Genomic DNA, 142,542 nt, shown 5'->3' with positions numbered 1-142,542 from the left:
CAGGAAAGAAGTCTGGCAGGGATGCATTCTGCCACTCCCTCAGGTGTGCTGACACTACAGCAAAATCCTGATGTACATTGATCTTGATCATCATATTATGGTGTATGGATCTGAGGAAACAACTGAGTGGTCTTGGCTACAGCATAATGATGATGATGATGGTAGTGATTGATTCTTACTTGGGGTCCTGGTCACAGAAATGTCTAAGTTGGTGTGGTTTCTGTTCTACATGTGTAATGTGACCATTTTTTGGTTTTCCTTCTTTGGAACTGCTAAGGTTCAACAGTGAACACTGCTAGTGAAGTGCCTGGGAAGGAATGTCAATAACTCCTTTTCCCAGCACATAAAGATAAGATACCTCTGAAAAATAATAATCTTGAAAACTAGGAGACTGCAAAAAGACAAGTGGGATAATGTCAGTGCTTGTTCCAGACCTTCTGGGGATTTCTTGACTCCCTAAAAAACAACAGGTACAGACAGGCAGAGGTGAATGGTATTAGTGAGGTGGTAGCACGAGGCCAGTGGTGATATACATGAAGAGTGCTCAGTGAAAAAGAATAATCAGTTAACCTTAGGTGAAAAGCAGAACAATGTATGTGTGGTCAGTTGAGGGCAGCTGGCCTGGCTCTGCCTCCTCCCAGCTTCTGTTGCATCCCCAGCACCTCACAGGTGAGGTGGGTGAGCAGCAGAAAAGGTCTCCATGCTGTGGCTCACATTCCTTCTGCAAACTGCACATTTGGGAAAGGCTTGACTTTGACCAAGTTAAATCAAGCTATGTTGAGCATGGGTATGAAGTTCACTTAAAAACCTTTTCAGGCTGGTAAATCTGTCTAGATATTATTCTTGGCTGATATGGGGACCTGCAGGGACAGTTCTGGAACATAAAGCCATATTAATTCTTTGAACATAATCAGTGTGGATTATGTACCTTTAAAGACTGAACAAAGTTCTTGCTTAACCAAGAAAAATGTTTTACTTATTCTTATGATCATTCAGATCATTATGGCCTTTCTGATCTCTAAGGACTATTTAGAGAATATATGGGGAAAAAAAAACCAAACCAAACCAAAACATTTGGATCTGGGTATTAATAACATAGAGCCAGATACAATAAAATATGCAGCATTACAGAAACATGGCTGTGATGACACTTGCTTCTCATTACATTTTTGAGAAATAAAATTTATTACTGCATCATTTCCAACTATAAAATAACAGTGTTCTTTTAGGATCCCGATCTAGCCAGACCATATTGCAAATATCATGAAAAAAAAGCTATGTTAGGATCAAAATTTTAACATCTATTACACTTGATATTTTGCATGCAGCGATGAAAAGTTTTGGTTCACATTTTTAAACAGAAATTCTCTTCTCCTCAAGTGATTTTTCTAACTCCTTTTGAAGGTCACACCAGCATGGAAGCAAGTTGGCCTGAGTCAGCACAGATAGTAGCTGTATCATTCTTCACACTTTAAAGTCTAACTCATGTATTTTTTCAATTACAGAAAAAGAGTTCACAAATGCTTTTTCAACATATTGCATTTCAGCTTTAAAAATAAGCCTTCAGATATATGCCCTTCTGAAAACACAAAAAGGAGATTTCTGTTCAAAATGAAAAACCCATCATTCCAGTTAATAAAAAACACTTGTTAAAGCAAAGATGAGCCTTGGTGGAAATGTAAGTTTAAAATTATTTGGACTAAATGCATGTGTAATAAAAAACCTCCCAACAGAGAGGATACGTTTTTACAACATATTCCTGTCATTTCTTGTTTTCTAGAGTACAGAAGCACTTGTACAACTTTACATAGAGCAAATCTCCTGGCAAACTACTATGTGCAATCATTCTGAAAGCTAATGGAGCAGCACAGCTCAGAGCTGAGAGAAAACACACTTCCAGCCACTAACCTAACACACAAACACTTTTCATTTTGTTGCCATTTTGCTAATTAGAAATATTTTGGTTTCTAAGATGATGAACGCAAATGTGGTTGTAAAAAGCCATAATTGCTATTAAGAATAACTGGGTTAATTTCTGAAGGGGATTTCTAACAACTTCAGTTCAGATGCAATGTTGTTGTAATAACACACAGTGATTTACTTAAATGTTTATGCTGGCATAAATATACCTGCTAATGTTTTTCCAGGATTTGACCCATGATAGTCACTAAAATTGTTTATTCAACTCACTCCATTTATTAGGATGCTTGAATTTCAGTGCTAGCTCTTCTTCTGTACCATCAGTGCTTATGCTCAATATTAACTCTTTTTCCCTTCTGTCTTTCTTTTCTTGTCCCCATTAAATCAAATTAAATCAGCACAATATAACAGAAAGTCACTGATGGTTCTACACCCAAAAGCAAGGCCCAGTCCCTTCTTTCAGAATTGGCAGTGAAGGATTCTTCCCAGATACAGGGAATGCTCTAGCAGGCTTCCATTCTTTCCATCCTAGAACTGGAAAAAAGGACCACGTGCCCCTGGAGCAGCAGGAAGCTCCTTCCCAGCTGCTCAGATGGACAGAGATCTCAGCAGGGAACCCCACTGGCTCCAGCAGCTGGGAAATATCCATTTGGGTGTGTGGGTTGGCCTTGTGTGACTATTTGTGGAATCTGTCTGTGTGCAGCTTATAAATTCTGCGCAGATATTTTGAAGCTGTTGCTGTAAAAATTCTTGAGAACTGGAACGCCAAAGGTGGCCAGAATCCAGAGCTTCAGTGGGCTGACTTGACCTCTGGAAGTGCCTGTGCATTATCCCTGTGGGCAGCCTCTGGGTGTGCTGCTGACCCAGCTCCTGCCTGTGACGTGGCTGCCTCAGGTTCAATGCTCTGTGTCTCTTCTGTTACCAAAAAAACAAAATTTTGTTTGTTCTACCAGGTGCTCTCAAGACCAGGGCCAAGGACTGTATGCTGATAAAACTGTGTATTAAGAAATTGAGGTATAAAATGCTGGTGTCCAGAGGAGATAGCTGAATACAGAATGTTTTTTTTACTAGAATCTTGGTATGGAGTTATCCCTTGGAAGGTGGGTACACACACACTAAGGTACATGCCTTGGGGAAGGGCTGAGGTAATGTATTTCTCTTTCCTGAAGGGATGATATTAAGCAGAGCTCTATTAGAATGGCTTTTCTGTGGGGTGAGTCTCCCCAAACACACATTTTGACCTTGAGTCTTTTGAAGGACCCTGTTTTTATCAAAATCTCTTTTATTTCCTCCAATCTCCTTATTAAGTCTCCCAGCTTTGTTAGGTTCAGCACTTTGCTGATAAGAGAATGACAAGCCATGTAATCCTACCTCTTCTCTGGTCACTCTACATTGTTGAAGACAGAACCTGTTGATTTATTCAAATCTACCTGGCAGTGTAGTTTTCTTTGTCTGGGTCTGTCTCTCTCCTGCCTTTCAAACCTCAGTTATCTATTTATCACTCTGTCTCAGGTCCCAGGCATTCAGTCTCTGTTGGGCAGAAACTATTTTTGACTCTAGAAAGTGCTGAATACTCTAAAGGCACTTAACAAAGTGAATCTTTGATCCTTTTGGGGATCACATTGTTATGAAAATATTATCATTTGTCGAAAGAGAAGATTGAAACTTTTATTTAATCAAAAAACCATCACATATGTCTGGGTATACAAAATCTCCCCAGCTACTTACAGATTACTTATGGGAATCTGTATTCACAAATCTGAGTAACATCATATTTAAGGTGATTAATATAGACATAGAAGAGAGATCTATCTGTGCCCATTTTGCTTTTTCACCTAAACAGCTGAACTTTTTATTGCCTCTTTACAACACACAGGTTATACAATTTTATCAGTGAACTATTTCTTATTGTAAGAACAGTTTTGGCTTCACTCCCATTGTGACAAACCACCAACAATACCTTTAATAAAATACTGTGGGGTTTTTTTCTCAGTGCCTCTTAATTTAAAGAGTACATTCAAGGAAAGATATTAGCCTCATCTTCGTTCAGCTCATCTTGAATAAAAATATAGTAAACAATCATTTTGTGAGTTTCAATCCACAGTTTTCAAAGAAAGGGACTGTTTTACATTTAAATATTTCAGATTTATAGACATACTGAAAACACATTGCAGAGATTTATTGCTGGTTTTTTTCTTGCTGCTCTTATAAAGATGGGTCTGTCTTGCCGACACCACAAAGATGTAAACACTCTGGATAAGAAATAAAGAGCAGCCCCCACCAAGAATGAGATCCAAGCCACAAGACCTATAAAATGGCTGTGGGTGTTGCAATGTTAAAAGCATTCTTGTTTGTAGACTGCTAAAATTATTTTAGCAAGGGCTTGAAATGGACTTCTAAAGGCTCCCTGTATGACGTGTGCAGTACACAGTGCTGTGCTCCTACTCCTTGGGAAGAATACTTAGCAGTTTCTTTCAAAAGGATGTGTACAAACAAATTCTACATGGCAGCTCGCTTTTTGCTTTTTCTGTTAACATTCTCTTCTCATTATTATTTTTTAATTTTTTTGTTTCATCTTTGCTTTTCCTGTCTTTGCCATCTTAAACAAATCTTAGAGACTTTCTCTGCTCATTCTCTCTTCAGTATCAGGCTTCAGTCTGTGTCTGGCAGAGTGACTGGGAGCACACTCTAACCCTGAGTACACCTGCATGTCCAGGCCATGTGTGACAGCCATTAGTCCAGGGCAAAGCTTCCTCTTCATTTCAGAAAATATCTCTACTTCACCTTGAAAAAATATATCAATGGGAATACATTTCCCCACAGGTTACATATTGCTTTTGCTTTATGAATATTGAAAAGATTAGCGAACATGCAAATGCTTGGGGCAATGTTTGTACAGATGAAAAGAGGCAGAGGAAGAAAGAAGAAAAAAGAGGGGACAGAAAGGGGAAGAAATAAGTCTTATTAATAAAAGTTGATTAATGAACAGACCTTTACTGTTTCAGGGATGACTCTCAGAGAAACAGTTCCAAAAAGCAGCAATGAATTTCTGTTCCAGTATCACTGCTACTACCCAGCTGCAACCAACAGAGTGGCCTCACAAGTTCGGCTTAAAAGAGCTTTGACCAATCTCTTCAGCCCCACAAACCCCAGCACTCATCTCCTTTGGCCACAGCTCTGCTTCACCTGTCCTCTCATCCAGCATTGTATGATACTGCTCACATCACCACTCAGTCACTTCCTGTTCTTCGACAGAAACATTTAATTCCCCTGCTAGAACACTGCTGTGCCTTGGCTTTGTTAGGAGCAGCTCTTGCCCAGAGTTTCAGCCCTCCCCTCAGCCCAGTGCAGCAGATCTCACACCCTGTACAGGGCTGAGGCTCTGCTCCATCCATGGCATGTGGCTCTGGTATGATCCTCTCAATCTCTCCTGAACTTAATCTTGAAGATTTGGATCCTGAATAAGAGCAACTGGAGTTTTCTTGAATGTGCCAGAAGAACAAAGCAGAAGGTTATGTCCAAAGGCTTTCTAAAGATCCAGCTGGTTGTGAGGGTGGAGAGAAAAGCCTTTATCTCTCCATTTTTATTTTGACCAGGGAGGTAAAGCAGCATTTCATGTAAACGCCATCACCTGCCTCAGTTTCCTTTAAAGACCAGGATGATATTTTGAGAGCACTGCTTGATGGAGTTGCCTAAAAGTGGCACTAGAATTGGTGCAGTTCAGGCTCTTTTTTTCCTGGGAGTGAACAGGTTTTCTTGCAGAGATCTCTAATGCTGTGTTCAGTACTGTGCCTATTCTTGTAACTTAACAAGCTCATCTGAAGATTTATGTAAGCAAATGGCATCTGCTACATGTCAAGCAAAAATATGGGCCAACCCTTTGATTTAAAGATGATGCCTTGTGCTGTGTAATGCTAAATAATGTCATGTGTCTGACATACCCATCAAAGCATGTGAGACACACCCTGTAACATGTTTTAAATTAATTTATCCTTATGGAAAAAAATTGCTTCCTTGCTCGTGAAGGTATTATTATTATTTTATTTTATTTTATTGTTATTTTTAATATGTTTCCAGGGCCAGCCTTTTCTTTAAATTAAGTGAATGTTCATTGTCCTGCTCTTGAAGAGAACGTACATCCAACTTCAGATTCTTCCTGCCTGGCAGAACCATGCCAAGGTCTCAAAAGTCAGGAAAAGGAAAAGAAAAGAACAGCTTCATGATTTACATTTAGATTGGTTTTCAGGGAGGGTGAAGGAGCACAAGGAAACCTTGGAGAAGATGGGTAGCAGTTGACTGCCAAATTCAGTCTGGTTTTGATGGCTCCTTAGAACCTCTCCACAGCTGTTTGCTTACCCCTTCAAAGTGCTGCTGTAATGCAGTGCAACACAGGTACCATTGTTCCTCTTATCTGTGGGATAAAACTGTTTGGAAACTTCAAAAAGAACACTGATTTAAAAAAGGAAAAACAAAGTTAAAGCTCTCAGTCCCAGTGCACTTTGGGCAAAGAGACACAGGCACTTCCTCTGCCTGGGTGTTACAATGCATGCTTGTGATATATTGAATTATTCATGTAATTAACTGCACTGTAGGCTACCACGGGGTTAAAAATTACCCTTTCACTTTGATCTTTACACATTACTCTTCGTAATCAGGAGTGCAAATGCACTTTCAGGAGCACAGAGGTGGTGAGATCCTCTGGAATACCCTGTGGCCCGTGCAGGTGACTGAGAACAGCCTGCTTAGCCAAGACTGGGTTCTGTGCATGGCTTGGAAATGAGCTGTTTGTGCAAGAGAAATCTCTAGTACTGTGGTGACATCCTTGTCCCTACTAGGGAAATAATTCAATTACATATTTCACTAATTACTTGAATTACAGTTATGGCTGAAGAAGGAACTGCAGGCCCAAGCAGAAAACTGAGGCTCCTATTCTGAAGCTTTGTTTTCAAATACTCTCCATACCCACAGGCTCTGGAAGTTCCTGACAGTCCTTAAGACCTAACTTTGCATGGAACTGAAGAACTCTGTTTATATCATGGAGTTTTATGATATTGGAAAATATTTTAAACACTTCTGTGTTTTGAACATTATGACACCACTATTTTAATTATATCATTACTGAATAATTGCAGATAACAAAGGAGCATTCAGTGGGCATTACAGAGTTTACAACACACACCAAGCAGTACAGAATACCTGTCCCATAATAATAGCATGAATAATGACATGCTTCTCAGCTATAATAAAATCAGTAATAATAGACCATGTGAAATGAGTGTCACTGATGAAGCAGAGAGAATTGCATTGAAAGTATGGTGTAAACAAAATGGGGCTGCACCTTGGTGTGACAGGACTTTGAATGTTAAGAGATGGCTGAGACTCAGATTCCTTCCCTAATTTTCCTCCTTTTGAGCTGTCTAAGGCCATAAAGAGCTCTTTAAGGGCCTGAGACCTGAAAGTTGAAGACTTCCTTAATGCAGACCCTATAACAACTAAGAATAAAACTATCAGATGTCTCCCTCCCAGAGGGAAAAAAGGTAGGAGTGATGATTTCAGAGCCTCAGCTGGAAGCACTGGCTGGATAGGCAGAGCAGCTCTTAAGGAAGGGGGTTGGTGTACACTGGAGAAGCTTTCTGCAGGCTGACTTTTTGGGAGTGACCATGGAGGGGAGATTTCAAGGATGGTTTAAAAGCACTGAAACATTTCACCAAGGAATGTGCAGTCTCTGCTTCACCTCTCAGACCAGTGGTCAGTTAGAATAATTTTCTTCAGTTCTCTGAGTAAAGAAGAAAAATAGTTTACACATGAATTTCCCCAATGAGTTGTTTTTATTTCTATGTAGTGTTATAAACAAACCATTTACTTCCTCAATAACTTTGAAAAAAGGAACCATGTTATTCATTATTATAATTTCTATGGTAGTGTCATGGCTTGGGACAGAGTATCTCAGTGGTTCCTTGGCACCCAAGGCACAGATGGATTTGTGTCATTCTGCAGTCTCTAATCACTGCTCCCATCTGATGGCTCTGACATTTTACAGCTGAGGTGGCAGCTTGACTGAAATAATTCAGTTTTATTCAGCAAGGACCAAAGACTTACAAATGTTCTCTTGCCTCTCAGTACCATAAATGAGCTAACTGTTATAACCAGACTTAGTGTTTCCCACTGACAAGCCTAATCCTTACACATGCACTTTAGCTTGCCCGTCAAGTCAATCCCCATGAAAACCCAAGTTATATTTTCCCATCAATATCAGTGACATGATCAAATCTTTTCTGGTACTTATCTTTGCAATCAGGTTGTCATTCCTGAAATATCTCTCATACTTTCCCACAACAAAGACAATCAACAAAGAAGCTGGAAAAAAAGTCACTATTTGATGAGTACAGATTTGCCTGTATCTTTTAAAGTTAGCTTATCCACTAAAGCTGTAATTAATTCTTATACATGATTATGTTTTTTCTTCTGATCCCAGCTTAAAGCCAAATCTGTGCAATAGGACCAGCCACATGAAAAATCCCTCAGCTATTCAACTAAAAACATACTAAATCCACATTTTAAAAGATGAAATTCAGAAACATGTAACAACTACTGCATGAACAACAGTCTAAGTACAGAAGTTCATTTCAACTCAAGCAGCTATAATTTACATGGCAAGTAACCTAATTACACTGTGCTTTTTAGTAATGTATTGTTCTATGACCTTTTTGGACTAGGAAACATTAGCAGTCAGAATGTTAAATGCTTAATCACACTGGTGAGTGATAAGTGAGTCATTCTCAAAGATCATTAGAAATATCAGTGGAAAAACAGTAAAAACTTGGACTCTGAAAACCTTTTGATTCACACAAAAAAACTGCACAGCAAAATAAATCAGCTGTGAATACCGTAATTTGCTGCAAAGATTTTTTGTAAAATTTCAATTAAGTAAACATCTTAGGATCTGGTGACTGAACTCTGGTGTCTTTTAATTAATTCCATGACTGACAAGAAAATTAAAATATAGCTTTTGTTTTATACTTGGTAATAGAAGGAATATAAAATATTTAAACTGACATACAATCATACCAGGACTCCAAAGTGTTTCTTAAACAGAATGTGTTTTTAGCAGGCACAGTGAAGAGATAAAATCACATAAATACAGAAACAGGCTGCAGTGATATGGCTGGGCTGAGGATTTTAAAGGAGCACCTTTACCACAGTTTTAGGACTGTTTAGGGATAACATGTCTCAGCTACTGTTTTCTCATGTTTTACATCTAAGTTTATATTTCGCAAAAGAAACACAAAATGTGAGTTTATCCTGTGAGGGGAATTATATGCAAGGAGCCTCACGGAGAGTGGTGAAATCAAACCTCATTAGTATTTCCTGTCTTTGAACATAACTAATGACAGGGTTTCAAAGACTGGCAGAGCCCTGAATGAACGGCAACAATGGCCATTGTCATCTCAGGATTGTGCAGGAGCCATTCTGAACACTGTCCAAAGAGCAGGGAAAGAGTTTATACTTTTGCAGAGTGGACATGAAGACTGAGAGAAGCCTGTGTTGAGCCCTTGTCTCCAATTTTCTGCCCTGATTAATTACAAAGACTGCTAATTGTGTATTGATGTTAGTTAAAACCATTTGGCATTTGGTATCTGTCTAGTCATGTCAAAATAAAAAAAAAAACTTTCTGTGTAAATGTTGGGTCAAAGAAAGTACCATAGTGTTTTTCTCTCGTTCACTTTTGTTTATAAATCCTTTAAACTACAAGTATTTGTATTTGTATCATATTGAGTTGACTGCAATGGGTTAAGAAAACACAAATTAGAAAAAAAAAAGGCAATTATAAAAATACAGAGTGGAAGTGGTGATTACTAAATGTCATTAATCTATGGTGATTCTGCCACAGTTTGTAAACAATGAAAGGATCTGATTTTCAGCAAGTTGGCTATTCATGTGGTGCAGATCTCATTTCTGTTTACTGTTGTTACACATCAGCACACAAGTGAGCAGCTGAATTTTGCCTTCCCCTCCCTGCCTGGCAGTACTGAGTTCCTTACCCAGATCTTCCCAGCATTGGCACAGCCAGTGTCCCCTCTCTGTGCCTTACAGCACTCTGAATTTCAATTTCCAATTCACATTTATATGTGCTTTGCCTTTTCACTCCTGTTGTTGCACACACTGATTGATTGGATGATTGCTCCACAATGACTTGCACATCTGGGAGTCCAACATCTGGATATGTTCCCATTTAGTGCATGGTCCCAAGACACATCTTACACTGTCAGTGGTGAACTGCATTTGCCTCCTTCTACCCTAGGTCTTGAAATAACCCAGAAACTGCTGAGTCCCAGGGGTGGTACCTCAAAACTGCTTTGCCTCCAAACTTAGGGTTTAATTTAGTGTTAGCTCCACGAGTCTGAGTCAGCTAAGAGAGCACTGAACTACTTTTACTGCAGACACAAGTTTCTTAATGATTAGATTCGAGGATCCACCAAAGAAAATTGTGGTGGCAAAGCAGCACATGGATTGGGCCCTCTCATCTTCAGAGCTGCTGCAAGCTACATGGGACCAGCATGTGTAAGAACTGATTTCTTTGCAGCTAAAGGTCTTACAGCCAGTGTTTGATAGCTATTTTCCAATGCAACAGCAAAGCATAGCCTAGAAATAAGTGCCTTGCAAAATTAGTGCACCTAATGCTGTAAGGGTGTTTGGTTTGTACAGGGCAGTCCAGATGTGTCACTCCAGGGGGAACATGTTCAGCTGCTGAGGGCTACAGGAAAAATTTGAAACAAAAGACTGCAGAAAAATAAAGTCTTGCTCTCAAATCACAACTACCTTCTGTAGTTCTCAGCATCCCTCAGACCATCATCCTACAATTTTCCTGCTTCCATAAAATACCTGACTTCTGAAAATGTGTTTTTTATTTTAATAAAAATGTTCATTTGAAACAGAAAATACTTCAGTACCCCCTGTGCCATATATATTTAACCTTTTTCAAGTGAGCTTGTTTTCTGACACTGCCCCAGGCCACTTGCACACATCCCTTCTGCTCCCCACGTTCTGCCAGGCAGAATTGATCCTGTCACCCTCCTGACACTGCTAAAGCCATTTCTGCCACCATTATAATTCCCTTTGGTGCCTTTGCCACTCCCCACACAAACAAATCTTGCTCTGAGAAGAACTGAGGTATCTTTTCAGGCTTCCAGCTGTGGGTAGTTCCAGAAAGGGAGATGTGGCATTGCTGCTTCCTGTGGAATGACAACATCTGGAAATTGAGATGCAAGGCAGGGTTGGCATTTACCACCTGCACTAACTGCCTCCTGTGTTAGGAGCTCTTGGATGGAATCTGAAAAAGATGATTGATGAAATAAAGACAGAGTCCAAACAGATCCAAACAGGGACATGAGAAGGGACAGAGACAGCACAGTGTCACCATTAACAGCAAGGAGAGAGATTTCAGTACAGCTGCAGAAAGGTATGAGCAGCTCATGTCAGCATCACAATACTCATTACCTGAGAGCAGATCATGAAAAGTGAGGCCCAAAATACTTGAATTTAGATAGCTGAGAGGACTCAGAAAAGGTGCTGAGCTATGTCTCAGATAAAACATAAGTACAAAACTGTAATAGAGCAAAGGAAGTATAAAGCAAACTCTGCTTAGATAATTATTTATTGATAATAACTGGCAAGGAGCCTGGGAGGGTTAAATATGTTGTCTCCCTAACACATTGCAAGTCATCTCAAGCAATCTGGAGGAGCTACATTTCTTAGTCCTTCAGGAGCATTGTGGAAGCATTTTCTATGAGATAGAAACTGCAGTGGACTGCTCAGCTGAAGCCCTTCATCTACAGTTTGTTGCCCTGAATGCCAGGATAATCACACAGCTTTCTGATAAATACCAACCTTACACCAAGTAAATATTTTGTCCACAGAAAAACTGACTGAAGGCAAAAAAAGATACTGTTTTAAAGTAAGCCAGGTAAATTGAATAAGAGGATTTGGATTATAGTTCATGTCTCAGCAAGCCACAGATATAGAAATTCTGTTCCTTCAGTTCCAAATATATGTCTCTCCAGATTAAGAGCAAGGATTTCCATTTACTACAGCTGACTGCATCATGCTAACAAGAGACACAAAAAATTTGGAGTTCATAAATTTCTAAAGTAAACTAAACAGAATATGTACACATTGACAAAAATTTTTAAAAACTATAACTTCTTGTGATGCCTTCTTCTGGCCATTTTCTCTGTGTGTGATTGTATAAACATGACAGCTCTGAAGGTTTATTGAATCATAAAGGGATCTGATTTTCAAATTATCTCTATTCATCAGTTTTTTTCTCCTAGATTCATCAAGGAACAAATTAGATCAGCAAATTCTCTACCTGGTTTCCTGCTGTTTTTTAAAAATTCCTCATGGAGATAAACAGCTCACTTGGATGTGTCCAAAATATGCCATGCCTCACAACCACCTGCAGACAGAACCACTCAGATACCCACCCTCCCTTTGGCACCCCCAGCATTAAAGAAAGGCCTGTGAGCCACCATTGTTCCCCCTTGGAGCAGGTGGGAGCCCCAGGGGGCTCCCAGGATTGTCCTGGCTGTGAGAGCTGTGCAGTGTGGCTGTTGGAGCCCAGGGCCACACCTGCCTTGGCAGCACAGCCCTTCCTTCCCTCCTCACCCATGGGATGGCAGCAGGAATGTGCTGGCAGGGAAGCAGGTTCCAGTGCTGCTGGGACAGCCTGGAGGGCAGCCAGCCCTTGGCCACCAGCCCCTGCAGCACACCTGGCCAGAGCTGCTGCAAGGAGCTGCTGCTGCTGGGGAACCTGCTGGGGACACAGGGGGAACTCTGTCTCTTTAACAAACACTGTGCTTTCCTCCTCCTGCTCTGCAGAATATCTGAAAACACTCCCAGTTAACTACAGCTTGTGTGTTCCTCTTAGTCATTAATGGAAAGTCGAAGAAAATTGGTTAAAACCAGAGTTCTGTGAAACTTTAAAACTACTTGAAATATGGATTTTTACCTTCTCCAATTGCACAAACTGACAATAATTAATGTGTATTTTGTCACAGATACTCAAAATCTACAGAAGCATGTTTTCTCCTTTCTTTTAATAAATACTACATTCATGATTAAATCAATATGCTTTGAATTCTGTGTAATTTTACTTTTTCTGTCATTTCCCATGTCATTTTCAGCAACTGTCTAAAGAGAGGTGCAGATGTGAAATACATAAATGTAGTATATAACCCTCTTTCCTAGAACCAGCCTCAATTTTTTTTTCTCATGTACAGAACACAATTCCATTTTTTAATATTTTTCAGATCAAAAGCAGCAAAACTTCTTCCTAAATAACACATTACCATCAGCATCCAAACACCACAAACAACAGCTGCAATAGTTGTGCTTTACAGATAATTGCTAAGTGGTTGTTTCCAACAGATTTTTTCCTTTCTGTTACTTTTACATGGATTTCCCAGGACACTCTCATACTTAATCAGAGATGACTTCTGGGGGGCACTAATATCTACAGATGTCACCAAGCCTGCCCAAGGGTACTGCAGCTTCACAAGGGCCTTCAGCATTCCTTCAACAGAAACTGAGCCAATTCCTGAGCTCAGCATTTGGGGTTTTGGTAGAAACAAAGAACTGGAGCAGACCTCCTACATCTTTGAGACAGCCCCTCTGCTATTGTAAGCAGCACATCCTACAGTTTTGGTGAGAAGCTCATCAGCTCATAGCAAGAACAAACAACTGGCCCTGGTTCTGGCTCAAAGGAAACTCCAGTCTTGCACCATGGAGCCACTGGAATGGATTGCTGTAATTGCTATTAAAGTGTTCAAGGAACAGCTGGAAATGGCACTCAGTGCTCTGTGCTGGGTTACAAGGTGAGGGTCAGGCATTGGTTAGACTTGATAACCCGAAATGATTCTGTGGTCTGTGATCTGCTTAAAAACCTCTCTCCCCAAACAACTGCAGCTGCCTTAGGACTCCAGCACTGGGGAGAATCTGCAGCTTGTTCTTCATTTAAACTCTCTAAACAATCCTCCCTTCTGGTTTTGTCTGAAAAGAACTGAACTGGGGCAGCATAGAGATGTGGGATTTGGAAGCACAGAACATGGTAAACCAGGAATATCCTGCAGCAGCTTTACTGACAACTCAGGGAATGAGAAGCAATCAGGAGCCTGGCTGTGCACATGGAATCGTTATGGCAACAAACTACCTTGGGATCATAGAAAATCTCCAGCAAAGGAATCAGCCTTCTGAACATCTTGAATTTGGAAATCTTTGGGAAAACCTGCTGAAAAAGCCAGCACTGCTGCCCATCTCGATGAGCTGTCACTGTACCTGCTCACTCACAGTGCAGGGAGCCAAGGAACTACCACTGCACTTTACAGCTTCTCTAGAGGCCAGGGAAGGTTGTGTGCACAAAGCTGTTCCCTCTTTCCCTAACACACAAAGGGTGTCTGCAATGGAGACCAACACTTGGCTTTTAACCTGGAGAGAGCAGGGAGGCAATCAAGAAGTGGGAGTCAGCATTATTCACTGCTCCAGCCAAGGGGGTTATAATCTTGCAAACTATTTCAGGATGATTGATAAAACACAATTGATCCAACTGAGTAGGATGGGGAAAAATGAACTAACATCAAACACATCAAAGACAGTGCATCAGCTATCCTCCCTGTGGCCACAGACCAGGAGATGGCCATGAGACCTCCTCTCTTTGCATCCTACACATGTGGAAACTCAGCCTAATGAAAAGAGAGGTCACATAGCCCTCTCCCACCTCCCACTTCCAGAAAAGGACAAGACATTTGCACATTTGTGGGATTAAATTAAAATAGTATGATAGTAAGAGTTGGTGATCATGTCAGGTACCACCTAAATTAAGAACATCATCTCATTTTTTTTCCTTATCTTCTCTCAAGGTTTAGTCTTTTCCACTGAAACATCTGGGGAGGCACTTTTTTCCCTGAATTCTACATAAATCTCATTACACATAAAGTGATATTAAAGACACACCAAAAAACCCAATTTCACATCAAAATATGAACATGGAAGTATTTCTAGTTGAAGAAGCAGAAGTCAATCCAAATAATTCTTGATGCAAAACTGAAGAGTGTTTAGTTACTTTTGAGACAAATGAAAACAGAAAACTATTTAGTAGTGTCAGTAGAATTTGTGCTTATTTTGGCATATTTTACCTTCTCAGTCAACCAAACAGAACCAACCCATTTTCAACAGCCATTGGCTTTTTATAATCTGTGCTGAGTCAGAGTTATTCAGAAGCTAAAACCAGCTTGTATAATACATGATATTTATTGATTTCTTCTGTCTGACAAGATCTATTAGAAATACCAAATAAGTGCACAAAAAAAATCTGTCTACATTAAAGGATTTTTTTTTTTAAAATGCTTAGTACAAATATTTTAATGAAACAAAGCACTTTTCTATACCCATGGGAATTTATGGTAGAAAAACACGTTTGATAGGATCTGATTCTTAAAAACACGATCAAGAATGTGGCTTTCTACATTTTTTAGATTTGCAAAATAAACCACACTTCAGGAAACCTCAATTAAAAAAAAAAAAAATAGAAATAGAAAATATACAGCATTCCAGTAAATGCCAAGATAAAATTGGCTTATGATAAAATATATTTTAAACCATATAATCCAAATTTGAAACATCATCAGGTTAAATGAAAGCTAACCTACATTTTAGGTGGAAAAGTACCTACTCACATTTGGTGATGTCTACAAATAATTTGTGACTCGTGAGAGCAGACACAGAATCTTGTGGAACTGTTTAGTGGACAGAGTCTGTTGGGTGGGTTCCTCCCTTGCTGAACTGCTATTCCCTGTTTTCCTGTGCTGTGTAAAACAGTGGAAGGACTGTGCCTTCTCTGTGTTTGGAACTTGCCACACTTTGCTGAGTACAGGAGGAGGCAAGAGAAGAGGTGGCACTGAGTTTGTAACTCACACACCTCCCTTCCCTGCAGCAAGAAAAGGGTTTTTCCCATTCCCAGCTACTCTTCACACAAAGCCTGCAGAGCAAGGTGGTGCTGCTTTCCTTCCTGCATTTACCAGGAGCTGCACAAAGCTCAGTGTTGTGATCCTGACTGGGAACTGATAGACAGCCAGTCTGTTTGCAAACCTGCATTAAACCATCTGCAAGGTTATTAAACATGGGATGGAGTTATTCAGCAACAAGACTGATGTTCTTACCATTACTTTCATTTAACCCATCATCCCTTGGCTCTTTTTATTGTGATAGAAATATTTAATCCCTTAAAAATTGCAGTGGATAATGTAAGATACACGTAGGAGTTCACCAAGGAGAAGCTTTTAAGGTTCATTCAATACTATTTCTTTCCCAAATCTACCTTCTCTGTCTTGTCTTCATTCTGTGCAATTTCTCAACGTTTTCCTTCTAATTAGCATTTAGGGACTTTGCAAGTGCTTTGGCCTCAGCAATCCAGAATATCTGGAATTTATTAGATTAGGGAATTCCACTGACTTTATTTGAGTTTTAATATAAGGCACTAATCTAGTACTGCATTATTCTTCCATGCAGTATGATTTTGTGCCATGTAAAATATATGCTCATTCTGGGGAAAAAGTCTTTCTTTTAAATTAATTCAGCCTTTTAAAATAACACTTTTTCGAAAGAATGTCTGCTTATGAGACACATTTGAAAGCAATCATAGGCTAAACCACAACAAAACCAGTAGTGGATGGAAGCAGAAACATATTTGAAGTGCTCCATGGCAATCAATGACTTAATAGGCTTTCACAATTGCAAGCCAAAATAAGTGCTTTGTGTTAATTCAGATAAAGGATAATCCAGAGAAAAAGAACAAGGATTATTGATTGCATTTTGGCTTTAAGATATCCACATCATGAGGAAGAAAAGTCTGTGTTGACTACAGCTCAGCACATTTCCTACCATCAAAAAGCAGCCTTATCTTCCTGATATGCACATCCTAGAGACACTCATCTTTCTTATTTTCCCCTACATAAGTCTGGCTTTCCTGTATTCAGATAAGTTAGCATGTCAAAAATATTACTTATTTAATTAGTTAGTAATGTTACATGTGCTCTTTATTGCAATACCACAGAGCTGGACTTGAAAACCTGATCTTTTTTGCAGCCAGTTGCTGACAACATGTTCCTGCATCTCCATGATGTTACTGACATCACTGCAGGAGAGGCTTAGACAAAGCAAGAGTCTGTGTGCTCAGTCATCAAAATGAAAGGCAAGCTTTTATTGGATGATTTTATTTTTGTCTTGCTTCTGGAAAGTTAGTAAAAGTGACTTTCAGCAGTCACTAGCAACTATTTTTAGAACTAGTAAGTTCTGTAACTTTGAACCCTTATGTGGTTGTGTAGAACATGCCAGTATTCAGGAAAATGAACCTGAAAATCCATTTAACCAAGATGTGGAGGAAAGAATTCACTGAGCTTGAATAATAAATACCAACCAGCATCTACAACATTCTAAAATGTGCTGTGAGCAATACTTCCTTTGCTTTCTGTGATTAGTGATAACGTTATCTTCCTGCATAGACCCACTCCATGACTGAGAAGCCTGGCAATCAGATACATCCAGCAGAGAGTCATGGCTTTAGAGGGGTTTCTCCTGAATGCAGGTGTTTCCTGAGGGTCTAAAAGCAAGCAAAGAACCCCCAGCTCTGCTTGCAGGATGTCCAACAAGACAAGCCATTTAAAGTAAAAGCTGTTTCTTTCCTCTGTTGCCTTCTTCTTCCTGATTTCAAAAGAAATACATCAGCCAGGAGAACAAAAAGTGTCAGAACAAAACCTGTTGCCAGAATATGTCAGTTTAGATCCCTCATCTGCCATTTATGTTTTTGTGTGAACTCCAGTTAATCAGCTTCTTGTGCTTGAGTTGCCTATAGGAATAACAGCATTACCCTGTCTCACAGGCCTATTTTTAAGAAAACAAACACCAAGAATATAACACTGACAGCTATTTGTGGTAATGGAAGCTAAATATACTTTAAAATAGATAACTTTGCTATGCCACATTTGGTTTATTCAGCCTGCATATCAATCAGGGCAAAGAGAAGGTCTTGTTCCTCTTGGTAAAGTGCAATGCAAACACAGTTGCTACATACATGTTGGCTATTAATAAGAGATACTCTTAGATTCAGGACTGAAATCTGATTTTCCTGGCAGAGAAGTGCAATTTCAAGGATATTGCATCCTTCTAGTGCATTTCCAGAGTTAGCACTCTAGGAAAGGAGATATGCCATTGGGGAGGGGCGAGTCACAAGGGCTTTGCTCCTCGGGCAGTTGGAAAGGCAGCGTTAGCAAAACGCTGCAGATAAATGAGCTTGCTAAAAGCAGGAGTGGCTTGGGCAGCCAGCTTTCTGCAAGGCCTAGGAAGGCAATCACACAGCCAGTCCCTTCTGCACTGGGGAATGGATAATGATACCTCCCAGCGGCCCCAGCTCCTGCGTTCAGCACTTTGGGGCATTCCTCATCCCCAAAATAGATCCTGCTGACCAGCCCTTGGCTGGAATAAAGCCAAAGTCACCCCACGGGTTCCAAAAGATTTCGTTCAGCTTTGGTAAACTGAATTTGGGTCTTACAATGCCTCAGGAACTTCACTGCACATTCAGTGGTCCCACTTTTTAGACAACACTGCTCATGCTTGCATTTTTATTCAGTATATTCGGGGATTTAGAGTTCTTTTTTCATATTGATTATGTTGCTTGTTTTAGATCAATACATTATTTTGCTTAAGGTCAATATAAGCTATTTAAGACTGTCTGACTCCAATAAACATCCCTCTTTTTGTTTTTCATGGTTTTTTTAAAGGTTCACTCTTCCTCAAAGGAAATATTGAAAAAAAATAAAGGCATATTTTAATTGAGATTAAATTGAATGAGATCTAACATTCCCCACAATACACAATCATGGTATTTGGAGATCTATAAAGACATCCTGGAAAATGCTGAATTCATAGTTGTTTGTAAGATAAAACTTGATGGTATAAACAAAAAAATACTCTGTATCACTTCCACACCTGGTCCTACATTCCTACTGAGGAGTACCTCAACAAATAAGATATCTAGAAATTTTCTTCCAAAGCCTGCTGACTGCATCAGAATTTAGGCACTTTCTGAGCTTTCTGTTTTAACATGCCTTGTACACATGTGAAAAATAACAGAATGAGACAAAATTAAAAACATAACCAAAGAAGCATCAAGTCATCTTTTGCTGCCACTATGTACAGTGGCAAAGCAAGAAAATTGTTTTTATGACTCTGCATCTTTTTATTAAAGAGAAAGTGCAGGTATGTTTAATTTCACCACCCTGTGAATCATGATTTCCTTTCCAGCAGCTTCAGACACGTCTTTCTGCAGTGCAATCTGGGGGAGACCAGACACTTCCATAATTTTTTACCAGCAGAAAGTTGACCTGATAATTAATTATGAAAAGTCTGAATTTAGTTAATCTTTCTTTCCTTTTTTCTCATACCTGCTTCCTACAAATCAAATATGTCAAGCCACAGTGGGAAGAACTTAAACTAAAATAACCTAATTCTGAATATTGAATATTGGTTCACAGTGGCAACTTGTTTCCAATGAATCCATTTAAATGAAAGAAGAATCTCACCAAGGTCTTGTTACAGAAAAATCAAGATGGCAAAGTGTTTGCAAAGAGACAGGCTTCATCTGGAATATTATCAACCAGAAAACACTTCTTCCAGTCTCATAACATTAATTTGGAGTTTTTTCTTCTCCTATAGGTGTTAGCTTATAAAATACAGCAGCACTGAAGCCAGATCACATAAAATACAATAACTGCTGATAACTTATGAGGAAGTGGAGAAGAGGAGCCTGGATGTGGGCACCAAACAGGATCCTGAAGAGGGTGTGCACTGAGCACAGCATCCTGTAATTGCACCTCCCAGCCCTAGCTTAAAAAGCATGGAGCATGCTGAAATCCACCTGCAGCCTGGTGACCTGGTGCACCAACACCCTTCAAAACTACCTTTCTTCATACACTCCTATCTGAAAAGAAAAAAAAAAGAAAAATGACACTGCAATAAGTAGGCAATATTAAAAAAAAAAAAAAAAAACAACAAAAAAAAAAAAACAAAAACAAAAAAAAAAACCCTCCTTTTTATTCTCCATTGCTAAAACAGGAAGAAGTTTCGGCACAGATTCTCCAACTCCCAGCCATGGAAGTCCACCAAATTGCATATCATTCCTAAGAGATATTAGTTTCTAAGGTGTACTGAGGGGATTAAGGCCTTTCACATTTCTTAATATTAGTGGGATTGTTCTTAATGACAATATTAAAATTGACAGCGATTCTCAGATTAGTAAAGATGACCGAAACCTGTATTTGACACCTTCATTCAAAATGTAAAAGTGCACAGGATACAAAATAACAGCATGGGACCCATCACTCAATTACAGGGCTCCCATTAATTCAGGCACATAATCGGAGATTTTCAGTTACTGTGGGAATTTGCAAAGTAATTAATGGGTTTTGGACAACATGACATCATTGCAATGACTGACATTTGGTTGAACTTAGCATGTCACTTAGCATTCAGTGCTAAGCAACCAGGCTCTCAGCACAGTGAATGTCTGAGACATGAGGTCAATGTCTAAAGTGTACATACAACACAACCAACTTCTGCTGACAGTACACTCACTTTAGTTATTATTTCAGTAATTCTCCTCTCTCACAAAACTTCAGCCTTTCAAATGGACGTTCACACTGGCAAGTGTGTCCTCCATAATTTATAGTTCTGAACTTGTTCTAAATGTAAGCATCTCCCATTTGTTATCTACAGGGGTGTTTGCTGCTTAAGTAGAGCAGTTTGGCCTGCAAACAATAAAGACAAAACAAGATAAATTGTTTTAACTGGTTTCCAGTTATTTCACATTTACTCTAACTAACCTTTGAGCTACTGATCAAGATGGATTTTCGGGAGCAAAAGGCAGATCCAGAGCTGAGCTGATGTCACAGCTCCACAATGAGGGACTGGGGACAGTGATTTAGCCTCATTTGGTGAAGAATAATTTAGAAGTCTCCATAGTGGATTCATAATTCTGATTACAACACCAGAAAATCGTAGCATTAAGAAGCAAGTCAGATGTACTTCAACTTCATATTCCAGATGAAGAGCTGACTTTGATGGATTCTCATTAAGACATTTGTTCACTTTCAGTCAGTCTGTTCTCAGGTTTTCCTATATAGTGCTGCCTTGTAAAAGATCCGTGAAATGTTACAGCTTTTCACCAAATAATTTTTTCCACTCACAGAATGTTGCTTCAGGAACTGGTCCCACCTTTTCCAGGAGTAATTTGGAAAGGGTCCCATCCTGACCAAATCTGACCTCTGACTCTGCTTCAAAACCTACACACCCTGAATGGGAATTACTGTCCAGGACATGTAATAATGATCTCACCTGACAGAAGGGGAATGATACAACTGAAGTAGCAGCCAGAGCAGTGGAAACCCAAAATGGATCACTTTCTTCCTTGCAGTGCTCCCTTTCTTTGCCAAATACACTCACACAGGAAGGATAATGTAACAGATGATGGCCTCAACTGCAGAAGTTACAGACCAAAGTATGTGATTCATATATACTGCAACTAGCTAAGGAGAGACATATTAAGTAATTCTGGAAGGAAAGCAGCACTTGTCAGTAGCATTTTAGTGTTGGTACAAGAAATCCATAGCTCTGCTTAAAACAACTGTACCATAATTTGTGTGATATACCTTTCAGGCAGTTAGATGCACTTTTTCAGCAACATGACCAGAAAATGGTAGATATTTTTAGCATTTGGTTATTATTAAATTATGCTCCAACTATCCCAACATATCAATAAATGTCAAGTCAAATCATATTTAACCAGCTGGCTTCACTGTAGCTAATATAAATACATTTATATTTTAATCTTGTCAATGAATGTTGAAGATCAAATATTATTGACCACTATTGGATCCCATTAACTCCAGTTTGATCACAGTGTTTTTACCTAAAACTGGGGTAAATGCTAACATTCTTACCCAGTTGCAACTATATGAACTTTGCACAAAAAATTTAAATATTAGTATCTGTGCATTCCTATGTTTTTTATCTTTACATGTGATCAAATCTGAGCTACAGCTGAACCACTTCAAGACATTAAAGAAACTTAAAATCATGTAAAGTAGTGTCATTTTAGAAGACAAATTTATGCTCCAGTGAGCCTTAAGAACTTCATTGAACCTTCAGGTTTTAGAGATCTTTCATCATAACAAATGTTTATGTTAAGTATGTTACCTACTCAGAGTATAATTTTTCATTTTGTCAAAAATTCTGCCCTTGACCTCTGAATTGCAGACAAAATTCTTAAGCTTAACATGGATCTTTAAACCAATTCTAGTGAAATTTATTTCCTTGACATCAGTTCAGCAAAAACCATGAATCTGCAAATCCACAGAAGAAATGCAAAGGGAAGAAACTCTCTTCAGAATCTGATATCAACATATCTAGATTCGATTTTAAAATGTATTTGAAGGAAATGTTAAAAAACCTCAAGATGGTATTTTCCATATTTCCAGTATATGAGAACTCAACATTGCACACACTCCACAGCTGCCATTTAGAGGAGGACTGATACTAATGAAAACAAGAGTTGGATGGGTCCAGAGGATCAACTTGAATAATATGATTGTACCTATTTCTCACTTATTTTCCACAGAGTAGATGTTTTTCACAGTTAAATGCTTGTTTCAAAACTATTTTAGGTAGTGTTATAGCCCAGATAAAACTTGGAATAGTTGTAAGACTTAGACAAAGCTAAAAGCAAGAGTACAGAAGAGAATTTGGCTCTTTGTTTCTTATTTACACACTTCTAACTTCAGGCCTTGTCATTGTAAAGATCTTCTGAAGCATCTTCTTAAACAGCTGGGATCTGAACAAAATTCTTGCACTAATATAAAACACTATATTAGCCACTTGGGACTTTTTCAAAAGAATTTTGTATCCTAAAGCAACAGAGATTCACATAAAGCAACTTTTTTCCTCTTCCTGCTTGTTGCACTTAGAATGCAGATACTGGGATGATGCATGGTGAGTAACTATGGATACACAAACAGAACCCACCAACATTTTGTGGATATTAAGTTTTCAATTTATCAACTTCACTTCAATCCAAATTTCAGGCTCTTCTCCTCCAGCCCCTCCTTGGGAGCTATTTTCACTGAGCTCAGTGGAATTCAAAGATAGGATATGACCCAACTGAGCATTCAGTTGTACTCCAAAAACTGGGTAAAAAGAAGCCAAAAGTTGTCATCCTCTTGCTGAGAACAGCTCAGCTCTTTGCTGAAAGAAAAGGAGTCACTTGGCTTCCAAAGCCGTGGAGCAAGGAGGTATTTGAGTCAAGAATGACTGCTTAGTCCTTGTGTGTGGTTTTTTTGTTTGTTTTGTTTTGTAACACTTCCACTTCTCAGCTTAAAACTGCTCTGTTAATGGATTAATAACTGCATTTAATCAGCCAGCCTGGGCTGGGCTGCAGTCACTGTGCACCTTGCATTTAAACGTGCCACTCTTAAGCTGCTTCCAAAACATGTTTGATGTGGCTGGACTCTGTGCATCAAACTGCACATGCCCTTGGGCATCCTGAGCAGAGCACAGCACCATTCCCGAATGGAAAAGGGACTGGTGGCTCACTCAGATCCAGGTTTGGGGTCAGGACTTTTAGGGAGTCCTTCAGGCTCACCCAGTAAGGGCCAAATGTTCCCACGACTTGTCCCACACAGCTCTGTGAACATCTTACTGCAATTACTGCAAGTGGTGTCTGGTACAAACTGCCACACATCTGACAAGTCTTCACTGAGTTAGCAGCTAGCAGGGACATCTCTGCTACTCTTTCAAACAGTGTCATATTGAGTTTGCTCTCTCTGCCTTCCACACACTGCAAAATTCTGATTGGTTGGTTGGGCTTTTTGTTTGTTTTACAGTCCAGTACTCTATGATTCACTCACATTTACCTGCCACAGTCTCAAATATGAGAATATTACATTTGTCAGGAATGCCAAAACCACAGGATCACAGAATATTCCAAGTTTGAAGTGACTCACAAGGATCATCAAGACCAGCTCTTGAGTGAGAGTGGCCCATGCAAGGACTGATTCCACAACCTTGGCATTTTTAGCATAAAATGTTGAAACTCACAAAAGTTCTGTAGTTTTAGGATTCATTTTAACAAACTCAAAATTACTAATACTATCTGCTCCATTTCTGGGGACTTTTCTCTTAAAACAGGTTTTCATTTTCGTAGCTCCTAAAACTTTTGTTAATTTTGTTGGTAAACTAACACCTCAGTTGGAAGCGTGCTCAGCACACACACTGAAAACTGAGGTTATAAACCTTTTAACCAGTTTATAAACCTTTATAAACCAGTTTCAATCAGCATGATATGAGCTACCTCCATCACTGCACCCTGTGATTAGGGGAGGTAATTAGTCTCTACACTGAGAGGTTGGTGTGAGCTTGGCTCTCCCTTTCTCCCTGATGATTGCAGGCTTAAAATCTTGGGCTACACAGTTTGCTTCTCTAAAAAAAATTCAAATCAGAAAACTGTTGTTAAATTTTACTTCTAAAGAAGATATCTGTCATGTCTTCAACAGTTTTGGGAATGTATTTTTTTTCCATTTCCACTCAGAAAATTCAAACGTGTGATTTCAAAGACCGGATAAACCCTGCGCCCTTTTCGGCTGAGAAATGAAAACTGAAAAGCTTGTCTTGCTTTGCTTGATTTTGTTATTTTCCCCTGCAGATTATACCTGGACCCCAAGGCTGTTTAACCCCCGGGACACGGCCGGACCCGCGCCCATCCCGCTCCTAGGCCTGGTTTAACTCCATGGACGCGGCCGGCCCCGCGCCCATCCCGCTCCTAGGCCGGGTTTAACTCCCGGGACACGGCCGGACCCGCGCCCATCCCGCTCCTAGGCCGGGTTTAACTCCCGGGACACGGCCGGACCCGCGCCCATCCCGCTCCTAGGCCGGGTTTAACTCCCGGGACACGGCCGGACCCGCGCCCATCCCGCTCCTAGGTCGGGTTTAACTCCATGGACGCTTTGGCTGGGCCAAGGGGGCCCCCTGGTGGCCACGGGGAGAACGGCCCAACGGCGGCTGGGAAAAGGAAAAGGAAAAGGAAAAGGAAAAGGAAAAGGAAAAGGAAAAGGAAAAGGAAAAGGAAAAGGAAAAGGAAAAGGAAAAGGAAAAGGAAAAGGAAAAGGAAAAGGAAAAGGAAAAGGAAAAGGAAAAGGAAAAGGAAAAGAAAGGAAAAGGGAGGAGGAGAGTAAAGGGGAAAGGGAGAAGGGAAGGAAAAGGGAGAAGGAAAAGCAGAAAGAAAAGAAAAAGGAAAGGGAAAAGGAAAGGGAGAAGGAAAGGGAGAAGGGAGAAGGAAAGGGAGAAGGAAAGGGAGAAGGAAAGGGAATAGGGAGAAGGGAGAAGGAAAGGGAGAAGGAAAGGGAAAGAAAAGGAAAGGAGAAGGGAAGGGAGAAGGGAAGGGAGAAGGGAAGGGAGAAGGGAAGGGAGAAGGGAAGGGAGAAGGCACACTCCGTGCACTCCCGGCAGGAAGGACGCCGTGTCCCTCCCAGGGCAGTGTGGGGACGCAGCCCCACGCCCGTCACCCCCTGCCCCGCACACGCGTGTCCAGCTCTGAGCCCCGAGCAGCCACGGACTGCACACCCACTCTGCGGCCCTGCTGGGATCATGGTACAATACAGGCTCCATTCTCACATCTTCCAATTGGTAATTCACTAGCAGAAGTGCAAGCAAAATAAATTCCTGTCGGCTCACTGTAATATAATTTGGGAACTTGAAGTATTCCCTCTCTGTCTGTCCTGGCTGGAGCTCGGGAGACTCCTAAAATTATGCTAACCAGAAAGTGAGCCACAGATTTAAAATACCACTTGTGAAAATATGTCTGGGTTTGGGATTACCATCCAGTAGCTATTGAGCATAGCTGTGGCTGTGGCTGTCTATGACAAGTAGAGTGAAAAGGAATAAGCACAAGAGGACTGAAAATGTGTTATTTTTGCTGCAATACCTTCCTGTTTGATGTAATGGCCATTTCAAGTGCTTAGAATTAAGACAACAGGAAAATTCAAAACTATCAAGGCCAAGCCTCAGAATGTCCAGATAAATTAAACTAGTTAGAAAGCAAAGCTTGAACAAAACTGTCCAGAACAGTAACAGCAACCAGAGATCCATCATAGGCTTGTAAAAGGTATAAAACACAAGGGTCAGAAGAAGCTCATTTACATGTTACACCCATTTTTGAGAAGCTCAATTCTCAAAGAGCAGCCATGAACACCCTTTGTCTTTTCAAGTGGTTCCACTACAGATTTTATTGTTGCCAGTAGCAAGAGCAGCCAAAAAAGAACCAGGGCAATATGTATACTTTGCCTTTTGGATTCGATGGCATGTAACATTTTTGACTTGCTGTATTATATCATAATTTTCCTCTTGACTTCAGCTGTCAGCATGTCATGTTCTGATCCCCTTTCAAGCTTTCACGACAAAAGCCCCCCAGAGATTAATTCTTTTCATTCATCGGGTTCTACTTTAAAGTCTTCCGTGCCTTGAGGGAAGGAGAGCAAACACTTGAGGGTCACTAGGGGGTTAAACATTCTTCAACCATATGAAACAAATGTGCAGGCCTACTGGTTGTCATAGGCTGGTAGTGGGGAAAATTGATTAGCAAATGAAAGAGACAAAATAGCTAACTAATTCTGCACATTTATCAGGGGAAGTTAACACTTGGAGCTACATGCTTTCTCATAAAACACTCTCACAAGCTTTTCTGGCTTTAACTGCTTTCATACGGTTTCCACCAGTGCTTTGATTTTCAGCTAAGTGATTTCCACTTAAGTGAAAAATCTATCCATATGTAGAAGCAGCAGGTGTTTGTTACTATTTTCCACGCCTTGACCTGCTGGATAGTTTTCTTTTGGCTTACCCAGTAGAAATGCCTTAGAAGTCTAATGCTCCCTGCAGTGATCAGTACATGGAAGTAAAAAAAGGAAGCAGGATCCAGGAGTTCTTACAGTTAAAATGATAAGTTTTATGAAACAGACAATATTCTAACAACCCAAGTCCTACCTTAAACTTCTTTGAAGGTTTGACTGAGTGTGTGAAAGATTTCACACAGATTCTTTGGGGAATGTAAACAAGCTATGGTAGCTTGGAGCAAGAAAACTCAAGGGAATATCCTTTACTGGCACTGCATTAAGAGCATTTTCCTTTCCAGATGACTGCAAATGATAACAGCTTGTATTTGGTTTGAACTCTTGTACCAACTGAAAAGGTTTTTTCAACTTAGCAGGATTTAATTCATCTCTAAGAACTGGTACCATTAGGGAGTTCAGCTTCTTGTTGGTTTCCTCTTGATTTGCACTGGACTCAGGTTTAGATAAGATTGTTGCTCTGATCTAAAGAATACTTGACTCTACAAACTGTCTTGAAACATATGATCTGAGAGATATGTTCAGTGCACGACAACTGAACACCCATTTCAAGATGAAATCTACTGCATGAATATTGCACATAAATTAATTTCAAAGTAAAACTAAAGAGTGAAGGTGAAAAACCAACCAAAAATAAAAAATAAAAAAAAAAAAAGCAAACCAAACCAAACCAAAAAACCACAAAAAAAAAGAAAAAACAACAAAAAAACCCCAAACAAACCTGCAAAAGACAGTGAACTGAAAATACAGATAATTCAAGTTGCATGCATCATCCAACTTTTTCCCCACAGTACCCACCCAAACAGTAACTCAGTATAAATACAGTTACATGCTTTTTTGACTTCTTAATATGTTCTGCTAAAAACATACAAAACTGGTTTTGACTCTTTTCACAGTCATCTAGAATTTTTAAAGTGGTCTTGGAGTGTAAACTCTTGGAAAAGCCAGTATCATTTTAGTTCCCAGTTCACCTGGATAATTGAGAAATAATAAGAGATAATTAAGGAATTTAAGTACCTAAAACTATAGTTATGTAGGCAGTAAGATTCTCAAAATTGCCAAGGTTCCTAATTTTCACTATAAATTTGGTATCTTAAGTGATTTTGAAAATCCTGTAAGCCTGTAACATCAATTTTGGGTGACTTTAAAAGATGGGCCTTCAAAACTGTGCTTACTGTCCCACAGATATAATCCATGGACTTCACTCCCATCAGGGCTGATTGCTCTGCTGTGAGCTGCTGGTGGCTGAATTAGTCCCCAGCTGCTTTTATGAAAGCATTCATCTGTTACCACCACTTTCCTTTTGATGTATATTTTAAGTGAGCCTTTTCTGGTGGTTTGTGCAAACTTGCAAAACAAGAAATTCTTGAAGTAAACTGTGTAAACATTTCATATGTACAAAACCAGAAAGGCAAATAGTTACCATAAATGTTATCCTAGCTATCTGTACGGAAATGTGGATTTTTAATTTTTTTTTTATAAAAAGAACTGGTGATAATGACAATCCATAGGTTTTAGTTTCCTAAGCACACAGCTAAGTTCAGAAATATTAGAATAAGAATACAAGCATGGATACAAGCATAACTTGGTAGGGTAGTAAATGAGATGGAACAGTTACAGGCTAAACTCTGTCTTCATGCCAGACCAGCCCCACAGACAATTTGTCTGACCTTAGGCATTTGTGCTGCTGCCTTTCCTGACAGCACATCAGACATAAGAAAGAAATGGTTTCCAGCCTTTTGACAGTGTCTCACAGCTCCTTCCCTGTTCTGCGACTCAGCTGCAAGCAGCCTGCTATACACTGAAACCAATTCAAGCCACAGGCACAGCTACAGGCTGAGATGAGACACAAGCAGGGGGCACCAGCATTATGGAACCTCTTTCTCACATGGGACATGCACATCCTGGATGATGGGTGCTGGGTCATTGCCCTGGGGTTTCTGTGTTGTCTCTGGTGACTGACATCAGTAAAATGTGTTTTGCTCCTGCAGGCTTCACCTGAGCACAGCACTGAAGTGCTCCTGACTTGCCTCATCTGAGTTTGCAGCATGAATACAGTCTATGATTCCATGAAAGCAAAGCACTTTATTCAACACATCCTCATCACTACTATATGTAACCTTGTTCTGCATTATACTCTGTTATCTTACCTTGCCCTTTCCCTGCTGGTTTGGTTATCAAAAACTACTACCACCCATGAAGATGGAAGTTTTACCTTGAGATGCTGCTGGAATTGCCTCACACTTCAAACTTAAGAAAATAAATACCTTTAACCTAACAGTGTATGTGACATTCCTTCTAATTATATGAAAATGCCACAAAATTTCTGTTTATTTGTTTCAAGAGTATTCCCATTGAAAACTTGTACTGCACCACCAAGCACAGGGAATTAGAGTTAACCAGGGCTATGCACAGCTCAGCCATTGTGTGAATTTGTATGTTCTGAAATCATTGCAAAGTCCTCATGTATTTGAATGCACTCAATTGCAAATAAATGGTTGGTTTCATGGATGTCAAAGCCTAAATGTGTGCTGCACTGAGGCTTCCTTTGTCAGGTGAATCCTGGTCTTACTGGCAGAGAAGGAGGTGAGTATATAACTACAATTACTTTGCACAACAGAAGAAGTAATCACAACATTTTAATGTGAGTGCACAACAGCAGCAGGCTGATTTTTTAATTACTACCTCATAGAAACTCATACACCACTAAGAGCTAAATATAAGAAAACAAAACAGTTTAGTTGTCACTACAGAACAGAGAGATGTGTGGAAAAGCAACAGGCACTCAAGTATGATGTTCTTCAATTAGAAGCTCACCAAAATGGTTCCAAGTTACTTTCTCTATCCTTAGAAAATCCTTAAAATTCCAAGAAACTTCAACTTGGCTAAATCTAATCCTTATCTGTGAGGAAGTCAGTTCTGCCCATGTATATCCTTGTAAGTCAGAACCTTCTGTGCTCTCATGCACTTCAAACCTTGGAGGCTGTCTGTCACTTAATTTTGTTATTTATAAGGATTCCTGGACAGGAAAAAAAGATGGGGGTTCATTCCTTGGTTTGGAATAAATGATGAGCTAACCATTGTAAAAACCCTCTTGGTTCCTTCTGGGCAGAAAGGTCTGCAAGTGGATGTTTTAGTGTATTTTTAGATTCTGCTTGAACAGCTGACAAAGACAAAATAATTGAGCACAGATGCAAAGTTAAAGAGAGGCAGAACTGAAGGAATCAGTGAGTGTCTGGAAAATGTCTAATGGGGATTGGAGGATGATGGGCAAAATAGACAGAGTTTGATTCCTGGGACTGAATTTCACATGTATTTGATTGCTACATGATTCAACTTCAGACTAGTTTTATTTCCACTTAACATCATGTGGAGTGCTGGAACTGTGATATTTGGTTCTGACTGAACAATCCTGAATGTTAAAAGGTTCAAATTCAAAGCCTCAAGTCAATGCTTTAAGAAAACCAGAGATTTTACATATGTGGACACAAGACATGTAAAGACATTTTTTTTAAATTTAAGAGCAAGTCAGGCCAAGTGACACAATATATATCAAGTGACCTCTCTTGTTGTGCAGTGCACATGCAGAAGACACATTCAAGACAGACGGACTTCATTTACAGGAGATGTTCAAATGGAATTACTGTGGTTACTTTTAGTCTTGGGAAATTCCTCTTCTGCTGTAAGCATTCATAGAGGAATATTCATAGAGTGATCTTCAGTTTTAATATACTTTCTGGCAGATCATAAATGAACTACATACTGCCTAAACATGTATAGGTTTCTAATAGCAAAGAGCCTATACAGATTGCCTACAGCTGTCCTAACCACATGAAACAATTGAGCAAGCTCCAGTACCCTTATTTTGCTGTAAATTCATTCATCAAATGTTAGATGTTAAGCCACAGATAAATAATGAACAGTTTGGCTGCGTAACATTGTCTGTTGGTACAAGTTTAACCCTCTACAGCAATAAATCCCTGCCCATAGGATGTATATAAGGAACTATCAGACTTGTTTTCTTGTGCTGCTATTGAATTTGACAAATGGAGATCATGTTAGGAAGAGATTGTTGAAGGAAATGCCTTTATGTGGATTGATTTTCCTGTCTTTGTTCAACAAAATGACAAGAGCCATCAATGCCCATTGGAGCAGACATTAGCAAGTATATTGTCTATGCATGGGAATTGACATTATCATAATTAGCTGGTAAGTTAACAGCTTGTTTTCTTTGGGACTGAATCTATGTAAATTTAATCTGTGCAAGAATTTCAACTGCCTTTTTATAGAACTCTCTCAATTGTGTCCATTAGAGAAACGATTACTTCGTCTGGGACTTGAAAACATTTCCAGCAATTCAACATTCTCAGAGTCTCCAGTCAAAACCAAGAACAAACTGAAAGCCAAATTTATTCTGATGTAATTCAAATGGAGGATAAATCTGGTCTCAAGATTCCAGTTCATGCTTTGTGCAAGTCTGGAAATGTCCCAAGTTCTTTTTTTCTTATATTTGCTTATGATGTGGAACAGGATAATGGGTGGCTGTGGCTGTCACCTCTTTCACAAAGTCTTGGGAGCCATTCTTAATATCTGCCAAACATGTCACAGTCTTTCAGTGAGAGGTGGAATGAAACTCCATATTATTCTTGATTACTTTTCATACCAACTTTCACACAGAATACATAAGGCACAGAATGCTGGTTTATACAGAGTCTGATTTACCATTTTTTCAGCAGATAAATTCTATGGTTGTCAAGTTTCACACTAATTTAACAGTCACACTAGTGAGAAATGGTTATAACAGAATGGGTTCCACCTGTATTAAATTGTTAAAATAGACTGGTGACATCACAGAAACATTGATATGCTAATTATGAACAGCTCATAACAGAACCTACCTGTGCAGACCTTTGTATTTTTATGGCTGTTTTACAAATCTTAATTTAAAACTCAAGGGGCAATCTTTCTTTATGTGATTTTGAGCCTGCTATTATGTGCATACCAATCTGCTGAATGGTTAAAAATACAAACATCTTTCTGCAAGGTGAATCAAACACCTTATAATAAAGGGATTGAAGGCCAGTTTCTTTTGCTGATTTCCAAAATTCATTTAAACATCACTTCACTTATGAATCTGAGTAATTCTGACTAAATTGCAGATAGACTTGAACTTTTTTGATTAGACAGATGCAAGTTCTGCTGTTATCAATATGATTTCTAGGATTTTTGATCAAACTGAGGTGGCAAAGAAAAAGGAAACTCCTCAGATATGGCACAATTAAAGATATAGCACACCAACTAAATATCCCTGTGTCTCTAACAGCAAGTCACCTCCACTGTGCACACCAACAGTGTGCTCAAGAGAACCACAGTGGTTGGGGCAGTACCAACCAAATACAGATTTTGAAAGTAAATTTAAAAATCTGACAAATGCTTTGAAGTATGGGAATTAAAAGCAGAGAAGGAAGGCAATTTATATGGGTTTTGTAATGCTTTGACCTTCAAAGACTCTGAAAATCTGGAATACATCTTAGCATCACATGTCTTATCTAGAAAAGGTGTAGGATAGTAGGATTTACATTTGCCTGAGGCAGGAAAATTACTGAAGTGATTATATTCCAAATATAAATGTAACAAGGTACCTGGAGATAAAAATACTTTGTCATTCAATCAATATTTACAAATGTGAAAACTGGGTAAGATCACATTCTCAATTTTCATACACAGCAAACTGAGAAAGGCAGTAATCCTGTGATAATGTCTTTTAACCACTAAAGCTCACAATCAGGGGTTTGGTCTATTTTTTTTTTTTCAACTTTGACTAGAAGTTGGAAGGGCTGGGTTGTTTATTGGTTTGTGTTTTTTTTGTTTGTTTTTTGTTTTTTTTCTATTTTATCATCATTTAGTTGCAATTACAGTGGTGAAAAAAATCTTGTGTTCTAGATGTAAGTCTGTTCCAGCATGTACATGACCTTGAAATACCACTGTTGTGTTTTGCACTGGTGATTGCAGGAGCTTGGGATATGCCTCTCATCATCAACTGAGTCTTCCAAACACATGATGTGTACACCTGCTCATCCCACTTGGCAGCTTAAATCACTCCAGCTTGCAGACTCATTAAATTTAGTAACTCAATTGATCCTCTCTCCTCTCCTCTCCTCTCCTCTCCTCTCCTCTCCTCTCCTCTCCTCTCCTCTCCTCTCCTCTCCTCTCCTCTCCTCTCCTCTCCTCTCCTCTCCTCTCCTCTCCTCTCCTCTCCTCTCCTCTCCTCTCCTCTCCTCTCCTCTCCTCTCCTCTCCTCTCCTCTCCTCTCCTCTCCTCTCCTCTCCTCTCCTCTCCTCTCCTCTCCCTAATACACTCTAAAAACAAGTCCCAACTGTCTGAACAGAATCCCAGAATGGAAGGGACCTCTGGGAATCATCTTGTTCTGTCACAGAACTGCTGCTCACTGTTCTTTCTCATCACATTACCCACAGCCAATGCACACCCACAATACAGCAATTTGTTTCAGTAGTTTGTGTCTTTTTCAAAGCCTGTGTAGTTTGATAAAGTAAGAAAGTAAATGAAAAATGCATGCTTTACTGTTGGGAGGATATTAAGGTGTGAGGAAAAATCTGCATAACTCACAAAATATCACTGATTTTAAGTTTGTTAATTAAAAAAAAATTCCCCCTTCAAAACTGTTTTGCAGTCAACTGTGGTGAACACAGAAATCAAAGTAGACAGGAAATTGTGAAGTCCTGACTAAATGCCCTTTGAGGGAAATGGGGACTAGGCCCCATAACACTAAGGAAACAAAGTCCAAAATGTGTATTCCTGAAATCCAGAAGATGCATTCCAGCAAGGAGAAGCTCCTAATTCCTAAAGCTCACTTTGCCTCTATATTGTTCTTCCTAAGGGCAAAGCAGGAAGTCCAGCCCATAACTCCATCCTGTGCCTCCGTCTCTCTCAGCTCTAGAGGCTCCCAGAGTATTCCACAGGGAGGGAAACCCAGAAGAGACAGAGCAACTGCAGAAGACAATGAAAGAAAACTAATGGAATTGAGCAGTAGATTATTGTTATTTTTTTTTAAGCCTTATTAAAAATATCCTATTAGTTCTGAACAAGGTCAAACCTGGTTTGGGATGGAATACATATGGCTGGCTTTCCTTTGTTTTCTGAGAGCAATAATTGTTAAAAGAGCTGAAATATTTTTTCATCAAATGATTATGAGTTTAAAGAGGTGGCATTTGAAGAAGGATATAAATTGTAGAGCAAACATCTAAACATTTTCATAATGTTGAAAGGGTTATTGTAAAAAATGTATTTGATATAATAAAAAGCATATGTTTCATTAGGCTGAATCCACATAAAATGTTCCCTACAGAACTGCATGATCTTTCACATTGAATGTACACTATTCACCTCTCAAAACATGTGCACTGTCGTCTCTTTCACACAACAAACACTTGTTGTTGTAAGGAAAAGGAACTTGAAGTCAGAATTTCTTAAAAGCTTTTGACTGAGAAAGGGAATATGCTGTCTGTAATTTGCAAAGACATGAAATGTGGTGAAATAAAACTGTAGGCAAATACAGGTTGCAACATTTTGCATACTAGAAGCTCACTTAAGCCACTGAATTCCTCTCCAGTGTTCAGAATCCAGAACTGCCCAGCAGCCCTAACTGGAAGCCTCATCATTAAATTCACTGGACTTTGTGTGAGCAGCAGCTCAAGTCAAGTAACACAGGCTTGAACTCACAGGGCAATAACATGGAAGAAGGTTTTTTCCACAGCTCTCACACCAATCTGTCCCATTAGTGGGGATGATTTAGAGCCAAGTGTTGCTTGCTCAGCCACGTAATGCTCTCCTTGACGTCACTGTATCAGATAACGGGGCCTGGCCTTTAAAGATGATTTAATGAGAACAATGATGAAAGAGGTTTTAATGACTTCATGGTATATACTCTTCAAGTTACAAACAAAGCATTTTAATAGCTTTTTGAAATATGCTGTCTCTAAAAATCATCATCCACAGAGACAGAATACACTGCAGCTATCATGGTTTGCTATGGTTTATTAGCATATAGATTGGATGTGTACCAAAACCTTCAAACAAAACCTATTAATCTTTATTTTTAAAGTGATACATCTCTGCAAACATGAACATTAATATAGGAAATGTCTTTTCCCCTTGTGCAAAGGGAAAATAAGCGTCTACTATGCCTAGTAAAACAAAATCCCAAAACCTACAGAATTACATACCCATTTGAACTGTCCTAATGATCAGTGCTAATGCAGCTATGGATGTAATCACTTGTATCACAAGTGATAAACTGACAGCAGGGACAGACAGTGTGGAACCTTTCAGGTTTTAGAAAATGAAGAGAAATCAGCACAGAAATGGCAAATGTGTCAGCTGATGAAGGCTAGTCACAGTTTGAATAAATTTAATTTCAGCATAGGTTCAAACAGTCATTCATGACAAAAACATACTGAGAAATGAAACCTTAAAAATCAGTACAGGACCATTTAGGGCCCCCACAAGGTGTCAAAAATATATCAAAATCATGCCCATTTATGTAAGCAGGGAGAAATGGGGCTGCTGGCAAGGGTGGAGACCAACAGTGCTCAGAACACAGGAAGAGACACACAGGCTAAAGGCTGGGATTGTCTCAACCTTTCTGTGCCTAAAAGTTAAATATTAAAGTGGGAACCTGCATCCTTTTAAAAACATGCAGTCCCTCCTGTTTCTTGCTGGTGCTTATTTTTAGAGTAACAGAAACATGGAGGTTGGAAAAGACCTCCAAGACCACAAACTTTTGACTCAATGCCCACTGAGTGCCACCTTGTCCACTAAACCATGTGAAGAAAAATAGTACAGAACTAAGTTTCTGTGTCTAGTTAAGACTGAGGTGATCATCTTTCAGAAGCTTACACAAAGGCATTTGAAATCAATTCTTCCCCAATGAACTTCTGGACATTTAAATCTGTTGAGACATATCCAGTCTGAGGTACTGCATTTCCAAAAACATCAATTTACCTTAAGATCACTAGGAAAAAGAAAGGAAGGTTGGTGCTTAACACAAGACAAAAGTTATGCTCTGGCCTTTTTCTACATCTTTAAGTGTTAAAGCACCATAAAAAAAACCAGAATAAAAAGTCCTGGCTAAAGTCATATTGACAGTTGGGGTTGAGCTGAAACAAGCACACAAACCTTGGTTTCCCAGCCCAGTGTTCCATCTATCTAACTGCATATCCTTGCCATCCATCCCTCAGAGCAAATGGAGACCTGAACTGAAGCAAGGATTACTAATTGTTGTGTCGTGTTCTATTTGTGCTGTCCTTTGTAACATGTATCCCCCTTCTACCTCAGGTTGTTCAGTATTCCATAGAAAAAGAAAAAAATTTAAAAAGTTCATTACTATGCATTTTTGTCCATTACTGAGAAAAACCAGCACTGGAGACATGCAGAAAGGTAAAACTGTGGCTCACCCTGACATTCACTGTCTTGTGCCTGGGAAGACATTTCTTATGAAATTTGGATCTTTGAATGTCCCAGTAAGAGTTTGTACTCAAACTTAATGTAGTAAGAAAAAGCTGATTGTCCAAACTGACAGCAGTGAACAATTGCTGCTCTTCTTTGATAGGAGTGAGCAGAATTACAAATCTCAGCATCAGTCTAGGAAGACTCTGATTCTGCTCCAGTTCTTTGGCATTGCTGAGCCAGTAAGAGCTGCACAAAATGACCAACTCAAGTCCCTACAGAGGCTGATACTGCCCACCAGAAGGGCTGGAGGTCTGCAGCACTGCTCTTCAGAACATCACACTAACTGTAAGTTTTATGAAGTGAGAGAATCACATCTATCATAAACTACTAAAAAATGAGCAGGTCTCAAACATAAAAATGCCATAAGGTGGAATGCAGAAGATAATGTCTTAAAAGAAAAATACTCTTATCCCACAATGAGACAGTTTCAATGAAACAGTCTGAAAAGCAGAAGAGTCAGTTAATCAACCAACCTGTGCACATACAATAACTCAGACTAGAATGAAATGGCTCAGTGCCAGTCAGCCTGGAAATAAAACTATTTCAATAACCACAGCTCTGCAGTGCTAGGGACTAAGTAGGCACATATAATTCTGCTTCCACTGAAGCCAAAGAAAAGACACACAAGATGGCATTTCACTGGGGTGTAATCTTACTGAACATCACAGGAAGGAGTAACAGTGCAGCTTGTGTGTCCACTGCTAGGGAGGGATAATACAAAATGCTCATGAACACCTGAGCCCATGTCCCATCTCCTTAGACAGCATGAGAAGCATTCTGCACATCACCAACTACCTGTATTTTAGCTCCTCTGCTACCATGCAGATACTTTCCTCCAACTATTTTGCTTTCTTTGCATCTGAATAATAAAATAATACTATTTTTTTCTTGCATTTACATAATTTAGGAATGTTCATAATATATTAGTCCCCATATGGACAACTTCACCCAATTTTTATCCATCCACCCCTTAATAAAACACATAAATCTGAAGAAGAATTTACAGTTCAAGAAAGCTTTCACAAGATGGTTCCTCTCAAGTTTTCCTGATTTTCAAAGCTCTTGTTATTGCATGATGAGTAAGAACTTCAGGATGCAACCATCATTAGAAATTCACCTTTATTAGTCACAATCCTTCAATACATCCAAGTAATTACTCTTGCAGGTCTGTGCCAATTGAATAATAGCTGATTTATTAGCTCATAATAAACAAAAATCTATTCTGCCAACAAAACGTGTGCTTCTCATTATCATCACAACTAATCTAGGCCAGGTCAGTGAAGTTAGAACAGGTAAAATTATTGTCAGTAACAGAAGATTCCCTGATAATGGATTTGTGAAGTGAGTCTCATCTTCTTGTTGCTCCAAAAAGGTGACACTTCAGTCAAGTGGGAAACAGAGGATTTATGAAGACCTTTACAAGTGCTGTCTCCCAAAGATGACACTCATCCTGAAGATGCTGCCAGCAGGTATTAATTGATGAGGGGAGGCTCCAATCTCAGACTAGTCCTGTATATTTCTGAGCAGTCTGAACTGCATGAGCATGCAGACAACTGAGGAGATCCTGAACACTAAGCACTTGGTGGCTTTCAGGTCTAACCCAGCCCTGTTTGAAGTAGAATACGTTTTTAAGACACACGGGAGAGTTGACCAGGGCATTTAAGGACGTTTTGGCAAGTTCTAGAAGAATATATTGTGATAGTTCAGCACAGATAACCTCCTTGAAACTCCTTTAGCTGACAGTCCTGTGCACAAGGACTGGCATTGCATCATGTACACGATGTCACCGAGCACTCTGTGAGGGAGGGCATCCAAAGCCTCCACCCTGTCTGCATCACCAAAGGTCTGGAGTTGAACCTATGACCTGTTTAACTAAAAGTACAAGTTATGATCACGAATGAGAGCCAAGTGATCACTTCATTCCTCCAAAAGTCAGCACACATAGAACCTGACATGGACATTTTCCAATGGGGTAAACGGCCCTGCTCTAAGTAAAAACAGAGCAACCCTTCAAGGGCAGGAATAAAATGTGACAGATTCCTAACAGGGTACACACTTTTCACTTGCAACTTGGAAATTATATGGTTTTTTTCAGCAAACATCACCAGGAACAGGCAATGAAAAACCAGATGCTACATGAAGATTGCTCCCACTAAACCCACAGCTTTGGAAAAAAGCAACCCTCAAAGAGACAAAACCACCACTGACACCAAACAGTCTAAAATACATTATCCTGAATCCTGAGGTTCCTTGGTAAAATCAGTTCTTAAAAGGCCTCAAAAAGTGCATGTCAGACCTTAAGATACAACAAATAATTAGTGTTGGGATAAACTTTAAAAGAACCACTGTATAATATAGATCAGTCAAAGCATGGAAAGTCTGTGGCCCTGGAGTAAAACCACAGTAGGATTCACTGAATTTGTTTCATCTTCCCAGATTTACTTCAGCTAAAGTCTAGCTCATTTGTTTATTCAGACATCTTGATGTTTTCCATGTCCCTCATCTCTTTCTCTCCCCTTTCATGCCAAACCAGGATGGTTTCTGCTCTCCTGACCCTGTCATTCCAGGCCTGTGACTCCCAACTGGTTCAGAGCAAAACCATTTCAGATTTCATCCAGCCAGCAGAATTCTTTTTCCCACCATCTCAGAAACTAAGGCAAGATGTGATTTTGCTGTAAAAATACAGAATGCTGTTGATAATTCAGCATGGAACACTGTTGATACTGCTTAAAGCACAAATGCCTGCTATTGTGATTTGACATTTAAACAGACTGACTAAGCCTTGATTCCACTGAAATCAAATAATATTGCCACTGATTTCAGCAGAACTAGACTTGCATGTATAAAAATGGTAGTTCTTATTATCCAAAACAGACACTTCATATGCTGTAGGAAATAAAACCATTTAGTTAAAATGCAGCTGAACATGTATTGCTGCACTGCAGATGAAAGACCCCTCCCTATAAAAATAGTGGGTTTTATCCCTGAGGCCAAAGTTGACATTAGAGATTCTCATCCCATTCTAGTGGCTTGGCTGCTCACCATCTGCTGTAGAATATGGTTAAGCACTCGAGCTCCTACACTCCTGGGAAGCAAACACTTCCAACAAAGACATTTTTATCCAGTTACTCTTCCTTCAAATATGACTCCAACATTTAACACAGACAATACACCGACCTTTGGGGCAGAGAGGACAGCATAAATGCTGCACTACAAATCCATTTTGTACCTAATTTTATTAGTAGAATGATAAAATTGTATTGTTTTACATGAATTATGGCAATGAGTTACTCAGTGGTGGAATCTACAGACTAGACATCTAGTACTGGGACTTGTCATACAGCCAGCAAAAGCATTATCATCCATTTAACCAGACTCCATTTCCAACATTATTTTTAGGATCATATTTCCCCTGTGATAATTAACAACATTCACAGTTATATCACTATAAAATATTGTATAATTTCTATTGCTTAAATTTCTACTTCTACATACACTGAAACAAAACAAGAAGTATATGCACAAAGTAGCTTCCATATTTTTTCCTGATACTTTGACAATTAGTTTCTTTCTTTGACTTGTACCCAATGCAGCACTTTAATCATCAGTTTTATCATTATGGCATAAGATCAATCACCCTACATTGGGATCATCTGCCCACTAGCCAAAGACAGTCCTCATCTTAAGAAGCTCACTATCATCTGAGAGGAGGAAAAAGGGGCTTCCTATTAAAAAATTAAGACAGAATAAACATCCAAAAATATTTGCTTTTCTTTGCTTTTGGAACAAGAGAGGAATTCAATCTGCCTTTGCCACAGTCATGTCTCTATTAATAGTCATAGACTGTTCCTCAGAGGGGATTTTCAGTCTGTCCTGTAAGCCCAGCACTCAGTCCATGCACACATATTGTTACAGGCAGAGGAACTCAGTAAATGAGACATGTTAATGGAATGTTGTGTCAGTTACAGCAAGGTATCACAACATGAACCAACATTATCCCTAGCCATGACTAAGAGGGATTAGGTCAATCCTTGTATCACAGTTCAGGTTTGTCAGACAGGTTTGTCCTCTCTTTGGATGGCAAGTAAGGAAGTTTATCCAGAGATGTTCAATAAAACATGCATATTATTATCTATGCAGCAAACCTGAGAATCAAATATATTATTCAAAAAGGAAAAAAACCCCACTTTTTATTACTTTCAAATAACACTGAAAAAAACTATAGAAAGGGAATAAAAAATCAATGTCATCCAATACATGACAATACATACAGTGTCATACAAGTTACATTTAGAACAGACAGAAAAATTGGTCACCATGTAAATTATTTGCTGGATATCAATTGTTACTCCTGTCTCTTAAATACTGGTTTTGAAATTCCCTTTTGCAGATATGATCTCCCATTTCTCAGGGAGGTGCTTGCATGAAGTTTCTCTTACAGGACTATTTCAGTTTTGAAGTTGTCACAGTAAGTCCTGGGAGCTATGGGAAACCTGCTCCTTCTCTTCTCAAAGGTTGTTGTACACAGGTGCAGGATGCAAAAGTATATATAAAAGTACATATAATCCAAGTTAGCAGGGAAAAACATAGACATGAAGGACTAAATTGATCTTTTAAATTTCTTTCTGAAAAAAAAGTCCACATAGAAATATAAATGACCTCTCTGACAATGTTTGGGAGGTATGTAGCTCCACATATTTGAGAGCTACATCTGCTTTCTGTTAACTTTATGATGATGGGCTGTCTGAATATGCCTACACAGGAATAATTGCCCCGGTGCTCTTCCAGCATATATGGGGACAAAGAGCCAAAGCAGCTGCCCTGTGCTGCATCATGGCATTCATCTTCTCACTTCCTCTGAAGATGCATAGCTGTGGAAGTATTTGGTGGAAACAAATTAGGATTGTTAATTACCTCACTGCCTCAGTGCTAAACCTGAATGGTTAATGTCAGATGTCATTTTTTGGGAATTACTATTTCCTCTATGGTTTGAACAGTGATCTTGTAACTCTCTTGGTAAATAAAACTATTTGCTACTTTTTTCAGTCTTTCAGACATGCACAAGTATTATGTTAAAAACTATCAAAGGTTTATTTATGATTTTCTCTTCTGATTGACTGTAAGTCAATCTTCAGGGCTTCTTTAAAGAGAAAACCTGCTGCAGTTGGGTCCCCTGTGTGCCCCACCAGCCTCACTGGCCAGGGCTGGTCTCACATGGGATGCAGTGGCTCCTTTCAAGCTCAGGACTGGGCTCCCATCCTTGTCAGAGCCTGTCCATGTGCACCTGTCCCAGCCTGCAGGAATCTGTCTTGTTGCTGTGGACTGGCCTGGTGAGTAGTAAACCTGATCTGTGCATTGACTTCCCAGCTTGAGCTTGGACCTGCAGCATCACCATGACCCTTCCAGGTGATCTGGACTCCTGGTTGATCCCAGTCCCCTCCCCAGATCTCTTCTGCTCAACTCAGCCTGTGTGTTATCCTGCTTGGCTCCTTTGGGCAGTAGCTGTCCCCTGCTGTTGCCTGGCAGCCTATTCCTCAACCTTTTCTAGCTTCCAGATTAAAAAAAAAAAAAAACAGCTTGAGATGATGTTTTTGGTTTTTTTCTTTTAATACACTTAAACCTAACAATATACTGTGTGTTTTAAGTCACAAAGCCTTTGCTTTGAGCCCATTGACACAGCTGCTACAGGACTATTATACCCCCCAGCTGTCCAAAACTTATTTTTCTTTTAAGAGTTTGTCTTGTTTTTCCTGAGCAGACTCATGGTATGCATCATATTATCCATACAAAAACTTTGCTGTTGCAGCCTTTTACTGACAGTATGTCTGGGGAATTTTTTGAGCTGGAAAAGGGAAGTTCTCAATGTCCCAGTTTCTGGCTATGACACCTGGACAGGTCTCCCTCATGCCACTCTCACATGCACCCCATTAGGAGATGAGAGGCAGCAAGGTTGCATATGAGGGGTTTTCAGTTCCAGATTACTCTGTGCTTCAATCATTCCAGCTTCTTTAGCACCAAGAGTGAAGCTGGACTGAAACCTTAGCACAGGCCTGAAGTTTCAGCTGCCTTCAAGAGGGATAGTGCCTAATGCAGAGTTCTGTGCTTTCCCAAATTGGACCCCTACTGATTAAAAGGCATTTTTGAAAAGCCAGTCATGGTGGATGATGTATTACAATGGAAGATGTTTAAAAAGATAATTAAAAGAATAACTGCTATAATGAAAATTTAGCATGTTTAAAAATGACCAAAATTATCACAGCTGTCTTCCACGACTTTAAGTTTCTTCTTTTCCTAAAAGCCAAGATATTAAAGGTTTTCCAGCTTTACCACACAGTGCTGCATTTTTAGGTTTGTGGACAAACTGAGTGATCTCCAGCCAGTATCTGAGCCCACCGCCTTCCATCCTGGTTTCTCCTCATTACTGCTCCATCACATCTTCTACAAAGTCAGATTTTTCCCGTCAGTGCTGCATGGCCCTTTGTGAAATGCACGTTTACAGCAGCAGCAATGCACAAAGACAAGTAAATTGCCATGTCACACGAGGGCACCGCACGGTGTTACATAAGGGGGCTCCCTCTGAGTTATTAGTTTTATGTCAGTTTTGGCATACACTCAAATGAAATGTGGAAAAGACTAGATAAGGGGTGAAGAATGAATTGCCTTCATTAATATTCAACCACGGTTTTTAGCTTCATTGTGACCTGCTCTTGAGAAGAGCTGAGCAGAGCGAAAGGCAGTCGCTGTGTCCACTGTGCCGTGACAACCTACGTGGCTCTGATTAACAGGCCTGGGAGACCCTTTTGGTGACATACAAGGTCTCTGCTCTGAGCCAAGGTGCCTCAAGGAGAGCTGGAAACAAGCCTAACTTGTTCTCATTGATTAACACACTCGCTGTCATCATGAGAGTGAATAGGGAATTAATTTTGCTAAGTTTGGGGCACATAAGAGCAGCACAAGTACGGCAGTATTTCAGACTGGAAAATGGGATAAACATTTTTAGATTAAACAAGACTGTTTATAAGTTTAAAATGTGGATTTTATAAATCTCTTTCAAGCAAAACAATTTGACATAAACAAGCACAAGCCTTAAGTATTAGATTTTAAATATTAGTACCATTTGAGGGTTAAAATTTAGATAACATTAATTTGACTCTTTAAACAGACTATTGCATAAGTTTAACTATCAGTGAATCCACAACTTAAAGTAGATGTAGATTAACTACAAGTAGAATTGCATTAATTTTCAACCATTCAGATTCAGGTTTTATTACTGTTCCCACAGATCAAGACCTTTATATGACATAAGGGAACCATGAAACAATGTGTTTCATTAAAAATCTTTTCTATAACCTACTCTCTCTGTGCAATCACAAAACTACATACTCATTTTCCAAACTGTGGTCAGAGTAAAGGTGATATACAAGTAATTCCAACACTTAGGCCTGAAAACCTGGGTCATACTGACTGGAGAATAGGAACTGGCTGTCAGTGGAAAGCTAATGAATTCAGAAATGCTGAGAGGTGTGCTCTAATTTGGTTAAATCCCTTTAAAAACCAACTGACATCAATGAGATGGCTTCTAGCAAATATTCCTATGCAATCCCATGTTAAATGTATGGTTCTGCATGGGATAAATCCATATTTCCCATATGACTGTGTGTGACAGGAAATTTAAATTGCATCCCTTTATGTATTTTACATAAAAAACACTTGCCCCTACACCAGATTAAAATGATTGCTTCAGAAGGAAGCTTCAGAGACAAAGACACTTGTTACAATGATGACTGGGGCTTGCATCTTTTCTAAACACTAGCAAAATATTTTTGAAAGGTAAAGTAAGTCAGTTTCAGAAATATCAGTGCTGAGAACTTATTCTTTTGCAGAATTACTGATTTTTAAAAAATTTGCTTAAGGAGATTTCATGAGAAACCTATATTATTTATTAACACAGAAGGATTTACCTGAGAGTAATCCAAAGACAAACATAAGAAGACTCCATAATCTTTCCTGCCCTGTTTCAGTGACAGCTGTCAACTGCCATGAAGCAGCCATGATTAGTTAGGAAATATATATATTAGGAAGATATAAAATCTGCCAGTCTCAGATATAGGTTGTGTAAGACTGAAGAAAAGCAATTACCTGAATTTGGGTATATATGCAGGATAAAAATGTGGTGAACTGCTCTGAATTTCTGGACATTTTGCTGCAGAGGACTCCAATAGTCTCCAATAGACTCCAATGCATTGAGGGCATAATCCCTTCATTTCAGTTAATGAAGGACTTTCTGTTATCTCTGATGGGGATAAAAGTGATCTATGTAGAAAGTAGATCTTTTGCATCTGACAAAGGAACTGAAAACTCAAGAATCAGTAACAGAAACTTTCTCTTTGTTGCCTCCTGTCTTAGGAAACTGTACTGAATTTGCTTTTCACATTGTGGGTAAGCCTGCACAGCCAATGGCACTGGAGGTGGGTGCCACAGCCAGATAAGTAGCAGCAGTAAAATCTTCCTAAGCCAATTCCTACAAAAGTGTCCTCTTCAATACTGAACATCTTGTAATAGATATTATGTGATGGACTGGCTCTTGCAATTAAGGGATGAAAATTGTGCATATGTTAAGAGAAGTACTATTGATGTATGGTTACGATATCGTGGCCCTGTTTAGACATCCTCTGTGCTCCCCACAGTCTCCTCCTCTCCTTGGTACTGCTGGCACCAGGCAGCCTTGGGTGTGACAGACGTGGAGGGAGGGTGTGCACGTGTGGCCCCTGCACGGGGCAGGGAATGGGGAAGGCTTGATGCTAAGGCACAGCACGGCAGCACCTCACCTCCCACCCAGGTGCAACAGGATCTCCATCAATGGACAGCGAGCAAGGGCTGCTTTGGGAGGAGGCAGGGCTGGCTGATGCATCCCCAGGGTGCAAAAGGTGGAACAGCCATTTTGTAGGAGCACGTGGCAGTTGAGTCCTGTGCTCCCAGTGCTGCTCTTTCTCCTTAGTCAGTTTTTTCTTATATATTTGTTAAGGTTTAATAAACCTTTGAAATTCTAAAAGCGAGTATTGTTTCTCACAATCTCAACAGAATGCATTGGCAACACTGAAATAGATGGGTTTATAAAACTGAGACTTAGAGATGAGCTATCTTCACTTGAATGCAGTAGTTGCAGAGTATTGTAAAAGGGATTTTTTTTTCTTTTATCTTACTGAAATAGTCCACATTTCTCTTACATGCTGTTTTGGGAAGATGGCACTTAGCTCTTCTAAGAGTCAAACATGGCTTTGCAGGATAGAACGATGTTAACAATTAAAATAGTGATTATGAAAAGGAGGTTTAGGATATTTCAAAACGTGGACCCTCTGTGGTATGTATTTTTATACTGGTTTAACATCTCAAGTAATAAAAGAATCATACTAAGGTAATACAAGCAATCTGAAATCCACTGCAAGCAGTTCTATTTTAACTCAGCAATTCACACCGCTCTGAGAATGAATTCAGGAAAATAAATATCCAAGGAGAAATATGGATTTAATTGTTATTGCTGTTTTTGCTAAAATAAAACAGCTGTGATCACACAGTCAGATAAAGCCATTGTTTAACAAATATTTTTATTAAACATCTCTGTAGAGGAGATGAGTCCAGCTCCCCAAGAGCAGAGCAGGCTGCTTCCCAGACCACCCATTGCTCCCGAGGTGAAACAACCCATCCAGCTGTTGGGGGATGGGGGAATGGGATCAGATACACTGCACAGCATGGCAGGCATGGAGCAACTCCTGTTTGCTCACAGACGCGTGAAACTGCAACAGATGGAGCTTCACATGCAAGGAAAAAGGTCACAGTCTTTTATCAAATCGTGCATCTGACCACCAGTGATGACATCAATGAGGCTTCTTGGAAGGCATGTCCCCAAAACTGAAAAGGACCCGTGCAGCCCAGGGCAGGGAAGGCTCAAACACTGAGATCAGCTGTTTACAAGGGGCAGAGGGGCAAAGCCAGCGCAGAGCGAGGTCAGAGGTACAACAGGAGCAGTCAGGAAAATAAACTGGCCACGGGCATACAGTAAATAAACTGTGTGTCTGAGCTGGGAATTAAATCCAGAAGTCCTGATTCCTTGTCTCTGCTCTGTTGCCCCAGTCCTAATCAGATCCTCCCTCAAAATGACTCTCTTAACATAGACAGTTCAGGAGACTGAAACATTTCTCCTGTCTACAAACCAAATGTAGCAAGAGATATATAAAGGTTTCCTTCAAACACTCATGTCACCATTTTTGTTAGGGCCTCAGAGGCTTTGTTAATAAATATTGCACTTTTCCTCCATGTTGGCTATCAGAACTTCTGAGCTTGTAGAATTTATCTTTCATTTACTCATGAATTGGTGTTGGGATATTTCAAAGAATTATTGGAATTTAAAACCTAGGTAATCTTCTACAGTTCTGACATCCAGCAATCTAGAGTTATTGATGGTTTGTTGGGGTTATCAGGTGAGTTGTAAAACCAAAATATTTTCATGCACAACGTTTATAAATATCCAATACTGAATGAGATTTATATCACTTTTCTATTTCAGTAAAATAATAGAATCTCAAGACAGACAGAAAATAGATTAGAAAAGTATGAAGGTTCATGTTAATTAAATTGTCTACATAAAAAAGCTACACAATCAAGGAGTACATAAGGAGACTGAAATTTGTGTAACTGCTTTTAGTCTTTAAATGTAAACAAGCACTGTTTACCATGGAATGTGCAATATGGTTTTTGCAAACAGATTTTTTGCAAACCAATTAAGCAGCTGGTCTTACCTAAGAATTCAAAGTGCCAAAAAAAGAGAAAAGCACATTTAGGGTGGGCATGGAATTACTTAGGTCAAGCCATTGTAAAATGTATTGATCAGTTTGCCTAATAACCTATCAGCCACTGAATACAAATGCTAAGTTTTAATTCAAGGTTTTAGCAGCCACTTGGAACTTGGAGTGGTGCAGATCAGAGCAGTTTTCCTGTAATCCACAATTACACATGTCTGGAACTGGTGTGAATATTTCACAGAACCACAGAATGTTCAGAGCTGGAAGGGACCCACAGGGACGACAGACTCACAGAATGGTTTAGGTTGGAAGGGGCCTTAAAGCCCATCCATGCCATGGCAGGGACCCCTCCCACTGTCCCAGCTGCTCCAGCCCCAGTGTCCAGCCTGGCCTTGGGCACTGCCAGGGATCCAGGGGCAGCCACAGCTGTATGGGCACCCTGTGTCAGGGTCCCATCAACCTTCGTTGTCAAGAATTTCTTCCCGATCTCTCATCTAAACCTACACTCCGTCAGTAGGAATCCATGTCACAGGATCACAGAATATTCTGAGTTAGAAGGGACCCAACAAGGATCAGCAAGTCCAGCTCTGAAGTGAACGGCCCATACAGGGTCCAAACTCACAACCCTGGCGTTATTAACACCATGCTCCAACTGAGCTAATGCCCTGTCACTACACGTCCTTCCTTGCCAACAGTCCCTCTCCATCCTTCTCTGTGTGATCATCGAGCCCCTGTCCCTGCAGACCCCCAGCAATCCCCCTGTGCATCCCCGGCAGCGCTTCCAAACGCTCCTGGAGCTCTGGCAGCTTCGGGGCCGGGACCATTCCCGGGGACCCCGGGCAGTGCCAGCACCTCTGGGAAGCAGAGCCTTTCCCATTTCCCAGGCTGATCCCAACGCTCCCCTTGGCCGGCGCTGCCCTCTCGTGGCGCAGCCCGAGCCGGCTCGGCAAAGGGAGCACATGCCTGCCTCCTGAGCCCAAAGAACTAACACGAAACGCCTCTCAGGACTTTACTAGAGTTTATACTATGGTTTTGGAGGACCTTTAAAATGATCGCAGCAGTCTAAAGCCGGTCACCCCAAACTTTAATAGAATGCAAACCTGTTTAACAAACTCAGGTATGAAAACAGCAAAATCATGTCCTGAGAAAAGTAGTTACTGATTCAATAGTTCTGGGAATAGATGCAAGGCCAAGAGCAGTGATGTTCTGTATTGACTGGCTGCTGTTTACCAAGCTATCAGTGCTGATCTAATTAATTTCCAGTCTGCTTGTGTGGGCTACACTTATTGGCTCTTTCAGCATCCTATTATCTAGAGCAGGGCAAGAGGTTGAAACACAATTTAGTTTCCTCAGAACACTTAATTTTAAAAAGATGCACTTGGGGTTCCCATATGGAACAATTCCAGCTAGAAGCTTCCATTAAAAGAGAAAAACCATTTTTAAGGTGTCGAGCTGGTAATGCAATGTAGGTGCATATAAAATGTTTGTGCTTCACCTTTTTATAATTCTAATCCACAATTCTACTCATGGCTCAGCAGTGCTGGAGGGCATTCTGAATCCCCAGGATGGTGAGCAGCATACAATCTGCAGACATCTGAAAATAACTTGTAATTTGACTTTAATTGGATATTTGTCTGCCTTAGTTCAATCCTATGTCACCAATCCTGTCACCAAGTCTTTAAAGCGGCCGTGCAGGGACTCCGTGTGAAGGTTTTCCATACACTTAGGGATAACATGTCTGTGAGATCTCTCTTCCCTTATTCCATTACAGCTTCCTTAGGCTGCACAGAGTAGTAGACTTGGAAACACCATAAACTAATAAGGTTGATCTTTTTTCCCCTCCTTTGTTTCCAAAAGTGCTTTCTTAATTATGGTTGATTTGGAGTTTTTCACTTTCAAAGTATTTTTACTAAGACAAACCAGTTCTGCTGAAGACACAATCAATCTGTGCTATTGATCAGCAGCATGAAGGAGTATGCAGCAATTTAACAAACCTAAGGTCTTTAGAATATATAAATCTTTATATTACAGATAAACTTGGAAAGAATATTAAAATGAAAGTAGGAAACTTGCAACAATTATTGTTCTAGTGTGTTTTAATTACAATGCTGGGAATACAACTAAAAATCAGTCTTGCATTTCATTCGAAGACAGAGGTTGATAATATTTATTTTTCTTTTAGCACATCTGTATTCTGAAAGAGAATGCCAAAGTGAAATACCAGATATGATAATGTCAGTCTTCTGGAGCACTAATTCCTGGCTGCTGATTAGGTGATAAACCATTACACCAGGAAATTACTTCTGCAACTTGTGTGTCCGTAAGAAGAACGAGAAGCTACATGTTAGTGCCCAGTGATGCCACCTGTACGATGCGCTGAACACAAGCTGCTGAGACCCGGCTTTTCCCGTCTGGCGGAGCGGCCGGAGCTGGGGGCGAGGCTCTGGCCATAGCGAGCGCTGCCGCCGGGCCCGTCACGCTCCGGGCCCCGGAGCCGAGTGATCCCGCTCCGCCCGGGGATGGGGGCACCAAGGCTGGAACAGGCGGGGATCGAGCGGGATAGAACGGGGACCGAGGCGGGAGCGAAGGGGGACTAAGAGGGGGCTGAGGTGGGATCGAGTGGAGACCGAAGAGGGGAACAGGGCGGGATTGAGGGGGGACTGAGCCGGGACCGAAGGGGGGCCGAGGCGGGACCGAAGGGACACTGAGGGGGAAGCTGAGGTGGGATCGAGGGGGGAACGAGGCAGAACCGAAGGGGGGGATGAGGCGGGAACGAGGGGAGACCAAGCGGGGAACGAGAGGGGAACGAAGTGGAACCAAAGCGGGAATGAGACGGGACCGAAGGGGAGAATGAGGTGGGACAGAGAGGGGAACGAGGCAGGACCGAAGGGGGGAACAGGGCGGGACCGAGGGGGGACTGAGGCGGGATCGAGGGGAGGCTGAGGGTGGGCTGAGGTGGGATCGAGGGGGGAACGAGGCGAGACCGAAGGGGGGCTGAGGGGGGAACGAGGTGGGATCGAAGGGGGGCTGAGGGGGGAACGAGGTGGGATCGAAGGGGGGCTGAGGGGGGAACGAGGTGGGATCGAAGGGGGGCTGAGGGGGGAACGAGGTGGGATCGAAGGGGGCTGAGCGGAGAACGAGGTGGGATCGAAGGGGGGCTGAGGGGGGAACGAGGTGGGATCGAAGGGGGGCTGAGGGGGACCGAAGGGGCGCCGCGGCCCGCCCAGCTCCGCCGTCACGGCGGGTGCCGCGGTTGCCTGGTTACCGCAAACGCGGCCCCGCGTCGGCGGCGGCCCTGCGGCCTCAGTTCCCGCCGAACGCGCTCCGGGCGCGCTGTTCGCAGCCCCAGCGTGTGCGAGCGGCTACACCGCGACAATCGCCAAATGATTTGTTCTCAGAGCATTGGTCTCTGCTAGCGAATCATGAATTTCATTTGAAGGTAAAGATGGACTAAAGTTGTACTTTTTGGTTTTGTGACGTCTGTGCTCTGAAAGAGAATGCCAAAGGGAAATACAGGATGTGATAATGCCAGTCTGCGGGTGCAGCAGTTCAGTGGCACGTACAGCTGAGTGGATGAGGAATATATGGTCTACTGATTTGGCTTTTTTCACTAAAGAAATGCAACATTTCCTAAATATACTAGTCTATACATTTTTTTCCCTATAGTGGTTACTTAAACTACATAAAGGTGGATGAGTTCTGTTCAAGTTTCAGTGGGCTGTTATGATCTGGTTATCAAAGTTAGTAAGGAGATGCCTCTGAATTAAGGTGCAAACAAGACCATATCCCAAAGTAAATAGTCTGGATTTTGTGTAACAGTAAATGTGAGGAAGAGAGAGAGATAAAGAAACAGAAAAAGTGGGGGGTGGGGATGGAAGGGGGGGATTGGGAAGGGAGGGAGAAAGAGAGTGATAGAGACAGATTAAGTAGAAAATATCACCCTTCCATGGATCCCACTGGCATACGGTTAAATCTTCTTCTGGTTGTTTCTGTGGTGAAGTCTCACAAAACATAAGACTCCAATGGATTAATACAAACTTGAGCAAGGTGGAACTGACCAGGTTCCTCCCTGGAGGAGGCAAATTTGACTGTCTCTTGCTGCTTTCAAATAATATAAAATCTTTAGCACCAGTATATCTCGAGTCTGCCATGAATTGGGTTCTGGATTTTCAGATCTGTTGTGTTACTTTGCATCCCATGCAGTCATCTGGTGCAAGGCTCAGGCACGGGGCTGGGGGCACTTTGATGGGTTATGACACCCCCTCAGCTGCCCTTCACGGGAATGTCCCCTGGATGTGGCCTTCTGGGGGTGAGGAGTTTTAGAGCCGAGCCAGTTTGTGTGAGGAAGGATGGGTGTCCACTGCCTCTTACCAGAGGTTACACCACACACCTGAAATTTCCTCCTTCTCCCTCTGTCGATAAGAGGTTCCTGTGCGAACCTGGCCTCAGCAGATGAGTCTGTGGCTATGATTTCCCTACCCTGAACCCAGACTGAGCTGATTTTCAGGACAGCTGCTGGGTTTTGCTTTGTTTTGGATACATTTTTCTTCCTCATCTTCTTTACTTCTCCCCAGACCTGAGATAATAGGACAATAGTGTCACTGTTATCTTGTCTCAAGTTCCCTTAGGTGGCTTAACTCACAGTCCAAAGTTCCAGTCAGGAGGCATTTTCAGGGAGGGGTGGGCTCTGGTGGTCACAACTTCTTTATACAGTTTTGTCACATAAAGCAAAAAAATTATGACGTTATTATTTAAATTATTAAATTATAATTATATTAAATTATTATTAATTTATGACAATATTTAAGCCATTAGCCATAAATTCCAGTCTCTCACAAGTCCTGTGAGGAGCAGCTGAGAGAGCAGGGGTTGTTTAGCCTAAAGAAGAGGAGGTCCACTCTAGCTATTTTTAACTAATATTCAAGCTATAGCTTTGTCTGTTCTAACTATTATTAATGTTCAGATTTTTAGCTCCAGGTTTCAGTATGATCCATCTTTGAATTGCACAATATAGCCATATAGTTCAAATAAAGTCCAACTAGAGGCCTAACAATACTAACTACTTATGCCAAACAAGCACTTAGCTACTTTCAAATAATATAAAATGTTTAGCACCAGTATATCCCTTGAGTCTGCCATGAAATGAGTTCTGGATTTTCAGAATTCTACTGTTGCTCCTTCCAGTTTTGTTGAGGAATTGTTTCTCATCTGTGACTACTCCCTCCAAAATGGCTTCGGCACTCCCGAAAAAGACATCCCCGATAAAGACATCGACACCTCGTCTTTTGCCCAGGGAAAAACTGAAGTTTGCGACTGTAAGTACCCACTGGGGCTGTGTTGAGGCTGGAAACTCCCCTCGTGTGCCTCCTCTCCCTGCCCTGCCTGCTGTCCAGCAGCACTGCGAAGCTGCAGAGCCCCTCCCCACCTCTTTGTGCCGTGCTCCTGTGGGTGGGGGCTGTCCTGGTGCAGTAGGGACACCGTGTGTTGCTGCAGGGACAGTGCAGAGTCTTGCCTGGCTGTGCCACCGGGGCCAAGTTCAGCCAGGTTCAGCCAATGTAAAGCTGAAACCCTGAGCATGAGCTCCTTTCCCTTTCCCTTTGTCACAGTAATTCCTTCTGTCAGGCTGGACACTCACCTGTGCTGCTCTGACCAATCTGCCCTTGGGCATGTGAGGGGAGGGGGAAGCTCAAACTCTGCCCAAAGCCCTGAGAGACATGACTGGTCCCAGCTAGAAGAGGGTCCAAAGCAGCTGCTCTCTCTCATCTCCTGTGTGGGACACAGATCCAGCCCTGCAGACAGCAGTGGAGCCAGGGCCACAAAGGTCCCTGCCTGTCTGGAGCTCACTTGAGTGAAGATGCCCCACTGCTGAGGCTCTGTCAAGGAGATCCCTTTGGTTTCTCCTGTGGAGGGGTCTGTAAGGCAAGAAGGAGAACACAAATGCTAATTAACAGAGAAAACTACAACTTGGACACATTTCTGTGCACCTCACTCTTGGTCCAACTTTGCTTTCCTGCATCTCTTGGACTCACCCAGCAGTGCTCTCTCCTTGCTGTGAGTTTTGAGTGTTGTGCAGAGATGGAGTTAGGGGAGTTCTGAGAGCTGCTCCCCACTCTCTGAAAAGGTCACTGCCTCAATGCAATGACACTAAAGAGGAAACAAATGCCCAAAGAGCAGAAATGCCCAAACATGTCCCATCAAATCATGGAGAAGCTAATGGGACAGAGCCATGTGCTTGGAGCATGTGCATTGCACTCTGGATTATTCCTTGCCTGATGCTAAGTATTTCAGCAGGGAACTTCCAGGCCTTCCAGAACTGTCCTAGACAATGAGATCAGCAATTATTGATCAGTTGCAAGTGATCAAGAAAAGGCTCTATGAACAAGGGCATTTCTGAGGCTCTAGCTGTTTGTTTATTTTTTTTTTTTTTTGCCTTTCAGCTGCTTCCCTCTACCATTCTAAAGGAGAAGTTTCTCAGCAGTAAGAAGCAGGCCAGCACTGGGGAGAGTTTTCTGCCCAAAATTCAGTCATTGCTAGAGACTAACACTGGTCGAAAGGTAGCCTTTCCCTGCTCTTTTCCTTTCTCTTTGATATTAAGTTTGAAGAGGGTGTGTTCTTTTGACAGGCTTGCCTCCAGCAAATTACCTCAGTGTCCAGGTCCTGTTATCACTGCAAACTGCTGGTAGTGGTGGACTTGAAGTCCTGGTCTGCACTAAAACGACACAAATAATGTCTGTTGAAACTGCTGAGGTTTGCTGGAGTGTTGCTGCCATTGCTAACACAATGGGGCGGAGGCTGGGGACACAAAGATAGGGACACAAAATTGCCATTTGCCATTCTCCTGCTGAATTAGCCACCTCTTGCTTTGGTGTGGTCACCATCAAATGCTTGGGGTCATAGGATTCCCTCTACAGTGGCAGCATTGGCCTTTGAAGGCCAAGGACCTGCAGTAATTCCTTCAGATTTAACAAAATTAATTGCATTAATGATTTGGATTAGAACAATGTGATGAGACCCCGATGGGGTGTTAGATTTTGCAGGCTGCCAGATGTACAGGGGATTTGCCCTGGGCAGAGGGGAATGGATGTGTTTTATCTGATCAGTGCCTACTTAGAGGTGTGTTTAAAGCTGCTTTTCTTGCAGGACTGGCTCAGTATAAATCACTGTCTAAGCGGGTAGGTGACTGAGGTGGGCTGTTGAGCAGGAAATTGGCAGCAAGAGCCATGTAACACACTGGTTAAGGATTACCATGGAGAGGGGCCTTAGGAACACCTCAGAGAGGGGCACAACTAGGGACAAGTGTACTGCAGCCACTCCCTTAAGCAGATTGTGTCTCCTGTGGAGACACACAGGAGACCTGTTTGTGTCTGGAGTAACAACCGTGTGGCTAGAGAAGACAGACAAAGCAGGGGAGAGTTTTCTCAAAGCAGTGTCTGCTCCAGAAGCATTTGCTGCTGTTGTGTCATTCCAGATGTGCCTCCACAATGGTATTAAATAAGATAGCAATAAGAGATTACAAAAAAGCACTCACTTAAACTCATGGAAAAATGAGATGCCAACTCTACTCTTACCCAAGTTGCTGAGAAAATAACTGAACCTTATTTCTCATTCAGCATTCACCTCCTTTGTCTTTTTCCCAACTTCTGTGTTACTTTATTTTTGCCTTTACACCTTAGAAATGTTGTTAGAAATGCACTAACTCTTAAATTCAATTAAAGGGGGCAAAATTATAGAAGCAAAAGAAAACTATTTATTAGTATTCAGCCGAGCCGGGCGTGTTTCCCTCTTCCTCCCTCCCCCCAGACAAACAAACACACCCTCCAAGAAAATGGCAGTCTTTCTATTATAACCCTTTATACCCGGCCAGAGCAGTCCCTGTCCCCTTTGCCCTTGGATGGTTCTGGGGAACTCACATTCTCTCCCGACCGCCAGCTTTTCTGTCCCCTCTCCTCTCATCCTACTTCCTTTTGGTCAGCTCTTCAACCCTGTCCCTCTCCCAGCTCACAGCAGCACCCAGCAAACCAACCTGAACAAATCCAAACAATCCAAACAACAACACAGAGAACCAACAGCTTTTGTTCTTTAGCTCAATAACCTTTTGGCTTCAGCAAAGTTTCACCTCATCTCTCACACCTCTTCTGGTACTGTTCTCTTACTTATGTCTAAGTTCTAGATCAAAAAAGATATTTGCAGTTGTGTGGGCCTTGACTTCTCTGTCTTGGAGTAAAGGACATCCCAAAATGGTTTCCCATGGAGACTGATGTAAATTCCTGGGTTTTACTTACTCCATGAGTGCTCAGTCAGTGCTCCAGAGCTCTGTGACCCCATGGGCACAGAGCTGTGCTTAAGGTAAGTGCTGCCTGGCATTCTGGAGAGGAAACCTTGAGAAATATATACCAAAAGAGTGGCATAGCTTGAGCCTGCTCTGTGTGGCCCAGCAGGTCTTGATCAACTCAGAGCAGAGGTGGGTGAGGTACTATTTCCCCAGTGTGGCCTGGGCAGACATGCTCACCCAGAGTCTGTACTTCCCTGGGGCTCAGTGTAAGATTCTCCTTCATGAACCTTCCTCCCAGCAGCTGAACCTCTCCCTGCTCTCTCTTGTCTCTCCAGTTGTCATCAGTTACCACGAAACAGAGCTTGTTTCAGGTTTCCCCACAAGAGATGGTATTTGAGAACTTCAACGTTAATGAGGTCTCTGAAATGGTACTGTCTTTCACAAATAAGGACAAGGTAAGTGCTGGGACGTGGAGCTTTAACACTGTGCTGAAAGAGGAGAGTGGTGTAATTCCCATAATGTACAGCAAAGCAAGTTATCTGCAGCAGCACATCCAGAAGAAAATGTCTTAGCACCTTTGTTCTGCAAGATGGTGGAAATCTTCCTGTGCTGGGAATTTTGGCATACTTTGATGGTTGGTTGTTGTGGCAGGCAATAGTGAGGTGCTGCAACCCTCCGAAAGCACGTCCAGTAGTGGAATAGAGTCGCTTCGGTGGCACAGGCTCACTCATGGGGGAAGAATCACACATGCTGGATAACTCATGCAACAGACAAAGGAGACATGGGAAGGGTCTTTGTGTAGGGTTCTGCAGGGCAGTTTATTCCAGCACAGGCAAAGGGCCCAGGGACAAAGACTAAAATTGACAGTGCAAGGTCCAGGTTTAAATATGGGGAGCAGGGGGCAGAGCAGAGCATCAGGGCCAATGGGCTGAGGGCTCAGGCGGTACAAAGGCAGGGCAAAGGGTGACAGCCAGTAGGGTGAAAGGGGGTGAGACACTGGCAAAATGGGGCCAATGGGCAAGCAGGGATGGGAGAACATTCGAGGGGACATACGTACAAGGGGAAAAAGGGTGGACAGCCCAATGGGCCAGCAAGGGGAATACAACTGGCGTATATTAACATAAAACTGCAAAGGACTGTGGGGAGAAGCCCTTCTTCTCCACGCCCTTAATGCCCCGCTCACTTAGGGCCTTTCTCTCCAGATCATGGAAATTGCTGCCTCTCAGGCAGGCTCCAGCACCTCCGCAGTCGATGATATCTATCCCAAAGGAGTGTCCTTCTCTTGAAAGCTCTGGATTGATAGGAATGTTGAAGGCTGTACAATTCTTACCTGCTCTCATATTTTGCCTTAAGTGTATGCCACATCCTGTGTCTCCTTGGCTAATCTTGGTTTCTGGTAGGAATATCTGTCACTCTCAGCCTGTTTGGCTCCCTTTGTGCAGCTCACAGTCAAAGCTCAGAGGCTGAATCTTCTCCACTTTATGCTGGAATCACTTCTCATTAATGGCATTGGCACTGCAGGAAATGTGTTCTGAAACAGTTCTGGAATCAGACTGATGTAGCAGAAGCAGCAGAAGGCCTTTAGGTGCCACTTCAGGCTCTTGCCAAGCTTCATTCAGCTCTGCTCAGGTTTTCCAAAAGCAACATGGTGCACATCCCAAGCCATGTGCTCCTGGAGGTTTTCACCTTCACATGAAAGAAATTGTGATTGTTTTGCAGTTTCCCAAGATAGTTGAGAAGGGAAAAGTTGAAAAACGTCAGCAGTTGTATTCCACTATAAAGAGGAAAACACAAAAACTGAGACCATTTGAATTTCACTAATGGAAACATTTTCTCAAATGAGGCTTGTGCCAAGAGTGGGCTGGTGGGAAGAGACAGGAGAGAGTCAAAATCATCCAGTTTAGATTTTTTGAGAGCATTTGGGTGCTATGGGGTGCTCAGGGGTGTGCTAGAAAATGCATATTTGCTGCATCTGTGTATCCCAGAGGGTAGAACCTGTCCTGCTGGCTGCAGGCAGGAATACCCAGCAGGACAGCTTTCCTGCACAGGCAGCAAGAACCCTCAGAGAGCCAAGACTGGCTTTTAATACTGGAACTACACTGTGAGTCAGTGTTTCTCCAGGCAGAAAATGCCTTTGAAGCCCGTAGTTGATAGGCATAGCCTGTCTGTGTTTTTGTCACTTTTGGCAAACTGATTGCTCTCATCATTTTATGATTCTTCCTTGCTGCTTTACTGCCCATTTAAATTCTCCTTGTCATCTCCTTGTTTTAGGGATTGTCTTGCTGCGTTCCTTCTTTTGCTTTTCAGGTTTGCTTTTATTCCCAGTAAGGCCGCAATGTTTGGTCTTCTCTCTTGCTGGTCTGCCTGCATGACTGTATCCCCAGAACTGCCCTACCCAAACCTGATCTGCTAGAAGGGAATTTCTTCCTCCCCCAGGATAATGTGCAGTTTTGCTTTCAGGTAGCACCTTTCCCCTTCTAGAACATGACTGCATGGCTGTGTACAGGCAGAAGCCAGCAGGTTGTTTGGCCTTGTTTAATATGCAGATGGCTTGGTTCAGGTGCTCTGTCTCCATCCTGCTGGTGCTGACCTGCTCGGCCCTTCCTTCCCACCAGGCATTGCCCTAGTGCCCCTGGCCAAAATGCTGGACCCAGACAGAAGGGATTCAAGTTCACCTTGTGAATTATGTGCCTGTACCTCCACAGCTGAAAGTGCTTTGGAAAAGGGGTCAAGGAAGGATGTCACCAGGGCATGGACAGGTCTTCTCTTGTCCTGTTTCCACAAGTGGCAAAATCATTGTTTCATGTCCTTCCTACAGTTTAATCGGCTGGTGAAGGTCTCCATGGAGAGATCTCCTTATTTCGAGCTGCTGTGCCCCAATGATGCGTACCACATCGTGCCACCAGGCGGATCTTCCCCTGTGCGCATCCGCTTCACCCCTGACATGAACAAGGTGAGACTGGAGGAGCCACAACAGAATTATCTCCAAAGCCACTGTTTTCCCTGCACTCTGGGCACGGCCCATTCCATGCTGTGAGCTTGGCTCCAGGCTGTGGGCAGGCAGCCTGCAGCCAGTCACACTTGGCTCGTGCTCTCAGGCACTGCAGCCAGGCCTGACAGGCTCTGCCTGCCCTCCTTGCACATTGCTGAGCATTCCCGAGGGAAGATGCACAGGGAACAGTATGAAAATGACAGAGGGGTGTTGACAGATGTCCGGCCATCTCTAGGTGCAGGGGAAAGGGTTTAATTATATGGAAAACAGTAGGGGAACAAAGAGGTCCGAGAACTTTCCTCCTTCCTGACTGGCAACAGCTTCCCTGCCTCACCCTGGGCTGGAGCAAAGATGGTGCCTTTTCATACCCTCTGCTCTCCACCCTTGCAGCTGTGCTGTCCCAGAGCACAGCTGAGCATGATACAGCTGCAAGGCCAGGGCAGAGGATGTGCTGTGCCCATGAGCCCAGCCTGGCCCAGGCACACTGAGCTCTAGAGGCCCTTAGTCAGCAGGAGGCTGGTGAGCTGCAGGGGACTTGGACACCTGCTTGAAAGAGCTCGTGTAGGGCACTACAACCTGCAGGCAGACCTGTGACCCCAGAGCCTGGGGCAGTGACACTGATGTGGCCCTGTCCTCATGCCTGTCACTGTGGTTGCTCTGTTAACTGGTACCCATTCTGTGCCAAACGAGCTTCTGTGTGGAGGTTTGAATACCAGTGCTGAGACCCTGGCAAGTCTGATCTCAGTGCTGTGATCTGGAGGGTCGATGCTGTGATCTGGAGGCTTGTTCATGCAGAAGGGTTTAGGACATGGCATGGAAGGGAGGAGGGGAACAAAGACAGACACTTTCCACCAGCATCCTGCAGTCTCTTAGCACTTTTCTTCTCCTGACTTGGTTGGAGAGGCAATGCTACAGTGAAGTTCTGAGCCAAGTGATGTTTCTACACCAGGCCAGAGGTGCAGGAGCTCTTTGGGTGCAGCTATTTTCTCATCTTCCTTTTGTTGCTTAGAGTCAGTTTAACACTTTGTCCTATTCTCAGACAGCAGGAATATAGAAACCTAAAGAGGAATGTCCTGTATTCCCTAGCTCCATGTTCCTTAGAAGGGACGAAGGGACTTAGGAATTATTTAACATCATTAAAATTGAGAGTAAAAATTGTGGTAGCCTAGGGCAGTTCTCTGCATGACCCAAGTGACATAAGAACTTAATGCCACTGACACAGGTTTTGCAAAGTGCACTGGTGCCTTTAAAATGTGGCATATTAGTAGAACTTAGTGGTCATTTTGGGGTGGAATAGGTAAATAGGAAATAGGCTATAGGAAATGGGTTTTTTCCTGCCATGGGGGTGGCACTACATGCCCTGTGCTGAGCTAGTTTCTTTTCCTGCAGGATTATTCCCACCAGCTCGTCTGCATCACTGGACTGGAAAGGATAGTTGTGCCCATTCGGGCCATTGCAGCCCGAGCCATCCTGGAGTTCCCTGAGCAGCTGGACTTCTCGGAGTGCCCGGTCAAGTACAGCACCCAGAAAACTGTGCTGGTTCGCAACGTCGGGAACCTGGAAGCTCATTTCCAGCTGAGCACCCAGAGGTGAGGCAGCTCATCTGTCCTTGTGCAGAACTCCTTTGGGTGATAACAGAGCTGGTAAAGAGCAACAAAAGAAGCAGAGCATGGGAGCTGCTGCCCTGCAGCCCTGGCTGGAAATGGGCAGGACATGTGGGCTTTGCTGTTGCTTCTCATGGTTTATGCAGGATGCAGCCTTTGAGCTTTCTCTGTCCAGATTTCCTGGAGGTGGCTGGAACATGTTAGTAGCTAGCTTGCACCCTCCTGGGCACAATCAGCTTCTGAAATGGTTACTCACCACTGTCAGCCAAACAGACCCATTCTCTGAGAGGCCACAGGCACGTGGCTTTCCAGTGATCCCTGCATCAGATGCCCAACATGAGCTGTGTTGTGGACAGCCAGTGCAGTTCCTGTTACTTTAAGCTGATCTGATTTCCCTTGTCAGCTAAGGGCATCAGTCACCTTTTCTGTTCTATGACGAACCTTTGAAAGCCAGTTTAAATTTCAAACAGATGATTTAAATCTCTGAATAAGGTCATGCTGGCCCAAGGCTTCTCCATCAGCCAGTAGTGATGTTCTCACTGGTGGTAATGGGAACAGGTCAGGCCCATAACTGCACAATAGGTCCTTAATGAGCAGAACCTGAAGCAAGTTCATCAGCTGTCACTACTGACATGAATAAAGTTCAGCTTGCCAGATGTTCTCTTAATTTTTGTGTGTGATGCATTCATCACCAAACTCCCCAGAACACACTCTTAAGTGACAGACTGACCACCAGCAAACCACCAAGGCCAGGAACTTCTGTTTCCTCAGTAGGGCTGTAGAAGAGCACAAAGCCCAACAGATGCCGGGGAGAAGCACATTTCATCTGAGCTGTCCCTGAGCATCAAAGTACAGAGTCTTGTGTTAGGCAAGAGCTAGTTACCTGGTGACCAATCCTAATTGCTCCTGTTAAATCCAAAGTGCACAGAACAATTTGCATAATTATTTCCAACACATTGCACAGAGTTTGTCTGGTGGGACAAGCAAACAGTGACAACCCAGAGTCCCAGACTGCATTGCTGGTAGATAAAGAGAAACCTCTTGTTCTGCTTCTTTGATGTGTTCCTGCTAATGATGCTTCCTTTAGCTGGGATTGGATCCTTCAGACTGTAAATGGCGTCCTCCTTTGGGTCTTGTTTCCATGTCACTGTATTGCTCTAATCTTCATTTGCACTCTTTCAGAGTTTTGATTGCTCCTTTTCTTAGAGCAACTTTCATTGAAATGCTGATAAAATGTGCTCTTTTTAGGCTAAGTCGGGGTGTCTTCAAGGTAAGATAAACCAAAGAATCTCACTGCAAATTCAACAAGGAAAAGTTCTTTCTCCGTGTCTGATTCCTAGGTTGTAATCTGACAGAACATGTAGTGCCCTAATATTTGCATCTCTTGAGATGAGGTTTATAGGCAGCAGGAAAAGGGAAATTCCTGAGGCAATCAGTGTCAAGTTGTGCATGCAGATGACTCTTAATCCTCTCTGTGCTCTTCACAAACTATTCTTCGATGGGATTGCTGGCAGTCGGACCCTTGAGTCTCCTTGCAGAGGGTTGGATGCAGAGTATGGGGGAGATAAAGTCATTTTATCCCACAGGATCTTCTGAGGGCTGGATCTCCTCAGAAGTGGGTCAGTAGCTGTTTCTGATCCTGGCCATTTCTGTCTGTCTTCTGTTGACTGTGATCTGTGATCATCCCCAGATGTCCCCTGAGCCCTGATCCCTGTCTTTGTGTTGCAGTCCTTTCTCCGTGGTTCCAGCCAGCGGAACTCTGGCCGTTGGTGACACCATGGAGGTGACAGTGGAGTTTCACCCGCTGACAGCTGGTGACCATTCTGGGTCCCTGGCAGTGTGCTGCAACACAGGTGAGTGCTGGCCACTGCACGGGGCACAGGACAGTTCTCCACCATCACTCCCTGTTGTCCCACCTCTCTCAATTCCCTCGAGGTGTACCTCCCCTGTTACAGCTTTACTCCAAAGAAAACTGAGAACTCGTTGGTGTTTAGATAAAGTGGATCCTCTCTAACAGGGCTAAGATTTTTGGAATCTTGTTTTGCTGGGAGTTGCTGGGTGGAGGAAGGAGGAGCCCTGATTCTCCACTATCGTGTGGCTATGCCTGGCTGAAGTTTCATTTTATTGCTGAGCAGTGCTGTTTGTGAGGTGTGAGGTCCTAGCAGACTCTCTCCAATGCAATGTATTTCTTGCACACCTCTGTCCTGTATACTGCTTCTTCATTGGCTTGTCACAGATTTTTTTTTTATGTTGCCCTCTACACATATATGTAGTTTCTGTCTAATAAAATTTCCAGGCCCTCGAGTTCCTGTTTGGTGACAAATCAAGACAAATTTTTTCCTCGTCCCCATTTCCTAGGCTGTTCATGCTGTTGCAAACCTCTCATATCTATCTTTCATTTGATTTCTAGACTGAGGAATCCCATTCAATCTTCATATAGAAGCTGCTCTGTATTTATTAATCTTTCCTTTTGTCCCTTTTTTATTTAATTGAAAATGCTCCAGCTTGGTTTTTGAGCTCAGAACAATATAAAATATTTCAAGACTGATGTGGCTGTGGTTTTGGACAGGGAGATAATGACGATTTTCATGGTGTTCATTTTTTAGTGGTTTGTCATATTGCAGAGCCGGGCTGGTTGTATTTCTTCACCTGTGTTCCCTTCTGATGTGGACTGTTGCTTCATTTGCTTCTCTGGGCCTCCTTTTTCTGCCCACATGCCCCCAAGCATATTTGCTTGTCAGCAACAAGGGATCCAAGGGATCAGGAGAAACAGGAGTCACGTGGGATGCCCAGGGGAGACCCTGGGCAAGCCAGGACTGAACAGGGCTCCTCACTGCACCTGAAGGACTTTGATGCAGAAATCCCAGTGATCTGAGTGGCTCACCTGAGCACATTTGACCAATCTCACTGTATATACTGTCACCTTGGGGTCAGATCTCTACAGACACACTCAGAAATAAGGTGTTTAAGGAGGTGCCCAGGATGTCCTCTGTACACGCTGTTCATGCAGAGCTGTCAGGATGTGATAAATGTACTGATCCATAGAACTGCTAATTCAGCTAAAAGCTGTGACACTTTCTTGTGCAACCTGTGGTTTGCTCTGTTGCTTGTGTTTCCACCAGCAACTAAGCTGAGCAAAGACTACTCTTTGCTTTGTTCCAGGTGAAAAAAGTATGTACATAAACCTTCAAGGAGAAGCTGTAAATGTCGCCATTAAGTTGAGCACAAATTCAGTGAAGTTTGAGGATACTTTCATCACCATGTCAAACCAAACAACCATATTCATCGAAAACGAGAGTAACATCACAGCCCACTTCCAGTGGAAGACTTTTCCTATGACAGAAGATGAGGATGAAGAGAAGAAGAGGTTGGTTTGAAAGATGCGTTTCAGTGAGATACATGGCCCAAGGCTAAAACTAACGTATGGCCTCAGGGGGATGTTGGTGCTTTTGAATGGTTTAGGCCAAGTAAACCATCCCTGGCATTAGGATGTGTGTCTTGGGCTTCAGGAGCTCAGCACTTAGCATTCCAGTTTCATTTATACTCCAGCCAAGATGGCATTTTGGGAAGGAAAGGTTGATTGCAACGACTGGATTTCCTCAAGTTCTAATTGGCCTTTTGTCTTTCTAATCTTCTTCCTACATGGCCTGGCAACATCCTTAAACATTTCCAGTTACCAGCCCCTCTTTCCAAAGGTGATACACTCTCTTTTTTTTCCCTTAGTTCCTTCAAAAGCTCTATGCCCATCCAGGCTGATTGTCTTCCCTGTCAGCTCATCTTTCAGCACGCAAGGCTGAAAGGACAGGACAGTCTGTTCCTGTGCCTTCAAGATTTCTTCCTTGAAGTATGTCCATCTTTCCCAGACCTCTTTGTTTTTAAGGGCAGTTTCCCAAACCAGTCTCTTGAACAGGCTGAAGTCTGCCCTCCAGAAGTCCAGAGTGGAAGTTTTGTTGATGCCCCTCGTTGTTTCACCAAACATTGAGAACTCTATTATTTCAAAGTCACTGTACCCCACACAGTGGTGAACAGATGAAGTTCACTAGTTATTAGGGAATCTCCTGGTGATATCCAGTACCTGGATCCCAGGGAGGCAGCAGACTTCCCTGTGGAATGCATCCAGTCAATATACAGGTCCCTCAGTTCCCCTTAGAGGGGAGTCACATACCTCCACTACCCTTCTTTTCTTCTTAATACTTGAGGCTGTGATCTGTCTGACAGATGAAGTGCAAATGGGAGACTCCCCAGACAGAATTTTTTCTTTAGTGTCATCTGCCTGACCCTCTGGATCTAGGGCCTCATACCTATTCTGTCAGGGCACCCATGTACTCTCTGATCCCTCTTAGCCCAGCTATTAGGGCCGGAGACTACACTTAACTCAGCAATTTTATGCAGAAAGAAAGCCTGACCTGATTGTTCAGGAACTAAAAAACTTTAATACTAGAAAATAACAAAACGCAAGCTGAACAATTTGTACTGAACGAACCAGGAAATATGGTACAGGGAGGCTAGTTCCATCCATGAGGACAAATGGACAAAAGCAGGTATTAGAGCATGTCAGGGGTATTTATAAACTTGGAGGAGGGGAGGAATTAGGGCAGGGCTTAGGGAGGGGATCCAATAAAGAAAGGCGATTAGAATATTAAAATTATTGCAGCAAAAAGGAACCAATGATAACAAGGGAAGCAGAGAACTTTCTGGCAATGATCAACATACTAGAATTGGAGGATTCCAGGGGTGGTTTTTTACTCACCACTATTGAAGGGTTTTCCCACGGCCTTAAGCCAGGGTCATCTGCACTTTTATTGGACCTAATCCCAACACACATGGGTAGGTGATGGGGTCAGGATGGAATTTTATTACCTCCCCAGTAGAGACTTATTTCCATTCCCCACTGTCTCCTAGTCTCCTCCTTCTGCCTGATCACAAGAAGGCCAGGGCTCCTCTGACTCCTGCTGAGCTTCTCTCAGGGTTGGAAAAGTGTAACTCCACCAGTTAATTTCTGTTTCACTCTCCCTAATGCTCCTAAGCCTTTGCACTTCTTCCTTAAGCTCTGCACCAGACAGAGCAGATCACACTCTCACCAGACAGAGCAGAGCACGTGCTCACACTGCACACAGGTCTCTCTTGCACTATCCACTGATATTAAACCAGGCTCAGATCCTCCCTGCAGCCAGGGGCCTGGACAGCTCGTCCTTCCTGAGGAGTTCTGTTTGAGTTAGTACACTCTTACTGGCAGCAGCAGCAATGGCTTTTGATCATTTGTAAACCATTTCAGGGGGGGGAAAAACAGAAAGAAAAAAGAAATAAAAAAGGCAATCACCTCACTACCAGCAAAAAGACCCAAGGAGGGTGGGTGGCTGCACCCTTTCTGCTCAGCCTACTTGCATGAACTGCTGTTCAAAAACCAAATAAACACCGCGCAAACTGCCATGCCAAAACTGCCATGCCAAAACTGCCGTGCCAAAACTGCTGTGCCAAAACTGCCGTGCCAAAACTGCCATGGCAAGCTCCTGTTTCCTTCGGGCCAGGTCAGTTGCACTCCCCAGAGCCATTTTAAATCGCCTGCAAAGGAGCAGGAGATTGACCCTTGCCCACTTGAATGGCTGGCAAGAGGGTCCTTTAATGCCATGGGCTTCTTGGTTTTCCACTGTTCTCTATCTACTTACACAGAGTCTGACTTCCTTACAAGGTCTCTGTGTTTAAAGAAAAAAAAATTTAAAAATCCCATTACCTTCTCTGGCTACTTCCTTCGGCTGTTTATTTCTATTTCTTCCCACTTGGCTGCCTCAGCCTGGACCCCAGGTTATCCACTTTTCCCTCTGAAGCAACTAGGTTTGCCCAAAGTAAACTTCAACCTGGTTTTGGTTTTGTGGGTTTTTTTTTGCAATTACATCTGTTTTCCTGCCAATTTGTGTCCTAGATTGTCACCAGGACATTTTGTTCTTCCTTACTTCCAGTCTTAGGGATGGTTTTACCTCCAAGGCCACTGCTGTCACAGAAGCTTTTGAGATCTCAAAGCAGAGAGGATTTTTTCATGACGGATTGTGCAGGATCCTTTCCCTCTTAAGACATTCTATGACCATGCACTGGGATGGGACCCAAAAAGCTCTGCATCATAAGAAGGTCTCTCCAGGAGTTTGCTGTCTCCCTCCTGCACAACAAAGTCCCTCCCCCTCTCAGAGCCTCTGTTTTCATCCATATAAAACCTTGAATGTCACTGAAGGGATGTGGTGCCTGAATTCATCAATTTATTTGGAAGTGCTCTCAGATGCTCTTGTGAAAGACAGAGTAAGGAACAGGGCAGGTCCAAAATGGAGGAAACAAAGAGTGATGCTGGTAACATGTAGCTGCAAACCAGCTTTGTCTCCCCTTCCCAGGGAAGTCCTGCAGTGGGTGCTCCGTGATCTTCATCTGCTTCCCCTAAGCAGCTCAGTGGTAGGAAAAGCCAGTTGAGGTGGCTGGTGGATTCTCCCTCAGTTTTAGCAGAGGCTTTGAGCCAGGAGGTTCTTTTGAGGGATGTTGGCTTTCCAAAACTCTCCTGAGCTTGCAAGTGTGGAGTAAAACTATTTGCTGTGCCAGTGAATGAGTTATCCTCTGATGCATTTAGGACCCCTATGGCTTGGGGTCAGCACTTGCTGGGGAGCTGTTGCTGCTCCTCCCCAAGTGCTTGGCTCTCCTGCACTCACACTTCTCTCTGCAAATATATGGCTTACTAAATGATCTGCTGGCTTCATCTCTCCCTATGACTACAGGCAGTGCTTTTTTCTGCGGCCATGGAAGAGGATGTGGCTGGAAAACTTCATGATGGAGAGAAAAAAAGCACAGAAGAAAGGCTTTTGTGAAGATTACACTGCCATCCTGAAAAACATGGTCCAGGAAGAGATAACAAGGGTGCAAGAAGACCCCCTGCTGTTCTCCTATAGTGCTTTTTTAATTGAACCAATGGTAAGTGATAGCTGAGAATCTCATTTTCCTCCTCTTCTTCTTCCTCTTTCTCCTCCTCTTCCTCCTCCCACCCACCCTCCCCCTGCCCCTACCCTCCCAGATGTGGTCACTTGGCAGATCCTCAGCTGGCTCCATGTGCTGAGATGGAAGACATCAAGTTTCTGGTGTGGCTGCAGAGCTCGCTGCTAAAAGCATTTCTGCCCTGCAGGCTCAAGGCAGGACTGGGAGCTGACAGAGCTGAGCTCTGCTGCCAGGGCTCGAGCTCAAGAGCACTCTGTGCGTGTCCTTGCAGTGTCCACAGGAACCAGTTAGTGTAGGCGGGGGCTCCCCTGGCATGAGGTGTGTGGGGTTTAGCAGAGGGTGTTGGAGCACTGCCAGTTCACATATTGACCTGAAGCATGCAATGGTTGACTGGGAAAAGGATGCCAAATTCAGCCCAAGGTTAATAATAGAAATGCCAATCCTTTCCTGTAACCATGACTTGCACTATTTCTGAGTCTCCCTTCCAGTGTCATCTGTGAGCCTGGACACAAGTGTGGAAGGTTTAAATGAGCCTTTTGAATTCTCTTGCACACAGGGACAGAAAACTATTTCCTCTGATGTTTATGCAAGCAAACCCCCACATCCTCCCATCAACCAGAGCCCTGATTCTGAGTGTTGGCATTGTGAGAGATGATGAATGCCTGGTGTCTGCAAAGTGCAAAATCCCTTCTCATCTTGGAGTAAACCCTAGAATAATATCAATCTCTGCTTTCTTTCAAAACATGTTAAACTAATATTTTTATTTCCAAGGAAGGGGATCGTGTTTTCTTCTTGAGAAGAGCTACCAGTGCACAATGGCAGTTCCATACCACTGTAGCTGACAGCAGCATGATGTGACCAAGAGCTTGTGTCAGAGCACTAGGAATGTTGTGGAGAGTGGGAGCTGATCAGCTGAGCATTAAGAGCTTCCAGCAGTGTGTTGAGCTGGCTTTGGAGTGTTTCCTTGGGCTCCTTGTGTTGTTCACTCATCATTGACGCTCTAAATAAAGGCTTACAGGGCTGTCGTTGAAAACAAGAAATGTGAAGTTTGAAGATTAATGTTTTGCCATCTCTTCCTGTTTTAGGAGGGAGAGATCGAGCCTAATTGTTGTGCCAAAATCAAGGTCACCTTTAAACCCCTAAAAGCACGAGAGTATCAACGTGTGGCTTACTGCGACATCACAGGTACAGCTTTGCCCTGCTTCTCTCACCCACAGTGAAGCCATGGTGCAAGCCTGAGCCCACTGGGCTCCCCTGTAACTGCTGGGAAGAGTCCCTGCTCAGCAGGGCAGTGCTGGCACATCCCCACTGGCTCTGCAGCTTCCAGGGAATCTCTCATGCAAGGCCAGGGCTCAGAACACCTGTGTCTGCATTACTGATCCCAGAACAAGCCAGGCAGTGCAGGGAGAAGTTTTCATCCATGACTTTGCCAGCATTTCCACAAAGGCCAAAGAGCTACAGAGCAGAACAGCTTCAGTGAACCAGCACTAAGCCCCTCTAGACCACTGACCTCCAGGATGGGTCCATTTGACATGGATCCATCATCAGGTGGTGGGAGCTGAGTTAGAAATGTGCTCCCTGACCCTGGATCACATCCCTCTGCCCAGACACCACCAGACCAGAGGTGGCTGAGCCCCACTGAGCCCAGGGTGTTTGTGGAAGGACCACCCTTGGCCAGCACCTCCTTCTCTCCCTGTGTGGGAGCAGCTCTGTCTGTGGAAAATGAAACACAGTGCCGAGTGTCAGAAGTTGAGGACTTTGGCAACAAAGTAATGTGCTACTGGGCCAGGTAGTTTGGCAATTGTCAATCTCTTTATGAGCTTTCTACCTTCAGTGAATGGATTTCAAAGCTTGTCTAAGTGCGTGGGAAGGAAACCATAGAATCATAGTATGTTAAGGATGGAATGGACCTTAAAGATCATCTAGTGCCAAGGCCCCTGCCATGGGCAGGGACACCTCCCACTAGACCAGGTAGCTCCAAGCCCCATCCAGCCTGGCTTTGAACACTTCAGGGCTGGAACCTCCACAGCTCCCCTGGGAGCCTGCTCCAGTGTCTTACCACCCCGACAGTAAAAAAATTTCATCCTAATATCGAACCTATATTTTCTTTCTTTCAATTTATACTCATTACGTCTTGGCATGTCACTACAAGAAATCAGAGATGTTTAAAACTCAGCAAACTGATGGCTAAAATTGGAAAGCAGCCCAAGGAATGGGTTCGAAATTGGAAGTCAGCCCCAAGGGATATCTCCTGAGGGAAGAGAAGGGTCCATATCTTCTCCTGCAGCATCAGGAGCTGGTTGCATCCATCTCAGAGTCGGGGACTAGCATTGAGGCAGCCTGGAAAATCCAGTTTAAGAGAGGGAATTCTTGTACTGAAATGCACATCTCTCTCCAGGCCGTGAGAGCAGGCTGCCCCTGCTCCTCAAAGGGGAAGGCCAAGGACCCTTGGTTGAACTCAGCACTGATACACTGAACATTGGAAGCATTTTAGTCGACACCTCCTACATCTATGAGGTGAGCAGCAGGGCTTGGCATGGATCCTGATGGCTCCTGAGGCAGCAGCAAGTCTGGTGGACCTGTGGAATTCCTGGCAACCTGGGCAGTTGTGAGCAGGGGATATTTAATGTACTGGTCAAATCTGGGGGTTCAGGAAGGTGTGTCTGTTGTTCATGAAACCCCAATCCCTGCTCTTGGGCAGCCTTCCTTGGGGATCAGCTGAGAGGCTTCTTGCAAAACAACCCCCTGGCATATGAAACCAACACTGGGTCAGAAAGCTGCACGTTCAGAGGCTTTTGTGGCAGCTCCAGACACAAGGCACCTTTGTACTGAGCTGTTCAGAAGCAGCTGGAACAAACTGGCTACATTTGAGCTTCAGTCCATTGCAAACAATTTTCAGTCAAGTGTCTCCTGCCTATTTCTGGAAGTCACAGGAAAGCTATCCAGCCTCCTGGCTCAGTACTGGCCCTTGCAAAGTGCTCGGGAGTTCTTCTGAACTGAACTCAACTGAAAGAGAGAAAATAAGGCACTACATCATGCCAGACACTTTCAAAAGCTTGGCTGTGGAAGGGAAATACATACTGAGTTTTCCTACCAAAAGATGGTGCTGTCTATACATTTTGATGCTGATGCCTCATTATCAATGTGTTGCTTTCATGACATGGGAAAAGGTAAATGAGTAGGTGGTACTGCTGTAGCTGTGCTAAGTGGGGCAGCGGCAGTTCTGTGGTGATTCACAGCTGCAATAACCCCACGTTACTCTCAGGGCCAGGTGTGAATGAGCGTGGTGAAGCTGACCAGAGGTGGACTGCTCTATGTCCATGGGATAACCCCAGGGTGACCCTGGTTATGTGGAGTTACCAGTGCTTTGCATGAAAACCCAAAGGCAGAACTTGTCCTGTTATATTTTTTGTACTTCTGCCATTCAGCGTCACAAAGCATCTTCTGCCTTTTCTGGGTGTTAATTGCATCATTAGACAACAATTCACACGAAGGGAAGATTCCACATGTATTTCCATTTTGCTTTCTTGCTGCTGCAGGTGGAACTGATTAACGAAGGAGCTATTGATGCTCCCTTCACCTTTATCCCTTCAACCACAGAGGTGAGCAAGTGCTTCAAGATTGCGCCTGAGGAGGGCATCATTGCACCAGGTGGGGCCCAGACCATCCGGGTCACCTTCAATGCCACGGTATTAGGGACCTTTGAGGAAGAATTCCAGTTCAGTGTGGCTGAATCCCCTCAGCCTTTGACCTTGACTGCCAGGTGAGGAGGGCTTTGGGAGCTTGCTGAGCACATCAGTAGCTGTCTCTGGGTAATCATCTCCCATCTACCTTATTTTGTGGTGCAGCAGAGAAAAATGGTATTGCCTGAGGTGCCAATCTTGGCTCTGCTTCTGGCATCCCTTTAGTGTGGGGGTGCCTGCTGCCCTGTGTGGGTACCCAGGAGCTGGAGTGACTACTCCCTGCAGGGATATCTCCTGCTTAGACTGTGGCAGTGAGGGATGGATCAGCTTTGGGCAGTAGCTGCTCTGGGATATCCCAGCTGAACACCCAGCAAGGTCCCCAGGGCTTTGGAGATGGGCCAGCCTGGGTGATTTGGCACCAGCAGCAGTGCTTTTAAAAACTTCCCTTAATAATCCATCCCAGATGGGCAGCAGCAGCCTCACCTCACATCAAATAGCCACACTGTGGGGGACAAGCTGTGCTGCCAGCTCCTGTGCAGGGAGTGCTCTGGTACCTCCTTTCCACAGCCAGGAAAAGGCTGATGTGGGAGACAGGGAACAGTGCAGCAGGAACTGTCCCAAGGACATGGACTGGTGCCATTGCAAGAGATAATCCTGGCCCAGCAAAAGGGAGAAGGGGTGATAATAGGGGAGGCAGAACTCAGTCTTTAGGACCACAGCAGCATGAGGGCTTCTTGCTAGCCTGAGCCATGTGCTGGTAGGATGATGTAGTGTAAGCAGGGAAGCTGATGCTGGCTGCTCTGGAGCTTTGGAGCTAGGCTGTTGCTGTTAGGAGGCCCTAGATCAAGGCAGTAAAGAAATGAAAGCAATCTGCACTCGATTATAAAGATTATAAGATAAGGGACACAGATAAAAAAGAACTGTAAAGTAATTACTTAGCAAGAGAAAAGTGGTGAGTAGGTCTGCCCATAGTAGAGAAACAATAATGCTGGCCCTGTTTTTATAGGAAAACTGCTGCTTTTTTATTTTGGAAATCAAGATGGAACCTTCCACCATCAAATAATTGATTCTCCTCTGTCCCTCCCCCAAACTGGTCATGGGATATCATTGCATAAGCAGCTTTGTCCTTGAGCAAGGGCAGGTGTCTCTTGTTGAGATGTGTAGAGCAGAGCCAGTGGCAGCCCTGTGAACACAACAGAAGGCACAGTTCATTGGTCCTGATTTTTAACCAAAAGGCAGAGTGGGCATTGACTAGCATCAACCATGAAATAAACTCGTGAGTGTTGTGCAGATTCAAGTGCTGATTTCAGTGGATGTTGGTGACTTTTGGAGTCTGTCTGCTGAGTTCAAGGACAGGTGAGGTGGTGTGGTAGATTCAGGACATCCATGTTTGGTTGTTTAAGCTATTGCTCTTGGCTGTGCTAGCTGGTGTGCTGGTGACAAGGTGGTCCTTTCTTCTAGGGTTCATCTGTCCACTGTTGCTGCTCTTTTCAGAGGATGTTTGGGGCTCCCCTGGCTTCATGTCTCAAAACACTATAATGATTGTGTGGGTCAAAATCTCCTGAGAAAGCTCTTCCGTGGGAACACCAGTTGCAGCTAAAAAGTAGCAAAGCAGGAACCTGTGGCTGGAAAGGCTGGTTACAGAAGTTTGTGGGGAAACCTTTATGTCCATCACATTATAAATGGAGTAACTGAGGCACAGAGCCATGTGTGGGTGTGTGTTCAGGGTCCTTCATGGGACCACCAGCAGCTCGGGGGCTTTTCCTGCCTGCCCTGTGCCCAAAGCCCCATCAGTGGCTGCTGGCTGCTTGCCACTGGGCTTTAGCTGCCTCCTGTCCACATGGACACTGTGCTGGGCACATGGTGGTGTGTTATTTGAAACCCACAGTGCCCCTGACCAGGTTTTATGCCCCCAAGCCACGACAGCTGGACGCTTTGCAATTCCCTTTAACCAAACCATTTTCTTCTCTGTCCTCGTCATCGCAGCGGATGTGTCTGTGGAGCAACTGTACACTTTGACATGGAGGAGCTCAAGTTCGGTGACATTTCCTTTGGTGAGTGTTCCCTGGGCTTGGACACAGCGTGAGGGATCTGTGCATTCCAAAATGGACCGTTTGAACATGAAAGCATCCATTACTCATGTTCTGCGGGTGTGAGCTCCAGGGCTGCTGGTGCCCCAGGTAGCATTTTGCCATTGTGAGACCAAATAGTACCAAGGAATAGAAAGGAACCTCGAAAAAGTACTGTTTTTGCCCTTTGGTGTAGTTATGGTCACAGGCAGGAGGAGCTGTGGGCTCTGGCAGGGCAGTGATCCCCTCCAGCTGGCATTGGCAGGGAGGGAAGGAAGGAAGGGAAATCGCTTCTTCTGCGAACTCACAGCAGCAGAGGATCTCGGCAGTGCCAAACAGCAGTGGGCAGAAGTAGGGAAGGCAGCCAGGTTCATTCATGGTGCTGAGCTGCAGCCCAGTGAAGTGCCAGGGCCAGGCACACAACCTCCCTCCCGCAGCACCACGCGGGCGAGTTTCCCCATCCCCAAGCAGAAGGAAGGAAAGGTGCACTCCCTGCAAAACCTCAGGTCCAACTTCACAACCACCCATGGCATCATGCCATAACTCCCAAAAATCCCTGAACAGAAAAGCACACCCCCACAGCCAAAACCCCAAAAAACCCCTATCTCCCCCTTCCCAGACCAAGGGGAAAATTCACTACGAAACCTGAACCCATAGCAATGAAGTTTATGAACTTTTTAAGAAAACCAATTGCCTTTTCTGAGCTGCTTCTTACCCACCCTCCATCAGCCCTGAGGCATTTGTTAAGTTGCCTTTTGAATAAATGAAATAAGAAAGGCAACAGGTAGAAATACTGCTTAATCCGATTTCATTCCTAAGATCTCTTCAGCTGAAGGCAGCTGTTGTATCTTTGCTTCTTTTTAACTGTTGTTTTCTGCATGTGGTGACTTCAGTCTCATTTGAGGTTTTGACATCCATGTTTGTCCTTTTTGTGCCTCGCTTGCCTCCCTGCTGGAGTCACTGCTGGAGCTGGCAGTGATCACTGTTGAAGGGCATGGAAAAGCCCTGGGCTGTGCCTGCCGTTGGTTTTTCCTTCCCATCTGTGTTCAAATGACTCTTGGTCAGCAGGCTGTGGAAGATGTCTGCTCCACACAGAGCTGGCCAGCCAAACCAGATGTCCACTGCAGAGCACGTTGTGGCTGTTGTCTGAGCTCTACATCCCCACCATGCATGGCTCTATCTCTAGCTTTCCAGTATGGAAAGCAAATCCCAGAGCTACAGTGGGGTAAACCCTTGCAGGCAGCAAGCACAGTGAGCAGCATGGGTGTGATGTCCCAGTTGGTTAGGTGAGGTGGGATGTGGTTGCTAATTGCTAATCTCAAAGCAAGGCTCAAGTTTGTCTCCAGTTGAGCGTGCTCTGAACTGTAACGTGCTCAGTCTGCTTGGCCCAAACCAAGAAATGCCTTAAGGATCCTGCAGAGAGAAACTGCATTAGGATGCTTTGCATCATGTTCTAGTTCCTTATTTCATCCTCTTTTGCTGTAGCTTTTTATTAATGACAATTCACTGTTTATATATCTTGAAAATAGTGGGAGTGTTGGCAGACCTAACAGGGAATTTTACAGCTTGAATTTTCAGAGTAAATGCTCAGCCTGGGTGCACACTCATCAGTGAGAAATAACTGGTGCTGATTTGTGGCAGGTGAGGGAGCTCTTCCCTGTCGGGGGTGAGGGTGGTCCCTGAAAATACTTTTTAGGGTTCCTCTGATATTAGGGCAATAGTGGCAGAAAATAAAAGAAGAGTGGTGCAACAACCATGACTAGCAACCTAAAATACTTCAGTAGTGAAAACAAATGTGGGATGAGGCCCAAAAATCCAAACACACTAACCAGGTCTTTGTAGGAGTTGGTGATTGAAGACCAAGATGGAGGGAAGTCCAGGGTATAAATGTGGGGCAGGAAAGGGGATGGAGTAGAGGTTTGGGTCCAATGGGTATAGGGGAAAGTGGTGCAGAGGTGGGGTAAGGGAAGGTAGGGTCCAATGGGGATACAAGGGAGAACATTCTAGGGACTGGGAGTGGTGATGATCAACTGGAGAATGAGGGTTGGGAATATGTATGAGGCATTAACATGGGCAATCCCATAACTCCTTGTCCTGGTTTGAAGGACATGTGTCTGCCGATAAAGGCAGAAGTTTTCCTTTGAAATAGAGACTTTAATTCCACTCCCTCCGAGTATTATAATTGTTTGAATCAAGGACTCTGAGGCAGAGATAAGGGGGTAGGAATAACAGCTCTTTTGCTAATATATCTAACCGTACTAGCAGAAACAACATCAGTTGTTAAAATTACCAACAAAACAGAACAGATAACTCGGTTCCAGTCCTTTCTTTAGCTGCAGGCACGCTCTCTCTGCCCTCGGTCCCGGTTCTGCGGACGGCCAAAGCCCGGCAGCTGCGGAGGGCGGGCGGGAGCGGAGGCGGGAGGGGCGGCAGCGGCCACGCCGGTCTCGGGTGGGAGCGGCTGGAGAGGGCAGCTCCTCGCTCACCGTTTGGGTTCTGGTGGTCAGCTGTGTCCGCAGAGGCAGGAGGCTGTAGCAGGGCAGATGCAGGGCGGGTGATCGCAGAGGATCTGGCGCTCCTGCCTTCAGCCGCGTGGCTGCAGACACGCGATCCTCCTCCGAGCTCCCGGAAGCACGAGTGCCCCTCTTGAAGCCGCTCCCACCTACCCCTTTTGTCCAGAGTCGTCAAAGGTCCTGGGTATAACCCAGCCAGCTCCATTGGTATGATAATGGGAAAAATTCTTTAAATTGACACAGTAATAGAAAAACACTCAACCCCCAACACTGCTTGGAACTTCTTCTTTTGGGATCACCACAACTCAAACAAGTGCCTGCCAAGGCCTAGGGTTGGAGTACAGCTCTTCTTTCGTAATGGTTGCCTGACCTGGAATACAGGTCAGACTGACTCCCACAACTCCCTATGAGAAAGAGAGAAGCTTGCCATGTTCAGTGGGGCTAAGAGTGGGCATTTGCAAGGCTGCAGTCTGGAATCGGTGTTAAAGGGAACTAAGTGATGATTCATTTCTCATGCAGCTTCTCAGTGAGCTGTAGTTCAGATAATAGAGAGCTAAACTCCAATCACACTTTTATCCTACCAGGATACTCACACCAAGAGTCATGACATAATTAGTGCCCAAATGGATATTTGTGTCCTTTTCTAGGCTTTCCCTACACCATGACCTGTCGCCTCATTAACACCTCGCCAGGGTTCCTGAACTTCAAGCTCCGCATGTCTGAGGATGGCACACAGCCTGCTGTTACTAGCTTTGATCAAATACGCAAGCCTAATGACCCATCCTGGAGGGATGGAATTCATTTTTATGTGGAGCCAAGGGAGTTTACAATGAATCCCAGGAAAGGGATCATCCTTCCCCATGGATACCAGGATATCGAGGTAAGAGTCCAGCCACTGGGGCTGAAGCTTCACTGTAGTGTGGGAGAGCTTTAGCTCTGCTGCCAGCTTTGAGCATCATGTCAGTGAGATCTGCACTGGCCTGAGGCCTCTGTTAGCTGGGTTACTCGGGATATTCCTCCAGGAGCACTGCTTTGCTTCCAATATCACAAGCTGAAATCACGTACCAGGTGGTCAAGTACTGCAGCTGTTCTTGTGTTTTTGTGAGCAATTTCTTTGATTACAGGTGGGCAGAGGAAGGATGAGGACAGAAGGTGGCTGATAGAGGAATATCATTGTATAAAGCAGTTTTCTTTTCTTCTTGGTCTCATTTCTCTTCTCTTGGGGAGCAGAATGGTTTGTGTTCACTGCAGGGATCTTCAGTGGGGACAGGAAAAACTTTGCAGTCATGAACTGCCCAGCATGTGTTGGCCACATGTTGGCCACACTTTGCCCTCAGCTTCCTGCTGTAAAGCTGAACTCAGTCTGTTCGAGTCAGCAGATTTCCTCTGCATTTATGTCATTTAGTCAGATGAAAAATTGGCCCCTTAATTTGAATACAGTGTATAGAGCTTTTGTCTAATGTTTTAATTTATTTGATCTATGCCCTGATTGCAAGTTATGTTAACAAATCTAGTATTGCCAGAAGGCTTTTGTTACTCCAAAAGACTATGCTCTACACATGGACCAGCAGAAGAATTAAGGCAAAATCCTCCCTTTCCTTACCATGAAACAAGAACTGGAGGATATCACATGTGGGTAATGAGCTTTTGTAAGGAAGAATTTACTGCTCTCCTCTTCCACCAGGTGACCCTGTGTTCCAACACCGTGATGGCTTTCTACCGGAGACTGCTGGTGGACCTGGAGGGTATTGGCGAGGAAATGGCAACACTGATCATCTCAGCCAGGTACCAGCACTTCCCTGGCCTCCCCCAGCAAACTGCCTTGACCAGGGTTGGCTGGCTGCAGCTCCCAAGGAAAAGTGTTGTTTAATGACCTCATGTTCTGCCCAGCTGAATGTGAGAACACCAGTGCTTGGAATGTGGTGAAAAGCACCCCTGCTCACAGCCCAGCACGGTCCTGGGCCTTTTTCTAAAGGGACCAGGAATCATATAATTTATTGGCCTGGTTTTTGGTGCTTGAGGTGAAAGAAATTTCCTAAGGGCCTTCTCTCCTCCTTCCTGCAAGAGGTGGAGTTGTGCTGGGTTTCAAACACCCTGCATTGGTTTGGGACACCCCAAGCAGCCTTCTGAGAGTCAGGGTCTGGTTCTATTAATGAAGGCATGTGACAGTGGGGAAGTGGCTTACAGCAAGAGCGGTGAGGGCAAGCTCTTACAAGGGGGAAACAACCCTTGATGTGACAGGTGAGCTCTGGTTTTTCTCCTTCCCTCTTCCCATTTTGAGTTTTAATGTTCTCAGACTTAAACCAAAAGTTGGTCTTGCTGCTGCCAAATTCTATCCTGCTATGCTGCTGTGGGTGCTGGTGGAATGACAAGAGAGATGCAGTTCCCTGGTGCTGTTCCCTCTCCCAGGCAGAGCCATCCAGTCAGTTCCTGGGCTGCAGCTTTGTCAAGCACGTGCAGCTGGGGACAGTCAGGTAGAGACACCTGGCGTAAAGAATCAAGGGAGCTGTAGGAACTGGATCACCCACTCTGTAGGGCAGGTGGTGTCTCATGCCCTCCAAGGCTGGGGCAAACAGCTGAGTTCTCAGGCAGGACAACAATGCCATGGGAGAGAAGGGAGTAATTTTTACTGAGACACTGGAGTTGTGTGTTCCTTGAGCCTTAGTGAGCACTGATCCTTGCTGGGAAGGCTCCCCCAGAGCTGATGGATCACTGGGACTGTTACAGGAGTCCTTGCAAGCCTTCTTGGGTAAAGAAGGGGCTGAGGCAGCTGTGGGACAAAGTGCTCTGCCTGGGGCACATGGCAGCCACTGCTGTCTCTCAGGGTTTGTTCCTCCTTGACAAGATGTGTTTGAGTGGGAAGACTTGGAAGGCAATTTATCACTGTAGGTCTGTTAAATTTGACAGTGACAAATTCTTATGCTCCATTTTAACAATCTTCGAGGGTAAACGTTCTCCATTCTCTCAGTATGTCTGATTCCCTTGGGGTCATCTCTTTGCCCAGATGCATCGCTCCTAAGCTGCGAGTGTGGCCCCAAATCCAGTGCTACTCTCGGTGCCTACTGAAGGTGCCATACCAGAGGAATTTCATCGTTGGGAATGACACCGACCTTCCTGGCTGCTACGGGCTTGTTCCCCAGGTTTGGCAACGCATCCACCTCCTCCTCGCAAATATTATTGAGGAAATTATTAGGGGAGAAAAAAGAGTTTGGATAAGACCTTGCTGGTTTCTATTCAGTCTTAAACATCTGCTGAGAAAAGGATTCTACATGAATGTAAACTTTAGGATGCAGTGTAACCTCTTGAGGAAACAGTTTATGTTCTAGTCTTCAGGGTGTTTTCTTGTGGGAGATCTTAGAGGGTTGTGAAAAGCTGCTGCATCCACTGACACCCATAGCTGTGTTGACAGCCTCCTTGCAGAACCCCCTGAGAATGCTAAGCCCGCAATTCTTGCATCTTGTTTCTGCCTTTGGCCTTTGTCCTGGGGATTTTTAAAAATGTGTGTAAGTTGCTGTTATGGTGGATGTTAAGGAGTTTAAAGTTTCTTCAGAGGTCCCTCTGAAGTTGCATTTGATTTTGTCCCTTCTAGAAACGCAAGGAGAACACTCCTGTGTTCTACTCCAGTCCCAAACCCTGTGGGATTGTCCAGCCTCACAGCATTGCAGAGATTCCAGTCGTAATTGAAGTCCAAAGATTGGGCGAGCATCGGACCTGTGGTCTTGTTGGAGTGTTCGGGGATGAGAGAAACCCACGGGTGAGTGCAGGGGGAGATGTGTGCCTTTGTGCAACTCGTCGTGGCAGGGTGCCAAGTGTACAGGGATTCTTCTGGGGAAAAGAGGCACAGGCTGCTGTGGAGGACAAAAGGGATTGGAGGCATAAACAGCTCATGCCTTATCTCAGTGTCTGACACAGAATGTAGTTCATCTTAGCTGGAATCAAGGATAAATTCAATTAATCTTTAAAATACTATTAACTTTGGAAACATCTGTTTTAAAATGTCATCTCTCTGAGCACAAAAGAGGATGTCAGAAGACTTCTGGGAACCTTGAGCTTTCTGTAAAAGAAAGGAAAGCTGGTATTTGATGACTAGTTGCAAGGATTTAAATTTATATTAAAGCATATGGAAATGATGACGCCAAATTCCCTGGAGTGCACCAAACATATGAACCTGGGCTATTGTGGCTGCTTACCTTAAAGAGGAGGGTTTCTCCCCACCAGCTGTTTAATTGTAGTCTGGTCTTAACTTAAATTTCTTGCAAAGCTTTTACCTTTGGGCCAATAATTTGTAGTTTGAAAGTTTCTCTTACCTTAATCCATTGTAATTTGGAGGTGAACATATTATTCTTTTATTTTTTTCCCCCAAAAGCCCAGCATTTCAGCTGGGGAGTTGTAGCTGTCCCTAAAGAAATAACTTGAATGGGATTGAGCTGTTTAAGCTTTTTTAGGTTTCCCTGTTGTGGTTTGTTTTGTTTTGTTTTGTTGGGTTTTTTTTAAATCTTTCTTGCCTGCTTCCTGCAACAGAGTATAATAATGCGAAGCACTGGACAGCTGGCAGACGTCTACGCAGTTCCAAAAGTGATAGAGTTTGGCAAGATTCCAACACTACAGCCTAATTCACAAAGTTTTACTCTCTTCAATGAAGGTCTTGTCCCTGTAGACTTCAAGATACAGGTGGTAAGTATTTGTGGGGCTGTTTTCCAGGGAAATTGACTGGTCAGTAGCAGCCATTACTTTATGCAAGATTTCCATATCACCCTGCGTGAGAGGAGGCAAGATACTCCAATATTCCATCTGAGCGAGGCAAGAGGAACCTAGCTCTGGAGTGGTTTTAGTTGGGGCACCCCTCAGTAAAATCAGGTGCAGAGAAGTTGGATCAGAAATTAATCTGGATTGTGTTAACAAGCTCTCCCTTAATTTTATGGAGGGACTTTAGCAGTGCATGTCACATTTCTGGAGCTCTGAGATCAAAAGAAACATGTGGTCTTTGCTCCCCAGAGAGCATGGATTTCCCTATGGTTTCCCTGTTCCATCTACATTTGCTTTGTGCCAAACTGCTTTTAATAGTACAGAGCAGAGTGTGAGGTCTGTCCTCAGACTGCTCATCCACACAAAGACATGTGGGGATTGTGCAACCCCACAGCCTCTGATTTTTGTGCTGTTGAAGAACATTTTTGGGACCAGCTGCATAGAAAGGCTGCTTAATATGGGGAGGCTGCATAGGGCAGAAGGAGCTGGGGCTACTCTCCTGGCAGGAGGAGCAGGGCTGGTGCAGCCAGGAAGGGCTTGTAGGCTGGGGCTGGGTGAGATGTCTGCTGGAGGGGTAGATCTATGAGGGGCTTGAGATTTGTTTTTCTTCATGTTGAGTGTGTTGAACTTGTGGAGCTGGTTTAAACCTGATACTGTGGACTTGTGTGTGTCACTGGATAAAGCATCGGGCCATGTGGGAGAGTCCAGGCTCAGCCTCCTGGGCCAAGGAGGAGTGGGGCAAATTTTCCTCTTGCTGCTTTTCCAGCTGTTGGAGGATAATGCAGCCTTCAAGTGGGGGATTTTTCCAGGACAGCTGTGTCTAACTCCACAATGCAATTCTGCTTTCAGCCTCTTCAGGGAGCAGTGCAGCTTGGCTGGGTGGGCTGGCACGTAAAGGATGGGTTTCACATGCTCGTAGCAGGGCCGGACCTGCAGAGCTGTGTCTGTGCAGCTGAGCTGGTGCAAGGCCTTTCCTCCCTCCCCGGGGCACTTGCAGCTCTCTCACCCATCTGTAGAGGGAGGGCCATGAGAAACCAGAGAATGAGATGCTTGGGAAGGCCATGCCATGCCCAGAGGGCATGTCTTGCAGGTGTTTTTCTTCTGCTTCCTGCTTTCCTGCTCTGGTATAACCATTTAGAGGTGACTTTTCCAAAGCAGAGGATGCTGGAGCCCCTCTCCACAGCTGATGATGGATGGGGAGTGAGGGCTTCAGACCTTTAGGGGCTGTTGAGAAGCACTGATGGCTCTTCGGGAAAGAATAGTTTGGTGTTGAGGTTTTGCTCAGCTGGCTTTGCAGAGTTATTCTTCAGGCTCTCAGCAGTGTCCTCCAGCTGTGTTGTTTCTGGAGTGGTATTTGAGCAGTCCTGGCTTCCTCTGGCCTTGAGCCTTTGTGAGAAGCCAGGAGAGAGAAAGCAGCTTTCCTTGGCACATATTCCAAAGAAAGACTAGGGAAGGAACACTCTCCTAAGGATAAGCATCCCTTGGGTTGGCCAAAACTGGGTTAATTAGGTGAGTCCATTAAAAGAGGGAAAATACAGGTTGTATAAGCTCTGTTGTTGCCTGATACTGTAGCTTAAATTTAGAGAAATTAAGGTTTTATGATTTTTATCCTCCCCTCTTTAGTCTTTCCTTTTCTTATGTCCCACAAGAGACCAGACTGTATGGTTTCCATCCTAAATGCATATTATACTTGTCTTACAGGCTCAGAAACCCCACTGCTATGCTTTTGACCACACAGAAGGAGAGATCCCTGCTAGGGGTGAGGTTCTTGTGACTATCACAGCAACCCTGGATGACACTGGGTATTTTAGTGACACTATCCAGGTGTTGGTTTGCAACACCCTTTGGATCACTGTCGAAGTCCGAGCTGTGGGCACTGGCACCACAATTGTCATAGAGGAACCATTCAGCCCGGTGCTCAACTTGGGATACCAATTCAGGTAGGAGATCTCTCCACTCCCACCCACCTCTCCTCCTGTCTCAACAAGGAGCAGATTTGCTGTAGTCCTTCAGGAAAGTCCTTCATTGTTCAAAGCCATGACTCCTTCCCTGAAGGCAGAGATTCCTTTAGAAACGTGTGGTAGCCTGTTGCGTGTTGATAATTACCCTCAAATGCCACTGAAAGGGAAACCAGTTGCTAAATGGCCGCTGAATTGTCTTTAGTTCTAATACATTTATGTCCTGACTTGATCAAGTAAAGCTCTCACAGGCTCCCCCAGAACAAAAGGTTCCCAAAATGGCACCTGGATCAGGCAGTCCCTCTGTGTGGCTGAGGGACCAAGGGAAGATGGCATCACACCCTTCCCTTCCGAAATTGTGCGTCCCAGGCAAGCAGAGGCCCCGGGAACAAAGAGACAGGAGGGTGAGAACCCCCAGCAGGAAGGCAGGAGCCCACGGAGCAGTTCCAGAGCAGATGGGAACTTGCTGGTTTGTGTGGGGTCTGCAGCGCCGCTGCCGCCGCTTCCTCGTGCTGTTCATGGGCTCTGCTGCTGCCGGGCTCTGCCCAGGACCTCGCTCAGTTTTTCTCTGCCCACAGAGTTTGCAAAGTTCACTACAAAATAGTTTCTAATTGCAAAATGGCTACCAGTGCAGAACCAAAGCTGCTGCAAACTGGAGAGGCCCTGCTCCCCTGGTTTCCTGTCCTGGAGCAGGTAGACAATTTTTACGAGATTGCTGGGATCATCCACAAACTGTGTCTGAGCTGACTTTTAAAAATGCCTGAAATCATACCCCCAGACACAAGGTCCCCAAGTGCAGGATCTCAAAGATTCAGTAACAGTTTTGCATGTAGATTAATACAAAATACAGTAACAGCATGAATCATTCCAGAACAAACATTGTGGAGGAAAACACCGGGTCCTGTTAGCCTCCCCTGGAAAATGCTACATTACCATTACAAATATATTTCTCTTTGCAATAATGACTTCAGAAGGGCAGCTTATCAGACTGTTTCTGATCCACTGAGCTGGCAGTGAAGACAATCTCCAAGCTATTAACACCTCAGATTGCTTCTACTCTCTTACTGTTTTCCATCCTGACTTCTATTCTAGCTTTCTTCCCTGTGTTCGTCAGTTCAAAGTAACAAACAGGGGCCAGCATTTCCAGGAGCTCATCTGGAGTGCCGAATGTTGCAGCCCAGCTGAGGAGGGCCAGAGTGTCTCAGCCCTCCCTAGCCCAAAGACTGAAGATCATTCCCAGAGCCCCAAACGTACCAGCCCCGTGTTTGAGCTGAAGCCAATGGAGATGAAGATGCAGCCAGGCGAGTCTGTGGACCTAGTGCTGCAAGGCTTCTCCCAAATCGAGCAGGTGAGGTCCCCACCAAGGGCTGAGCCTGGAAAGATCAGATCCCCTCCCTGGGCTTGTTCCACAGTCCCTTGACATTGGGGTGCAGTGTTACAGACAATTGAGCACTAAATAAATAAGCTGCATCACAGGAAGAAAAGCGGGGGCAGGGGGGCAGTGACCGTAACTCTGAGGCAAGAATGGGGTCTGTGGTGGGAGGCGGGTGCTGAGCCAATGCAGGGCATATGCTGGATGCCCTGCCACCACCCACTGGTGACAAGTGACTCTTGCATGCAGGTGGTGCAGGATTATGTGACATGTGAAATATTTATTGGGATACCGAACTGGAGAAAGAAGATAATGGAAACAATCATAACCTGCGAGTTTATTGATCCTTCAATAGAAATATCAGCCAGACATTTCTCTTTCCGGGTGCAGAAGGTAAGTCTCTGGATTGCATCCTGGCATTTAACAGCATGGCTGAGGGTGGTGTGTGCTTGTGTTAAAGCCCCTCCTTACCCTTCCTGAGGCACTTTGTGAAGTGAGTGAAGATGCTTTTAGAGATGAGGCTGGTATTTACCTTCCCCAAAGTAAAATTGCAGTTACAGCTTCACTGCCAAGGGGAATCGTGGCCATTTCCAGAGAAATGCCAGTTTCTCTGACTGTAAAGGGACGTTTTTGAGGATCCTCCAAGGCATAGTGATGTCTGTACACCAATGCTGTAGGGAAGCTGGGAAAAATGGAGATTTCTGTGAATTCCTCAGGCTGACAAAGAAAAACCCATCATCTCTTTTTGTCACTTTGCCTTCTCTGCTGTTGGCATGGATGCTTTACGGTATAGATATATGGTATAGCTCGGTGCTTTTTTCTAAGCCTCACCTGCTCCAAAGGACCCCCAGACATCCTGCAGCTGCAGTGATGATAACTCTGAGGTAGAACAGGTGCCCTCTGGATCCCAACTCCAGCATCATCTTTTCCCCTGCTGCAAGCTGTCTGAAAAAGAGATGTTTTGCGATTTGTTTTTTGTAGTTTCAGGCCTCTCCTCTGGTTCCCAAGCTTCCACTGAAGTACAGAATCCCTGGAACAGGCAGTTCAGGTGTAACTAGAAGCTTTTCAGCTCTCCCTGATTCTGCCTGGGTTCTGCTCAATGCCACACACACAAACTGATTTATTGCATACTACGGCAGAGCACCTGCCTGATACCAGTACATCCAGAACTAGTTTCCCAAACTCTCTGGTTTCTCTAAGCCATGCAGGAAGCCCAGCACAATGCACAGAGAGGAAGGAGGAGCCAAGGGTGATCACAGCTTTGAGACCAGGCACCATGTTCCTGTATCAGGGGCTGCAGGACACATGGTGCCGATGAACTGCTTTTATGAGGCTGCTAGAGCCAATAAGGTTGTAAGAAATGTCTGTATGTGAGTGAAGACCATCTAGCGATGTTCAGCCCAAGAGAGAGACAAAACTGGAGACAAATGGTCAGGATTCACTTTCTGCTTTAGATCTTGTTCAAGCAGACACCTCCTCTCAGGGACCTATTCCCTCATCTGTACGTGGGAGTGTTTCTCTGTCCCCCAGAAATGCTGTGGGTCCAAACATGAAAAGCATCTGGTATAAAGAAAAATATCCTGGAAGGGTAGACACAAATAGAAAGGGTAAATAAAGATGTATGCACTTCTGGGACTGAAGAATGTGAGATACAGCAGAAGCAGAAGGAGGTCTGTGGCTAGTTGAGGCTGTTTTCTCTTGTCTCCTGTTTCCATAGAAACCCAGTGATGTCCTGACGCTGCAGTACCAGCTTTTGGCTGTAAAAAACACCTGCCCATTGCCACTGGACCTCATGCTGGACGTGGAGCAGCCGTTTCTGGTCTGCGATGTGGACCAGCAGCCCCTCCCAGATGGCCAGGTGAGCAGCCCTGGACTCCTCCAGTGGGGTCTGAAGAGGAGGGATGTGGTGGTTGCCTTTCTGTTGGGAGGTCCTTGAGTCAAAAATTTTATTCTGTAGCATCAGCAGTGGGCTGGCCTCACCTCCATCAGCAGAGCTGCTGAAGGAATCAGAATCTTATCTGAATTGAGAAGATCCATCCTGGCTTTAAGGCACAAGGAGCAGGGAGTAGGCAACTATGTCTGGGCCAGCCATGCAGTAAAGGTGTCTCCTGGAAAGCATGCCAGCTCTCCAGCAGCCACCCCCTTGTATTGCTGCTGAACACAGAAACATGGGCCTGAGGGAATCCTGGACTAGACTGTGGTGCCTGCAGTCAGACCTTTGCTGTAAAGAAATGAATGATGAACCGAGAAGCCCATGCTGGGGTCACACTTCAGGCATTTCCTGTTTCCTGCTGTCAGACCTTGGGATGTCAGCCCACAGGTGATTAATTACTGTTCATGTCCTTGCAGCCTGTGACACTGGATGCAGGGCAGACCTGCCATCTCTACGTGGCATTTAACCCAGCTTATAAAAAGAATACTCATAGCTGGAAAGACAATAAAGTTCTGAAGATAAGCATGGTCAGGGGCCATCCTTATGAGGAGCATATCACCCTTGTGGGAGAAGTCCACTTCCCCAATCTCCAGATCCAGCCCAGCACCCTGGACTTCGGCTGCATCCTGGCTGGCACTGAAGAATTGCGTTCTGTGCAGATGACCAACTGCAGCCCCCTGCCTGTCCACTTCCACTGGTCATTCCATTCGGACAGCCAGGTGAAAAAGTTGAAGTAAGTGCACCTTTGCCCTCTCCTTGAAGCTCTTCTTCCTGGTGTCCCGTTTGCACTTTGGAAAGAATGAAGCTGTTTGCCCAGGATCTGACAGCCTCTTCTGACTTTTCCTTGTTCAAATAACACTGACCAGCCATGGTCAAGCTGGATGCTCAGGGAATAGGTTTTCCACCAGTTTGGTGCTGCGTAGCACCTGTAGTGGTTTCCTCTGAGAAGGAAAGCTGGGGTGGAAGCTGCTTTCTCAGATCTCTGTGGCCTGAGGCAGTCTGTCTTGATGAAGGGCTCCCACTGTGCTGCTGGAGGCCCTTTTGGCCCCTCTGCTTTGGGATGGGTCCTCTCTGCAGTAGCTGCTCTCTGCTCCTTGCCTTCCTCCCTTGCACTATGCTGGAGGATGCCCAGAAAGTCCCAACACCAGAGAAAGAGCTATTTAGCACCTGAGCTGATGCTGAACATCTTCTTACCTTCCCTTTCCTTCTTTTCTGAGACAATTCCTTAAGTGCTAGGATGATTTCTTTCCCAGGGTCAGTTTTCCATGGACACCTTGGATTCTTTTTTGTGACACTTGTTACTCATTTTGACTTTTCCCCACTGCAACATGTCCCTTTTGGGTTCTGTACTGCTTGACAGCAGGACTTATTCATCACCTATCCCTGCCTCCCAGAGAGTTTCTACTTTAGAGTGAAAAATGTAATTTTCTGTGGTCCTAGTAAGTTGCCTCAAACCATTCATTAAAACTAAAGACAGTAGATTAGATGATTAGGGATCTCTTGGGGGTTATGATGAAAGAACCCCTCATCCAGAAAAGAAACCCAGCCTTAGATAACAAGCTACAAAGCTGAAGACAGTGATTCTTTGGGGAGCAGGTCATTATAGGTACTGAACACCTGTCTGGGAATGGAGCATGCAGGTTGTGTTTGACTGTGCTTTGACTGAGTGGTTGCAGCTCAGCAGGGTGACATGCAGGCATGGCTCAGCTGTGTCCCTCACATGGCATTAGAAATATATACAGAGTTACCCTGAGAACCTGCTTCAATTTAAGATGGGGAATGTGACCTGAGTCACCTGGGAGTGTTGGAAAATGTCAACCAACCCCCAACACTGTCAGGGAAGCATCCCTGATAAATACCTATTAGAGCTGCAGAGTTCCTGGCGTTGGGCACTGGGGGAGCTGTGCTGGCTCATCACTGGCTGAGTCTGCCCCTTGGTGCCTCAGATATCACATTTTTGCTTGCCTTCTCTGTCTTTTCCTCTCCCACTGCGCTTTTTGCATCCCTACAAGGTTTTAATCCCTGTCCTCTGTAGTTGCTCAAGAGTAGTTCTGTAGTTTCTCAGTGCAAACAGTTGCAGCTGCTGCACCACTGCTACCTCAGTGTCATCCCTGGGCTGCCTTTAGAACAGACCTGCTCCAGCCTGGATTGGGAAGGGCTGGGTCAAACCATTTCTCACTTTAATGCACCAGCACCCACCCAGCAGCTGCATCCTGACCAGGAGCTACTCATGCAGGTGCCCCTTCCTCCCATGGCAGGTCCCTGTTCATAGTTATGTTATTTTCCAGGCATGAGCTTTATCCACCTAAGTTCAAACCCCAACCACCAATGGTGAAGAGAACCTGTTTGCCTATGTCATCTCAATGGAGACGCTTCAAGATGACAAATATGGAGGAGTCAACCTCGCCCCTGAAAGAAGGAAGGGATCTTGCCCAATCTTTAGGAGAGGTAGATTTTCTTGTACACTTACTGCTTGTGTTGCCTCCCCAGCTTGGCACCACCAAGTCATGCTCATGCTGACCTCCCGTTTTGGTACCCTACTGTCCTATGCTCTGAGAGTGGGCTGGGCAGCAGGCCTGTGGCTGGACATGGAGTGTGTAGGAGGGAGAAATAGGAAAGTTTTCTTTGGAGAAGCCTGCTCAGATCCTATAGACTTGTGTTGAGCGTGGGATTTTTTTGCCTTGTTTTCTTCACAAAGTAAGATGAGGCTTTTATCTGCATCATGATGATAAGACCTCCAGCTTCCTTCCCAGAGCAAGCTGTGATGAGTCCAGATCTCCATGTACCCTCTTCTCAACCCAGCCAGGCCACATTTTCAGATCTCTGCTTTTTCCAGGTCTCTGCTTTCACCCAAGAGCTGGTATTGCAGTGGTGACCTGAAGCTATCTTATAAACTGAGACTTTGCAAAAATGGCTGTATCTTCCTCCTAGCATAGAAAATGGCTTGTTTTTCAGGTGCCACCTGAAAGCCATTGCCCACTAGAGTTGGAGGAATTCAAGTTATCCACAGATGTACCATACCCTCCCATCAAAGTGGAGAAGGTAAGAGGGAATCTGTCTCACTTCCACATTTTCAGTGTGGCAAGCAGGGCTGTAGCTCCCAGTCCCATTGGTGGCCCTCAGCATTGCCCACAGAGGGCCCTCACATCCCTCCAGACCCATCACAAAGTGCTGCTGAAGAAACTGGTTGTTGGAGACATGCAGGACATGTTGTAGGCTGCCCAGGGATGCTGTGCAGCACCTATGGGAGGGCATTGCTCCCCCTGGACCTCAACAGGTGGTCCACAGGAAATTTTTGCAGAAGCTTTTGCTGTAGCACCTTGAGAACACAGCATATAAATCAGAGAGCAAGGGGAAAAGCTTCAGGAGTCAGATGAGCTGGGCTGGAGTCCTTTGCTGAGATCCCTGAGCTGCAAGGGCTCTCACTCTGAGTCTCCTCCTTTTCTAAGCATAGCAAGAAATGGTTTCTAAAGGCAAGTTGGGCATCAGAGAGAATTTCTACTGCCAAGAGATATCCCAGTTCACTTTAGTGTAGTGTATTAATTAAAGCATTGATCCGTGAGTATCGGAGAAGATTTTCCCCATGGAGAAGATTTTCTCCTCTGGTCAGTGGTATGGACACAGGATGAGATTAGGGTGTGATTCTGTTTGGAGAACAGGCCCCTTCAGCTATGACTGTACTTTACTCCAAGTCACAGCTGCTCTTCTGCATCCATTTGCACACTCAACACCTCAATCTCTCCTGCCCTCCAGGCTTTCAGTATCCTGCCGCAGTTGGGTGTGCTGCAGCCGGGAGAGAGCAAGAAGATCATCTTCACCTTCTCTGGCCAGCTCAACACCCTGGCCAGTGCCACAGCGCTGTGCCACGTGGAGGGAGGCCCCACCTACCGGGTGGTGGTTACCGGGGAGGCTTCACGCATCAGCTACTCCCTGAGCCAGCGCGAGATCAACTGCGGCTCTCAGGTACCACACACGTGCCCTGGCACAGCTCCCTGCCTTGGAACCACGGCCAGTGGGTTCCTGCCCACCTCAGGCCAGGCCTTCCTCCCCTTCCCAGCCCCTTTGCTGGCTCTGGGGCTTGGAAGCACAACCTTTGAGGGACACATCTGGCGTCCAGGCTGGTTTAAAATGGCCATCTCCACCCCTCCCCAAAATGCTGGGAATGCCTCTTTTTCAGAGTACCTAACACTGCCTCCTGGGGCAGGCAGGGTCCCAGTGGGGATGCTCTGAGGAGCATGTCCCTGAGACATCCCTTTGTTGATCTACTCCTAAAGCCTGACCTCCAAGGAGATGCTCTTATCTAAAGCTCTTGCTTAATCCACACAATAATCAAGTGAAGAAGTTGAACTTCCAGTCACTATAGTTGGAGAGACTGTCCCAGAATAATCCCCACTTCACTCTTTTTCAGTTGAAAGCCCACAGATATTTCCAGCTGCTGGCCCTGTCTGTATTGCCCTGTGTGGCTCCTTTGTTGCATGTATGTTGCTTGCCAATACTTGCATACAAGTGCCTTTTCTTCTGGGATGCCTCAGCGCTGTCTCTGTTTCTCCTGGCTGTTGGTGACCCCTCAGAGTGCCCCTGGTGCATTTATTACTGGCTCTCACATGGTTGTTCCCAGAGCTCTGTGTGCTGCCAGAGCTCCCTGGTCCTGTGCAGGTGCCCTGTGCCTGGGGGTTCCTTAGGTTCTCAAGTGCCTGTATCTCCTCCCTGGTCCCTGTTCCCATGATGTGTCTGCTTTCAACCCCAGGAGAGAGGAAGGAGATTGCCAGCAGCAGGCCTGGGTCTGTAACTTCCCGCTCCTATGCCTTCTTTCCAGATATTTAATGAAATTCATCACAGCACAGTCACCCTGGCAAACACTGGCAAGATTAAATTCGACTGGGTGCTAAACCTTAGCATTGCAGAGCAACATCTGCCTGGAGTGTTTCTGGTCAAACCCACCCATGTAAGTAGCACAAGTGACTGACCCTAGCCCTGTGTCAGGTGGCCCAAGAGTGTTAAAGGGAAAAAAGGGGGGAAGGGGGGAAAAAGTCAGAGAGGAAAACCCCAAACCCAGCCATGAGAGAGGGCTGTAAGCAATTTCTGCTGGGGGCAGAGAAGATCAAACAAGTGATCTCCTGATAGATTCCCCCATGGCCTTGGCTGGTCGGTGGCTCTGTTGTCAAAGGGCAGACACTGACAGGAGGCACAAGTGTGCTGGTCACTGTCCTGTCCTGCTGTAAGGAGAGAAGAGTTCTTTTTGATAGATTTCTTGGACGAAAATAAGACACAAACAGCAAGTATTATATCTGAAATCTGTTTCTTGATAAAGAAAGAGTATGGTCCCTACCAGAAGGGGATAGAAAAAAGCAGAGAGAGAAAATGAGAAACGGAGAGAGTCACAAAAGGCAGGGACAGAGCGGTGCTGCTGTGCCCCTGGGCCATTGTGTCGGTGTCCTGCCCATGGATGGAGGTGTGTGTGGCCGTGCCTGCCGCGGGCTGGCCACCACCCGCAGCCGGCAGCAGGCGCAGCTGGCCCGCGGGCGAGCAGCCGAGCTCTAGGGTGCCATGGCGAGCAGGGAAGCGGCGACAGCAGGGGAGACAGGCAGGGAAATGGCTCTGCAGGGAGCCGGACCCTCCAGGTGCTCCTAGCCCAACAAAAAACCAAAAATGGCAGGGGAAAAACTGGCAGTGTTGACTGCTTTTATATGCTATGATTCCTCCCATAATTCAGCCCTTTTAGGAAGACTGTTTGTCAGACGGGCAGAATTTTCCCAGGCTTTGGGATCTGCCCACCTCCAAGGGCAAGGTTGTTTGCAGCCCCCAGAGAGGGAGCCCGCCTGCATTTTCTCCTCACAACCTCCTTTACACGTAGGGTGTGTTAAGGGTCCCAGCATGTGTAGAGCCCCTATAGTAATTTTTGAGCCCACGTCAGAAAGTGATTTATATGCTGAGGCATAAATTAAAATTTAAGTGGTTCCTCACAGTCACTCTGGGGACCCTGATGGCTGAGATCCCAGGCTGTGCTGGCACTGGGGGCATTTCTGAGGGTGACCTTAGCCAGGCTGTGTGATCACACAGGACATAGTCCTTGGCCCTGCCTCCCTGCTGCAAGTACTAAGAACCACTTACATATCCTTTACTGGGCTTGCTGCTCCCTGCCTCCTCCAGCTCTGATGCTGTGCCGTGGCTTTGTGGGGCAGTGAGGGGGCCAGGGAGCAGCAGGGCTGGAAGAGCAAAGAGAAAAAATAGCAGTGTACCACCACTGTCCAAGCTTCTCAGTCCTGCCTGGTTGTCTTTGAGCCAAAGCAGCACTCCTGCCTTTGTCCCTCCTTGCAGTGGGAAGAGGAAGCTGATTGGCTTTCCCATTTCTTCATGCCTGTGTCCTACAAGGGATGAGAGGAGCTGCTGGCCCTGCTGAGTGCAGGGACTTCTCTTCCACAGTGGCAGCAAAAGAGCCTTTTTTTGTTGAGACGGGCTCTTGCTGGCAGAGGGCAAACCCCACTAGCAGCAGAGCTGTGTTCACATCAGGCTGTGCTGGGGCTGCAGCCTTATGGGCCTTTGGGAAAACACACTGCACCCCGGGATCAGAGGCTTGACCTTTTGGGCACAATAATGTAGAAGGTGTGAGAAGCAAAGCTCACTCCTCAGTTAAAATTTAAAGAAAATTTAATAAGAGACAACAGGGGACAAAGTCAATAAAGCAGAAGTAACAGTGCTGGATGCTTAGCCACATTAGCTGCAGCCAGAGGCACACCAGTCAACACATCAACACCCCTTATATACCCTGGGTATTGCATCAGCCTCATACATATTTACAAATGGTTATATGTATTCAAGCATTTTAACATAGTTCCTCGTCCATCCCGCCTTTTTGGAGCGTGTGCAATTGTTCCAGTGGTGGTTATTTTCGACACATTCAGTGGGTTTCCATTCCTTCATTGGTTAAATGTTAATATTACATCAACTCTTCACCAATATTGGTATTACAACACAGCACAATATTTGCATTAAAAGAACTCTAAACTTTAGCAAAACATCTTTTACAAAAGTCAGCATTTATAAAACATAGAGTATTTAACAAATGCAAAAGTCAACACTGTAATATATTTATCACGAAGATGATGTGGTCTGATGGGTTCTTCTAGATGACAACCTGTCCTCTCAGCCTGTCTGTCCCCTGAGCCATCCCCCATCAAACACTCTGATGCATGCCCTCCCTCTTCTTCCATCCCTGCAGGGCTCCATTGGATGCGGTGAGAAGCAAGTGCTGAAATTCTCTTACATGCCAGGATTACCAGGAGCCTTCAGGAGGACTTTCCAGCTTAAAGTGGGTGACCTGGACCCAGAAAATATCTACCTGAAAGGAGAAGCATCCTTTCCCATGATCACTGTGAACCTGCCCTGGAACATCAAAGGTGGGCACTGCCTGTCTGCCCCTAGGAAGGGCCCCTCTGGTTTTGTTCCCCACCATATGCACATGGGGTAGCTCATGCCACCTCCACCAAGCTTGGAGGGTTGCAGGACTCCCAGACCAACTCAAGCCCTCCGATTGCATCATGAGTCTTGAGCAGAGGATCACATGTGAGCTTTGTCTCAGGAACTGTCCTGCAGAGCTTGCCAGCACATCTGGCAGGGTCCTGAAGAATGATGGCTAGACTGAAGGGCTTTGGTAAGCTGTAAGAGAAGCTGGCAGGGCTTCTGGCAGGGTTGGATTTGTGTGACATTGCAGGCAATGAGATGCTCCTCTGTGGGGAGGCACAAATGTGATGGGGGGAAGAAAAAAAAAGAAGATTCAGAGAGGAGCTGCAGGATCCACTTTGTATAGATGGCTTCTTTCTGGAAAAGGGGTTTCTTTCTGGAAGAAACCAGTGTTGGGAGGTGGGGACTTCCCACCTTAAATGGGATTGGCACTTTGCTCACACTTCTCTTTGTGGATGTTTTCTTTTTTCAGGAAATAAAAACTATGAGAAGCTAGTGAAACAGCATGTAAAACCCCTGCAAAAATACAGTCAGAAGAATGAATCAGTTGTTCAGAAGAAGACTCAGAGCTCGAAGACCTTGAAGTCTCAGCCCCCAAAGACTCAGACCCTGAAAACTCAGCCCCCAAAGACTCAGACCCTGAAAACTCAGCCCCCAAAGACTAAGACCCTGAAAACTCAGACCCCAAAGACTCAGACCCTGAAGACTCAGACCCTGAAGACTCAGACCTTGAAGACTCAGGACCAGAATCCCCACGTGCTTGGCTCCGGCATTGTAGTAAGAGCAGCTGCTGCCCTGTTTGGCACATGGCACTCTCTCCATGGCACCTGAGCCCCTTGCAGCCCACGGCAGCATCCTGGTGCCCTGATGGCACCTGGGACCTCCCTGCCCACTTACAGCCACGTGTCACCTCAGCATTGCCCCTAGGGCTTCCACTCTGGGCATGCTCTCCTCTGGGGTTGCACCAGCTTCCAGCTTCCCAGGGACAGTTCCTGAAGGCCATGCTCAAGGGATGAAATTGGTGGTGCTTTGAAGGAGATGCAGGTCATTGCTGGGGAGTTTGTTGGTCCCAATCCAAGCCCTGCCAGATTTACAGATCTGAGCAGCAGCTGCTTGATTGTGCCCTGGGACTGTGCTGGTGCTGCTCATCTCCAAGAGACACCAGCTTGGTCCCAGTTCCCTTTCAAGACAGCTTTTGTCTGACAGCCTTGGTACTGGCTGGGGGCAGGCAAGTATCTGGAGCTCTGGAAGGTTCCTGGTTTGTCTGCCTGGCCAGATCAGGCAAACTTTGCAAACGGTGGCTGGCAGGCAAAGATGCTGCAGTTACTTCTGTGGAGATGAGGTCTGGGCTAAGAGAGCAGGAGGTGTCACAGACACTTGAGCAGACAGACAGGAGGACCCCACACCCCCTCTCAACAAGAGCAGGGTGGGAACCTTTCTCAGATGCAAACCTTGGAAAAGACCTTTGCTAACCAGCCACTGTCTTCTCTTTCTTCAGTCAAGCGCTCAGCTGCAGATGGAGATGGTGATGAAGCTGGTAAAGAAGCCTGCTCTAGAGCTGCAGAAAAAGCTCCCATACCATGCCCCACACAGCAGCTTCCCTGACAAGGAGCTGTGCCAGAGTCTTGTCAAGTGAGTAGGGACTCCCATCCCCATGTCCAGGTGCCCCGTGAGGAACACCCAGCAATGTCCCCTTGTCCTGAGAGCTCCTTGTGTCTGCAGAGCTGGGAATAGCCTGGGCTTCAAAAAGGGTGTGGTGTTGTGGCTGTGACACACTCCATGTGAGCAGCAGAGTGTCCTCCCTTCCCCAGCACCACGCTGAGCTTTGGACTGCTCAGCTCCCCACAGGTGTGGGGTTCTGTCCCTAGAGCTGAGGGGGCCCACTGCAGACCTTCAGGCCCTTCCAGACAGCACAAATTCTGTCCCTGCTTACTGGCTCTGAAAGAGACAACTCGCAGCTGATGTCTTGGTTCCAGCTAACAAAGCACACTAAACATTGAACATGTCAGCAAACCCTTTAAAATCCAAAATCAGATGGCTTGAATCCTGGTGGGGTTGCAGGGTTTATCTAGGTAACTTGGTCTGTCTCTTTGTAGCATCATGGTGCAGCACAAGCATGGGAGGCTTCAATTCAGGAAGAAGATGCTCTGCTGAACAGATCATGTGATCTGGTTGCAGAGGAGTGAAGACTTCCTGTGCAGGCAAATCTTACTCCTAGGTCCCAAATCAATTTCAGGCTCAGGTTGTACACCAGGCTAAGCAGTTTCTTTGAGACCAGTGGAGGCCCAGTGTACTCACCTATACTGGCTTTTTATGGCAGAGAAGCTATGGCCAGTGTCCATTTTATTTTCAGGTACCATTAGCAGCTGATAAAACCTAGGACCTGTACTCCTGACTCCCCAAAGTCGTTGCCAGGTGGTCAGGCCATGGGTTTCATGGGCTTGAGCTGAGTTTTTACAGCAGTGAATAAAGAACTAGCCACTTTATTTATATCCTCCATCTTCTTGGACATGTAGCCAGGCTGTGTTTTAAGGACTGTCCTTACTCCTCCTTGCAGAGTTGAGCTGCCTGAGTATGTCCTGGACATGGGCACTGTCATTAAGGGTTACACTAAGACACACACTCTGGTGATCACCAACCCTGGGCAGATCCCAGTGTCCTTCCAGGTCGATGTGTCTGCCCTGCAGGACACAGGTAAGCAGTGCTAGAGACACTTCCTGTGATCTTGAAGAAAGTGTCTCAGATTAGCATAAGCCACTGAACTTGGGGAGGTTTTTGAGCTTTTTCTTCTCAGTGCCCCTGCTGGAGCTTTAGAGGCAGAATTCTCCTAGCCAGCCATGCTCAGGGGAGCTGGCCTGCCTGTGGCTGCCCTAATGCTTCAGTGCAGGGGCCAGATGGGCTCATCACCCTGGTCACCTCTCAGCATCTTCTGCCCTTGGCTCCCATGAGCATCAAGTCTCTCTGGGCACTCTGTGGGCTTGTTCTGCGAACCAGCGGGGTCTGTGTTTTGGAAGTGCTTTGGTTGGTGTTCACACTGTCACAGCACTTGTATTTAGCCTTTATTGCGGAAACAGCTGTGGTATCCTCTGGTGGATCAAAAGAGGCCTTGAGGCAAGGGTGTGCTTCCATCACACAGTGGCTCACTGTGTCTGAGAAGTGTTCAGGTGCACTCTTTTTTGTCTGGGTCACAGCACGGAATGGGGTTTTTCCCAGACCTCTCAGCCAGGACACCTGTAAGGCCTTAACATGCTTTATGACATGTTTCATGTTTCTTGTATATCTCAGTTGCTTTATTTTCATCTGTTCAAGGTTTCAGAGTGGATCTGGACCAGATGAAGGGCCTGCCCCATAGCCAAACCAGAATGCTTGAATTGTGCTTTGAAAGTGCCCACCAGGCAGAGGGCAACATGGATGTGCTGCTGCCCATAGAGGTACCACAGCTCTTGGGGCAGGCAGCAGGCTGGGCACAGCAGCAGATGTCACCTGCAGCCTCTGCTGACTTCTGTGTCCTTCTGCAGGTGACAAAAGGCCCCACGTATAACATCCGCCTCCGTGCCACTGTGTTGGAACTGTCACTCGACCTCTCCAAGAACACACTGCAGTTCTCTGATATCCTCGTTGGGCAGTGCCAGATTGAGACAGTCCGGCTCTACAACTGGTTCCAAGTACCCTGCAAGTGGTTCATTAAGGCCATTGGGCCTGTTATGAAGGTAAAGCACAGGCGACATTGAACACCTGACTTCTTGGTTGGGTTTTCTTTGTGTCTCTTGCCCTTTCTGCTCCTGTGGCTGCCTGAGCACTTGCATCTAGAGCGTGTTGGAGGAAGCTTCTGAGGGTCTAGACCAAGACTTGTTTGCCTGGACCTGTTCCATTAGCTGATGCTTTGCTTTTCTGCCATCTTTACCCATTCCACCTCCTCTGAGGACAGTAGTTCCCTATTTGCCTGTCCTGTCTACAGATTTTCCCTCCAGCTCCAGGCTATGGGGGCCACACTTGGTTTGGCTGTGGGTGCTCTCAGCACTGTTTCAGTGTCTCAGAGCACTGCAGGAACGGAGGCTCTGTCCTTGCAGACCAAGGAGACCTCACACAGTTGGTTTCTGTGCCCAGGACAATGAATGCCAATACTGGACACCAGGTCAGAGGCAGCAGGCGCTGGAAGATGAGCCCTGTCCCTTTGCAGTGACACCCTCCAAAGGAACCCTTGATGCAGGAAGGTGGCAGGACTTACAAATCCAGTTTACACCCAAGGAGGAGGTGAGATTGGCAGGTGTCAGCCCAGGAGGCCTGTCAGGGCTGTCTGGAAATGAGGGCCTGGTGCAGAGAGTGTGGTATGAGCTGTGCCTTCACAGGGAGCTTTCTGCAAGCCCCGTTCTCAGCGTGGCTCAGTTCACCCCACAGAGCGCTCCTGTCAGATGTGCTTTGAAATGCCCACAGGGAGCTTGCACAGAGAGAGAGCATCAGGGCTCTGTGGCTGCCTCCTGGCACATGGGGGGATGTACCCACTCCCTTCAGCCTCCCCCTTGCTTGTCTGTATTTGCAGCTGTGGCATGGTGCAGAGCAGCTGCACACTTGCAGAGGATAATCCTGGACTGGCCAGTCTAGGCTCGTCCTGCTGCAGAACTGACAGACAAAACAGCCACCAGACACCTTCCTGGGCACAGCAGGACAGTCACCTGCAGTGGTGTGCTGCCAGCAGTCCCTGGGGCTCTGGCCTGCCTGCACATTCCCATGCAGCTGGAGATTCAACTTGGAGCTGGATGGAGTATTCCCAAAAGTATTTTGCCTGTGGCTGCTGGCTCTTGGAAACTGACAGTGCATGCCAGTATGGACACAAGTGCTTCTGTGCCCACTGACAGTCCCAGGGATCTTTAATTGCTCGAGAGATGTAACCATCTTGTGTCTGGCTTTGACCAGAGCCAACCACTAAACAGAGATCATGACCCTTATTTCTAGCCAGTGAGAGCTCATTTGCCTTTCTCCTGGAGCTGGCGTTTGCCTGATGCAGCAGTGCCAGGACTGTGTCTGGGTACTCTAACCCTGAGGGCTCTTCTCATGAGCATTGCACTCCTGCATGACTAGGTGAAACTCCTGACACTCCATTGTACATCCATCTGATACCCAAATACCTGGTTACAGTGCACACCAGGATTCATCCCAGTTACTCAGACCCAGGACACAGATGCTGTAATATCTATTGTAAATAAATATCTGGTTTCCATTCACCTTAGAGGGACTGATAACACCCTGACCTTGGGGCAAGCATTGTATTTGGGGTCCTGTCACATGGGATAAATTTCCTGCACTTTTTTCAGAGGTCTTACAAGAATGAGCTGAAGCTTAGCATTTGTGGGAGCAGACATCACTTAAAGCTGCACCTCTCAGGGCAAGGTCTGGAGCCACGGTTGGAGTTCACCCCCCCAGCACTAAAGATGGGATGGGTGCTGGTGAACAGCAATGGGTTGGAGGCCACAGTGGTGGTGAAGAACCCATGTAACTTCCCTGTTGAGTTTTACTCACTGGATTTCGATGAGCAGTACCTTGAGGAAGAGAAGGTGAGAAGCCAGGTCTGGTCCCCGTGTACATGCTGCCCAAGTTTCACAGCACTCCAGCATTCCCAGGCTTGTGCCAGGGAGATAGAGGCAATCCCCACGGCAAAGCCAAATCTGCTGACGTGCTGTGGGAGGACTTAAGTAGTTTCTGTTGTTGGGAGGAAAGGAGGAGTCAGAAAATGGATTTGTTGAGTGTGTGTGATGAGAGGCGAGAAAAGGAATCTTGTGTATGATTTCTCTTCCCTAACTGCACAGATGCTGAGGATGGCAGTGGGGTCTGAGTACCAAAAGAACTTTCTAATGCCTCCACGTGCCGTGGGTGGGACGCTGCCCCCAGAGGTGCTGGAGCATTATGAAGCACAGAAGAGGCCGAAGGCTCAACAGGCAGAGCTCAAGGCCATGGCAGAGGCCAAGGCCACAGCTGTGGCTGAGGCTGAGGCCATGGACAAGGCAGCACCAGGTCAGAAAAGCATTGAGGGTTTGGTGGTGTCTGTCTTGCCTGTGGTCACAGCAGGGAGTCCAGCCCATACACCCAGAACTCTCTGTCCCCTTGTTCTCCAGGGAAAGCCCATGCTTTTAGCAGCTGCCTGTTCCCCAGCTTGGTGGAGGAACTCTTGGGTGAAGGGCTGTGGCATCCTCTACGAACCCTGAGTGTAGCCAAAGCAAGCTCCTATCTGCCTGCTATAGACTGGGAAAATAATCAGGATATTCCCTTGTGTCCCTTAGCTACAAAGACTAGAATTGGATGAGTTCTTCAGCCAGTAGGACCAGGTCTAATATCACTGGCTCTTTTATATTTGCACCTTCCTAGCAACAAAAGAACAAGCTCATGTTGCTTTCACCAAGTCTCCTTTCCTGGGATCTGAGGATATGGGGAGGATGATGAGGAACAAAGGAAGGTGGGAGGCTGACTTTTCCCCTGGTTTTGCAGCATATGACAGGGCTGTCACACCCTCTCCTGAGCCCATGGTGGAAGTGACTGGGAATCCTGTCTCATGGGCTGTCATGCGCTACCTGGGCATCGACCCATCATTGGAGAGGCGTGAAGCACAGCAGGACAGGAGGATTGTTCTCATCATCCATGGGCCACCCCGGGCAGGTATGTGAGCTGCAGCCCTGGGCTGCAGGGATTGGGGCAGGCAGGAGGAGCACATCCTGATGGATTGTGGTGCTTAAGGCAAAGTCCTCAGCTGAACAGGAGGTGGAGATGATCCACTTGGCTCCAGAATTCAGAGCTTGTACCCACTATCCATCTGCCTCCCTCATGGCCTCCCCAGAGGGACACTTGCTTTCCCGCTGGCCTTTTAACTTTGAAATCTTGTTCGAGATTTTTCCAGGGCCTATCCCTGTAATGCCTCATATGCAGGTGTCACCAAGCAATCCTCCTCTCTCTCAGGAAAGACAGAGGTAGCGGCGGCCCTGTGTAACTATTATGACACTGCTCACTTGTCCATTGACACCGTGGTGAAAGAGGCCATTGCCAATGATCAGAGCCAAGCAGGGTGCCAGGCCCGGGAGCTTTGCACCAAGGCTGCCATGGAGCTGAAAGCTGAGGATGAAGGTAATGCTGGTAAGGAGAAATGCTAGACCCAGAGCCGGTGCTTGAGAAACTCACCATGACTGTCCACTTCTGCTTACTCAGAGCAGCAGTTTTTAAGTCCTTAGGTCTCTTAGGGAACATGGGTGAAGTGCATCTCTGGCTTGTCTAAAGAAAAAGGAAATCAATTTTAAGGGCTCAGTCAAGGGTTCTTTTATAGCCCCTTTGCTGCCATTCTAGGCACATGTTCATTTTTCTAGGGGTTGTGAAGCACGCCTGTCTCTTTCCTAAATATTTTATATTTCCTCTAAGCTGAATCAAGCTTGCTCCTCATGGGTAGCAGGAAGAACTGCTGCCCACTTTGACAAGGAAAAAACCTTCTGAGGTGGCTCATTAAGCATGAGAGGACTGACTATGGGAGTAACCTTGCAAATAAGAGGAAGGGAAGGACAGCCTCCCAGAGGGATTTCCAATGAGAGACATGCTACAGATGAGCTCTTTTCTCCAGAGATTCACCTGTGCCCACTGTCAGGGTACACAGCTCATGCATGTTGGGCTGTTCTCCATGTGACTTTAATGAAACTTACTGGGCAGTTGGTACCCTGAGCTCTGCAGGGTAAGGCAGACCTGGCTCAGTGCAGGCAGAAGTTTTGCATTGCTCAGTTTTGAACCTGGCTGGGTTGGGAGCTGGTGGAAGGAAGAAGAGTCTGGGTCCCAGCTGGGATTTTCCCACAAGGATGATTTAGCTTCAGTGGAGACAGGTGATGCAGGTGGGGCAGGTCTCCATATGAGAATGCAGGATGGGTGCAGTGAATGGAAAAATGGTCCTGGAGGACCAATTGTTGGCTTGATCTGTGTCACCTGCATGCACAGTTGTTAGGAGGGACATAGTGCTGGCTTTCAAATCAAGTATGCAATGGCATGCTTTACCATGCTGGTAAGAGAAGCAGGGAAGGAGCTGCTTCTGGGAAACAGTGCTGTCAGTGCCCAGCAGACTGGGGAAAAAGTGCCATGTTCCTTCCAGGGCCCAAAGTTGTGCCCATTGTGGGGAAAGGTGCCTAATTGCTTTTCAAAGACCCCCTGAACCATCTGCCCCCTGTGCAGGTAGAAATTCTGAGCTCAGTGCTCAGAGCAAGAATAAACAAGCCTCTGGAGAAAAAAACAACAAGAAGAATGCCAAAGGCAAGATTCCTTCAGCACAAAAGAAGAAGGAGCCAGTGAGCAAAGCCGATATAAAGGTAAGCATGGTCTGCCCTGGTTGATGCCTGGGACCTTTGCATTGTCTTTAAGATGGGCAGGGGCTGCATGCAGTGGAGGCTGTGTATCAGCCAGGCCTGGTATGTGGGTGCATTGTGCCAAGCCCAGCTGATAGGGGTATGACTTGGGCTGGGAATGTGCTCTGGCAGACAGCTGCACTGGTTCTCAGTGGTTTGCTGGCAAAGTGCAGTCCTGGCTAGTGTGGCTGCAGTCAGTGAGCAAAGTGCTGGGAGGCTGCACTGGGGGCTTGTGAGCTTGAGTCTCTGCTGGCCAAGGCATGGGCCCTCCAGGACCATTTCCTGGAGCCCCCCAACCTGCACCAGAGTTGTTCTAGTCTCCACTAGCGAGGAACCCCAGCTCCAAGCCCAGTAGTGGGAGTTGTTCAGGGCTTTCCACCGCGGGTTTTTTTTCCTTACAATGGTCCACATTACAGATCACAGTTTCCACTGCTCCTGCGCCGCAGCAGCTGAACATCATCAGCAGTAATGGGGAAGAGCTGAACTGCTTGAGCTGTGTGCTGCCCGAGGACCTGCTGGTGGACATACTCTGTGAGAGGCTGAAGGTGTGTGGGGTGGGGGAAAAGGAGTCACTCCTGCTCCAGAGAGACAGGCAGTGAGGTACAACTTGGAGAGGAGAAGGAGGTCTGTATGTGCTGTTAGAAGATTTGGAAGATCCTGGACTGCGTGCAGGGAACCCTGGGGGAAGCTGCAGATGCTCCTGGTTGGCAGAGCCTAAGGACAGATCCAAGCTGGTCTTGGCTAATGCCCTTGGAACAAGGGTAGCTGGTGCCCTGTGACATCTGGGTTTACTGTCCAGCTGCATGCAATGGCTGACTTACTCTTCCCTTTATTCTCAGCGTGAAGACTGCAACAAGGGAGTGGTCTTTGATGGCTTGGAGAGCCTCTTTGCAAGTAGCCCGGAATCTTCTCTGCTCTGTCTACTCAAAGCTGTCAAGAATTGTCATCATATCTACATGGTGAACCTGCATCAGGATTGTGCTTCTTGGATAACCAAGGAAGAAAATGAAAGAAAGAGGAAGAAAGCTAAAAGAGAGAAGGAAGGTGAGATATCTCCCTTCCTCTCAAATCTTTTTTCTCAAGCCCTCAACCTTATCTCTGTGTATCTGGGTTTGCAGCAGAGCTTGTAAGAAATGTTTTTATTAATCTTTCCACCTTCTGCCTCAGTGTACTTTGGGATCGAGGGTAGTCTCCAACAATCCTTTTAAGGGTTCAAAAATATTAGGGCAAAAGTGGCAAAAATAAAGGAAGAGTGGTACGATAGCCACGACTTAGCAACATGAAACACTTTAATAAATAATGAAAGTAAATGTGAGATGAGGCCCAAAAATCCAAATATAATCACCCAGGGGACGAGGTTTCTTTAGGAGCCAGTGGTTGAAGATCAAAATGAAGGGAGGTCCAGGGTATAAATATGGAGCAAGAGAAGGGGTGGAGTTGAAGTTAGGGTCCAGTGGGTATAGGGGAAAGTGGTGCAGAGGTGGAGTAAGGGAAGGTAGGGTCCAGTGGGGTAGGTTGGGTGGAACATTGCATCAGCTGAGGGCCAATGGGGATACAAGGAAGGGAGAACACTCTAGGAATTGGGAATGGTGATAATTAACTCGGAAATGAGAGTTACGAATATGTATGAGGTATAAACATAGGCAATCTCATACATTTTTGGAACTTTTGTCTGGGTTCACCACCGCTTGAACAAATGCCTCCCAAGGTTAAGGGTTGGGGTACAATCCCTCTTTAGCGATGGTTGCCTGACCTGGAATACTGGTCAGGCGGGCTCTTACGAGTGTAACCAGAACTCAGAGTTGCAGGAGATCTGAGTTTTTACGTAAGACTCACCCTAATCTCTAATTTTAAAGCTTGGGCACAAGTCCAAGCTGCTGTATCTCAGTAACAAATGACCGTCCTCAGCCTTGGTGTGCTTAAGCCAGGCAAAGCACAGGAACTCACTGCCCAGCCATAGTTTGGGGGATTGTCTGAATTTTGGAGCAGGGATATGAGCTCCCAACATCTCCTGGTGTGATAGGCTGGTTTGGGAAAAGCTGTTAATTCTTGCAGCTGACCCAGAGCACCCATCTCTGCTTGTAGTCACTCATGGTTTCTCTTCTGGTTTGTGCTAAAGAACTGCAGCGGAAAAAAGTTTTTCAGAGGAACATAGAACGTGTCTTGAAAATGGATGAGGATGAGTATTGTGCGCTCCCTGGGGAAAAGAAAGCTCTAATGGATAAAATAATAAAGGAAAGGAAGCATCTACAGAGGGAGAGGTGAGTAAGCCTTCCATGGGTTACTGCTCAGGGTTGTTGCATCTAGTAGTTGCTTGGGGTGAAGGCGAGTAAAGGAGCAGGAAAGGCCTTTGTAAGGGTTTTACAGAGATGTTTGTTTCAGCCACAGGTCTGCATCATCCAGAGTTCAGGGAACAAAGGTGAAAGGCTTGGGAGGGGGGGGTTCAGGTTTGTCAAGGGATAGGCAGGCGGGGAAATCCTTAGCGACCAATTACCAGGGAATGGGGGTGTCCAAGGGTGGGGTTAGGGTGAAAAGGCCAAGAGAGGAACAGAGTGGGAGTGACCCAAAGGCTGACCGACAGGGAGAGGGCACAGGGCTTGCTTTGGCTTCTCTAATTGGGAATGCCTTTCTGGGTCTCCACAAGGGTAGTGTCCCTGGAGGGTTTCCCTGCTCCAAGGGCTCTGAGCTCGGAGGTGTTTGATAACAAAGGCCAGAAGCAACACAGGGATGGCCACTCTTAGCTCTCTGGCTCCCAAGAGAGGAAGGACCTTCTTCTGTTGAGATAGAACATCTTCTCTGTTTTAATGGTGAGCCCTTCTGGTTTAGATGCTGCCTGCAGGGAGCTGGGCTCTGGGCTTGCCTTGGCACTACCTGTAGAAGTGTCCTAAAATCTATGATGTTGATTTGCACCTTCTTCATCATCTCTCTTCTTCACCAAAACAGGAGGATTGTGGTGTGGGCAGGTGTGGGGCACAGATAAACCCTTGGTTTGGGTACTGGTCCTGCCACAGATGAAATCCTTGCAATGCTGATCTGCCAGGGTTCTCCTTATGGTGGGACACCACCCATAAAAGCACATGTCCTTTAGGCTCCTGCAGCTGCAGAAGTAGGCAAGCTCTGCTCCAGCAAGGCAGCCCAGCTCAGGACACACAGGAAGAGTGTGGAGCTGGGAGGTGAGGCTGCTTAAAGCAAACCTGTGTATCAGGACTTCTTTCAGCTCAGACTGAAGTTGGTTTCATGGGGAGGAGACAGACAAGGCTGCTTCAAATCATTTCCATGGCAGATAGCACTAGTTTGCCTTGGTCACAGTGGGGTTCTAGCAGGAAATCTGGCTAACAAGAGCCTGTCTTGCTGGAGAGGAGTTCCTACAGCCTTTACTTTCTGACTGATAGGATTATTCTCATTAAGGGGCAGGCTATGCCCAGGCAGAATGGAGCTGAATGAATCGAGTAAGAATTGTAGGAGAGACAAGCAGATGTTAGCAATTTGTGATGTGGTTTAAACTGGGAAATTAAGAAACGAAGGGCATATTCAGGCATCAGTGCAGAGAGCTGGTGGATCACCTTGGGCAGTGGGCAGGAGGTGTCTGGGTGTGCCTTAAGAGGGAGATTGCACAGTTGAGACCTTATGATGGCAAGGCTTAGGTTTGACTGGTCTTGGAGGTCCCCTTTCACAATTCACTTGGGATGTTCTCAACCTCTGTGGTTGAGGAAAAGTCAGGGAAATGGTCTTGTGGTTCTGCCTGGCCTCAGGGTCAAGGAATAAAGTGCAGGGCCAGCCAGGACTAGTGAGCCCAGGTTTGTGGTGGTGACTCTCAGAGATGTTTTCTGTTTTGTTTGCTGAAGGGAGCGGAAGCAGCTGGCTCAAAAGCTTGAGGAGGAGGCAAAAGCCTTAGAGGAGGAAGAGAGGCAAAAGGAGGAAGAGAGGCGAAAGGAAGAAGAGAAGCGGAAGAAGGAAAAGAAGGGGAAGCAGCCTCCAAAACCAGAAAACAAGGAAACCAAATCCCCAGAGAAGAAGGAAACCAAAGTCCCAGGAAAGAAAGAAATAAAATCCCCAGAGAAGAAAACCAAGTCTCCAGATAAGAAGGAAACCAAAGCTCTGGAGAAGAAGGAAAACAAAATCCCGGAGAAGAAGGAAATCAAATCTCTAGGGAGGAAGGAAACCAAATCCCCAGAGAAGGGGGAACCCAAAGACCTAGAGGATGAGATAAACAAAATCCTAGAGGATGCGATAAACAAAATCCTAGAGGATGAGATAACCGAAATCCTAGAGGAGGAAACCAAAATCCTAGAGGAATGTAAATACAAAGCCCTAAAGATCTCGGAAATCACAGACAAGGAGGAAACTGAATCCCCAGAGAAAGGGGAAACTGAATCCCCAGAGAAAGGGGAAACTGAATCCCCAGAGAAGGGGCAAACTGAATCCCCAGAGAAGGGGGAAACTGAATCCCCAGAGAAGGGGGAACCCAAAACCCCAGAGAAAGGGGAACCCAAAACCCCAGAGAAGGGGGAACTCAAATCCCCGAAGAAGGGGGAACCCAAAACCCCAGAGAAGGGGGAAGCCAAATCCCCAGAGAAAGGAGAACCCAAAGCCCCAGTGAAGGGGGATACCAGAGCCCCTGGGAAGGGGGAAACCAAAGCCCCTGACAAGGGGGAAGCTGAAATCCCAGAGTACCCAGCTGAGATGGATAAAAACTTGATCCAGAGGTTTCAAATCTATGACTCATCGCAGGAGGACGTCGCACAGGTTTTCACCTACTTTGACAGGGTTCAGGGTACTGTGCAGTTACCTGTGATCCAAAACGGAAACACATCCCAGCTTTCAGGTGAAAGCAAAGGTCAGAGGACCAGTAAGCCTCAGGAGAAGGTGGAGAAGAAGCCTGAACAAAAAAGTGGAGGCCAGAGAAGTCTTCAGTCATCTCGGCTGGAGACACAAAGTGAAGTTGCAGAAGAGGCAGTCAGAGACGAGTATGTCGGGATGGTGTGCTTGGACATCCAGGTCACAGATCCAAAGGCCATGATTAGGGAGATCCTAAAGGATGGGAGGCTGCCAACAAAAGACGAGGTAAAACCTTGCAAGGTTCAAATTTTGAGATTGCTGTGGTCTTGGGCCCTGGAGCATTGTGTCCCCCCAGGTGATAATGGCACAGAGCCTTGTGCAGGCCCCTGATGACGTTCCACAATGACTCTGTGGCATCTGCGTGGATGGGGAGGTTATCACCATCCCTCAGTGGGCAGAAAGTGGGAGTGCTCTGTGTACAAGTATCCCATCTGTTCAGAGTTTCCCAGCCTGGAAATCATTATAAATGGTCTCAGGACAGGGCAGCTCATGGTCATGGTTTTCTTCATCTGAGTCACCTTGGGAGAAGTTTCTCTCCCTGTCCTGCTTGTAGCTCTTGCCTCTGCTCTGGAGCCTGCTTACCCCACTGGGCATAACAAAGCACTTGTTCTTCATGTAAATCGAAAATCTCATTGCCAAAAGCTCAGTGCCTTTAAAGATGATGAAGGCAACAGAAGTATAAACAGGATTTTCTCTTCTGTTTTAGATGCTGAGATATCTGGGACTGCATCCCGAAGGGCCTCCCCTTCCCCCTGCTGTCCTCTCTGTAGTCGACTACCCAGAGGAGCGGTTGGGCTCTGCAGAGCGTGTGAAGCCCTTCACCATCGCTGCACCGGAAGGTGCTGCTATGGAACACGATCTGGTGGGTGCTCCAGTGGTGCTGGCACTGAAGGTGCCCGGGCAGGGACCCGGCTAGCTGGGGGCATTGGGGACAGGTTGGATGGAGAAGGATCGTTGTGGAGAGGTAGTGAAGATGTGGTGGGGTCCCAGGTCTGCAGGTCTCCTTTCTGTCAGGGATGGGACAAAAGAGACAGCTCTGCAGGAGACAGAGAGTTCTGTAAGACAAGGGAAAAAATCACTTACTTAAAACCATCAACTTCCTTTGAGGAGAGGGTCCTGAGTGAGAAGGGGTGTCTTAGGTAAAACAAACACCAATAAGGAAGACCAAGTCTGGGCAGGTGGATTTATTTATTTATTTACTCTCTCTTCCATTGGTTAACAAACCCCAGCTTAGCTTTCCAGGATGGAGATGTCTCAGGGCTCACCTTTCCCTCCCTTTTCTCTCTCCTCTTAGGCCAAGACCCTAGATGTGAAGGGCAGTTCTGCCAGCAGATACAACCCTCCAATGGAGAACCAGATCTTCACACACAGAACAGAAAGTCCCCAGGATTCCTTTGCAATGAGATCCAAAAGTGCCCTGAAAAGAGCCTCAATCCCCACAGAACTTGTCAGGTGAGCCACACAGGAGGAGGTGATGCCTCTGTTTCTTCGTCCTCTTGCCAAACAAGTTCATTGTGAGGTTATTACCTCCAGTGCTCTAGGCACTAACTTCATCCGGTAATTCTCTAAAAAAGCAAGCAGCTAATAGTTGCTAAAAATGTTATTTATTGCAGAAGCACATCAGTCTCCAAGGCACCGTCACAGACTTCAAAGTCCTTACTAAGTTTAGTTTAGAGTCCCAAGTTAAAGCACAGGCTGTTCCCGAAGGTCCCGGTGGGGCCGATGTCAGTGCAGCAGCTCCTATCTTCTTCTCGGGTGTTGACAGCTCTAAAAGCAATGGCAGCAAAGCAGAGGGGCAAGAAATGCAAAAAGCAAAAGCACTAGCTCTCCCTAATTCTAACTCTTATATAGGGTTTTCTCAACAAGCTAAGATGCAAGCTCAGACCACCACTCCTCAGCCTATTAGAATCCTAATTTCTTAGCATGCTATGTTACGTATAAACTACGCATACCTCCTATCTTACTCTAAGAAATGTAAGCAATATTCTTACTATAGCTCTATTATGTCTAAGTCCTGTCTACAACTGTGGGCCTGGAGCCTCTACTAAAGATATCAGTATGTTTCAACCTTCACTAGAACACTCATTGCTACTGTGGCATTTGAGACCTTTTACTTACTAAAAGTACTACAGCTCCTACTAAAACTTACTGACTTACTTCTATTTATGTGTAAGTGGCTTAATATACTTCAGTCCATCCAAAGGCTTTAATTCAATCTCTGCACCTTGATTCCTCCTTGAGGGATTCAGAGAATCCCCTAACTCACTGACTCCAACAGTCCATCATCCCCAGTTGCACAGTGACCCTGTGCCAGTGCCTCCATGGGATGGCCGGTGCACCCTCCTAGTTCCGTTTGCTCCTCAGCCATGTCTGAAACCTCCTCTTTAATTGCCAGGCTGAAGCGGTACCGGTGGATAGTGCCTAGCCACGGTGAGGTGGAACTGAAGGTCCACTTCTCCACCAAAAAGCCAGGGCAGTTTGAGCAGACACTGAGGTTTGAGCTCGTGGAGTCAAAGCGCCAGTACGAGCTGCCCTGCAGTTGCACCGGCCTGTACCCCAGCATCAGCCAGAACACACGGTAAGGCTGGCCCCTGGCAGCCTCCCACACTGCTGCCCCTGAACCCATAGCCAGGGCTGCCCTTGGGGCTTCTGGCCTGGGCAGACCCTGCTGCCTGAGGTCGCCCAGCAGCTCTTCCTGTGCTGGGAGCTGGGAAGGCAGATGGTACCTCAGCCACCAGGAAGGGTTTTGGCTTTCTGACTATATATCCTACTTAGAGCAGCTCATAGCTCCTTCTTCCCCACTTTCTCTGCCCAGGCTGGTGTTTCCACAGTGGAGGGAGACCATGGAGGCAGATGAAATCATCTTTAAGGAATATGTTGAGAGCACAAAGCAATTCCACTTTGGACCTCTGCTGTGTGGGAAATCAAGAGAATGGTATGTGCTCCCTGCAGGGCTTGTACTTTTCTGGACACGCTTGGAGAGACGTGCTGTCCTGGTGGCACTATCCAGGGCAGTCCCCAGCAGAGTCCTGGGAGACACGTGGGTTTGAAGGACCACAGATGTGTGAATCTGAGCAGATAAGAGGCAGATGAGCCTTTGAGGTGGTGCCTTGGTGGCCAGAGCCACATGCTGCTGCCGGTCCAAAGGTGACTTGGGGAGCAGCTTCTGTCCCCACCACATCTCAGCTTCACCCCATAGGAAATGAATTTGTGGTGGTTTTTGAAGTGCTTTGAGCTCTGCAGGTAGCCTGATTGAGCAATTATTCTATAGATGGTTTTGTAAATCTTTCATTCATCTGTAATTATTAATAAGATTTTATGGCTGACCTGCCAGTGGGTGTCGGGGGAATGTACAGCAGGAATTACATTTTCCTGTAAAGACATTGCATCCTCACTGCTGGATAAAGTCTGCCTAAACACATTGTCATTGAAGCTATTGTATATTTCTACTTTTACTGTTACTTTTTATTTTTAATAATATTTAACATTAAGTTCTTGTCTCCATGAGAGCTCTGGAGAGCTAGGTCTATTTTGGCAACCCAAGGAAATGAAATAGAAATAGTTCAAAAAAACATACAATCTTTAGCCAGGTTGATGGATGGTCTGGGATTTCTGTTTTCCTCGTTAACCCTTTCACTCCAAAGTAATTTCCACACCTGAGAGAAGGGTCATTTGTTATCTTTTTGATTTCCTCTTGGGAATTGATGCTTTATATTTCCTTCTCAGACTTTCAGCTAACCCATGAAATCCAAAGCAGTTTCATTATTTTTTTGAAAGAGATTAGCTAAACTCTTTATCCAAAAGCCTTTCTTTATACCCTGCAGGGAATGCACCCCAAGAAAGAAGGGGAAAGAACCCGTGTGCCTGGTGTACTGTTGTTCTTCTAGGCACTTTTGAGTTTACATTGTATTAAAAACTCTTGAAGTGGCCTGAGCATCCTCAGGCTTCTGGGGTGGAGGCACCAAGTCCAGGGGAAGGCATCAAAGTAAGGCAAGGATGAGCACACATCCTGCCCCTGGCTGGGATCCATTTCCCTCACTTATTTGTTAGAACTGGGTCTTCCAGTACCGCTGGAGAGTACATGGTGTTCTCCTCAACGTGTGGCAAAGGCAACAGTCTCCTCTGCAGCCTTTTCCCCTTTTGTGGACAGGTACAAGTCCCAGAACCATCCTGGCAACAGGGAGAATATAACCATCCTCAACAACTCCCCCATGGATATAGAGGTCCAGTTCTGCTTTGAGATTGATGGGGAAGCAGACACGTTCCTCTTGGACCCTCCCAGCATGACACTGAAACCAAAGGAGAAGCAGGTAGGAGAAGGGCAGGTAGGGCAGGCACTGTAGAAGTACCCAGGAGCTGTTCCTCCTGCTCATACACAGTACTGTTTCTATTTCTTTCTGTGGGGCTGGGTCCAGAAGCTGACCATTTGGGCATTCCCCACTTCCTATGGCTTCCTGGAAGACAGACTCATCTGCTGCATTGAGAAGAACCCAGAGCCAGTGGTCTTCAGCCTGTGCTGCCATGGGGTGCAGGTGAAGCTGGAGATCAGCCCCCGGGAGCTGTCTTTTGACAAGCTGCTTCTGCACGGGTCAGTCATCTCACAAGCACTCCAAGACTTGTGACAAAGATAAAATGTGTGACTCTGGTTTCCAGGACATGGATGGAGCTGCTTCGAGTTGCATTCAGTGGTGAGGCTGGTGTGACCATCCAGCAGGTAATGCCAAGTGCTTTCCTGTCTCTGCAGGATTGACAGCAGGACCTTGGTCCTGAGAAATGACAACCTGCTGCCCATGGCCTGGCAGTTCAGTGGGCTGGATGACATTGTTGAGGCCTTCTCCTTGTCACAAGATAACGGCACCGTTGATCCCCGCTCGGAGTTTGAAGTGACACTGAATTTCAGGGCTGGGAAGACCGGCCTCATTGGGAAGATCCTCCGACTAGAGGTGAGAGGGACTGTGCCCTGCCCTGCAGCCATGTGCTCTTAGGGGCAGTCAGGAAGAGCTGCACCTGACAGACACAAGGGTGCTGTGACCCCAGCCTCTGTCTCTACGCAGTGTTTGCCAGGACGTGCAGTGCATCCACATCCCCCCAGATAACCAGACACTGCATCCTGAGCCTGTTCCACAAGCACCTTGTCCCTGTGAATGGTTGGAGGTTGTTGTTTGCTTGTACAGACTGCAGCGTTATCTCTACATTCCTCCTGGAAATTTGTATGAACTTTTTGCATAGTGCAACTCTGCCCCAGGATTTTGTCCCCCATGCTTTAGGGGCTGCGTTTCAGAGAGGGTGCCAGGTGATTGGAGAGGGCTGTCAATGCCATCTGCTTGAGACACCTCACACTTCTCATGGTTGTTCTTACATCCCTGTGCCTCTCAAGGATGCTTTAGCAGCAGCATTCCCTGCTGTAGGAGCTCAGACTTGGGCCTGATAGGGCTTTTTACTGCAGCAGAATCCCACTGGGGCAGCTCATGAGATGAACAGGTTTACAAAGCTTGGGAGTCCACCACCACTTGTGAAGCCAGGGAGGCCACAGGGAAAGCAGCCAGCAGAGACAAGGACTTCCAGGCTGTCTACCAAAAGAATCATCTGAACAGTGTTTGTTTCTTGCTGCCTCAGGTTTCAGATACAGAAAACGTCCTGGGGGTTGTTCAGGCTGAAAATATCGAAATCTCTGCAGAAGTCTATGATGTTGCTCTGAACATTGACATGCCTGAAGGTCAGTGGATGCCTCCCAAACAAAGCAGTCCCATTACCTTGGGAGGTGGGCAACCAAAGCACTGGGATGGGATGGGATGGGATGGGATGGGATGGGATGGGATGGGATGGGATGGGATGGGATGGGATGGGATGGGATGGGATGGGATGGGATGGGATGGATATGTAAAGCATGTACCCTGCAAGCTGCATGGAATAAAGCATTGTCAGGGCACTGACAGCTTTAAGTCTCTCCCCTCTGGAATTTGAAGTGTGCAGCTTCATGTGCAGTTTGTTTTGAGGGCTTTGAAACAACAGTGACGTGATCAGGCAGTTGGCAACTGCCACCGGCCCAGCACAGCATATAAAATAATTGGATTTGTGCTTGGAAGCAAGGAGATGGAAGCCAAGCTCCTTAGGTACTAAGCCTGCAGATATTTTGAGTGAGAAACGGCAGACAAGTAGCTGGAAAACACTTTCAAGAAAACAGTTTCAACACTTTCAGATACTTGCTGAAAGGGGTTTTGTGCCAAGACCTCCATGTAGCTTGTGACCTGGTGTATTCTGCAGCAGCTCACAAATACCATGTTTGACCTTCTGCGGGTTTTCTGCAGGTCCAGATGGAAGCTTGGAATTTGGAACTATTAATGTTCTGGAAAATGTGAAGAAAGTCCTGACTCTAAAGAACAAAGGGATATACAACGTTGGGTACCGGTGAGTCCAGCTGCCAGGCAGTGAGCATTTCCTCATGTTCCTAGGCCTGCCTTCTCCCTCTGTCAATGGCTAGAACCTGTTTCCATGCTGGCTACCTCTTGGTAAATGCAAAGCCTCGGCTCTCTAATCTCAACTATTTTACCAGAGAATCCAGCCACAAGCCAGCAGTTCTTTACTCTTCTTCTTCAGTTCTTTTAACTCAGCGGGAACCCAAAGGAGAGTCCCAGAAATTTCTACCACTGAAATGCTGAGATTCATTGCCTTTCTTTGATGGTCACCTCCTTTCTCTTTCTGAGACTCTGTAAAGGAGTGAAGGAAAAATTTCAGTCTAAAGGTTTCTTGCACTAACCTCATGATTATTTGCACTCTCTAGTCAAGATCCAGGAGTCCCTGAGCAGAGTTGGACACTCCCTTTTCTTTTTTTTTTCTGGTCCTATGCGAAGTCTTGACTGTGCTAGAAATCTCCATTCCTTCCCTTTCTCTCCTTCAGTTTCATACTGAAGGGTACAGGTCCCAGGATGCAAGATGTGGCATCCCACTTCACTATTGAGCCTCAGTCAGGCACGCTGATTGCCTCTCAGCCTGGTACGAATGTTGAGATGCTCTTCCACCCCAAAAGGGAGATGCTCCTCAAGAACAGACTGTTCCTGTACTGCCAGGTGAGCCTGGGCCAGGCTCTGTTATCACACGGCGTTTTGGGAGCGTAAACAGGAAGGAGGGCTTGAACTGGAGAATCTCTCTCCTACGTACACAAACAAAGTCTTTCAAAACCATTGGGAGGCTTCCTAAGTGGAGCTGAGAATCTGACTCTGGAGGAGGTCCTTAAAAACAGGGAGGGGTAAACTGATGGAGGCCTGGGGTGGAGGCTAGGGACTGGGGTAGAGGCTGGCCTCTTTGCTGTGTTTATCACCCCTTCCTGTGGACACAGGTGATGGATGCCAGGTCTGGGAAAGCACGCCAGACTGTTGCCACCATCCCAGTGAGGGTGTCTGCAAAAGCTGTGTACAGCAAGTTCAGTATTGAGCCTGCCTCTCCCATCGACTTTGGGGCCTTGATCAAGACCACCAAGAAGACCCAGATTGTCGTGCTGGAGAACAAAGGCATGCTCAGCTTCAAATTTCGCATCCAGCAAGCACCCAAGGATTCACCTGCATTGGAAATCAAAAGGTACAGAAGCCCTGCACCACCCTTCCTGTCTGAGGAGACACCACCCCATGGCTGGCATGTGGCAGGCAGCCAGGAGACCTGGGCTATCGTCCAGCTGCATCCCGGGCTTGGGGAGAGGGAGCAAGAAAACACCTCAGTATCCCCATGTATAGTATGAAGCTGGTGATAGAGCTGCTCTGTGCCACACTGGGTGCTGCAGGCTGCTTTCTGGGATCCATCAGGAGCAGGAAGGCTTTCCTCTGTGGGGAGGAATGGCTTTGGCCTCCGAGAAAGGCACGGGAGCTCAGCATGACAGATACCTCTGCTTCCTCCACAGTTTAAAGCCAGGGGAATCTGCTGCACCAACTACAAAGCTGAAATCAAGCTCCTCACAGGTGGGTGACCCCTCCTCCCCACCAGTGCTGCTGCAGGGGATGTGAGAAGATGCTGCTGTGCCCAGGCTGGGGGCTCATCACCATAGGGTGGGACATGGTCTGCAGGATGGAGTCCAGTATCTGCTCCGTCCCATTGACAGTCCTGTACTCTTGGCTGAGAGCTGGAGCTGTGGGGTCAACAGAGGGAGGCAGGTCCTGTGTTTGGTAGCTGCTAGCCAACATAGGTGTGTGAACACCACAGAAGAAAAACATTCCCCATTGAACTCCCAGTCCGCAGAGCTCAGACAACATTCTTCCCAGTCCTCTGTCTCTCTCGCATCATTTCTCACAGCTATTTCTGCTCTCCTATGTTACCTCTGGAGGCTGAAGGATCATAGCTACCACCTTCATTCTTTACACCCAAACTCCTTTCTCTCTGCCACTTGAGACAGGCTTGCAGCTCCTCTTGGCTTGTTGGTCTCAGTCTGGGCTGCCTTTGGGCCACAGAGTCATCCTTCCCTGACCTGGGTGCTTGGGGCCAACTAGAGGCCAAGGCAGGATATACTCTCTGTTGGGGTGCTCAAGACACAGCTGTTAGCCATCAGCCTCTCCTGGAACTTCTTCTGCAGGATTACCTCGCTGTTGGCATGTTCATAGTGTCCCCCTGCTCCGGCTCCGTCGCTCCGTGGGGCCAGCAGAAGATCACCGTGGATTGCCTGGCAGGGCAGGAGGGGACATGTGAGGAGCAGCTCTACATTGACATCACGGGCATAGACCGCAAGCACAATCCCCTGGGTGTTCCCTTCACCCTGATTGCAGAGTCCTGCCTCCCAGGTACATCCTGTCCACAGGTTCCCTTGGTCACACCTGCTGCTCATCAGCACATAAACTTGCTGCTATGATAGGGAGGCACACTAGCCCTGGTGTCCCACCTTAAAATCCTCAGAGGTTCCAGCCCTCTTCAAGTCCAGCAGTGGACTCATCCCTCCCAGGCTGAGCAGGATGCATGGAAGGATAAAAGGAAAGCCATGCTCTCTAAGACTGAGGTTGACTGAGCTCCATCCTCACAGCCAGCTCCTCCACCCGAAGCTGGGTTTGGCAGTCACGGGGGCAGAAAGGACTTATCAAGCCTTTTGAGAGGCCAGAAGTGTCCAGATAAATTAATCAGAGAGGCTTCTCCATGATCATCCCTCTGGTTTGCCCACAGGAATTGTTGAGGACGCCATGTTAGTCTTCGAGGAGTATCCAATCTGCAGCAGCACCAACCTCAGCCACAAGCTGCGGTCGGTGAAAGGTGTGGGCCTGTTTGTCAGAGATGAGAACAGATTCGTCTTCACCAAGGTTCTGGTTGGGCAAGAGGCTGAAGCTCATTTCAATATCTACAATGCAAGTGGTCTGCCATGTGATGTGGTCCTCTCCCTCAAACCCCTGCCTGGAAAGGTAAGAACAGGAGGCCAAGGTGATGGTTGCCCTCTAAGAGCCGTGTGAGAGCCTGTTTTGTTCTCCAGATGCATTGTTTCCTGTGGCCCAGACTAGTCTACCTAAGTGCAGGTCAAACCACAGAGGAGAGCAGCAGAGCCAGGGAACAGTTGTGTTGAATTTTGCATGTCCCAGGCAAGGTTTTGGCTCACACATCTGGGTCTTCAGTGGGAGAAGTGAATCCTTCTGAAACTCTCTTGGAGCACACTCAGAAAGAGGCTGTTATGAACTGACATGCCAGAGCTCAAAGCAGAGCAGTTCCTCAGGCTCCCTGGCTTTTCCTTCTCTTTGAAGGCCAGTTCTAGGTTATTTGCAGGGTTTCCCATGCAATGCCCACTTCCCATATGCACTGGGGCAGCTGCCAGCAGTCAAAACACACAAAGCTTTAGCACAAGGTCAGCATTCCCTGGGAGGGAAGGCGCCTGCAGGGGCTGTTCTTGGTAATGCATTTATGAATAAAACTCTGTCATGTTGAAAGGTGTTTTCTCCTAACACTGCTCTCTGGGTTCCTCCAAGGAAAAAATCCCTATCAACAACATTTTCAAATTGTGTCCAGTCAAGATGTCTGTTCCTGGCTCATCCAAGGCTATTGCTATGGTGACCTTCACCCCACCAGACCAGCAGATTTATGACTGCATTTTCAAGGCTTCCCTTGTCATCCCAAAAAGGTAACTGACCTGTGAAATGTTGGGGGAGGCCTCACTGATAGCTGCCTCTCCACTGGGAAGGCACAGATCTCTTGTTAGCTCTAATGCTTAGGCAGAGTACTTGGCATGAGTTGATCTGGGAGGCAGTAACTGTTAGAGCAGAATAATGAGGCTGATGGTTTAGCCTGTGTGAGGAGCCATGAAGACAGGGAAGTATTAGGTAGCCAACTGGAAGTTACTGAGATGTGCTGCAGCTGAGCTGTGGGTTTCCAAGGGCAAAAGGCTTAGATGAAGCAGTTTCGATGCCAGCAAGTCAGCAGTCACAATTTCCTCTTTGTTTCTGTAAAATTAAGTGATGCTTTGTAATTCTGTGACATTCATTAAGCTGTTTTATGTGAGTGATTTGAAAGAGGAGCCCAGTTCCTCTGCCCTGGGACCTGTGTTGTGGGCTTTGACCTGCCCTTCCTCAACCCTTTAGTGGCTGAATTGAACAAGAGAAGTCTTAATTGCTAATAAGAAATTGCTTTTTTACTGTTTTTGGAAATTATCTTTGCTGATGACGACGATGATTTGTTTTTGCCTTCCTGTTTTTCGTTCTGCTTTCATGCTATGCTTTTGCTTGTTGCATATCTCTGATCTCACTGCAGCCAGGGGATTTGCCATATCTAGTGCCTCATTACTTACTTGCTGTACTGCATGATTCAATTAAGTGAAATTATTAACTGTTATTGTGGAAGGGTCTGGCTCTTTGGAGCACGTTCCTCTTGTGAATAGTTCTGCGTGGATTGGGAAGAGCCTGGTGAGGGTCTGGTGGGGTACAGGAGCAGCAGGCAGGAAAAACATTGTGGGTGGCCTTTGCTGCTTCACTTGCCCAGTGAGAAATGGGTTAGTGCCAGCTGAAATTGTTTCTGTGCCTCTCCTGCAGCCCTGTGAAAATTAGACCCCAAACTCTGACCTTCACCATCAGTGGGAAGGGATATGAGCCACAAGTGACAGTTGTGTGCCCAAGTGCTCGCAGCAAGAGGGGAAATGCTGTGCTGCGCTTCAAGAGGCTCCAGGTGGGGGATTCAGAGATGCTCCCCGTGGTCATCTGTAACAGAAGTGTCATACCTGTCAAGGTGAGAACCTGCTCAGGAATGGTATGCTTTGGGAACAAGTGCTTATGGCACAGGGGAAGGGTTCCAAAAAACATGGCAGACCTAGGAAGAGGTGTCAGAAATTCTTTTTAAGCAAGTGACTGACATCCAAGAAGGGAGTTCTTGGAAATTTTCCATCCAGTCTTTCTTCTTTAGGTTGAACACAGGAAAGGTGGTGGAGTACTTTCCCCCTGTCTCTCAGGTCACCTTTTGTTCTCATGGACATTGTGTGTGATTTCCCAGTTCCATTAGATTGCATTTCATCCCATTTTACTGCATTTCAAGAAAACATAGTTGTGGTTTAATTACATTCTGCTCATTACTTTCTGTGCTGTTTTGTTCTGTGTCAGTTCAATCCAAATGCCTCTGAATACCCTTTTTTCCCAGCTGGTTGACTTAACTGTTGTGCTAAGGGCTGTTTGTAGTGGGAGAGGTGCTGGGTTCCCATGTGGGACCAGCAGCACTAAAATGTCAGTCCCTGTGCCATCCTGTACTCACACTAGTATCACTGTGTTCCCTTTTCTCAGTTTATGTTACAGCTGGAGGATGAGCACGGAGTGTTCCTCTTGAAAAGCAGGCAGTCAACACTCGAGAATTACCACCATGAAGATGTGGGAGAGGTTCGCATTGGAAATGGTAAATTCATTAACCTTGAAGCGTGATCATGCACAGAGGGAAAACGTGTGCCCTGCTCTTGGCTTCTCTGGGCAGCAGTCAGATGTTAGGCACAGTTTCTTTCCTTGGGCTCTCTGTCCCCCAAGCTTTCCTTGGGGACTTTTTGCAGGGTTTCCCCCTAGCAAGTTGTAGGAAGTTCTTCTGTTCCTCTGGAATGGTGGCTTGAGTTGTGGGGGACTGTCACTACCTCAGTGGGCCCTCTGAGGCATTTGCTGCATTGGGAAGGTACCAGCCTGAACGGATGCAGCCCCTGAGCACACAGGCAGCCAGCAGAAAGCACTCTTTGGCTCAGCTTTCCATATGGCTGGAGCTGGCTGGAAGCAGATGGAATGAGGGCTGGGCATCAGCCTCAGGTTAAGCTGCTTAAGTGGTGATGTGTCTGGAGGTGGCAGTCTCATGAACATAGGAAGAGGGTCTGGAAGCACTGGAGGTAGAACCTGTGCTTACAAGGCAGCTGGTTTCAACCTCTTATTCCTCATACATCATATGAGATGAGTAGAGCTGTGTTACTTAGCTCTGATTTCCATTGCTGTGCAGAGAGCAAGCCCCCAAAGAAGCCTTTCCTGCTTCTGCGTCGCGGGCAATCGACAGAGTTCGATGTCATTTTCAAACCCACCCTGGCTCAACGTCTGGAAGGGAAGATTCATGTCTTAGTGGGGGACTTGTACATTCACAACACCCTAATAGAGCTGGTGGGTGAAGGCCACAAGGATGAATTCACCCTTGATGGACTAGAGGAAGACACAGAGGAGAGGAATGCTGACAGCAGTCTGAAGAAAGACATCATTGATGGTAAGAGAGGAGAGGCTGCCAAGGTGGAGCAAGCAAGAGGAAAATGTCTGATCATGTGTGTCCTCTCTCTAGCCAGGCCTGGGCTGTCACCCACGGACTTGGTGGTCTGTGGGCGTGGCAGCCATGCATGCAGAGCAGTGTGTGCTGCACTGCATGCCGCTGGCTTAGGGATGTGTCAGGGTGTTCCCCTGGAAGTGGTGGGATGAGGAGCGGCCTGGGGAACTCCCTCCCAGAGGGAGGAAGGCTTGGAGCAGGGAAGCATTGAACATACAGGTGTCTGTGCACGTGAGGGGGCGGGTGGAGCTCCCTGCGTGCTGAGATGCCTTGCTCTCCTCCTTAACAGCTATCAGAGTGAATCACATCCAGTTTGGGGACTGTCCTGTTGGGAAGCCCTGCCACAGGACCTTCACCATCACCAGCCATACCCAGAGGCAGGCCTTGCGCTTTGAGTGGGAGGCAGACGCCACATTCCGCTTCTCCCCCAAGGTGAGTGTGGACTGCTCTGCCTTTCCCCATTGCTCAAGCCCTGCCCTGCTGTTCCTGGGAGCTGGCAGGCAGTCCTCACACAGCAGTGACAGCCCATTCCAGTGCCATGTAGGAGATGCAGTCCCTGCCTTGGCTGGGCCAAGGCTGCCAGCCTTGCAGAAAAGGCTTCATGTTATGGGAGGTGGCACCTTTAGTTCACATTTCTGTCTCTCAAACTTCACATAAATCCACACTGAGGTGCACATTCCTGGCACAGCTCCTCACCACATCAGTCCCTTCTGCTGTCAGTTCTGCCCTTGGCAGTGCTTCCAGTTTGGTCTTGACTCCCTGATTCTCCCTAGATGGGACACCTCCATCCTGGGTGTGCCAAGGACATCACAGTGACCTTGAAAGCAGATGTCCCAGCTGTCTTCAGGAGGCACCTTGTGAAATGTAAGGTGACCAAGATCAACTTTGAGCTGCCACGAAGGAAGGTTCAAGACTGGAACGACCAAATGTCCATTGTCACATGGAAGGATACTGCCAGGAAAGACCCAGCAGCCAGCTGGCCTGAGAAAGAGAAGGTAAGGAGCAAAAGCAAAAGAAGCCAACACAGCTTTAGCACCATAACACCATCACTGCTGGCTGAGCAGCTTCTGCTTCCTCTGGACATTGGATAGCCATGGGGTTCACCAGCAGAGCATTCTAGGGGAGAGGTGGATGCACAGTGAGCAGGTACACTCACACAAGAGAGGGAAGCCTTTTGACAAGAGACCTTTAGGCACACACAGACTATCAGTCTGTGCCACAAGCACAAGTGTTGCAGCCCATGTTGAATGGGAGACAATGTTTTATTATTTTATCCCATTTTATGGTGTTAGAAATCTCTTCATCTCATTTGGTGCCTTTTCACCAACAAGGATTTAAGTCTGTCTCTTCTTTTGAAGTGGAGAGAAATACACGTCTCTTGCAAATGCTGGAGAACTGCAAGTTTTGTCTGCATGGATACCAGAGATTTTGGTTGTGGTTTCTGTATTGTGTGGGATATCTCATTGTGGAGTAGCTCAGGTATTCTATGACAGTATGAAGAAGTCCAGAGATGGATCATCTCCAGAGACTCCCACTTTTATTGTCATTATTGCCAAACACACTCATCTTGGGTGAAGGTTCTTTCCAAGTTTCTGGACAATTTTAAGGCCTCTAAACCATCCTCTTTTCTACAAGAACACCTGCAGTTCGGGACTTTCCTAGTGAGATCTTTCACACACTGAAGTGCCCATCCCCAGCTCCCAGTAGTGTGGCTGTTGCTCCTCACATGACATCTGGAGAGCACTTTCTCCTAAGGCAAGAAGATGATTTCTAGAGCTCTTCAGTCTTGAGGTTCTCCATCCACAGAGCTCCAGCAGGGGAACTTAATCCTAATTTTGAGACCTGCTGGATTTATAGGGAACCAGGAAAAAAGCCAATTCTTCTACAAGGTTGAAGTACAGGGACTGGAATGCAGCTATAGTCTCCATGGATATATTAACAGCTGTGGTAGGACTGCTTTGATCCATGGGTAGAAACAACTACTATAGCAGATCAGTCCCAATTTTGTCATCTTTCCAGGAAAGTTAAAAGTGAATGGTCCTTTCTAGTCCCTCTGTGAGGCTGATCTTGGAGGCCAAAAGATTCCCTTGTCAGCCTGAGTTTCTGGGCTCTGCTGATTCTTCCCTCCTCTGTTTGCAGATGGTCGAGAAAGTCCCAGAACCAGTTCACACTGTGGGGGAGGAGAACATCCAGGAGGCCGAGGTGTACCTCAGTGCCTTTGTTGCCTACAGCCAGTTCAAACTGAGCACAGTTGTGGTTCAGCTCAAGGACACCGTGCCCAACCAGACCAGGACAGCCACGTGAGTGCTGGAGGCCAGCAGGGCCCCGCGAGCGGGAGCTGCCTTTGCCAGGGCTGACCCAGTGCCTGCTTCCCAGAGCCCTGCCCCAGCCAAAACCAGCACAGCCCCATCTATGTGCACGCAAAGCCAAGCAGGAGATGGTGGTCAGGAGAGGTTCAATGCTGCCATAATCTTCTGCTGAGAACAGCCATGGGTTTGCTTTCACTGCAAGTCACCTGTCCCTATCTGCTCAAGAATAAGTTTGCAGTCAAACCAAGACATAATGTCCTGAACACCAGTTGGCCCTTTCATCTTAAACTTCCAAACTTCCAGACTTGGAAATATTTTTTGGGCCACCCAGGGCAGCAGTCTGAGCATGGCAGAGTTGCCTGGGGAAGAAGATGCTCCTCAGCAGAAAGTGGTACCAGGAGTCCATCAGACAATGTTATTGTACTAGTTGTACTATTTGCTTTATATTTATTGGACTTTTTTTTTTTATTCCTCCTTCTTGCTTTTCAGTTTCAAGATGCACAACACAGGGAAAGTAGCCCTGGAATACACCTGGGTGGAAGTTGCAGATAGTGAAGCAGTGAAGAGGCTACACTCAACCACTCCGATGCGTAAGGGCATTTCACTTGGTGGCTGAGGGCCTGGGGAGAAGACCCTGCCAGTGCACCCCAAAACATGAATTGCTTTTGCGTCCTTGTCCACACACCCACTTTCATCAGCATCTTCCCAACTGCAGCTGAGAGTTTTCTCCTTGCCCGCCTCTGCCTTTTCAGCCCCTTCTGTTGCTGCTCTGCCACTTCTGCTATGCAAAGGAACTGAGCCAGGCTCTGGGGAGAGCCACATGCTGGGTCAGGACTAGGAAGGGGTACATCAGGTCATCTCTTTGAGAAGTCTGAGACCAGGAAAAACAATGGTGTAACGAATGAACTGCCCTTCAGCCACTGTGTGCAGTTCCCCACTCCAAAGCAAATGCAAAGTCACTGCCTAAAACCAACTCTCCTGCTTTGGCACAGGAGTGTGTGCTGCAAGCAGAGACCCTGCTCCCAAATGCTCTATTTCCTGCTGAAAGTACTTGGCTAGAGATGCCCACAGCAGGAGGCAGAGTTGCTAGGAACATAGGATTTTGTCTTTGAAAGGTGTCCTCTTCCTCTCTGCAGGTCAGTTCCTCTCCTCTGCTACTCTAAGGCACCGCAAAAAGCTGCTGCATTGTTTCTGGTGGCAACAGGAGCATCCTTTTGAGACACATCCTTCTGAGCTGCGGCAGCTGCGGCGGCTTGCCAAGCAGCAGCGGCAGCAGCAGCAGCAGCAGCAGCAGCAGCAGCAGCAGCAGGAGTCCGAGCAGCAGCAGCAGCCTTCTGAGCAGCAGCAATCTTCTGAGGAGGAGCAGCTGGATTCCAAGCAGAAGCAGCATTCCAAGAAGCAGCACCCCTCCAAGGAACAGCACCTCTCTCAGCAGCAGCAGCCTTCTGAGCAGCAACAGCCTTCTGAGGAACAGCTGGATTCCAAGCAGAAGCAGCATTCCAAGAAGCAGCACCCCTCCAAGGAACAGCACCTCTCTCAGCAGCAGCAGCAGCAGCCTTCTGAGCAGCAGCAGCCTTCTGAGGAACAGCTGGATTCCAAGCAGAAGAAGCATTCCAAGAAGCAGCACCGCTCCAAGGATCAGCTTCTCTCTGAGCAGCAGCAGGAGCAGCCCGAGCAACAGCAGCAGCAGCAGCAGCCCGAGCAGCAGGGTGAGCAGCCTGAGCAGCAGGAGGAGCAATCCATGGAGCAGCAGCGCAAGCAGCGGAACCACGCCGAGAAGCTACGCCTCTCAAAGCAAAAGCACCTCTCCCTGCAGCGTGTCTGTTCCTCCATGGAAATCTTCCCAGATGTCATCCATGACCTGCCACTGTTCTCCATCAACCCCTACCACGGCATCATCGCTCCTAGGCAGAAGCAGATCTTTAATGTGCTGTTCTCCCCGAAGTGCATGGGCAAGTTTGAGACCACCATGCTGTGCAGGTGAGAAACGTCTAAGTACTTGCCAGCTCACGCTTCTGATGGGTATCACTGAGTCACAGGGTGGGACAGGGTGGAAGGGACCACAGTAGGTCATCTGGTCCCACTTCCCTGCTCAAGCAGAGCCATCCCAGAGCACATGACACAGGTCTGTGTCCACAGGGCTCTGGAATAATTCCAGTGAGGGACATTCCACACCCTCTCTGGGCAACCTGTCACCTGCAGAGGAAAGAAGTTTTTCCTCAGATTCAGGTGGAATTTCCTGTTCAGGTTCTGCCTGTTGCCTCTTGTCCTATTTCTGGGATCACCAAGCACAGCCTGGTTCATCCCCTAACACCCTCCCTTCAGTTCCTCTGACTGGGATGGGGAGGTGGGCAGCAAAACTCCCAGAGGAGCACAGAAAGATCATCATCTGGCCTTGGTAGGGAGAAAAGACACTGTATGAAACATTACACTCCTGGGGGGTTGCAAAATCTGTAATAAGAGTTCCAGGGAGTAGCCAGTCCCTAGCTCTGCTTCCTTTTGGGACAAGCAAGGCCTGCTTCTCTACATGGAGCCCCGTGTGGTGTGGTTGGTCCCCAGGCACTTAGCTGGTCCTGTTCCTGCCCTTGCACCTCTGCAGCCTCCATGCAGCGAGTGCAGTTGTTTAATTTGCTGCTCGCTGCTTGCACGGAGAGGATGCAACACTCTGTGCTCTGCAAGGAGACAGAAAAGCGGCTGGCTGGAAATGTTCATCCGGCTCACACCAGTCCCTCTCTTCCCAGGATTCCTAACCTGAAGCCATCTCTGAAGAAGGCGCGGGTGATTGTGAAAGGCAGAGCCTGGCAGCGGAGGAGCCTTGACAAACCAAAACGCTCTGCGTTACGGCAGATGGAGACAGGCCAGGGACCCAAGAAGCAGGTGCACTGGAAATCAACAGCTGAGTGACAGCATTTGTGTTAGCTGGAGCATCCTACAGGAGCAACATCATGTCTTCTGCTGCTGATGGTCTCCCACCCTTCACCAGAGACCTCTGCAGCTACCCTTCCAAGCTCCAGTGAACACCTTTATCTTACCTTATCTTATATTACCCCAGCTAATTAAGTAATTGTTAATTAATTGTTAATCAAACCGTTGGCAATAAATTGTTAATTGTCAGCTTATCTTGGTTGGAAAGACAGCTGTCTGCGGGACCTCTCTGGAATGGAGAATGTGACAGACCCCCTCCCCTCCAAATTATTGTAACTTTGAAATTAAGGACTTTCAGGCAAAGACATGGGAAAAGGTTTAACAGTTCTTTACTAGTATGTATAACAAGGCAAACAAACAGCAGCACCAGCAGGAACAACAAACAGAACCAGATACCCAACCACAGCCTTCTCTCAGCTGCAGGCACTTTCCCTTTGGTGTAGCTCCAGTCACAGCCAGGCAGGGAAGGGAGGCAAGTAATGAATAAAGCAATTGCTAGAGAAATTTTAATTAAGCTGCATCAAGGAATACACTGGAGAACTCAAGCACTGTGTGATCAATTCTTAAGAACGTACTGCTGTGAGGGAGTCTGTACAGTAGCCAAATAGTGACTGAACAATGCTTGATTAAAAGATAAACAAGAAAGTGATGAGAAAACACCCTAGTGAGGGAAGAGCCCTAGCCCTTAAACCCTTTCAAAATACGCTAATAGATTACACTGAGTTCCCCAAAATACAGAGATGGAAGTATCTTCTTGTAAAGTTGATCACGTCACCCACTGGGTAGAAGCCTTTCCTACCTCAGCTGCAACTACCTCCAAAGAGGCTAAGATGCTATTAGAAGAAATCATTCCCAGATATGGGATCATTGAAAGAATGGACTCAGATAAGGGAACACAATTTACATCAAAAATTTTACATTCTATACGTGTTGCATTAGACATGAATTGGAAATTTCATACCCCATGGCACCCTCAACGCTCTGGATGTGTGGAGAGAATGAATGCTATCCTTAAGAACCGTATTACCAGATTAATGACTGAAACCAGATTAGCATTATTACAGATCAGAACTGCTCCAAGAAAGGACATAGGATTTTCTCCCTATGAAATGTTATTTGGTTTGCCTTATCTGGGAAAGGGAGGAGGGGTTGCCAATGGCTGAAACTTATATCTCAGAAATTATTTGCAGGCAATTACACTTTATTTTTACACGGATCTTAGAAGAAAAGAGTTGTTATCCTCAACATCACCTCTAGACTTTCACATACACCAGGTAAAACCAGGAGCTTTGGTTCTAATACATGATACCTTAACACCGGCATGGGAAGGTCCCTTTCAGGTACTTATAACAACTGAAACAGTTATCAGGACTGCAGAAAAGGAGTGGTCTCACACCTCTCAAGTCAAAGGACCAGTGGAAGCTCCTCCCCAAACTTGGACGGTAGCACAAGGAAGTGACCCTTTAAAGTTAATCTTCAAAAGATCATTTGACAGTAAACAGTCAAGGGCAAGAATGGACTGACCTCTGTATTTGCCACCAGAGAGACTTTTGCTCTGCTGTGGGCTGCAATCCCTCGGTGTTGAGCAGTGGGAATATAAATCACACCAGACCTTGGCAAAAGAGGAATAGGAGATGATGTTGTAAGACTCTGGAAATTACTGCATGGAGTGTCACGGCTTCTGTGCTTCACCTCTATATCCCTACAGTGTGCTGCTCTAGTGCACAGAACTTAGGAAGCAGGTATGGATAATGGGGAAGGTCACCTTTGTTGCCACAGTTACCATCTGAGCTTTGCTTCATCCGAGCAAGCACAGGTGGAACTGCTGATGGGAGGCACTGCACACAAGTATACCTACAGCTCACTTTCCTTGAGTTGGAAGAGAACTATGGACAGCAACATGAACTGAGAAATGAGGAACTTTTAAATAGGCTGGATTTAACACTGAACTAATAAAAGACTGATTAATCTTATTTATAACTGCTTTGCAAAAGGAGCCAGTTTATGCTAACCACACAGGATAATTAAATCAAGGGCTTCAGCAAAAAAAGGATAATAAAAGGAAAGGGTGGGTTGATATAAGGTGAGGGATGAGGTGATATTTTGCTGAAGCCAAAAGGTTATTAGGTTAAAGGATGAAAGTTTTGGTTCTCTGTGTTTTGTTGTTTGAATTGTTTGGATTTGTTCAGATTGGTTTGTTGAATGTTGCAGTAAGTTGAGAGAGGGGTGGGATTGAAGAAGTGACTAAAAAGAAGTAGGATGAGAGGGGAGGGGACTGTAAATTTGCAGATGACACCAAGCTGGGAGCATCTGTCAATCTGTTGAAGGTAGGAGGGCTCTGCACAGGGATCTGGACAGGCTGCATAGAGAGGCTGAGTCCAACAAGATGAAGTTTAACAAGTCCAAGTTCTGCATGTTGGCCACCACAACCCCTGCAGTGCCACAGACTGAGGACAGAGTGGCTGGACAGCAGCCAAGCACAAAGGAACCTCGGGGGACTGGTCGACAGCAACTGAGCATGAGCCAGCAGTGTGCCCAGTTGGCCAAGAAGGCCAATGGCTCCTGGCCTGTATCAGGAATAGTGTGGCCAGCAGGACCAGGGAGGACAAATAGACAATGCTTATTTCAAACACTTTGCCAAATATTTTTAAACAATTTTTGAACAAACATTTTTGAGTCATGCCTTTTTTCACCAAAACACTCAAACACTTGTGTGAATGTTTCAAATTTCCAAAAGTCAAGCTAAAGCCATCATTAGTACTTGCCCTGATTGTCAGCTTGTGCAACCTCCTGTTTCTACAGGAGTGGTCGACCCACAGGGTCTGCAAATCCTGCAGTTGAGGCAAGTGGATATCACTAAATACCCTTCCTTTGGTAAATTTAAAAATATTCATATTTCAGTGGACACGTTCTCTGATGCAGTTTTTGCTTCTGTCCACACAACTGAAACAGGTAATCATGCCTATCAACATTTTTTGCAAGCTTTTACTTCATTGGGTATGCCCCAAGAAGTAAAAACAGACAATGGTACCCCATATATATCTCAAAAATTTGCCACATTTTTAAAGGATTGGAGTGTTCATCACATCTTTGGTATTCCCCATTCTCCCACAAGCGATTATTGAGAGGGCACATCAAACATTAAAACATATTCTTGATCAACAGAAGGGGGGAGTAGATGTCACAGCACAGATATGGTTGAACAAAGAAAAAAAGATGCTTTAAGCAAGTATTAAGCAGATACATTATAGTAAAGCTATGAAATGCAAGTTGATAAATAAATGACAAGGTTACAGAAGTTTCCTTTTAGTTGTACTGAGAGGAAGAATTGTGGGAATCCTTAAAATTAGAGGGTTTTGGGAAAGCTGCAAAAAGCAGGCCTCAGAAAAAGCAGAACTCTTAATTAGAGTTAAGCAGTAGCCATAAGATTTGTCAGCAAAATGTTATATGACATGTAGGAAGCAAGGACAAATAGAACAATGGTCTGTGTATTAAAGCTTGGCTAGAAGCAAAAACGCACAAGTTAGAGCAGCAGTTTTCACTTTAGAACACTTTTGTCTTTGGGAGTGCACCTCATGCAGGCTGCTCTTCTGGAGTTTGAAATCCCATGCTTGATGGGAAAGTGTGCACAAGGTAGAGGAAGAGCTGCAGTATAAGCCAAGCCTTGCAGGGTTCCCTTGCACCTGGCAAGGAGCAAGTGCTACATGAGGTCCTTGCATGCCCCAGCAGGCTTCCTGCTGCTTGTGTCTGCAGATCCAACTAAGATGCAGTCATGTCCAGAGATAAAATCCTGAAGTAGCTCCATAGATGCTTTGGTGCTTTGTGTCTGGGAGTTCTGCAATGCCAAAGACTGTAAATCTGTAGATTTCCAACCAAACCTACTTACATTATAGCCCTTTAGACTTGCCTATATTTTATACCGCATTGACAATATTTAGGTACTGAATTAGCAATAACTTTAGTCATAGTGATCCACATAACCTTACACCTCACACTGGACCAAGAGTCCTCTCTGTACAAGTCTGCCACAATCCCCAAGGTTATCTGGGCCAAAGTACCACCAAGGCAACGCATTTGCGATGAGATCATCATCCGTGATCATCACAAGGGTGTCATGGGCTTCATGATACGGGTTTAGAGTATTAGCTATCCAATTCCAGTGGCAAGGGACATGATGGGACTTCAAGTCATGGTTAAGGCTGGCCATAAAAGCTCCAGGTACTTCACAGAGGTGGATAGAATCCAGCTTTATGTCCCTAAAAGCTTCATCTGGAAGAAGAGGAAGACTGCGCAGGATCTCAAGTAATTTGCACCATGCCTGGGTACAGAGCTCAGCATTCACAGATTTCTTAACATAAGACATTCCTTTCCCTGCTTTATTGGTAAACAAAGTATGCCAATGCCAATCCTCAAGGTTCTTATCACACAGTAGGTTCTTCAGTTCATTCATTGGGTCCTTCAGAGTAAGTGAATTTCCATATTGTCACATGTCAAAGCATCCACTGGCTTAGCGTAGAAAAACTTCCTCATGCAGAGCTTCCCAGCTCCTGAAAGAATTTTAGGACTGAACTTGTCAAGCTTTGTCTTCTGGAGATTTGGATGATTCGGTTTCAGATGAATCCTCATCTGATTTCAAGAGGTCGTCATCAGCACTGCAGAAGAAACCACATCATTCCCATTATACAGGTGTAGAAATAGGCAAAGTTGTTTCTTTTTTTTTAAATAACAATTTTTTCTGCTTAACATCTGTATTCCAGACCAGGAGAGAAATGCTTAATGGAATCATCCACCAATAACAAAAGTAAATGGGGGCTGGCATGAACGAGGCCATTTGGAAATCACCAAGTTCACCAGTTCCACTACAGAGAGGTGGTAAAACCACGTAAGGGCAAAGAGCAATAAGAAATGAACACGGGGACCAGGCCCTCTGCACTCTGAGGGGTAACCAAGAGCCAGGAGAAACAAAGGAAATGGCAGGTGAGGTGTGTGAGATGAAGCCAAAAGGTTATTGAGCTAAAGAATAGAAGCTGTTGGTTCTCTGTGTTGTTGTTTGGATTGTTTGGATTTGTTCAGGTTGGTTTGCTGGGTGCTGCTGTGAGCTGGGAGAGGGACAGGGTTGAAGAGCTGACCAAAAGGAAGTAGGATGAGAGGAGAGGGGACAGAAAAGCTGGCGGTCAGGAGAGAATGTGAGTTCCCCAGAACCATCCAAGGGCAAAGGGGACAGGGACTGCTCTGGCCGGGTGCAAAGGGGATCCAATGGAGTTGCTTTGTTGAAGGGTGTGCGTGTGCGGCTCTCAGGGAGGGTGGAGATGGGCAGTTTAAATCAGCTTGGATGCTGGACACATCTCTCAAAGGTTGTATTGGAGCCCCAGAGCCAAGAAAGGAGATGAGAAGGGGAGAGAGCCTGGCTCTGAGGCAGGCAGGAACCCAGTGGCCGTGATTCCAAGACAAGGAGCTGTGCCAGGAGAAGGCTGTGCTACCTGAGGCCCTCAGTCCATCTCTTCCACATCCAGTTGGTAGCCAGGGGTGAAGCCTCCCCAGCCACCACCACCCGGTAGGTGGGGCCGCCCTGCACGCGGCACAGCGCCGTGACACGGGCGGCGATGTTGGCGTGGCCAAAGAAGGTGAAGGTGACCGTGTGGCTCTCTCCCGGCTGCAGCTCACCCCACAGGGGCCGGACATCAAAAACCTGCTTGGGGAGAGATGGAGGTGCTGAGTGTGCAAATGGATGCAGAAGAGCAGCTGTGCCTTGGAGTAAAGCACAGTCATAGCTGGAGGGGCCTGTCCTCCAAACACAGCCAGAATCACCCTAATCTCACGCTGTGTCCATGCCACTGACCAGAGGAGGCATCATGGGGAAAATCTTCTCCCATTATCACTTATCCATGACTAAACACTACATTAAAGTAATGTCTCTCGGCAGCAAGGAATTTTCTGTGCTGCAGAACTGCTCTTTGCAAACACTTCTCACTGCCCTCAGAAGAACAGCAGACTTGGAGGTGGGAGCCCTTGGAGCTGGGGGAAGGCTCATCTGACTTCTGAAGCTCTTCCTTCTCTCTCTGATTTACGTGCTGCTCTCTCAAGCAGCTCCAGCCAAAATTTCCCACCAAAGTTTCCTGTTGACCACCTGATGAGGTCAATGGGAACAATGCCCTGCACAGGGGCTGCACAGAGAGCATCCTGGGACAGCCCTACAAAACTGCCCCCATGGCCTCTTCAGTGACCAGCTGCTTCAGCAGCACTTTGTGAAGGGCTTGGAGGGATGTGAGGTCCCTCTGTGGCCAACACTGAGGGCCACAGTGGGAGTGGGGCTACAGAACTGCTTTCTGCATTGGGAACATGGATGTGAGAGCAATCCCCACTCACCTCCTGCATGCCAGGCTTGGGGCGCTCCACCCCTGAGAACCGGCGCCATGCTCTCTTCCTCACCGGCCTCTGAGGCTCCACAGCAGGGGATGGCAGCGCCTGGAAAACAAGCAGCATGGGCTGCAGTGACCAGCTGGCTGGTCTGAGCAAGATCCCTCTGCTGCAGGCTCCACCACCTCACCACACCAGGAGCAGCTGAAAAGGGACCTGGGCACAAACCAAGCGTGAAAATGTCCCTGGCATCAGTCGAGTGTGGCTCCAAGCTCACCACAGATGAGACCTGGGCTCCATCTGCACCTCCTGCATCAAACTTGCCTGAGGGAACTGGGTGTCCCCAAGCACTCAGGCAGGGAGAGTGGGAACTACACAATCTCAGAAAGTCCCTTAAAGGATTCTAGGATGGCCACTTGGATTTCCTTGGTTTACTTGTGCGTACATGGCAACAAGTGGGAAATAAAGATGATTGCTTTTATGCTTCTATCTGAAAACATTCAGCCTCACTATTCATTGCATCTCTCCGGCTTTGCTTCTCCCGAAACAAAGAAAAACTGTGCAAGCTGAGGAGACAATGCAAGCAGTAGGTGCACAAGAAAATCTACCTCTGCTTCCAGGCAGTCCTCTGCATCTGCTGGCTGCTGGGCAGAGTTCTGTATTGTTTTTGGGGTTTTGCTTGGCTCCTCCACATTTTCAGCCTTGGTGTATCTCCTCAGAAACCCTCCCTCCTTCTTGGATGACTGGCGTTTGAACTTAGGTGGGGAAGGCTTGAATCTGGAAAATAACAGAACTGTCAGCATGGACTTGTAGTGGGAGAGAGAGATGCCTGCAAGAGCAGCTCCTCAGCGGGATGCAGCCGCTGGCTGGGTGCTGGCGTGCTGAGCTCAGGAGCAGCCACTGCAAAACCAGGCTGGAGCAGGTCTGTGCTGGAGCAGCACAGGGATGATGCACACACCTTATGGTGTTCACCTGGCCGTCTGTCAGCAGTGACCAGTGGTACTTGGCAGCAATTGGGCCGCAGTTGGTCATCTCCATGCGCAGTTCTTGTTCTGTGTCGTTGATGATGCAGCCAAAGTCCACGAACTCGGACTCCAGATCAAGGTTGGGGAAGTAGACTTCTCCCCGAACAGTCACCTGCTCCTCGTGAGGATGCTCCACGAAGCGCATCCTGAGCACCCTCTCTGCCACCCGGCTGTGCAAATCCTTCTCATAAGCCGGGTTAAACCGGATGCAGAGATTAAGTTCCTCTCCTACATCCAGCGGCATGGGCTGCAAGGAGATGAAAAGCATTAATCACCTTTGTGATCAAGTCCCAGGGTGTGACAGCAGGAAACAGTAAATGTTCAAAGTGCCACCCCAGCGTGGGCTTCTCAGTCCACCCTCCGTTCTTTACAATGAGGATCTGTCTGCCTGCTCCAAGATTCTCTGCCCTGAGATTCTCTCAGATCTGTGGTTCTGTGCTCAGCAGCAAGACAAGGGGATGCTGCTGGAGAGCTGAGATGCTTTCCAGGAGACACCTTTAGTGCATGGCTTGCCCCAATCTGCTTTCCCACTCCCCTCTCCTCGTGTTTTACAGCCAGCATGAATGGTCCCAATTCAGATAAGATTTGGATTCCCTCGGCAGCTCTGCTGATGCAGCTCTGGCCGATTCACTGCTGACACTACAGAATAAACTTCTCAACTTGAGGGCTTCTCAACAGAAGTGCAGCACCACATCCCTCCTCTTCAGACCCCGCTGAACAAGGCCACAGACTCTCACCTTGGAATCTGCAGGGAGGGGCCGCTGGTCCTTGCTGCAGATTCGGAACGGGTGCTCCACGTGCAGCACAATGCTGAACGGCAGCGAGCAGATGTTTTTCACAGACAGAGGCTGGTACTGCAGCTTCAGGACATCACTGGGTTTCTAGAGAAACAGGAGACAAGGGAAAACAACCTCAAGCGGCCATAGACCTCCTTCCCCTTCCAAAGTGTTTCGCATTTTTCAGCCCCAGAAGTGCATCTATTTCTATTTACTTCCAGCCAATTTAGGAGTTGCACCTTTAAATGCCGGGGTGCAATCAGGAGACCTACCTTTTCTACACGGAAGGTGATTGCTGTGGAAGACATTTGCACAGCAGGGCAAATGAAGTTGCAGGTGACATTCACTTGCAGGATCTGTTTCTTTTCTATCTCTTTCCCCACTGTAGCATAACACAGCAGCCTCTCCTTCACCTCCTGCGTGCAAGAGTCACTTGTTGCCCAGTGTGTGCTGGCAGGCCATGCTTCCCACACCGGCTTGCCACCCACCCATGGGCCCTATTCCTGTCACTTATTCTTGGTGACTGTAATTAGTCTCTTCCCTCCTCAATAGCTCTCTTTTCTTTCTGTGCTGCTGCCTGTTTACTCTAAATATCTGTGCCCAAGGGTCCTGGAGCCAAGGAATGCACACTGGACTTAGGTGGCAGCTTCTCTGCAGAGTTTCATTTCCCCTGGAAAGAAAGGTCGCAAGCCTCTGCTAAAATCTCCCCCTCTAAGTTGCTCTCCAAGGGTGCTGCAAAACCTAGCTGCCCCTGGGACACCAGGCTTGGCTGAAAGACTGGAGCATGCAGGAATAGAAAAGTTGACAGAAGTCAGTTTGTCAATTATAATGATCCCTGGGAACAGCTTCCTGCCTGGCTAGACATTGCACTGATCATTAGAGCTGGCACACTGTGTTCTCCCTCTCCAGGACTCAGGGCTAGACCAGCCCTCTGCCCATGTTTGTCTTCAGAGGAAAAGCAATGCTGCTCCCAGACATTCCTGCCATTCACAGGGCTCCTGTTTTACTCCCTGCTTCCCTCAGAAGAATAGCACTTGACAGTAGTTTAATTTACTTGCTGCCTGGCCTTCTAGTCTGAGTGCAGCTTATTCACTCTGCTCTTCCTTTCTGCCTCAGCACGTGACAGCCGCAACCCCTGTTTGCCCGAAGGAGCAGTGCCTCCTTCAGCCTGTATTTTGGGAGCAGCAAGCTGGGTTTATGGTAGCTATGGAAACACAAAAGAGCCTTAGCACCTGATGGTGGCCAGCAAGGAAAGCAACTGGCTTTAAAACAGTTTCTTGAAGTCACTGGCTCCTTTTGCCAGGCAAAGGTCAAGGGGCTGCAGAAGGAGCTGCAGTGGGGGATCTGGCAGGGAAGGCTCTGCCCTCGGCAGGGGCCTCACCTGGGCAGTGCTGGAGCAGCCCTCCAGCACCATCTCCGCACTCTGGCCCGGCCCCAGGTCCACCTGCAGCGGCCGCACCTTGAACACGGGGCTGCCCCGGCTGCGGCTCCGGGAAGCCTTTTTGCTCTTTTTGCCACGGGGGCCGGGGCGCCGAGTGCTCTGCCCAGCCGTGCTGACACTTTCTGTGCCCCAGTACAGCCGCTGGGCGCGGCGGCCTCTGTTGGTCACCGTGAACTGGTAACAGCAGGGACTGCAGCTGGCACAGAAGAGAGATGGAAAATGTCATGGCAGCTGCTATTGCCCTGTGCTCGCTCAGCTGCAGCTTCACCCTGGCGGCATTCCCTGACTGCACATTCTGCAATGTAACCTCCACCCAAAAGGCTGCCCAGGCTCAAAGCTGCAGCCTGGCCAGGCCTTCCAGCTTTTCCATTTCCGGAGCTTTCCAGGACATCCAGCGACTCTCAGCTGATGTATTTCTAAAGCAACTCCTGTGGCTTCAGGGAAACAGAGCTGGGGCCTTGAGTATTGAAGAAGATCTAGCCTGAAGGACTATGGAAAAATTATTCCTTGCTGAACCCACAGGAGAAGTGGAAGCTGAGAGTCTCCTACCTGAAGTGGGACTTCAAGTCGAGCTCCGAACGCAGATTTTTGTCGGTGACAATTGTGGTGCCAATGCCCACAGCCTGGACAGGGATGATGGTCGTATGGCTGTTCTCAATGAGCACCTTCACCTGGTCCTTGAATTCCTTACTGTCATCCAGGCTTGCTGTCACAGTCACCAACACCTCACACTTAGGGTGGAGCACTCCTTCACTGGGCTCAATCCTCCAGCATGAGCGTTTCCTGGCCTGTAAGACAAGGCAAACATCAACTCAGGATGGGAGCCATAAACCCTGCTCTGCTGTGAGCTACAGGAAACAGGAAGGCTAAAGAGATGAGTGTAAAAACTCTAAACATTTATTATTTCCTAAATGTAAGCTGTGGTGTCTGGCAACAGCAATCCTCCAAGAATTTATACAACCTGTATTTTAGCTTCTTTTAACAGACTGAGGTCATTAGCCCCATTTTGCTCAACCCAAGGGATGCTCCTCCTCAGGAGAAGGTCATTCCCTCTCCCAACTCTCTTTGGAGGGCTTGCCAAGGAAAGCTATTCACTCTCTCCTGGCTTCCCGACAGCAGAGCTGGGTCTGCACAAAGGCTCAAGGCTGGAGGAAGCCACGACTGCTCAAATCCCAGCCCAGCAGCCACACAGCTGGAGGACACTGCTGAGAGCCTGAAGAATAACTCTGCAAAGCCAGCTGAGAAAAACCCAAAGTCTCCTTTCTTGAGGGGCCATCAGTGCTTCTCAACAGCCCCTAAAGGTCTGAAGCCCTCACTCCCCATCCATCATCAGCTGTGGACAGGGGCCCCAGCGTCCTCTGCTTTGGAAAAGTCACCTCTAAATGGTTATACCAGAGCAGGAAAGCAGGAAGCAGAAAAAAACACCTGCAAGACATGCACTCTGGTCATGGCATGGCCTTCCCAAGCATCTCATTCTCTGGTTTCTCATGGACCTCCCTCTACAGATGGGTGAGAGAGCTGCAAGTGCCCCGGGGAGGGAGGAAAGGCCTTGCACCAGCTCAGCTGCACAGACACAGCTCTGCAGGTCCGGCCCTGCTACGAGCATGTGAAACCCATCCTTTACGTGCCAGCCCACCCAGCCAAGCTGCACTGCTCCCTGAAGAGGCTGAAAGCAGAATTGCACTGTGGAGTTAGACACAGCTGTCCTGGAAAAATCCCCCACTTGAAGGCTGCATTATCCCCCAACAGCTGGAAAAGCAGCAAGAGGAAAATTTGCCCCACTCCTCCTTGGCCCAGGAGGCTGAGCCTGGACTCCAACACAACATCCAACGCTTTATCCACAAACACAAACAAGTCCACAGTGTCAGGGCTGGCTTTAACCAGCTCCAGAAGTTGAACCCACCCAATATCTTGAAAATCAAATCTTTTTTTAAAGCTCTTTTCAAGACCTTCACAGATGCCCCCTCCAGCAGGGAGCACATCCCACTCAGCCCCAAGCCACAGCCAATTGCCAGAGGAGCAGCTACAGATCCAACCCTGCTGCTTGTCCCCTCTGTGTAACCTCCACCAATGAAGCCACCTTTCTGTGCAGCTCTTCTCCAGAGATTTTCTGCAATGCTACGGAGACCAGGGGGTGCCCAACCCTCACTGTGCATTTGTGTGCAACAGCCCTACAGGCCTGACCCACAGGAGCTGTGAAACTTGCCTTCCCACGAGCACTTTGAGGGCAGATCTAACACCCTGGTTTCTGTCATCAACAGAACGTTGGCACAAAGCAAATGCAGATGCAATGGGGAATCCATGGGGAAATCCATGCCCTCTCAGGAGCAATGGGCCACAGGCTTCTCTTGATCTCAGCCCCCCCAAAACCGTAACTTGCACAGCTAAATATCTTCACAAAATAAAGAGAGAACTTGCAAACATCATCCAGACTCATTTGTGCTCCAGCCTCTCTGCAAACCATTTCACAGAGGTGGGCCTGAGACCCTGGCTCCTCTTGCTTGCACTCGGATGGAATATCCTGCTTCCACTCACACAGATCAATACAGAAACATTGCATACAAAAACCAAGTCAAGGGCTGCTACTAAACGTCCATTTTCACTGGAAAACAGCCCCACAGACACTCACCATCTTTACCCAGAAGGGTGCAGGAATGACACTGTGATTCTCCAGGTGGATAATTCTGGACTTGTCTTTCAAGACTGGGATAGTGCCAAAGTTGATCTCCCTCGGGTGGATGTGGACAACTGGTCCATGGGCAATGCACCGTAAATGGAGTTCCTGTTCCAGGAAGAAGGTAGGAAAGGTCAAAGAAAAAAGAATCTCAACAAGGAGAGTTTGAAAACATTAGCCAGCTCCTAGAGCATTCCTAAACTGGGGATAATGATAGCCCTTTGAAGCTGTCAGTGATGCAGACTGAAACAGAAGGCCTGGAGCAAGTGTGGGTTCTGCAGCGATCCCACCTGAAAGCCACAAGCTGCTTCTTGTGCCACCCATCCCTTCTGTCCTTGTCCACACCAGCCGTACAGCACGAGCTCCTGAAGGATCCCTGTCCACTCTACGCCCCGCTGCCAGGAGCTGCTGCAGGCACACATCTCCCCTGGCTCTCACCAGCGGGGATCCTTCTCTCCCAAACACGGCCACCTCAGCAGTGGCGCTGCACTTTCCCAGCTGCTGAGCCTCCAGCGTGATCGGGATCTGCACCGAGCCGCGAGCCTCGATAATCCCAGACGGCGCAGAGCTGCAGTACCATGCAGTGGCCTTCTCCTTGTGCTCCTGCAAGGGACAGAATCAAAAGCAACTTCAGAACCGAGGAAGCTTTAAACTCCTTAACATCTACCACAAGTGTGTGCAATTCACACGCACTTGTAAAAATTCTCAGAAGAAAGCAAAAAGGCAAACAACAAGATGCAAGGTGTAGGTGCTGAGCATCCCCAAGGGGGTCGGAATGTTGCTGCATCCACAGACAGCCACTTCTGTGCTGACAGCCTCCTTGCATCAGATTTTTACTGCCCTCTAAGCTCTCCCACTTGCAAACAAGTCAAAGACTAGGACATAAACATCTTCCTCGAGATGTTCAGTTGTTTCCTAAAGTTTTTATTCAGGTTCCTGTTCTCAGAAAACTGTGAGGTTTGAATAGAAACCAGCAAGGTCTGATCCAAGCCCTTTTGTTCCCCTAATAACCCCCCCAGTAACATTGGAGGGGAGGAGCTGGAGGCAAGGCAAACCTGAGAGAGCAGACGGTAGCAGCCGCGACAGTCGCTGTCGTTCACGAGCGTCACCTTCTCCTCGTAGGGGAACTTCAGGCAGCAGTGGTCGAACCACACGACAGGGTCGAGCACTCGCAGGGCAGGCAGCATGCATCTGGGCAAGCAAAGGACCCCAAGGCAACTGAGATACTGAGAGCATTGACAACTTTTGTCCTCAAAGAGAATGGAATGGAGCATGAGGCATTTGACAAATCCAACTTTTCACTGATACGCTGATACAAATTCAGTAGTCCTACACTGATAAATCACCTTGAACTCCTTTTCACTCAAACGCCTCTTGGCAAGGAGGGACAAACCCCGAGGCTTTGCACTGCAGAGGCTTCCAAATGCCCAAGCACAGCATGTGCCCTGCTCCCGAGCTGTCCTGGCAGTTTTGCCCCTTCTTTGCCCAAGGACACTTGCAAGGACTCCTGTAACAGTCCCAGTGGCCCGTGAGCTCTGGAGGAGCCTTTCCAAAGGGCACCAGTGCCCACCAAGGCTGAAGGAACACAAGACTCTGGTGTATCAGTGGAAATTACTCCCTTTTCTCCTACAGCACCGCAGTCCTGCCTGAAAACGGAGTCATCTCTTCCTGCAGTGGCGGGCACAAGGCTACAGTTCCTACAGCTCCCTCCGTTCTTCACCCCACGTGTCTCTACCTGACTGTCCCCAGCTGCACTTGCTTGACAAAGCTGCAGCCCAGGCACTGACTGGATGGCTCTGCCTGGGAGAGGGAACAGCACCAGGGAACTGCATCTCTCTTGTCATTCTACTGATACCCACAGCAGCATAGCAGGATAGAATTTTGCAACAGCAAGACCAATCTTTGGCCTCAGCTCTGAGAACATTACTCAAAAGACCAGAGGGAAGCAGCAAAACCTGAGCTCACCTGGCACATCAAGGACTATCTTGCTCTTTGTAAGATCTTTTGCCCTCCCCACCCCTGCCTGGAGCCTCTTCCCCACTGCATGTGCACTGTTGAAGTGAACCAGACCCCAGCTCTCAGCAGGCTGTTCACTGTCTCCCAAACCAATGCTGCACGGTGCTCACAAGCCAGCCCAAGTTCACCACTTGCAGGAGCAAGGACAGGCAACCCTTGGGAAGTTTGTTCCATCTCAAGCATCAAGCCCCAGGCCAACAATTAATGTTATTCTGGCTCCTTTAGGAAAAGGCCTAGGGTCATGCCTGGCTGGGAGCAGAGGGGCATCTCACCATGGGCTGCTTTCCCAGCACTCTGCTCGTGTCTAGATGGGCAGATGCAGCTCATTAAGCAGCACTTCTCCTTTGGAGCTGCAGCCAGGCAGCGTGCTGGTGCTGGATGCACGAGGAAAGACAAGAGGCTGCAAGGAAAGCCTTGGTACCTGGCTGTGAGGGGCAGTGTCAACCACTTGAGGCCAACACCAATCACGTCCACCACCAGCTCCAGCTTGTACTCTCTGGCCGTGTTGGAGCACAGGGTGACCTGGTAGAAGAGAAAAGAAGTGCAGCAAGGATTTGCTCGCTCCCAAAATCTCATCAGCCATGTGTGCTGTCCTCCAAACCTTCTTCCGTGCTACAGAAAGGGAGGATTTTGCCTTAGTTCCTCTGCTGCTCCATAAGTAGAGCACAGTCTTTGGGAGTAACAAAAGCCTTCTGACAATATCAGATTTGTTAACGGGACTAAGTTTTCACCTGACTGCAACAACATAAATGCAGAAGAAGTCTGCTGTCTTGAACACAACGAGTTCAGCTTTACAGCAAGAAGCTGAGGGCAAAGTGTGGCCCAGCACATGCTGGGCAGCTCATGACTGCAGAGTCTTTCCTGTCCCCACTGAAGATCCCTGCACTGAGTACTCATCTGCTGCCCAGGAGATGAGAAATGAGACCAGGAAGGAAAGAAAACTACTTTATACAATGATATCTCTCTCTTTAACAGCCACCTTCTGTCCTCATCCTTCCTCTGCCCACCTGTAATCAAAGAAATTGCTCACAAAAACACAAGAACAGCTGCAGTACTTGACCACCTGGTACGTGATTTCAGCTTGTGGTTTTGGAAGCCTTGAGGAATATTCCGAGTAAGCCAGCTAACAGAGGCCTCAGGCCAGTGCAGATCTCACTGACACGATGCCCAAAGCTGGCAGCAGAGCTAAAGCCCTCCCACACTGCAGGGAAGCCTCAGCCCCAGTGGCTGGACTCTTCCCTTACCGTGATAAGCTGGGATCCCAGGGCACGGACGGTCGTTCTGCAGGGACTTATGGCAAATTCTCTTGGCCCCACAGAACCTCCAGCTCCCTTCCTCCAGAGATGGTTACTGTGCCTGCCCATCTGAGCAAAGCTGTCAACGCTGCGCTCTCCCAAACCATCCCCAATAATGTAGAGCTCGACGGGCATGTGTGCCAGGGAGGCATTGCACAGGCGACACTCCAAGGTGTGAGGAAAACCTAAGGAAAGGACACAAATATCCCGTTAGGCATCAATATCTCCTGACTCCTGGTGTGAATATCCTGGCAGGATAAAACTGTGCTTGCATTTTGCCTCTTTGTTACCCGAACTACAGCTCTCTGCAGAGGATATATGGTTTGGCTGGCCAGCTCTGTGTGGAGGGGACATCTCCCACAGCCTGCTTACCAAGAGTCATTTGAACACAGATGGGGAGGAAAAATTATCAACTCCAGGCACAGCCCAGGGCTTCTCCATGCCCTTCAACAGTCATCACTGCCGGCTCCAGCAGTGACAAATGGCACAAAACAGGCACCAGAGAGGCACAAAAAGGATGTCCCAGTCTCAAACGCCACCGAGGTGACAAGATGTAGACAACAGGCAGCAGCACAGTTCCAAGAAGCTATGATAGAACAGCTGCCCTCAGCTGAAGAAGCCTTAGGAACAAAATCAGATTAAGCAGGATGCATCTGCTATTGCAGAACCATATTCCTGCCTGCTGCCTTTTTTATATCGTGCCACTTATTCAAAAGGAAATGAGAAGTGGCCGAACAGCGATGCTGACTTTCTGTTCCTTTGGTCCTCTTTGACCTCACAATGGCAAAAGGGTACCTGAGACACCAGCAGCCTCGGAATTAGCAGCCTGAAGAGGCTGTGGTGGAGGCACAAACACTCCTCTGCTCAAGTGCCCCGTTCCAGCAACACACAAAGCGCTCCCGCTCTGGCGCCAGCCCAGGGCACACTCACCAAAGGAGACGTCGCCGAAGTGCAGGGCGGGCACATCGAAAAGCAAAGTGGGTCCCACGACACAGCCCCTGCCAGGACAGAGCAAGGAGGAGTGGCTTTGTTCAAGGGACTCGCAAAGGCTTCGGCTGTCCTTCGGGAGGGCGGGGATAAAGCTGCTCTCAGAGCCACCCTGGCTTTCAAATCAACCCAGCAGCCTGTGCTCAGCACAGCACCATGTGGACTGGAGGCAGCCAGAGCAGAGCGGGCAGCAGCTGACAGACTGCCTGGGACAAGCCCTCAAGGCTGCTGTGGTCCTGAGAAGTGACTTTGACTTCTCCTGCCATCACTTTTCTTCTTTTTTTCCCCACTATTACCCTTTGCTGAGTGTGTTAACTTTTGCAATGGCACCAGTCCATGTCCTTGGGACAGTTCCTGCTGCACTGTTCCCTGTCTCCCACATCAGCCTTTTCCTGGCTGTGAAAAGGAGGTACCAGAGCACTCTCTGCACAGGAGCTGGCAGCACAGCTTGTCCCCCACAGTGTGGCCATTTGATGTGAGGTGAGGCTGCTGCTGCCCATCTGGGATGGATTATTAAGGGAAGTTTTTAAAAGCACTGCTGCTGGTGCCAAATCACCCAGGCTGGCCCATCTCCAAAGCCCTGGGGACCTTGCTGGGTGTTCAGGTGGGACATCCCAGAGCAGCTACTGCCCAAAGCTGATCCATCCCACACTGCCACAGTCTAAGCAGGAGGCATCCCTGCAGGGAGTAGTCACTCCAGCTCCTGGGTACCCACACAGGGCAGCAGGCACCCCCACACTAAAGGGATGCCAGAAGCAGAGCCAAGATTGGCACCTCAGGCAATACCATTTTTCTCTGCTGCACCACAAAATAAGGTAGATGGGAGATGATTACCCAGAGACAGCTACAGATGTGCCCAGCAAGCTCCCAAAGCTCTCCTCACCTGATAGTCAAGGTGACAGGGTTAGGGGATCCAGTCACATGGAAGCAGAATTGTTCCTGGAACTCCCCCAGGACGGTGGGACAGAAGGAGATGCGAATGGCCTGGAGCCTGTTCGGTGCCAGGATGCCCTCCTGAGGCAGGAAGGTGAAGCAGGAGCCCATGTCTGAGGCTGGAGGGACAAGGCTGAAGGGAGCCTCAATAGGCCCCTTGTTGAGCAGGGTTGCCTGCAGCAGCAGAAAAGCCAAATGCAAATACGTGAGGAATCTTCCTTTCCCACAGAAATCTGAGGTACCTTTGAATTAAACCGTTCCCACCTGTAAAAGGCAGAAGATGCCCTGTGCTGCTGCTTGGCAGAAGCAAAAAATACAACTTTGAACTACAACTTTGGATGGCTTTGGGGTTTTCATGCAAAGCAGTGATAAACTTCACATAATCACATAACCACTCTGGGGCTTCCCCACTGGCACAGACAGTCCACTTTGACCAGCAGCACAGAAGAGCTGCTCCTGGTACATTCACAGCCTTAAGGCCCTAAGAGCAACGCTGGGCATTGCAGCATTCCCAGAGAAATCAGCACAGAGCTGCTGCTGCTGCTGCTGCTGCTGCTGCTGGTGTGCCCAACCCCACCATGGGCAGGGCACGTTCAGCTTCCATTGCAGCCAACCTGCTTACTGCATGTGGGAGAAACCAGAAACCAAGAGGTACAAAAGTTCCTTTGCTTCCTTCCCAGAAACACTTTGCTCTTTCTAGAGAGATACACCATGGCTGAAGTGTGGTGAGGTGGCGCACCGAACTGGGACACTTCTTCGTGGCTGCATTTACATCAACCAGCACGAGACTGTCTTTTAACCTTACTGTGGTGAGTTTCAAACTCTGCATCACTCTTTGCTCTTTTTTACTTTCGCGTGCTGGGAACAAACTTGGGGTGAAAAATGCCAGTGAAATACATCTGCTCACAGCGGGAAATTTACTTTTTCAGCCTTGCAGCTGCCTGCCCGCAGCACAAACCCTGCCAATTTCAGCACGCACAGCAAAACAGCCACAAACACAAATCCACCAGCAAAAATAAAAACATCATTGTTAAAAAAGTTTTAGGAACAGTTAAATGGTTCAATGTAAAAAATAAATAT

At 46.1% G+C, this 142,542-nt stretch overlaps 2 protein-coding genes across 2 annotated transcripts in view; one reads left to right on the top strand and one right to left on the bottom strand.

Annotated features, from left to right (window-relative positions):
* Positions 1 to 55,903: 55,903 nt before the first annotated feature.
* On the top strand, positions 55,904 to 124,042 carry LOC130258038 (hydrocephalus-inducing protein-like). Its single transcript, XM_056501054.1, has 65 exons — positions 55,904 to 55,972; positions 58,336 to 58,470; positions 59,899 to 60,098; positions 61,842 to 61,970; positions 63,286 to 63,480; positions 67,159 to 67,222; positions 68,165 to 68,264; positions 69,478 to 69,596; positions 70,619 to 70,842; positions 72,749 to 72,816; positions 75,992 to 76,224; positions 77,029 to 77,129; positions 78,349 to 78,484; positions 78,934 to 79,098; positions 79,866 to 80,018; positions 81,792 to 82,030; positions 83,225 to 83,396; positions 83,670 to 83,813; positions 85,138 to 85,278; positions 85,770 to 86,086; positions 88,209 to 88,213; positions 88,337 to 88,395; positions 89,107 to 89,316; positions 90,170 to 90,298; positions 92,573 to 92,750; positions 93,287 to 93,591; positions 94,313 to 94,446; positions 95,372 to 95,508; positions 96,124 to 96,245; positions 96,333 to 96,524; positions 96,922 to 97,068; positions 98,127 to 98,366; positions 98,619 to 98,823; positions 99,295 to 99,462; positions 99,760 to 99,924; positions 101,005 to 101,138; positions 101,591 to 101,719; positions 102,014 to 102,218; positions 103,294 to 103,435; positions 105,020 to 105,140; positions 105,801 to 106,238; positions 106,720 to 106,875; positions 107,308 to 107,465; positions 108,409 to 108,591; positions 108,829 to 108,948; positions 110,164 to 110,323; positions 110,429 to 110,601; positions 110,758 to 110,956; positions 111,630 to 111,729; positions 112,322 to 112,421; positions 112,912 to 113,080; positions 113,350 to 113,588; positions 113,905 to 113,962; positions 114,547 to 114,775; positions 115,149 to 115,381; positions 115,937 to 116,088; positions 116,993 to 117,185; positions 117,731 to 117,839; positions 118,416 to 118,670; positions 119,014 to 119,156; positions 119,498 to 119,719; positions 120,864 to 121,024; positions 121,523 to 121,592; positions 122,751 to 123,013; positions 123,775 to 124,042. Exons 1-65 carry the CDS (start codon positions 55,904 to 55,906, stop codon positions 123,935 to 123,937), a joined length of 10,677 nt encoding a protein of 3,558 aa, XP_056357029.1. The 3' UTR covers positions 123,938 to 124,042.
* A 4,267-nt stretch (positions 124,043 to 128,309) lies between these two features.
* LOC130257786 (hydrocephalus-inducing protein homolog) overlaps positions 128,310 to 142,542 on the bottom strand; it is a 23,069-nt gene continuing 8,836 nt past the window's right edge. Inside the window, exons 12-27 of the mRNA XM_056500634.1 lie at positions 141,413 to 141,636; positions 140,473 to 140,540; positions 139,492 to 139,727; positions 138,669 to 138,769; positions 137,287 to 137,422; positions 136,670 to 136,834; positions 136,187 to 136,339; positions 134,107 to 134,345; positions 133,498 to 133,753; positions 132,389 to 132,532; positions 132,078 to 132,221; positions 131,274 to 131,587; positions 130,924 to 131,092; positions 130,325 to 130,423; positions 129,439 to 129,647; positions 128,310 to 128,610 (exon numbers count right to left, since the gene is read on the bottom strand). Of these exons, the coding sequence (XP_056356609.1) occupies positions 128,532 to 128,610; positions 129,439 to 129,647; positions 130,325 to 130,423; positions 130,924 to 131,092; positions 131,274 to 131,587; positions 132,078 to 132,221; positions 132,389 to 132,532; positions 133,498 to 133,753; positions 134,107 to 134,345; positions 136,187 to 136,339; positions 136,670 to 136,834; positions 137,287 to 137,422; positions 138,669 to 138,769; positions 139,492 to 139,727; positions 140,473 to 140,540; positions 141,413 to 141,636 (2,736 nt within the window). The 3' untranslated portion in view covers positions 128,310 to 128,531. The remainder of the gene's footprint in view (positions 128,611 to 129,438; positions 129,648 to 130,324; positions 130,424 to 130,923; positions 131,093 to 131,273; positions 131,588 to 132,077; positions 132,222 to 132,388; positions 132,533 to 133,497; positions 133,754 to 134,106; positions 134,346 to 136,186; positions 136,340 to 136,669; positions 136,835 to 137,286; positions 137,423 to 138,668; positions 138,770 to 139,491; positions 139,728 to 140,472; positions 140,541 to 141,412; positions 141,637 to 142,542) is intronic.

This window comes from Oenanthe melanoleuca, chromosome 11, assembly GCF_029582105.1.
Source record: "Oenanthe melanoleuca isolate GR-GAL-2019-014 chromosome 11, OMel1.0, whole genome shotgun sequence".
Taxonomy (NCBI): domain Eukaryota; kingdom Metazoa; phylum Chordata; class Aves; order Passeriformes; family Muscicapidae; genus Oenanthe; species Oenanthe melanoleuca.
Note: the sequence above shows the minus strand (reverse complement) of the source record. Positions and strands in the feature narration are given on the sequence as shown.

What these genes read in the sequence shown, in the direction of transcription:
- LOC130258038 (XM_056501054.1), top strand. Translation starts at nt 55,904, where the DNA reads ATGGTATTTGAGAACTTCAACGTTAATGAGGTCTCTGAAATGGTACTG. An exon ending in GCTGAAAGCTGAGGATGAAG is followed by an intron (nt 99,925 to 101,004) that starts GTAATGCTGGTA and finishes CCCCCTGTGCAG; the next exon opens with GTAGAAATTCTGAGCTCAGT. An exon ending in AAGCATCTACAGAGGGAGAG is followed by an intron (nt 103,436 to 105,019) that starts GTGAGTAAGCCT and finishes TGTTTGCTGAAG; the next exon opens with GGAGCGGAAGCAGCTGGCTC.